Raw genomic sequence first — 144,179 nt, 5'->3', positions numbered from 1 at the left:
CATGTGGAGGTAAACACCAAACTGACCATAGATCAGCATGTGGAGGCAATCTCACCCTACTGTATTGGAATCACATGTGGAGGTAAACACCAAACTGACCATAGATCAGCATGTGGAGGCAATCTCACCCTACTGTATTGGAATCACATGTGGAGGTAAACACCAAACTGACCATAGATCAGCATGTGGAGGGAATCTCACCCTACTGTATTGGAATCACATGTGGAGGTAAACACCAAACTGACCATAGATCAGCATGTGGAGGCAATCTCACCCTACTGTATTGGAATCACATGTGGAGGTAAACACCAAACTGACCATAGATCAGCATGTGGAGGTTTCACCCTACTGTATTGGAATCACATGTAGTAAACACCAAACTGACCATAGATCAGCATTGGAGGCAATTCTACTGTATTGAATCACATGTGGAGGTAAACACCAAATGACCATAGATCAGCATGTAAACTGTATTGGAATCACATGTGGAGGTAAACACCAAACTGACCATAGATCAGCATGTGGAGGCAATCTCACCCTACTGTATTGGAATCACATGTGGAGGTAAACACCAAACTGACCATAGATCAGCATGTGGAGGCAATCTCACCCTACTGTATTGGAATCACATGTGGTTTTATCTCCATAGAACACAGGTAGATTCTTCTGGTATGCAGTTAATCATTTAAACATGTTTGGCTTCCCATAATGCCAATATCTATAATACTCTCTCTCTCTCTCTCTGTATGTGTGTGTGTGTGTATATATCTCTCTCTCACACGTACTCTCGCTCACACACACACACACACACACACACACACACACCAAATATACAGAATATTCAAGCATAACAGAGAGAGAAAGTCATGTGGAATGTGGTATGGCTCAGACAAAGGAAAACATGCTACAGAGGTGGAGCTACTGTAATACAATGTGGTCTGAGAAGAAGAAAGTATTTGGCTTGCAGACAAGTGTCTGAGCTTGATATGATTCTGGCCTGCCTGGAGGAATTTTTTAAAATATCAAAACAAACTTACTGGGGACAGAGCACATATTTTTGGCTCAGTATTCCAGTACAGCCTGTTTCTCAGCTTGTAAACTACCCCTTAACTACCCCTGTGTGTGTGGTTTGCGCATGCGTGGTGTCGCCTACATGCATGCCGAGCCTTTGTTGGTGTGTGTTTGATTGTTCTCACCTTGTACACGTTAATGGGAATATCAATCACAATGTGCAGCAGGTCTCCCAGCGCCAGGCTCCCGATGAGAATATTGGGCCCGTTGCGCATGCACTTGTTCCGGTAAATGATTCTGAGGAGCGTGGAGTTCCCGATAATACCGACAACAAACACGAGACATGATACTACCGTGTTGATGTACTTAAATGTGTCTCTGATCTCCGTGGGTCCCGAGCACATCGGTGGCAAAGGTCGCATGCGCCGAGCAGTGGAGACATTGGCGTTGAACCCGTCCCCTCTACCAGAGAATACTGGTTTCTGGGTGGCGGACGGATGGACGTCTGGGCGCGGGTCTTGCGAAACCGGTGTTCGGGTGGCTTGTCCGGTAACCACGAGGAGATGTCCCGCCAGGAGAACCAGTGGGAAACAGATGAACAAGGTGTTCGCCATAATCGACAGGAGTCCCGTCTGCTCATAAACACATGAAAACTTTAGGCTACAACATTTATAACGGACACTTTTTCCAATAGCCCATGAGTTAGAAAACCTGATAGCTTAAAATATCCCCAATGTGCAGCTAAATTCAATGTAAAGAGGCATGTGCAGGCGAATGTCAGTAAAACCCCTTTCTTACCTGCAAGATGGAAATAAGATTCCCTAAGGATCCTTTGACTAACACGTCAGAAAATGTTTGTTTTGATAGGCCTTCTCTCCCAGTTGAGAATTAAACGTTTGAAAACAACTTCCCCAACTGTCATAGATTGGCATTAAGTGGTTCCATAAAAAAACAGAATCGTGGGTCTATTATTCCAACTATGTCATGGGTATCTTGTCCAAACTGTCCTCATCACTTCTCACGTCCGCATGAAGTTTGATGCTGATCTTTGTCTGGTAAATGCTGGTTTGTGTGTGCTCTTTGACTCTTTTTTTAAATCAATTTTGAATTGGTCAAATAGCTCCAAAAAGTGATAGAATTAATCAAAATGTCCTTGGTCAGTGCTCCGGTTTGACTGAACAACATTCTATCCTTCTCTGGTCACGTTACCCTACTGGTTCCGCACGCTGACGGTGGTCTAACTAAATCCTCGAGCACTGTTATGCGTTAGAGGTTACTGCCTCTGCTCAACCCCTCCCTTCTGAGAGAGAGGGTGACAGAGAGCGAGAATGAATGAACAATGCAGTGAATATAATTGATTGTAAGCCAGAGGGATAGCTGCTTAAAAGTGAATTACTGTTCAATAAAGTGAGGGGAAGTAGAGAGGGGTGTTATTTTTATGACCGTGCAACATTGTACACTATGACTGGGCTGTGTCTTGTGACCTTGGGACAGGAGTCAGGACAAGAGCACTATAGACTTCAGACATTTTTTCAGGAATTCCTTCATCCAAGTGAACTGGATTTACCTGATTAGCGAATTGTGGAGTTAAAAATTGTGTATTGTTCGTCTTGAACATTGTTTGGGAGATGATAATCTATACAATTCTGTAGGATCTATATTCTATCCACACCTGCGGCTGTTTTCTATGGACTGAATTGCTGGCTGCCAGAATACCGTCAGTGCCCGTGATTGATCACCATCCCAGAGGTGGAGCGAGAGAGGGGGAGAGCATGGCATGGATCCTGATCGTGGAAATTACTTAGAAGAAGTCATCTCCTGAGACCTCTTATAACGGTTGCTACATTTAATTGTGCCATTGCTGAAAAGACTACGCACGCACAGAAATATTGAGACATATAATCTTGGCGCACGCCATACATACGCATGTTTCCCGTTATAAATCAGACCTGTTGTGAAATTGCTCGCCTGAAAAACGCCCATCATTCACCTTTTATGGTGACAATAACGCCCTTATTGTCTGTATTGGCCCTACTTAGAAGTATTGGAATTAGGCCAAGACAGTATCTAAGGAAATGGCAATGCATGGAGAACTTGGTCAAATGTGTTTGGAGGCATTGGCAGAATGTGTTTGGAGGGGTTGGCAGAATGTGTTTGGAGGGGTTGGCAGAATGTGTTGAGGGGTTGGCAGAATGTGTGGAGGGGTTGGCAGAATGTGTTTGGAGGGGTTGGCAGAATGTGTTTGGAGGGGTTGGCAGAATGTGTTTGGAGGGTTGGCAGAATGTGTTTGGAGGGGTTGGCAGAAATGTGTTTGGAGGGGTTGGCAGAATGTGTTTGGAGGGTTGGCAGAAGAGGGGTTGGCAGAATGTGTTTGGAGGGGTTGGCAGAATGTGTTTGAGGGGTTGGCAGAATGTGTTTGGAGGGGTTGGCAGAATGTGTTTGGAGGGGTTGGCAGAATGTGTTTGGAGGGTTGGCAGAATGTGTTTGAGGGGTTGGCAGAATGTGTTTGGAGGGGTTGGCAGAATGTGTTTGGAGTGTTTGGAGGGGTTGGCAGAATGTGTTTGGAGGGTTGGCAGAATGTGTTTGGAGGGGTTGGCAGAATGTGTTTGGAGGGGTTGGCAGAATGTGTTTGGAGGGGTTGGCAGAATGTGTTTGGCAGAAGAGGGTTGGCAGAATGTGTTTGAGGGTTGGCAGAATGTGTTTGGAGGGGTTGGCAGAATGTGTTTGGAGGGGTTGGCAGAATGTGTTTGGAGGGTTGGCAGAATGTGTTTGGAGGGGTTGGCAGAAATGTTGAGGGTTTGGCAGAATGTGTTGAGGGGTTGGCAGAATGTGTTTGGAGGGGTTGGCAGAATGTGTTGAGGGGTTGGCAGAATGTGTTGAGGGGTTGGCAGAATGTGTTGAGGGGTTGGCAGAATGTGTTGAGGGGTTGGCAGAATGTGTTTGGAGGGGTTGGCAGAATGTGTTTGGAGGGGTTGGCAGAATGTGTGAGGGGTTGATGTGTTGAGGGGTTGGCAGAATGTGTTGGCAGAATTGAGGGGTTGGCAGAATGTGTTTGGAGGGGTTGGCAGAATGTGTTTGGAGGGGTTGGCAGAATGTGTGTTGAGGGGTTGGCAGAATGTGTTGAGGGGTTGGCAGAATGTGTTTGGAGGGGTTGGCAGAATGTGTTTGGAGGGGTTGGCAGAATGTGTTTGGAGGGGTTGGCAGAATGTGTTTGGAGGGGTTGGCAGAATGTGTTTGGAGGGGTTGGCAGAATGTGTTTGGAGGGGTTGGCAGAATGTGTTTGGAGGGGTTGGCAGAATGTGTTTGAGGGGTTGGCAGAATGTGTTGAGGGGTTGGCAGAATGTGTTGAGGGGTTGGCAGAATGTGGAGGGGTTGGCAGAATGTGTGGAGGGGTTGGCAGAATGTGTTTGGAGGGGTTGGCAGAATGTGTTGAGGGGTTGGGAGGGGTTGGCAGAATGTGTTTGGAGGGGTTGGCAGAATGTGTTTGTTGGCAGAATGTGTTTGGAGGGTTGGCCGAATGTGTTTGGGGGGGTTGGCAGAATGTGTTTGGAGGGTTGGCAGAATGTGTTTGGAGGGGTTGGCAGAATGTGTTTGGAGGGGTTGGCAGAATGTGTTGAGGGGTTGGCAGAATGTGTTGAGGGGTTGGCAGAATGTGTTGAGGGGTTGGCAGAATGTGTTGAGGGGTTGGCAGAATGTGTTGAGGGGTTGGCAGAATGTGTTGAGGGTTGGCAGAATGTGTTTGGAGGGGTTGGCAGAATGTTTGGAGGGGTTGGCAGAATGTGTTTGGAGGGGTTGGCAGAATGTGTTTGGAGGGGTTGGCAGAATGTGTTTGGAGGGGTTGGCAGAATGTGTTGAGGGGTTGGCAGAATGTGTTTGGAGGGGTTGGCAGAATGTGTTTGGAGGGGTTGGCAGAATGTGTTTGGAGGTTGGCAGAATGTGTTGAGGGTTGGCAGAATGTGTTGAGGGGTTGGCAGAATGTGGAGGGGTTGGCAGAATGTGTTGAGGGGTTGGCAGAATGTGTTTGGAGGGTTGGCAGAATGTGTTTGGAGGGGTTGGCAGAATGTGTTTGGGGGTTGGCAGAATGTGTTTTTGGCAGAATGTGTTGAGGGGTTGGCAGAATGTGTTGAGGGTTGGCAGAATGTGTTTGGAGGGGTTGGCAGAATGTGTTGAGGGGTTGGCAGAATGTGTTGAGGGGTTGGCAGAATGTGTTGAGGGGTTGGCAGAAAGGGGTTGGCAGAATGTGTTGGAGGGGTTGGCAGAATGTGTTTGGAGGGTTGGCAGAATGTGTTTGGAGGGGTTGGCAGAATGTGTTGAGGGGTTGGCAGAATGTGTGAGGGGTTGGCAGAATGTGTTGAGGGTTGGCAGAATGTGTTTGGAGGGGTTGGCAGAATGTGTTGAGGGTTGGCAGAATGTGTTTGGAGGGTTGGCAGAATGTGTTGGAGGGGTTGGCAGAATGTGTGGAGGGTTGGCAGAATGTGTTTGGAGGGTTGGCAGAATGTGTTTGGCAGAATGTGGTTGGCAGAATGTGTTGAGCAGAATGTGTTGAGGGGTTGGCAGAATGTGTTTGGAGGGGTTGGCAGAATGTGTTTGGCAGAATGTGTTTGGAGGGGTTGGCAGAATGTGTTTGGAGGGGTTGGCAGAATGTGTGGAGGGGTTGGCAGAATGTGTTTGGAGGGGTTGGCAGAATGTGTTTGGAGGGGTTGGCAGAATGTGTTGAGGGGTTGGCAGAATGTGTTTGGAGGGGTTGGCAGAATGTGTGGAGGGGTTGGCAGAATGTTTTCTTTTGCAGTGACAATTGCTGTAAACTATCTGACCGTGTCTGAAAGACTAAAACTATTGCACATTGTTGTGGACCTGTACACAGATCGTTGGAATGTAATTGTGTTTTGCATTGACTTTTTCTGAACCTAATGTGCTGCACTGCCTGCGAATTCTGAAACATTGTCTACTAAAAACCTAAAAAACTAGTAGGCACTTCAATGCAAAATAGCAACTCTGTTCACCTGAAAAATTGTAGTGTTATAAACCGCGCTCCCCTTTTCGGATGCAAACAATACATTATTATAATAGGCTATCAAATAGGCACAGTGAAAGATGCGCATGGTCAATTGTTGTATGGCTACACCATGGCCAGAAAAGGTGAGGAATTCATTCTGCAATGGTTATGATATATGCATTAGGCCTATGGTGATAAATTATATGTTGTCTACTCGAGAAATTTGACATTACACTATTCAGAGGTAGACCTAGCAGCCTACAAACATCAATGGGAAAGGTGAACCAACTGTTCCACCTTAAACTGCGCTTCGGATCAAATAGAGAAAAATACTTCATAACAAAACAACTGGTAGCTAAATATAATAACAAGATGCAATCATTTGCTGTTAGTGAGAAGAGCTAAAAATCAATTTATTTATCTTTGCATTAAAAAAAAATAATTAGAAATAGGCATCTACAGAGCCTTCAGAAAGTATTCACATCCCCGGACTTTTTCCACATTTTGTGTCTCAGTCGGAATTTAAAATGGATACATTAGATTTTTTTTGTCACTTGCCTACAAACAATACCACAATGTCAACATGTTTACATATCTTGTCATGTGTCAATAAGTATTCAACCCATTTGTTATAGCAAGCCTAAATAAGTTAATGAGTAAAAATGTGCTTAACAAGTCACATAATAAGTTGCATAGACTCACTGTGCGTAATAATAGTGTTTAACATGATTTTTTAATGACTACCTCATATCTGTACCCCACACATACAATTATCTGTAAGGTCCCTCAGTAGTGCATTTCAACCAGATTCTACCACAAAGACAAGGGAGGTTTTTCCAATGCCTTGCAAAGAAGGACACCTTATCAAGGCTCAGGAAAAGACCCAGACAGTTCAAATAATGGACGTTTATTATATAAACAGGGGGCATGCAAAGGACAGGTCCAGGACAGACAATAGGCTTAATCCTAGACACATGAAAAGTGGGATGTATACGGAGGGCACAGGGCAACAGAAGACAAACAGCAGAGGGGCTAATGATCTTGATGATGGGAAAAGGGCCGATAAAACAGGGGGAAAGTTTGCGGGACTCCACCCAGAGGGGCAGATCCCGAGTGGACAGCCATACCCTCTGCCCGAAGACAATACCGGGGAGCCGGGGTCCAGTGGCGGTCCACCTGGAGGTGGTCTTGAGAAGAACTGACCGGGCTCTCTTCCAGTTGCAGCGACAGAAGCGGACGAATATCTGGGCTGAGGGTATGTCGACCTCTTCCTCTTGCTCTGGGAAGAGCGGGGGCCGATATCCCAGGGAACACTCAAAGGGCTAGAGACCAGTGGCAGAGGAGGGTGTTGGGGCGTTCTCAACCCACACTAGTTGCTGGCTCCAGGTGGTGGGGATGGCGGAGACAAGGCAGCGAAGAGTCATCTCCAGGTCCTCATTGGCTCGCTCCGACTGGCTGTTAGACTGGTGGTGGAACCTGGATAACAGGCTGGCCGACGACCCAATGAGCATGCAGAACACCTTCCAGAACCTGGACGAGAACTGAGGACCCCGGTCGGAGACCATGTCCAACGGGATCCCAGGGCCATCTCTATGGCAGAGGATAACTTGGGGAGAGGAATGAAATGGGTTGCTTTGGAAAACTGTAAGGATGACAGTGTTGCCATCAGACAGGGGGAGACCATTGACGAAGTCTAGGGATATGTGGAACCAGGGACGGTAAGGGACAGGAAGTGGTTGAAGGAGGCCAGCCTGAGCTTACCAGGGAGTCTTATTCTGCGCACAGATCGTGCAGGTGGTGACGAACAGAGACGTCAGGGACCATGGTAGGCAACCAAAAGCGTTGTCGCACAAAGGCCAGGGTCCAACGGGAGCCTGGGTGGCAGGCAAGCCTGGAGGAGTGGGCCCACTCCAAGTCTGAGGGGCAGACAGCGTCCGGAACAAGCCTGGAGGAGTGGGCCCACTCCAGGTCTGAGGGGCAGACAGCATCAGGAACAAACATCTGCCCCCCCCCCCTCCCCGGGGTTCGGCTGGGAACGCTGTGTCTCATGGACCTGATTCTCTATTCCCCAGCTGAGTGCCGTCGCCAGACACGAGGTGGGAAGGATGGTCTCGGGGTCTGACAGTGTTTTACGCCGGGCTATAGCGGAATGAAAGCACATCCGGCTTGACATTCTTGGATCCCAGGCAGTAGGAGATGGTGAAAAGCAGGGCCCTCCTAAGCTTGGTTGGAATTGAGACGCTTGGCGGTGAGGAGATATTCCAGGTTGTTGTGATCCGTCCACACAATGTTCCACCCCCTCCAACCAGTGCCTCTATTCCTCCAACGCGACCTTCACCCCTAGAAGCTCACGATTCCCCACATCGTAATTCCTCTCTGTGGCGTTAAGACGATGGGAGGCGGCGCAGGGATGTAACTTGAGGTCCAGGGCAGAACGCTGGGACAGGACAGCCCCCACTCTGCCATCCGAAGTGTCGGCCTCCACCACGGACTAACGTGGTAGTAACCTAGGTTACTACTAAGCTAATTTTGCCACCTTGCAATGCAATACTTCAACCACTAGAAATTGTGCATACACATAGTTTGCGGGAGGATAAGCACATTATCACATCAAGTTCCATTTTTATAAATTCCAACTTTAGCATGAAAACTGGCGCACCCATGTTTTGGGGCATATTTTGTGGGTACACAATGTTTATAAATAAGTCCCCAGCTCATGATCTGCCCTCTCTCGCCTCTCTACACCTTCTAGTAAGTCCCAGCACAGGGTGTGTTTTTGGGACATGTTCCTCTTCTCCCGTAACCCTCCCCAGGCTTCACCATTCTACTTATTTTCTATCACCCCTTATTAGAACAGATTGGAAGTTGGAGAATTCATAGGCAATATACAGTGCCGTGCGAAAGTATTCGGCCCCCTTGAACTTTGCAACCTTTTGCCACATTTCAGGCTTCAAACATAACGATATAAAACTATTTTTTTGTGAAGAATCAACAACAAGTGGGACACAATCATGAAGTGGAACGACATTTATTGGATATTTCAAACTTTAACAAATCAAAAACTTAAAAAATTGGGCGTGCAAAATTATTCAGCCTCTTTACTTTCAGTGCAGCAAACTCTCTCCAGAAGTTCAGTGAGGATCTCTGAATGATCCAATGTTGACCTAAATGACTAATGATGATAAACACAATCCACCTGTGTGTAATCAAGTCTCCGTATAAATGCACCTGCACTGTGATAGTCTCAGAGGTCCATTAAAAGTGCAGAGAGCATCATGAAGAACAAGGAACACACCAGGCAGGTCCGATATACTGTTGTGAAGAAGTTTAATGCCGGATTTGGATACAAAAAGATTTCCCAAGCTTTAAACATCCCAAGGAGCACTGTGCAAGCAATAATATTGAAATGGAAGGAGTATCAGACCACTGTAAATCTACCAAGACCTGGCCGTCCCTCTAAACTTTCAGCTCATACAAGGAGAAGACTGATCAGAGATGCAGCCAAGAGGCCCATGATCACTCTGGATGAACTGCAGAGATCTACAGCTGAGGTGGGAGACTCTGTCCATAGGACAACAATCAAACAAGTCGTATATTGCACAAATCTGGCCTTTATGGAAGTGGCAAGAAGAAAGCCATTTCTTAAAGATATCCATAAAAAGTGTTGTTTAAAGTTTGCCACAAGCCACCTGGGAGACACACCAAACATGTGGAAGAAGGTGCTCTGGTCAGATGAAACCAAAATTGAACTTTTTGGCGTAAAAGCAACACAGCTCATCACCCTGAACACACCATCCCCACTGTCAAACATGGTGATGGCAGCATCATGGTTTGGGCCTGCTTTTCTTCAGCAGGGACAGGGAAGATGGTTAAAATTGATGGGAAGATGGATGGAGCCAAATACAGGACCATTCTGGAAGAAAACCTGACGGAGTCTGCAAAAGACCTGAGACTGGGACGGAGATTTGTCTTCCAACAAGACAATGATCCAAAACATAAAGCAAAATCTACAATGGAATGGTTCAAAAATAAACATATCCAGGTGTTAGAATGGCCAAGTCAAAGTCCAGACCTGAATCCAATCAAGAATCTGTGGAAAGAACTGAAAACTGCTAGTCACAAATGCTCTCCATCCAACCTCACTGAGCTCGAGCTGTTTTGCAAGGAGGAATGGGAAAAAATGTCAGTCTCTCGATGTGCAAAACTGAGAGACATACCCCAAGCGACTTACAGCTGTAATCGCAGCAAAAGGTGGCGCTACAAAGTATTAACTTAAGGGGGCTGAATAATTTTGCACGCCCAATTTTTCAGTTTTTGATTTGTTAAAGTTTGAAATATCCAATAAATGTCGTTCCACTTCATGATTGTGTCCCACTTGTTGTTGATTCTTCACAAAAAAATACAGTTTAATATGTTTGTTTGAAGCCAGAAATGTGGCAAAAGGTCGCAAAGCTCAAGGGGGGCGAATAATTTCGCGAGGCACTGTACTTGGGGAATGTAAGTATAGCGTTGGTTTATTTGTAAAGTTGACAACGTTTGCAGCCCTCTTGATTTTTGTCTTTAAAGAAATGCCCCAGTTGGCAAAATGACTGATACCTCTGCGTTAGGACAATGGAGAGTGTTGTGAACATGTTGTCTGTAACAAGTGATGATTCTTCATCCGAGGGATATTTATACAGTCTCAACTAGGACCCCTCCTTGGCATCCAACAGAGAGCCTGATCTTTAACCCCAATAGCTCTAAGCCATGTCCTCAATCCTGCTGAGTAAAGTCTGGTGTGACCCAGCCACCTAGCCCTAGGCCATGCACACACACAGGGCTCAATACAGGACAGCTTGATGCCCCTTGTTGAAAGGGAGCAGAAGAAGCATCACTTGTTTCACTCAACACCCGCCTTTGTCTTCCAGTTTTCCTGTATATCGTTTGGTGCGGAGAGGGTAAAAATGAGTCTGAGTTACTGTAGGTTATGTTGAGGAATTAGGCAACAAGCTCTCACAGTCTCAATGCAGAATCCGACGTTTGTCAATAAGTCACATTTCTGAGGTTAAGTCAATGCATTAATTCCGAATGGTTAAGGTAAGGGTTAATGTTTGGGATAGGGTTAAACATTTGTATTTTTTTTAAAAGAGTGACCAGCACTGGGATTTAACACGTGACCCTTGGAGCCGAGCTTGTCTACTTGATGGTAATAGCACTCACCATGGCCCTTAGTGGCTGGTTTTAAAGTCATCTTCCAATGTCCCACTTATTTGGACGGACGTGGAATTTCACAGTGGATCTTGAGCAACCTGGCTGAAATAGGAGAATATGTGACAACCCAATGAGCATGGGGCCCTTTTTTTATCAAGGTTCCGCCACCCCCCATAGTGACAAATTACATTATTTTGATGTGTCTACATGCGTGGCTACGCTACGTAGCTATGCTGGCATGATCATATCTTGTGCACCAGCTTGATAATGGCTAATGTTAGCTAGCTAACTGATAGCCAGCTAAGCTACATAACTGAGAAGCTAGCTAACTGTTATGTATGATCCTTGAACAAATGACAAACCAAATCGAATGTCACACGTGCCGAATACAACAAGTGTAGACCTTACCGTGAAATGCTTACTTACAAGCCCTTAACCAACAATGCAGAGTGAAAAAAATAAAACAATTCTATAAAAATACAGAAACTAAAGTAACACAGTAAAACAAAATAACGAGGCTATATACAGGGAGTACCGGTACCAAGCCAATGTGATGGGGTACATGTTAGTTTAGGTAATTGAGGTAATATGTAGGTAGGGGTAAAGTGACTATGCATAGATAACGGCGAGTAGCAGCAGCGTACGAAAGGGGGTCAATAAAATAGTCTGTGTAGCCATTTGATGAACTGTTCAGCAGTCTTATGGCTTGGGGGTAGAAGCTGTTAAGGAGCCTTTAGGACCTAGACTTGGCACTCCTGTATCGCTTGCAGTGCGGTTGCAAAGAGAACAGTCCATGACTTGGGTGGCTGGAGTCTTTGAACATGACACCGCCTGGTATAGAAGTCCTGGATGGCAGGAAGCTTGGCTCCAGTGATGTACTGGGCCATACGCACTACCCTCTGTATCGCCTTGCGGTCGGATGCTGAGCAGTTACCATACCAACCGGTGATGAAACCAGTTAGGATTCTCTTGATGGTGCAGCCGTAGAACTTTTTGAGGATCTGGGGACCCATGCCAAATCTTTTCAGTCTCCTGAGGGGGAATAGACATTGTGTTTTGGTGACCTGGCTTCCACGCTGTATACAGGGTGAAGCGAACCCGTGCACATACGCCGATACGAGAGAGAGGTTAGTCTTGCATCTCACTCATCTCAATATCTGTGGCGCTGCTCGTGGCAACGTCATTTCATTGAGTCTACATCTAACTACTTTAAAAAAATACTTCCGCTAGCAATACAACGGTGTGTAGTCATGCAAGGCATTCTATCAACATCCACTACTTGGGTGGTGCATTGCACTATGGGTAGCATAGTCTGTTATTAACACATAACACGCTAAGTAGCCTGTTTTTCTAGCTAGCCATATACTTAGGTTGTTGTTTTATATAATTTATTTCAACTGGCTAACTTGCTATCTAAAATTAAAATGTGTTAACAAGTTAGTTAAAGTCTATACAATATAAAACGTGGTATCTTTCTCGTCCATGTCAATATAGCCACGTAGAGAAACATACAGTAGCTATTAAAAACAACCTCATTTGTTACTATAGGGATGAAGGAACCTTGTTAACAATCATTGGATTGTCACAAATATGCCCCAAAACTGAATGTAAATCCATCTCAGGTATTATACACCTCAAAAGCACCAATAGGGAGAGGGGTGGGGTCGTGGGGACGTATACTTTATACTCTTGATAAACTTCAACCTGCATTTCACCATTCTCAAATGAAATGCAACAGTATGATGCAAAGAGATGGGTTAACGCACATGCAGATCGAGAGAGCGGGTGGGTGAATGGGGACATTGGAGAATGGAGAGAGAAAGAGAGAATGGAGAGAGAGAAAGATACATTAGATTAAGAGGGGGCAGGGTTTAGGTATGGCCAGAGCGTTGAGCAGTGGTATTCAATGCCGGGGTGGGGTTGCCAAAATGCGGGGTGGGTTGGGGTGGGGCGGGTTTGTGAGAAATGGGGTGGGTTTGTGAGAAATGGGAAGTGGGTTTGTGAGAAATGGGGTGGGTTTGTGAGAAATGCTTCGGGGAAAAAAAAGGGGTCTCCAGAAATTCTGGCTGAAAAAATGGCATCCTGAACAAGTTTGAATACCACTGGGGATCATAGCAGAAGAGGATCATGTGGATATGACAAATGAGAGGCGTGAACAACCTCCCTTTGTTCTGTCTCACAGAAAAATTCACCCCTGAAGAAAAGAGAGCGTCTGTAGGGAACTTTTGCCGCAGGTGCTGGAGTCTTTAGTCGCGAATTAATATGTAACTGTGAAACAGACCCAATCTTTATTCGCTTTCATAAATACCTGTGTTTGTGCACATCTGTGTGTAGTCCCCCTCAGGCCTCTCTCTGTGGTGTGACTGCTGTGATAGTCTTTTAGCACTGGGATCCAGCTGACTGGAGAGTGCGAGAGCGAGAGACGTTTTAAGTGTCCTTTAGAACGCTGTTGCCCAGATTCATGGACAGCCTGCATGTTCTAACGCCAGTCAGTAAGGGTGGTTAGTTAGTTGTAAACGCTTGAAGCAGAAACCCTGGGGGGTTTCCCAGGCAATGAGTGTGAATGGCTGTTGTGTGTGAGGATAGGACACCTTAACCAGAAGATATGGAACGATACATTTCTCTGTACTGAGCGTTTCCCAAACAGTGTGTGTGTGTGTTTGTCCATCCTCCAGTAACTCCTCGTGATCCTATCAATGGAATCTTCTGTATTCAAAGTTAAGAGACTGAGTGTATCAGTCTTCCTTACCCCCCTCCATTACCTCCCCTTCTCTCTATTTCCAATCTCCAGACTGACTCACTCTTATCTCCGTACCACCATCCTCTCTATACACTTTTTCCCTTTTTCCAATCGCTCCTTTTCTCTCTTTCTATCAGTCAGTCCCTCATTTATTTCCCATCACACCTCTGATTTAAAACACCCCTATTTCATCTATAGTTCTAATCTCTCCTACTGAGTTGAGTATTTAGTTGATGTGGGTACATTACATTCACACACTCATTCACACACACACACACACACACACACACACACACACACACTATTCACTGAACTCTTCGGTTAATACTTAGTAGTCATCGTAAAGCGAATGCATTGAAGATCAATGAGAAGAAAATGACCAATGAGATTATTCAGGTTTCTGTGTTAGTGTTTCTGTTGGAATAGGAACTCTAGAACAACAAATGGATAATTCATGAAGTTACTGTGGGACATACACACATGCACAACGTAGGCCAGGGGGGTTTAAAGCACTGAAAGAACGTTCTAGTGAGTGTGGTTTATCTGTAAATTCAGAGAGACGTCTGCTAGTGTTCAGCTGTCATTCAGCCGTCGCCGTGGTCACCTCTTCTTTATGTAGTTGAGGTGGACATTAGGACATGTGTTGTCATTTGTATGTGTTCTCAAAGTCCACTTCACCACAACAGCATGTGCCGTTCCCTGGATATGGTTGATAACAGCGGAACAGATTCACGCGGCAAACACTCAGACTGTATCAAACACTCAGACAGTATCAAACACTCAGACAGTATCAAACACTCAGACAGTATCAAACACTCAGACCGTATCAAACACTCAGACCGTATCAAACGCTCAGACTGTATCAAACGCTCAGACCGTATCAAACGCTCAGACCGTATCAAACGCTCAGACCGTATCAAACACTCAGACCGTATTAAACACTCAGACAGTATCAAACACTCAGACAGTATCAAACGCTCAGACCGTATCAAACGCTCAGACCGTATCAAACGCTCAGACCGTATCAAACGCTCAGACCGTATCAAACGCTCAGACCGTATCAAACGCTCAGACCGTACAAACGCTCAGACCGTATCAAACGCTCAGACTGTATCAAACGCTCAGACCGTATCAAACGCTCAGACCGTATCAAACGCTCAGACCGTATCAAACACTCAGACCGTATCAAACACTCAGACAGTATCAAACACTCAGACTGTATCAAACACTCAGACTGTATCAAACACTCAGACTGTATCAAACACTCAGACAGTATCAAACACTCAGACTGTATCAAACACTCAGACAGTATCAAACACTCAGACAGTATCAAACACTCAGACCGTATCAAACACTCAGACCGTATCAAACACTCAGACCGTATCAAACACTCAGACTGTATCAAACACTCAGACTGTATCAAACACTCAGACAGTATCAAACACTCAGACCGTATCAAACACTCAGACCGTATCAAACACTCAGACCGTATCAAACACTCAGACAGTATCAAACACTCAGACTGTATCAAACACTCAGACAGTATCAAACACTCAGACTGTATCAAACACTCAGACAGTATCAAACACTCAGACAGTATCAAACACTCAGACCGTATCAAACACTCAGACTGTATCAAACCAAACCACTCAGACTGTAATTACGACACATCATCCTTCCAGTGCAATAGGTAACGCATGACAAGGTCCACATGGTAAACTACTAGTGTGTGTATCCTGCAGTAATTATTGTGTGTGATGGTTACAGTGCAAGGTAACTCTGCTATTCAAGGTCTCTCTGCTATTCAAGGTCTATGATCATTGGAGACAGGGGCCTGTCTAGCAGACACACACACAGTGTCAGACTACATAACTGAACCAGGCCGGCTTTATTTATTTATATATATATATATATATATACAGTGGAAACAGTTGAGAAAACAAATACACTTCTATGGTGGGACGGCTAACTTATATTTCCCATGAAAATTGACGAGGAACTGACGTGGTAAGTTGCATGTTAATTGATATTGAACTTTCACCCTTACTAGAAAACTAAATCAGATAACATGACCCTGACCCCACAAACCGACCCTTCTATGGCTACATCTTAACACTCCAAAGTGGACTACTATCCCTGTCCCCTCCTCTTTCATCAGCACTTATCTGAGAAGATGGGACGAGTGAAGGCACTAGGACAGCGGCCTATCAGGGGGCTTTGCTTTTCATCTGCTCTTCCTGCTATTTTACATCTGAGCAGAAGAGGGAACAGGGAGCCATCATGCACACATTTACATTGTAACACATAGATGAGCCACATTTTCTCCCCGCTAAAAACCACTCAAGTTTCACAGGAGAAGGACTGTGTTTGTCATAATATTTTGGGGTTGAACACTTTAAATTAGCAAATTCAGTTAACACACAACATTAAGATGAACCAACCAACTGCAACACCAAATAATTAACATTACCACACACATACACTGAGTGGACAAAACATTAGGAACACCTGCTCTTACCATGACAGACTGAGCAGGTGAATCCAGGTGAAAGCTATGATCCCTTATTGATGTCATGTGTTAAATCCACTTCAATGGGTGAGGATGAAGGGGATAAGACAGGTTAAAGGAGGATTTTTAAGCCTTGAAACAATTGAAACATGGATTGTGTATGTGTGCCATTCAGAGGGTGAATGGGTAAGACAAAATCTAAAAGTGTCTTTGAACAGGGTATGGTAGTAGGTGCCAGGCGCACCAGTGAGCGTGTCAAGAACTGCAACTATACTGGGTTTTTCACGCTCAACAGTTTCCTGTGTGTATCAAGAATGGTCCACCACCCAAAGGACATCCAGCCAACTTGACACAACTGTGGGAAGCATTGCAGTCAACATGGGCCAGCATCCCTGTGGAATGCTTTCGACACCTTGAAGAGTCCATGCCCGACAACATGAGGCTGTTCTGAGGGCAAAACGAGGTGCAACTAAATATTAGCAAGTGTTCACACACTCACACAGTGCGTTTCTGGTGAGTCCAGATGTATAAGTAATGACATTTGGAAGCAGCAGTGCAGCGGTCTGACTCTTCTTCTCCAACTTCACACACCCTCTCTTCCACCATCTCCTCTTGGCCCCTCCCCCCCGTGTATTACCAATCTCTGTGCATTGAATCTTCATTCCTGCCCTAACCTACAAAATAAAACTACAGAGTTATGCCTCTTCCCTCCTCTCTGCTCTCTTTTATTTTGGCAGTAGAGACATAGCTGAATGTGTTGTTTTGACAGTACTGTATACAGCCTGGGTCTGGGCGACAGGCGGCCATCTTGGAGAAGTTATGGAACCTAATATGGAGGACAGCGAAAGGCCACAGTGTCTACTGCCCACTCTCGACCTCATTCTTACACATTGATACACGGATAACAGAGAAACTGAGGGGCAGTGGGATAGGGGAGGGTAGGGAAATAAGAGAAAGGAGAGAAAAAGAGGGGAGCGCACGAGAGATGGATGGACACGCTGAATTTGGTTATTGAATTTGATACACTTTTTATAAAATGTTCTATAAGAAACAGAGAGAGGGCAAAGAGTTAACAGTCGGCCCACTAATAATGAATTTGCCCCCTGGCTGTCTGTCTATTCTAACTCAATAAAGCCTTGCATCCCCTTGTCTCTTTCTCCAAGCTTTTCTTTTTCACTGTAATCATTTGACAGTATCCCTGGGGTCGTGTGTAGTGGACCTTTGTCCTGTCAAACACTGAGCCATGCCATTACTGGAAGGCTAAATACAGAAACTCACATATTGAATACTTTATTAGGGTTCACAGTGGAGCAATACAATACTAAGGACCCAAATGATCAAAGGTCATACAGAATATGAACACACACATTACTGTAGACTGGATGCCTGAGGCAGAGGTTTCTGGGTCTTAATCGAAGCAGCGTGGCGGCCTTCCAAATATGGGTGTCTTACACACATTCAACACATACATGCTGTGTTTAGTATGTTGTCTGCAGAATGTCTGCATTTTGCACCATGAAAGAATACACACACACACACACACACACACAGCAGATCGCCTGTTCTAATTGAGGTTTAACGACTCGTTAATGGCTGTATGGTAGGGGGGGTAAACTGAGGTCACATTGTATGAGACTGGGTCCCCATAACACAGTTAATACTGCTATTTACAGAACTAGGCTATTAGTTATCTAATGTGTGGGTGGATATGTACTGAGCAGTGTGTGTGAGCGTGTGTGTGTTGAATGAATGACCACAGTGTTAAAAGCACTGGAACCAGCAGCTGCATTGAGAGCCCCAGTGACACTATAATGAGAGAGTCCCATCTTTTGTTCAAAGGTATTTAAAGGGTCATTATTTTACGTCTAAAAAAAGGTTGCTAATGATTTCTTCCCAGTAAATGAACTGCAGGCTAATAGTTGTTCCCACATGTGGGCCACTTGTACAAAGGGAAACACACACAAACCCACGCTGTGAGAGTATGTATGTGCGTGTAACCAGGTAAAGAGAGATCATGTAGGTTGTTATAAAATGTATCCTGCTCTTTCCCTCCTCCCACCTCTTGTACAACTCTAACAGTATTGTGTAGCTGTGGAGAAGATGAAGTGATACGGAGTCTCATGCCTTCATGTGACACTAATCTTGTGACAAAGGTGAAAGTGGATTACTCAGACTTTCTTCTTCACTTTCCATTTGTGATGGATTAGTTTAGCATTCCACATGCGGTACTGGTGGGAGACAGCGGGTCAGCTAACCCAGGTCCTGTGTGTGTGTGTGTGTGTGTGTGTGTGTGTTTATTTTTGCTGCAAGGAGACCAATTGTCCACTTTTTTATGTGTGTGTGAGGATGTATTGAATTAGTAAATGTAATATTATATGTGAGGAGTTGAGGCTGCATCTTCCATCAGATTGAGGCACAAACAGTCCCAGTAACCACAAACACCAATATCCCTAGAAAAATGACATCTCCATTAAACTTAGTGAGTAGGTCAGTGAACCCAGACCACATTAGCAGACTGACCTAGGTGACTGTGTGGCGTCTGTCTGGCTGGGCATGTCTGCATGCTCAGCCCCCCCCGTCTCCCTCTCTGCCCACATCACCAGTCTACTCTGATCTCCTCTGACAACACATCTACAACCATGTTTGAGAGCACTGCTGAAATGACTGTACAGTGCGACTCTCTCCTCTCTCGTTCTCTCCATCGCTACAGTGAGGTTGCCCAGCGGTCTGTGCTCCTGAAGGAAAGCTGATGGGATCACAGCTGGACACCAAAACCCCTGCACTTTTATAATGTGTGTGTGTTTTTTTTTATGTCCCAGGGCAGGGAATTTTAAAATCAGACATCAGAGGGAAACTGATATCGCTATATTTTCTCAATATTTATTCCTTATCTGGAGCAGCAATACAGGATGTAAGCTGTGAGAGGTTTAGAGAGAAAGCAAGAAGGAAAGAGGTTTTAGGGACTTATTCAGTGAGGACCAACCCCACACATAGGACACAGCTACAAAGCCAGAGCTTCATCTTGTGTTCCTTCTAGGTAACTACACTGACCTCAATCATCGACCAGACAAAAGACATCAACTGTGTGATCTGAGCCATGGCACCAATGCAACCGACCCGTGTTTTGTGTTTGTTTGGCTCATGGGTGGCGGAATGTAAGCTTTAGATCCTCTCTGGTGAAACCGTCAGAAAAATTATCTAGCAGGCTGTTAGCGCACTTACGGATGGAACCCTCAAACATGAGGCACTTCCTCGAATACATCATGAAAGCATTGTGTGGGTATATGTGTGTGTATGTATGTATCAGCTCTCTCTCAAAAACATTGAGGAATGAATCCCAAAAGGCCAGGATCTGTAAATATGCTAATTGACCGATTAGATTATAGGCTACAGGCCATGATTAAGCATTCCTAAATTAAGTTAGACTAAATGAGTCAATCTTTTGGCAACTGTTCTAGAGAACCGTATTTTTGTTGAATGTACTCATGTTAATGTACTCATTGAATGATTCAGAAAATGCAAGTATATCAGGGGTCATATGGCATAGTAAGGTATATTGAGAGATTAAGGGGAAGGGCGATTTAGATTCACAAAACAAGGGCAGTAGTTTGGACTGACACCTGTGCTCAGCGCCAGAGGCCCACAGGGCCTAGTTCAATTTCTGGGGAGAGTTCCTCACATCTCCTCCTGTTCTTCTCCCAAAGGGCTACATTCCAAACCAAACAGTTTCTGCCTATCCTCTGCCCAACACCCCTGGTAGATCTGAATTCTGACAGATGCACTCCAGAAGGTAACAATAGGCGATGATTCCATAATAGTGAATGGAGCTTCTACCATGTCTTTGACCTTTCATCATTTTCTTGTCATTTAAAAAAATTCTATTTTTTTTAGGGGTGGATCAGCTCAATATTGCGGAAAGAATGTTGCTTCCATCAATGTAATTGTCTGCATCATTTCCAATCCCCAATCTTGCTGCCGGTGCTTTCACTCTACTCGTAGCATGAGACGGAGTCTACAACCCACACAAGTGGCTCAGGTAGTGCAGCTCATCCAGGATGGCACATCAATGCGAGCTGTGGCAAGAAGGTTTGCTGTGTCTGTCAGCGTAGTGTCCAGAGCATGGAGGCACTACCAGGAGACAGGCCAGTACATCAGGAGACGTGGAGGAGGCCAACAACCCAGCAGCAGGACCGCTACCTCCGCCTTTGTGCAAGGAGGAGCAGCAGGATCACTGCCAGAGCCCTGCAAAATGACCTCCAGCAGGCCACAAATGTGCAAGTTTTGAATGTGGCGTTGTTTTGCGTATAAATTCATAAACCATGTGCCATGGAATGGGTACATCGAAAATCTCTTCCCGACTCCCAATTTCCATATGTCTGTGTTAGCTGCATGTATGACATAACTCCACCAGTCATAGTTATATCATTCACTAAAATTACACCAACATTTAAACAGTTCTTTGAAAATGTATTTTTTTAATCAATAAGTATATTTGAGTTTAACCACAATATTTGTTGTATTATTTGTTCTGTCTTTTCAGGTGGATTAAACTGAAATTGCAACCAACTTTCTAAGGCTTGTTAAAAAATAAAAATATGAGATTTCCTTTTCAAACAACTGAAAGCGAGCAGGTGTAATCTGAATAAAGGGGAAAAGGCCATTCTTGAACATAGGATGAGACATTCCTACCAATTTACTAGAGAACCAGTTTGGATTTAAGTATAACTTTTGTTTGACTGATGCCTTTAGTGAGAGGTCTAATGCTTTAATATTTAGTCATTTCTGCCCTACGAATTCATTTTCATTATATAAATAGGCCCTTTTAATTTGTCTGGCTTGCCATTCCAAATAAAATTTAATATTTTTTGTTCATATCATTTAAAAAGCTATGCAATGTGTTCAAGATGAGACCATGCTCTTGCAGTCTCTGGAGTAGGAATATGATCTCTGTTTGCAGGAATAAACTCTCGAGTAGATCGTTGGCAGAGGGATTTTCTTCTCCAAGTAAAACCCTCTAACCTGCAAACCAGACAGCTTCTGGCAGGGCACAGTGGTATTCCTTGAAGCCATTAGAGTTTCAGTTGGACTGGCTCCTTCCTTGTATTGAGAGCCTTTGTTGTCTCTTCAAGGATAAAAGTGGTGTTGCTCTGGGTGTCAAGAAGTGCATACACAAGAACTTCACGATCTGGCTCACTTGTGGTTGACACCCATACTGGAATGATTGTGGAGGTGTGAGTGTTGTTAAATGTCCCTTACGACTCTGTTAGATATGGCCTCACTTGACGCTCTTGTCCCCTTATCTCGTGGGGGCTCTGTCTTTCTATCCCTTAACCTTTCTTTAGTTCGATCTTCGTGCAGGCAGGATGGATGCCTCCTCTGACACGTGTCGCAGGTGTTCCTGTTATCACAATCTTTCGAGCGATGCCCAGGCCTTAAACAGCCAAAGCACAATTTATTCTCTTGAACAAACTTCTGTCGCTCTGCGGTGGGCTTATCCATGAACTTCCAGCATTTGTGGAGACTGTGACCTGACTTCTCACAAAAGACCCAACTAGTAACAGTATCTTTCTCATCAGAGTTAGTTGCTAATACCCTTGCTCTGGGGTTTTGAATCCTTGGCGTCTTAAGTTTCCCATCTTCACTTGGTTTCAAAGCATGAAGGGATGTTACAGGATTGCAAGCAATCTTTGCTTCTCTCGTTTGAAACTTCAAACTGACTGAAGCTAGGAAAGATCTCTGTTTCTTCTAAGATGTCTGTGACCTTTCTATTCCATCTTGAAGTTAGCCAATCTGGAAGTTTAGCGAGGATCTTTTGGTTTTCATTACAGTCATTAAGCACCTCCTGGCCCTTATTCTGAGACATAGCAGCTTCACAGCTGCGAAGAAAGTCTACAAGGTCTCTAAGTTAAAGACTGTCCTTGGATCCTATCGTTGGCCATGCATTGAGCTTATCTCTGAAAGACTTGGCGATGAAGAATTTGTTTCCGTACCTTTCTTCAAGAATGGTCCATGCAGCATAGTAGGCTGATTCTGTTCCTAACATAAAGTAACTTTCGATGGCTTTCTTGGCAGGCCCACCGGCATATTTTCTTAAGTAATATATCTTCTCAGTTGTTGGTATGTTCTTCCTGTCTATCAGAGTCTGAAAAGAGACCTTCCAGTCAGTGTACGAGAGAGGCTCTCCATTGAATGTTACTGGTTCTGGTATGGGGAGGCGGCTTTCACTGATTGATTCCGCTAGTAACCTGAACATGGTCTTGGTGCCAACTTCTTGCTGTGTGTTTGTCACAACATGTTGTGGTGAGACTGTGAAATGAGCCACTTCTGTGCATGACTTCTTTCACAGATTTGCAGTTAGAGAGTAGTTCTCTCTTCTCGTCCTCTGAGTTTATCTTGCTCATACACTTGCATTCGCGCCTTGGCAGCATTTAGTTTCTTGAGCACTTCTAGGTGCTCTAACTCTCTACGCTTGTCTTCTAGTGTCCTTCGTCTGGCAGCATTTTCTACCTCTAACTTGACTCACAGACTAGCTTCTTCTAAGCTGCGTTTCACAGCCTCAGCTTCTTGCGCCGCTGTCCTTCTTATCTTCATCTTCGAGTCGCTGAAGCTCTTCTAGTTGGCGTTCTTGCTTAACCATTACTTCTAAAGCTGCTTGGTTAGCAGCAACTTCCGCCGCAGCCTCTTGTCTCTTAACAGATGACACACTTGAGCGTCTGGACTTGACCTTTGAGTTGCTTTGAGACTGGGAGGAAGCACTTGAGGGCTGATAGTTGAGACTTGACTTATGTGAGAGTTCGGACATGCACAAGGAATTGCTGTCCTTCCAGTGCAACTCTTATCTGGTTACTTTGACCTTATTCCCTGCCTTTTAAATGACACCTTACAGTCTTGATAATAGACATTGTAACTGCTTCACAAGTATCAACTCTGCGTCGTATATCGTTGTCGGGAATGTCGATTTGACGCAAATTTACATAGACAAGGTTTAGCTCTGTAGAGGTATGGCTAATCTTGTTTAAGAGGTCTTCTAGTAGGTCTTCAGAGCAACAGCCTGTCAGTGACAGTTTTGCTTCCTTTACCAGAGCCTTCCACTTCTCATAGCTGACCCTGAAACGATGTTCGAGCTGTCTCCACCTTTCATCGCGCAGTTCTCTGCCCTTTTCAGTTAACCTGCGGACCCTCTCACCTTTTCGTGGCTCTGGTTGTGCTATCTATTTAGCAGCCTCTGTATCATTCACTGGCCAAAGTGACTCCACACCAGTCTGGGCCTCTTCCTGCTGTTCTGTTTGTTCTGATGAAGGCTCAAAGTTTGCGAGGTGTTGCTGCCGCTGCTCAACTTGACCCACCCCATCTCTATCACCTTTAGTGAAACTACCCCTTTCTGACATTCTAAATCAAGTCAAGCTAAGGTTTGGATAAGTGAGTAGGTAATTTATACTCTAATTCACTGTAATTTAAACCTTAGTACGTGGTATAAACATGTATAATGCTTGTAACAAAGGCTTGAACAAACACCTTACCAAACAATTACACTATTAACTTACAGGTGAAAATAGAGTTAATAGGTGTACGCTGACCCTTAATGTTTGACTATATATATATATATTTTTTTTTATTAAGTATCAAATAATATTTTTCAGTAATACACATACCAGCGATACATTAAGATAGAAAGAGCAAATGCATAATACCAGAGTCTTTATGAAATAGACAACTATCTCCAGTCCTTACGAATTGTAATCTTAAAGTCTCTTATTAGCTGTTCACAAGGCTAGGAACACCTTGATTGTACTTGCGTGTCTGACTTTCCTGTTAGTCTTGACCTTATGTTGCCTCACGATGCTTCCTTATGTGGAGATTTTCTTCTTAGTTTGCAGGTAGGTGCAAAACTCTTATCTGGCAGATGACAGGGTCTACCAGGATTTGGGAATCTTGTAGACGTTTTACAGCTGGATGAGATTCTTCTTTCTCGCTTGCTCGTGAAGAGCATTGAGTTCTCACTGTAGCTCCCTTCAGTAACCACGAGCACAACCGTTCCTTGATTTTAACTGGCGGCTTTATTCTGTAGTTTTAGTCAGAATTATCACCTTCCGTGAGAACAATAAAGTCAATTAAAAATACAGTTAAGCACACTCTTACAACCTTATCTTACGAGTGACTTATTAGCTTGGTATAACTCTGAAGTGCTTACATACATAACAGTTTAACCGCCGTTATAACGGGTTCAGATTAAACACATGAATAAAGGAAAAAAAATACCTCATTGGCTGCTTATTACAGAAGGGAGGAAATCAAACTTCACACTTATTATTCCTGGCATGAATTCACACTTCATCCTAACATACACTCTTCAACCTTTATGAACGACACCCGATGACATGAAAACTTAGCTAACGCAGCGCAGGATTGCCTTCCCTCCAAAAGCGTGTTGCTACAATAAGGATCCCCGTTACAACAGTATTAGCTAAGTAGTTCCGCTTGTATTATCATTTCCCCCGCACAGCGGACACATAAACAATTCAAACAAAAGACAACGACATAACCTGTAAGTCTACCTGTCAGTTACAATCTCCAATGTATCGTCCATGTAAAAAAACTATCTGATTAGGATGAATAATATCTGACAATACTTTAATTCTATGCACCAAACATTTTGCTAGGATTTTTGCATCACAACACTTGAAACATGCGTGACTCAATTTGTAACAAGTTCAATACATTTTTTTGGTAGCATTTCTATATTGAAGATTGAAATAGAATTTGGTGCATTTTCTCCCATTTAGCTTTATTTTTATGACATATTACATTGGATCTTTCCTGAATAAGTTCCTCCTTTTCTTTTTTCCTCTAGTTTATTCTGTGCCTATGGTAGTTTTTAATTGCTATCTAACTGTACTGTTAGTCCTTCAATTTAATTTGTTAATAAGGACTCTTTGGATCGAAATGGCTTTTGTTTTATAGATGAGTACTGAATTGCATGGCCTCTAAAGGCACATTTAAAAGTGTCCCATACAATAAGGGGATCTGCTGTACCTGTTATGCATGAAAGTCAGTTACACATTCTTCTGTCCTACTATAAACAATGTATCATCTAGTAGGTTTTGATTAAATTTCCAATATCCTCGCCCACGTGGAAATTCTGTAAGAGTTATATATATGCCAATAATGTGATGATCCGACCACATTCTGTCCCCTATCAACACTTTTGGTGTCAGAGAGAATGGCATGAGAAAGTAGTCAAGACGACTAGCTTGATTAAGCAGTCGCCATGTATATCTCACTAGGTCAGGGTATTTAAGTCTCCATATATCCACTAATTCCAATATATCCATGACATTCATGATTTCCTTAAGTGCCTGAGGGTGATAGTTTGTAGTGTGATTTCCTTTACGGTTCATAGAGGTATTTATAACCATATTAATATCCCCCACCATAATAATAGAGTCTAGTGTTGCTTGTACATTTACATTTACATTTAAGTCATTTAGCAGACGCTCTTATCCAGAGCGACTTACAAATTGGGAGTTGTAGAGTTGATACATTCTTATATATATTTTCAAAGAAGCTTGGATCATCATTATTTGGACCGTATGGGTTAATAAGCCATATGTTTATTGTCCAATAACATATTTAAAATTATCCATCTACTTTGATGATATGTTTGGACAATTTGCACACAATTTGTCTTGGGTCACTAGAACTATATCTATTTTGCCAATTGGATTGATCCCCTCTACCACACGAAACCCCACTAATCTACTGACGGAAACGAGGTGGCCAAATACAGACCTCCATCCTATGCTAGCTTGCTACCGATGGCCCGGCTAGCTGTCTGAATCGCCGTGACCCCAACCAACCTCACTACTCACTGGACCCTTATGACCACTCGACTAAGCATGCCTCTCCTTAATTTCAATATGCCTTGTCCATTGCTGTTCTGGTTAGTGTTTATTGGCTTATTTCACTGTAGAGCCTCTAGCCCTGCTCACTATACCTTATCCTAGCTTTCAGTTCTACCACCCACACATGCGATGACATCACCTGGTTTCAATTATGTTTCTAGAGACAATATCTCTCTCATCACTCAATACCTAGGTTTACCTCCACTGTATTCACATCCTATACCTTGAAGCTATTTTATCGCCCCCAGAAATCTCCTTTTACTCTCTGCTCCAGACGTTCTAGATGACCAGTTCTCATAGCTTTTAGCCGTACCCTTATCCTACTCCTCCTCTGTTCCTCTGGTGATGTAGAGGTGAATCCAGGCCCCGCAGTGCCTAGCTCCTCCTATTCCCCAGGCGCCCTCTTTTGATGACTTCTGTAACTGTAATAGCCTTGGTTTCATGCATGTTAGCATTAGAAGCCTCCTCCCTAAGTTTGTTTTATTCACTGCTTTAGCACACTCTACCAACCCGGATGTCCTAGCCGTGTCTGAATCCTGGTTTAGGAAGACCACCAAAAATTCTGAAATCTTCATCCCTAACGACAACATTTTCAGACAAGACAGAACAGCCAAAGGGGGCGGTGTTGCAATCTACTGCAAAGATAGAACTCTGCAGGCTACTATCCAGGTCTGTACCCAAAATATTTGAACTTCTACTTTTAAAAATCCACCTCTAAAAACAAGTCTCTCGCCATTGCCGCCTGCTACAGACCACCCTCTGCCCCCAGCTGTGCTCTGGACACCATATGTCCAGAGCCATATGTGAACACCTTATGTGAACTGATTGCCCCCCATCCATCTTTAGAGCCCGTGCTGCTAGGGGACCTAAACTGGAAAATGCTTAACACCCCAGACATTCTGCAATCTAAGCTTGATGCTTTCAATCTCACACAACCTACCAGGTACCACCCCAAAGCTGTAAACACGGGCACCCTCATAGATATCACCCTAAGCAACTTGCCCTCTAAATACACCTCTGCTGTTTTCAACCAAGATCTCAGCAATCACTGCCTCATGGCCTGCATCTGTAATGGGTCAGCAGTCAAACACTCCCTGAAACACTTCAGTGAGCAGGCCTTTCTGATCGACCTGACCGGGGTATCCTGGAAGGATATTGATCTCATCCCATAAGTAGAGGATGCCTGGTTATTTTTTTAAATGCCTTCCTCACCATCTTAAATAAGCACACCCCATTCAAGAAATTTAGAACCAGGATCAGATATCGCCCTTGGTGCTCTCCAGACCTGACTGCCCTTAACCAACACAAAAACATCCTATGGCATTTTGCATTAGCATCGAACAGCCCCGGTGACATACAACTTTTCAGGGAAGCTAGAAACCAATATACACAGGCAGTTAGAAAAGCCAAGGCTAGCTTCTTCAAGCAGAAACTTGATTCCTGCAACAAACTCAAAATTGTTCTGGGACACTAAAGTCCATGGAGAATAAAAACACCTCCTCCCAGCTGCCCACTGCACTGAAGATAGGAAACACTGTCACCACCGATAAATCCACTATAATTGAGAATTTCAATAAGCATTTTTGACCCAAACTGCTACAGACCTATATCTATCCTACCCTGCCTTTCTAAGGTCTTCAAAAGCCACGTCAACAAAATAGATTACAGACCATTTCGAATCCCACCATACCTTCTCCGCTTTGCAATATGGTTTCAGAGCTGGTCATGGGTACACACCTCAGCCACGCTCAAGGTCCTAAACAAAATATTAACCGCCATCGATAAGAAACAATACTGTGCAGACGTATTCATTGACCTGACCAAAGGCTTTCGACTTGTACGCTCTCGTTGGCTGGCCCTCGCGTCATATTCGTCGCCAATCTCACTGGCTCCAGGTCATCTACAAGACCCTGCTAGGTAAAGTCCCAAAGTAACAAAGCCTACCATCAGTAACACACTACGCCGCCAGGGAGTCAAATCCTGCAGTGACAGACGTGTCCCCCTGCTTAAGCCAGTACATGTCCAGGCCCGTCTGAAGTTTGCTAGAGAGCATTTGGATGATCCAGAAGAAGATTGGGAGAATGTCATATGGTCAGATGAAACCAAAATAGAACTTTTTGGTAAAAACTCAACTCGTCGTGTTTTGGTTGACAAAGAATGCTGAGTTGCATCCAAAGAACACCATACCTACTGTGAAGCATGGGGGTGGAAACATCATGCTTTGGGGCTGTTTTTCTGCAAAGGGACCAGGACGACTGATCTGTGTAAAGGAAAGAATGAATGGGGCCATGTATTGTGAGATTTTGAGTTAAAACCTCCTTCAATCAGCAAGGGCATTGAAGATGAAACGTGGCTGGGTCTTTCAACATGACAATGATCCCAAAAACACCGCCCGGGCAACAAAGGAGTGGCTTCGTAAGAAGCATTTCAAGGTCCTGGAGTGGCCTAGCCAGTCTCCAGATCTCAACCCCATAGAACATCTTTGGAGGGAGTTGAAAGTCCATGTTGCTGGGCAACAGCCCCAAAACATCACTGCTCTAGAGGAGATCTGCATGGAGGAATGGGCCAAAATACCAGCAACAGTTTGAGAAACTTACAGAAAACGTTTGACCTCTGTCATTGCCAACATAGGGTATATAACAAAGTATTGAGATAAACTTTTGTTATTGACCAAATACTTATTTTTCCACCATAATTTGCAAATACATTCATTAAAAATCCTACAATGTGATTTTCTGGATTATTTTCCCCTCGTTTTGTCTGTCATAGTTGAAGACTACCTATGATGAAAATTACAGGCCTCATCTTTTTAAGTGGGAGAACTTGCACAATTGGTGGCTGTCTAAATACTTTTTTGCCCCACTGTATATATTAAAAATCCTGTTTCTTATTTTCCATAATTAGCTATTAATATTTGTAGTAATGTAGGCAATTTATGCAAAGTATTTTACGTCTCACCATTACCAAAATTACATGATTGCAAAAAAGTACATTATTGCAAGCAATTATATTATTGTCCTTTCATTATTGAGCAAATCAAGGACAATTTGGAATGGAGCCCAGAACCCAATTCCTCTAACACATACAGATCCCTCCAACACAATAAGCCAACCCCTGTACCCCAGGAGCAAAAAAGGAATGAATACTACCCACAATGCACCATGGTGATTGGAACCCCCCATGGCCATTGGCTCTTGGAGAAGCCCTGTGTGTGTGTGTGTGTGTAGTTGGTAAGCTTTGAGTTACGCATTTGGACTGTTCCTGGTTCTATTGCCTTCATATGTCAGATAGTTTGCTCCACTGTGAAATTACTGAAAACACCAGCATTTTTTAAATATTTTTTTAAAGTGAAGCTTTGTAGTAAAAATACACCATCATGGCTCAGATTCAGAAGTTAGAATAACAGAAATCTATATACTTCTAATGAGTCCATCCCATGGTGGCTGTCAATAAAATAACTAAAGCATTCATACACACATGGCAATCTCTCCCCAGCAGTCCCATCTCTTCAAAAACTGGTGAGGAAAACTAGGATAGTTATCCACTGAAATAAAGAACAATTAGATCAGAGCCTTTGAATGATTCATGAATCAGTGTCTGTGTGTATTTTAAAACAAGGTGGTGATAGATTTTGGGTCCTGAGTGTAAAAATGTGTCTGAAATAGAGAGCTTATGCATAGACATGGTACACAGCGGCACCCTGTGGACGAATGTGTAACTGTCTAGTGGGACTTCCATGTAGGAAATTACAGGTATGACAAATCCATAGCTGATATGAAAGAATTGGAGAGCAAGCAATACTGCCTTGATAGGCCAAGGACTCGATTCTATACTGATCATGGACGTTCAGCGCGATTGAAATGTAAAGGCCATGTTGCCCTGGTCACGGAGAGTGCATTCAGTGAATGCTTCAAGTCGATTCACATCGTAAATTACCGTCACATTTCAATCCAGCTATAGCACTGAACTTCTGCAAAACGGATTGAATCAAGCCATAAACTGAATTTTCACCATATGATTTTGCATGTTCCTAGAGACTAGGTGTCAATACAGGATTGGTCAATAGACTGGGACGGAGTCTATATGCTCATTACATTCCTGGTCAGATCACAAGTTCACGGTCGTTTTCATTAGCGCACTCCGAAGCCAACATTTTTGGAATGGAAAAACAAGCGTTTCTTAACGTCAGGTAGTCCATCCCCATTTTGCCCCGTTTGCTTTCGTTTCAACCTAGTGAAGAGACTGGGCTTTACTCCCAGTTGAAGTAAAACATGAGACCAGTCAGAAGTTTATGTATGTCTTGCTTTAAATCAGGATAAGAGAAGTATTTAAGGGGCTATGACAGTGACACATTGGAATTAAGGCTTTGGGGGCTATAAACAAACCATATACAATAACCATATTGTCACATGAACACACTCAGAGGTTCAACCTTAACTCAAGAAAAAAGAAAAAACTAGCAAGCTCACCTTCAAACAATCTAACTGATAATGGTGAAGAACAAAGTAGAAGAAATGAAGGGTAATAGAGGATTAACAGTTAGTTGACATGTACATTTGTTCTGTGTCTTGGGATCATAAAATGGCAAATCAACAACACCAGCACACAGAAAATGGCATTGGTAGTCAGGTGCAATGGCTAAATATACAACAGCCACCTCTTGACATTCACTTCCCTGTTATTGCATAGGCCAGGTCAGACCACAGGCAGGTCTCTCTGGAAGTTTAAGAGATATCCTGTAAATGAAAGGTTAAATAGGTTGGATTGGACACCTCGACCTGAACAGGGATAGAATATGGAGTCTCTGCTGCTGTGGCAGAGTAAGAACTGGGGCTCCGCGTGTGTGTCAGAGATAGGGGTCCTGAAATGACGCAAGGGGCGGCGTGCCAATCAGGCTGTCCAGAGTGTATTAATAATATGAACCCAGAATAGTCCGTACACACCGTCCCCATTAACTATCTGTAGGTCATTCATACACTGTGCCAGGTCACCCTGAAATGAAGAAAGTTTGTTCTAAGGGTGCCCACATGACTGAGTGAGTCAATACACTGAGCCAATTCAACCTGGCATTAATAACCTATGTGCCATTGTGTGTGTGTGTGTGTGTGTGTGTGTGTGTGTGTGTGTGTGTGTGTGTGTGTGTGAGAGAGAGTTAGTGGTCACCTGACCTCTGATCTTAATCTGGTTATACAACTAGCCCCATTAAAAGTCCTACCAACCCAGTTCTATAATAACAAATATAAGCTTTCCAGTGGCTGCACAGACATCTAGGGTTTCAGAAAGTGGCCAGTCCTTGAGTAAATGGCAAAGTTAGCAGTCTTTTCCACAGCTTCTTTTGGCAGTTCCTCTTGCAACCAGAGAACGCACACCAAGGCATCTGAAATCCATACAATCTGAGGTAAGTAGTGACTGCTTTTAACATTATTTGAGATCCTGTACATCAGGGGTACTCAAGTACTATTTTAGAAGGTCCGGTCATATACATTTCCTCGGTTGCAAAGGTCCGGATAAATAGAAATATATCATCGTAGTAACAAACCCCCAACTCACAACCCACATTTGTCCATGTCTTGTGTGTTTATATGATACCAGCGGTTGAGGCTCGACAGATTCAAAACATGATAATAAATACATAATTTAGGGCCAGTTTCAAAATTATGGTCTTCGCGTCACCTTGCTTTCTGATGGTGCAATTGACCGCAACTTTCACTTCCTCTTTCCCAACCAACCAGAGCTCCATTACGTAAGCAGCCAATCAGAAAGGAGAAATGTGTCTGAGGGGGCATGGTCAACACCACACAGACAAGAAGTGGGAGGCTAGACAGGATACGTCCACCCGTCTTTTGGTCAATTCTTTCCCCTCTCTGGCAGAGTTCTTTCCTCTTCAGCGCTACATTTAATTCTCTCCATCAGACCTCCATCTTCTTCAGCTGTTCGTAGGTAACAAAGAACTAAGGAGGAGTTAAGGACAAGGCACAGAAAGAGAAATAAAAAATAAAAACATCCTTCTCTGTGCAGGAGCTTTGCTAGGAACATAACACATCCCAAACACACCACGTCCACTCCACCCTGTAGACTTCCATTCCCGTTCCTAGCTCACCTCGGTGACCCCTGGTTACCCGTTCCTAGCTCCCCTGGTTACAAGTCCCTAGCTCCCTTCTGTGATCCGCTGGTTACCCGTTCCTAGTTCCCCTGGTTACAGGTCCCTAGCTCCCTTCTGTGATCCGCTGGTTACCCGTTCCTAGCTCTCCTGGTTACAGGTTCCTAGCTCCCTTCTGTGATCCGCTGGTTACCCGTTCCTAGTTCCCCTGGTTACAGGTCCCTAGCTCCCTTCTGTGATCCGCTGGTTACCCGTTCCTAGCTCCCCTGGTTACAGGTCCCTAGCTCCCTTCTGTGATCCCCTGGTTACCCGTTCCTAGCTCCCCTGGTTACAGGTCCCTTCTGTGATCCCCTGGTTAATAATCACATTACATGGCTGAGGTTTAGTTATAGCTGCTACCTCTGCCCAATTTATAGGCCCACTCTCCTAAAGGTTTATACTTGTTCTAATGCCATATCTGTAGATAATTAATTAGAATGTAAGTGTCGCTGTTCAAAACATTTAATTTATACTCCGATGGAATGTCTGTAGACCGTCGGTTTCCTTGTTGCATAGACATGAAAAAAGTTAATGTCTGTGCGACTGTTGCAACATCCGTTGTGGTTACTGGGCTGCTACAGCAACAAGACCGAATCCACCTGTGATAAGACGGTGCATGAGTTGTAAAATTCTCAGATGACAATTTACTTTTATTCCGTGACTATTTGTAAATAATGTTGGTGGATAATGAATAAAATAAAAGTAGGCTATTTGGAGGTCATGCAGAGTCTATCATTTTGGGTTTATACTCGTTCATGATGTCACTGAGACATCTGTCTACAGACCAACTGTAAACCAGCCTCATCATGCCACAGGGAACAGATTTCTCTCCCCCTATTGTTCTCCCTCAAATCTTCATTCCCTTTCCCTCTCTCTTAATGCACCAAAGGGACCTGGCCACTCTCCAAACTTAAACCCTTCCCATTTGTTTCTCTCCCCCCACCCCCTTCTTCCTCCCCCTGTTCCTTACCCTCCATCTTCCTCACCACCATTCTGGCTCCTAGATCCCTGTTACCCTAGGTGAAACTGGATTGCTATTACAGCAGCTGTAATGTGTGTGCAACTGCATTACATAATTGGCATTAGATTCACCCTCTGGCGCCATTGGAATGTCCAAACTAAGGTTGGGATCAATTCCATCAAAATTCCGGTCAATTTAGGAATTGCATTCCTATAAAGAAATTCCATGACCAACTCTACAGATGTATATTAAACTGGAATTGACCTCGACTGTGGTGCAAACCGTCAGTGGTAGATAAACATACACAAATGAAAACATAAACACACTTCTGTGAGTAGGTGAAAGGATACGATGATGTTCCATGGGCCGAGACGGAGCCAGTTGGGGAAAAAGCCTTTGTAGAGTGCCATGAAGCCCTCAGACCGCGACGTCTAAAGAGACAAAACGTTACACACACAGAGCCCTGTACCAATCATTGCCCCGCATCTATGGGCTGTATTCATAATGCCAATTCTGTTGCAAAACGCTTCTTAAACAGAACGGGGAGGGACCTACCTGAATTTGTCCAATACATTATGTTTTGCAGGTGTTTAGACTAATGATTACACCCCTGGTTCATATGGTGTGTCCTCATCAAGGTTTCCGTTAGGAAAATTGACTTTCAGCATTTTTATTTACCCGACATTTGAGAAATACCAATATTAGCAGAGTAACGAACAGCAAAATCACTAGTCTATGTCAATCTACTATCTCCCATAGTAGAAAAGTTCCCCTATTCTATTGGTCAGCATGTTGTTCTGTGCGAGAAATAAATAGCCTATTCCAAAACAGACTCTGGGACAGTTATGGACAATAGATCCCAAACTTTACAACCAGTAGTCCTAGGTTACACCAAATAATAAATACATTCAAAAGCAATGAGACTGATGCAACAGATCAGATCTATTAGCTTAACATTTTGATATAATGTGAAGAAATAATCATTTAAGCACAGCAATGCGCACAAAGCAGTAAGCTACGCGCGAATGCTGGTTCCATAATGCAATTAGCAGAGAAACCCAGGTGCCAAAAGCGCACCACACATGCGAGTGGTTTCATGTAAAAGAGATTAAAATATCTTTAGAAATATGGGAGATCTAAAGATGCAACTAGCATGGGTTGCTAATATGACTAGGAATGAAGTTCGGCTATTTGACAAAATAAAAGTTAAAAGTTGATTTGAAAACCAGTAGAACATGAGAGTAATAGGCTGGGTTTAATGGCATATGGAAGTCTATAAAATAATTTTGGCTAGGCAAGACAGGCCACATAATAAATAATAAACTAATGAAAATAGAAATAAACCCAGAGCTCTATGTAACAAAATATGTTGCTGTTCATCCAGGAATATTTGGAACACGGTGCGAATAGGAAAAAGAATCTCGCAGATAATAACTGTTGTAATAAGGCTTCACTTTGTTTCGAGTGCCCTAGAGAAAAAGTGAGTGCAGAGTCGATAGCGTAAAGGCTGCACCATTACTACAGCAAAAATGGCTTGCTTCTAGCCCACCAGGTCAAATGATCTGAACCATATTACAGGAGCAACATTTTTATCTTCCTATAGCAGATCACATTTCCCATTCATAAACCATGTTTTGGGCCTTTATAAAATTATTTGCGGGCCGTTAACATGACTGAAGTGTAAACAAATGGTTCCATCATTGGCTAGCCAGCTAACACCCTAGTAACTCTACCTGTATATCCAAACATTTGGGGATACAGAAAGGAAAAGGGATAGCTTCTTCAGGAGATCAATCATAGCAGTGAATGAACGCACAGTCATCACAAACCTGATTCTTATTTACAATGCCGGGCTAACCCGGACGACACTGGGCCAATTGTGTGCCGCCCTATTGGGACTCCCGTTCACGGCCGGTTGTGAGACAGCCCGGGATCGAACCAGGGTCTGTAGTGATGCCTCTAGCACTGAGATGCAGTGCCTTAGACCGCTGCGATAAGCATGACCATTCAACTGTATTTCCACCGACTGATATTTCCAGACTAAAAGCTTTGTTTTGTAATGTAATGGTTCCCCCCCCCCCAGCCAGCTAACAGAAACCCTGGTGTGCCTACCTACCTGAAGTAAGCAGTCCAGTGTTCCCTGGTAGGTGACAGCTCCGTATGTCTGGTTCATCATGCGTGTGCGGACCACGTCTATGGGGTTAGAGGCCAGAGCCCCCGCCAGACCACACGCAAAACTGGACCTGGGAACCAGAGGGAAAGGGTCAGAAGTTCCCTAGTCTTACACAGCCATATGTTGCGCTCTTGTGGAGAGTTAACAGAGTGGTGGGTGAGCATTGATGTCACTCACAAGAAGTGTGTGTAAATGTTGTCACCCATGTGACAATCCAGAATCAGGTGTTTCTTTGCGAGGTCATAGGCAGGAAGCTCCACCCCCACTACAATGGCTGCTCTCTGCGCTGTCAGAGACACACCCTGTGAGAGCAAGAGAGAGTGAGGGGGGTTGTGTGTGTGTGTGTGTGTGTGTGTGTGTGTGTGTGTGTGTGTCCATACACCTACCTTCCACAGCCCCCTGGTTCCTTCCTGTTGGTAGATGTTGATGAAGTTTCCCATCATGCTTCCCTGGATCACACTTCCCTGAGCCTGCATACGGATCTAGGAAAACCAGGAAGGAAAACCAGTTGGGATAAAAGTCATCTCAAATTAACAGAAAACCAGTATGCAGATGACAGGAGAGACTAGTGAGAGTTATCAGCACTGGATGACAATTTAACATGGCCTTCGGCGATCTGCCACAAAGAGTTAAGCTTAGGGGGAAACACTGCTGAGGTGTGTGTAGAGCCACGATGTTAAGGTGCCAAGGGTTCACCAGCTGTCCTCATCTGCATTCTGACCCACTGTGTTCTGCATTCTGGCCTACTTAAAGCCTTGCCAATGCTCTTAAGACCAAACAAATGATAACAATAACAATGTTAATGTGTTGAATGCAGATCAGTCTCATCCAACTTAAAGGGAAATATAAACCTGCCTGCATACATGGTTGAGTGGTGTGTATACCCAGAGAGTTATTTAAGTGTGTGAATAAAGCTAAGCACTTGACCAACGACGACCCCCCACACACACACACACTGTTCTAACTTTCAGCCAACCCAATTAAATCCTAAAAACACACATACGCCCACATGATATGGCTATTTCTGGTGGGCAGGAGTCTGGAAATATCTCAGTGACCCCCCTCCCATACACACTTCAACCCCCACCTCCCCCCCCAGACACAACCCTGTACCCATAGAATTAATATAGGAACCTTATTTAGAAACTACAAGTACTTTCGCCCCCTCACACACCCTCCAATCCATTAAAACCTCTTAAGGATCTGACCCTTTTTTCATTTTCCGCTTAAAATGACATTTAAATTATATTGTTTGAAAGAAAACACTGAAGTTTGTGGAAATATTAAATGAATGAAGGAGAAAATAACACATTAGATCTGTTAAAAGATAAAGTAAAAAAACAAGTTTTTTTTTTGTACCATCATCTTTGAAATGCAAGAGAAAGTATTTGCACTTGGGAGTATGGCTAGACGGTACACTGTCCTTCTCTTGGTCCATATCAAAGCTGCAGGCTAAAGTTAAATCTAGACTTTTCCTCTATCGTAATCACTCCTCTTTCACCCCAGCTGCCAAACTAACCCTGATTCAGATGACCATCCTACCCATGCTAGAACACCAAAGACATTTATAGATCGGCAGATAAGGGTGCTATCGAGCAGCTAGATGTTCTTTACCAGTCAGTCATCAGATTTGCCACAAATGCTCTTTAATGGACACATCACCACACTCTATACTCCTCTGTAAAACTGGTCATCTCTGTATACCTGTTGCAAGACTCACTGGTTATTTATAAAACCATCTTAGGCCTCACTCCCCCCCATCTGAGATATCTACTGCAGCTGCTACCATGTTGTGTCGCTAACATGCTGTGTTGTCGTCTTAGGTCTCTATGTAATGTTGTCTCTTGTCGTGGTGTGTTTTGTCCTATAATTTATATTTAAAAATATATATTATTAATCCCAGCCCCCATCCCTTTTTGGTAGGTCGTCAATGTAAATAAGAATTTGTTCTTAACTGACTTTCCTAGTTAAATAAAAAGTGAAATAAAATGTATTATTCCAGCCCAGGCACAATTTAGATTTTGGCCACTAGATGGCAACAGTGTATGCGCAAAATTTTAGACTCATCCAATGAACCATTGGATAATTGTTCAAAATGTTGTATTAAGACTGCCCAAATGTGCCTAATTGGTTAATTAATACATTTAAGTTCATAACTGTGCACCCTGCTCAAACAATAGAATGGCATTATTTCACTGTAATACCTACTGTAGATTGGACATTGCCGTTAGATTAACAAGAATTGAAGCTTTCTACCCATATCAGATATGTCTATGTCCCAAGATGTTTTTTGTTACTTACAACCTCATGCTAATCACATTAGCCTATGTTAACTCAACCATCCCGCGGGAGGGGGAACACCGATCCCGTATTAATGTAGAAAACCCCTAGCATTCAGGCTGAGCTGGATTAGGCAGGCCCAGAGAGGATCACTGCTTATGCTCTGAGACAAAGAAACAGAGCCAAAACGCTGTATTTTGTTCAGATCAACCCTGCCGGTCTCTGTTGGCTTCTAATACCCAGGAAACTACTGACAACGTTTACAAGTGTGTGTGTCTCTCATTACCTTCAGTACGTCCGTTGGGTTGGCGATGGACGAGGAGATGACTCCAGACAGAACACCACACAGGACGTTGGTCAACAATGTCTCATCTGAGAAAGAGAGGAGAAATTCAATTCAGGCTAGTCTTTGTACATTGAATTATAGTTCCTCTAAGTCTCACCCGCGCACACACTACCTCTATGATATATATGCCATTTAGCAGACGCTTTTATCCAAAGCGACTTACAGTCATGTGTGCATACATTCTGTGTGTGTCCGTGTTACAATAGCGTATAATGGAGATATTATTCTCAGCAGAAACTGGGTCACACACATTAACTTGACCTACAACCTTCACACAGCTTGGGGTAGGTAAGCTCGTAGCATGTTCTGGGCCTAGCACATAAGGAGCTTTGCTGTCCTGTGGAATATATGCCCCAGAAGGCATCTCATAGCTCCTACCTACTCTTCTTTTCTTATACCTAGTCTTAGGGATGGGAAATACATTTTAATAAATAAATTCATTTGATATATGTTTTTGTTTGTTATTCCAAATGCCTGTATAACAGAATGAAGTAACTTTTCTGAACATGTATGTCTGCTTGTTCTCATGTTGTATGTTTAGTCTCGTCTCCTTCGCTCCTTCTGTGCACCTTCCCATTTACACCAGAGATCTGTATATAATGATGAGATGCACGTCTCCGCCCTAACAATGGGAGTCCTTGTCCCAAAGACAGGAGAAGCAGTTGAAAAACGTAGGTCCAAAATAAGCCCATTGAAATCGGCCTCGTCCTCTGTTAACACACACTAAGCCCCTCCATGTCTCTCACGCCAACAAAGTTGAGAGATCACATCTTTCTCTGACAAGTGGTTTCAACTCGCTATTTAGTCAAAAAAAAAAAAATACCAATACATATGAATAAAATAATGTCTCAGGGGAGAAGGTGACTTTTCTAAAGATATCCTTTTGAAATGTCTCAACTACTCAAATTGCACGCAGAGCAGAACCTACTGAAACATGAGTATCAATGAACATTGACAAACTGGAAATATATTTTCCAGAATCACTCGGGACATTGCGGTACCACTAGCAGCAATTTAGCCAAAGACTTAAACTAGCTGTCTGGTCTGTGTTTTATAAATGTGCAATAAGCATAAAACACAATTATATATCGAATTGGAAACTCGTCATTCTGAGAAATAAGATTGTTCAGATGTTGAAATCGTGACCTAAGTGGACAGGCTAACATGCTTTTTCAAACAGAACATTGTGTTCATAACAAATCAACTGTTCAACCTTGTTAGTTAGCAAATAGATTGAAGTTTGCTAAACTTGAAATACAGTATAAAGATTAGCTGGCTAATCACTAGCACGTGGCCTTGAGAGATTGATGAGATTGATGTTAATTTTCTATAGCCTAATACAAGAAGTTAGTTATTATTAGTGGATATCCATTATGCCTGGGTAGGGCATTTTCATAGACTTGAAAGCCAGATCAGTGATTAGTGTGTCCCCCAAAAAATGGAGGTTAAACTGTTTTCATAAAATAATGAGTGGGTCTTATGGTTGTGTAAGGCTTATATTTATCCTAGGTATAACTTCACACGCCAGGAATTCATTAGATTATTGCTGTTTGAAATGCACTTTGACCTTTAATTGTACAACTATTTACATCGATATATATCCAGTGGGGCAAAAAAGTATTTAGTCAGCCACCAATTGTGCAAGTTCTCCCACTTAAAAATATGAGAGGCCTGTAATTTTCATCACAGGTACACTTCAAATATGACAGACAAAATTAGAATAAAATAAATCCAGAAAATCACATTGTATGATTTTTAATGAATTTATTTGCAAATTATGGTGGATAATAAGTATTTGGTCACCTACAAACAAGCAAGAATTCTGGCTCTCACAGACCTGTAACTTCTTTAAGAGGCTCCTCTGTCCTCCATTCGCTACCTGTATTAATGGCACCCGTTTGAACTTGTTATCAGTATAAAAGACACCTGTCCACAACCTCAAATAGTCACACTCCAAACTCCACTATGGCCAAGACCAAAGAGCTGTCAAAGGACACCAGAAACAAAATTGTAGACCTGCACCAGGCTGGGAAGACTGAATCTGCAATAGGTAAGCAGCTTGGTTTGAAGAAATCAACTGTGGGAGCAATTATTAGGAAACGGAAGACATACAAGACCACTGATAATCTACCTAGATCTGGGGCTCCACGCAAGATCTCAGGCGTCAAAATGATCACAAGAACAGTGAGCAAAAATCCCAGAACCACAGGGGGGGACTTAGTGAATGACCTGCAGAGAGCTGGGACCAAAGTAACAAAGCCTACCATCAGTAAACACTACGGCGCCAGGGACTCAAATCCTGCAGTGACAGACGTGTCCCCCTGCTTAAGCCAGTACATGTCCAGGCCCGTCTGAAGTTTGCTAGAGAGCATTTGGATGATCCAGAAGAAGATTGGGAGAATGTCATATGGTCAGATGAAACCAAAATATAACTTTTTAGTAAAAACTCAACTCGTCGTGTTTGGAGGACAAAGAATGCTGAGTTGCGTCCAAAGAACACCATACCTACTGTGAAGCATGGGGGTGGAAATATCATGCTTTGGGGCTGTTTTTCTGCAAAGGGACCAGGACGAATGATCCGTGTAAAGGAAAGAATGAATGGGGCCATGTATCGTGAGATTTTGAGTGAAAACCTCCTTCCATCAGCAAGGGCATTGAAGATGAAACGTGGCTGGGTCTTTCAGCATGACAATGATCCCGAACACACCGCCCAGGCAACAAAGGAGTGGCTTCGTAGAACATTTCAAGGTCCTGGAGTGGCCTAGCCAGTCTCCAGATCTCAACCCCATAGAAAATCTTTGGAGGGAGTTGAAAGTCCGTGTTACCCAGCAAACATCCCCAAAACATCACTGCTCTAGAGGAGATCTGCATGGAGGAATGGGCCAAAATACCAGCAGTGTGTGAAAACCTTGTGAAGACTTACAGAAAACATTTGACCTCTGTCATTGTCAACAAAGGGTATATAACAAAGTATTGAGATAAGTATTTGGTCAATAATAACATTTTATTTTCCACCATAATTTGCAAATAAATTCATTAAAATCCTACAATGTGATTTTCAGGATTTTCTCTCTCATTTTTGTCTGTCATAGTTGAAGTGTACCTATGATGAAAATTACAGGCCTCTCATCTTTTTAAGTGGGAGAACTTGCACAATTGTTGGCTGACTAAATACTATTTTTTCCCCACTGTATACACACTTTATAGCTATAGCATGTGCACATCGCAATGAAAGTGACTGGGAGATATGTACATACATACACTGTACCAGCCAAAAGTTTGGAAACACCTACTCATTAATTTTTACTATTTTCTATATTGTAGAAGAATCGTGAAGACATCAAAACTATGAAATAACAGATATGGAATCATGTAGTTACCAGAAAAGTTCAATCAAATAGCATTTTACATTCTTCACATATATAACTTCTCAGCACGTGGGAACTCCTTAAAGACGGTTGGAAAAGCATTCCACATGAAGCTGGTTGAGATAAGGACAAGAGTGTGCAAAGCTGTCATCAAGGCAATGGGTGGCTACATTGAAGAATCTAAAATATACTTTGATTTGTTGAACCCTTTTTTGGTTACTGCATGATTCCATGTGTTATTTCATAGTTTTGATGTCTCCACTATTATTTTACAATGTAGAAAATAGTAAAAAATAAAGAAAACACCTTGAATGAGAAGGTGTGTCCCATCTTTGACTAGTACTGTATGTTAAGTTTCCCTATATTTCTGTTGTTAGTGAGCCTGCGCAAGAATCTCACTTTGATGGACCTGGCCTGAGTGTAATGGCAACGATGTACTGTGGTAGGTAACGTTGTTAAACTCGTTGTTAAACTGGAACCTAGTCGGCTGCCCAGAACAGGGCTCCGGGCAGCCGAGCGGAAATGGAGGAAAACTCGCCTCCCTGCGGACCTGGCATCCTTTCGCTCCCTTCTCTCTACATTTTCCTCTTGTCTCTGCTGCTAAAGCCACTTTCTACCACTCTAAATTCCAAGCTTCTGCCTCTAACCCTAGGAAGCTCTTTGCCACCTTCTCCTCCCTCCTGAATCCTCCTCCCCCTCCCCCCTCCTCCCTCTCTGCAGATGACTTCGTCAACCATTTTGAAAAGAAGGTCGACGACATCCGATCCTCGTTTGCTAAGTCAAACGACACCGCTGGTTCTGCTCACACTGCCCTACCCTGTGCTCTGACCTCTTTCTCCCTCTCTCTCCAGATGAAATCTCGCGTCTTGTGACGGCCGGCCGCCCAACAACCTGCCCGCTTGACCCTATCCCCTCTCTTCTCCAGACCATTTCCGGAGACCTTCTCCCTGACCTCACCTCGCTCATCAACTCATCCCTGACCGCTGGCTACGTCCCTTCCGTCTTCAAGAGAGCGAGAGTTGCACCCTTCTGAAAAACCTACACTCGATCCCTCCGATGTCAACAACTACAGACCAGTATCCCTTCTTTCTTTTCTCTCCAAAACTCTTGAACGTGCCGTCCTTGGCCAGCTCTCCCGCTATCTCTCTCAGAATGACCTTCTTGATCCAAATCAATCAGGTTTCAAGACTAGTCATTCAACTGAGACTGCTCTTCTCTGTATCACGGAGGCGCTCCGCACCGCTAAAGCTAACTCTCTCTCCTCTGCTCTCACCCTTCTAGACCTATCGGCTGCCTTCGATACTGTGAACCATCAGATCCTCCTCTCCACCCTCTCCGAGTTGGGCATCTCCGGCGCGGCCCACGCTTGGATTGCGTCCTACCTGACAGGTCGCTCCTACCAGGTGGCGTGGCGAGAATCTGTCTCCTCACCACGCGCTCTCACCACTGGTGTCCCCCAGGGCTCTGTTCTAGGCCCTCTCCTATTCTCGCTATACACCAAGTCACTTGGCTCTGTCATAACCTCACATGGTCTCTCCTATCATTGCTATGCAGACGACACACAATTAATCTTCTCCTTTCCCCTTCTGATGACCAGGTGGCGAATCGCATCTCTGCATGTCTGGCAGACATATCACTGTGGATGACGGATCACCACCTCAAGCTGAACCTCGGCAAGACGGAGCTGCTCTTCCTCCCGGGAAGGACTGCCCGTTCCATGATCTCGCCATCACGGTTGACAACTCCATTGTGTCCTCCTCCCAGAGCGCTAAGAACCTTGGCGTGATCCTGGACAACACCCTGTCGTTCTCAACTAACATCAAGGCGGTGGCCCGTTCCTGTAGGTTCATGCTCTACAACATCCGCAGAGTACGACCCTGCCTCACACAGGAAGCGGCGCAGGTCCTAATCCAGGCACTTGTCATCTCCCGTCTGGATTACTGCAACTCGCTGTTGGCTGGGCTCCCTGCCTGTGCCATTAAACCCCTACAACTCATCCAGAACGCCGCAGCCCGTCTGGTGTTCAACCTTCCCAAGTTCTCTCACGTCACCCCGCTCCTCCGCTCTCTCCACTGGCTTCCAGTTGAAGCTCGCATCCGCTACAAGACCATGGTGCTTGCCTACGGAGCTGTGAGGGGAACGGCACCTCAGTACCTCCAGGCTCTGATCAGGCCCTACACCCAAACAAGGGCACTGCGTTCATCCACCTCTGGCCTGCTCGCCTCCCTACCACTGAGGAAGTACAGTTCCCGCTCAGCCCAGTCAAAACTGTTCGCTGCTCTGGCCCCCCAATGGTGGAACAAACTCCCTCACGACGCCAGGACAGCGGAGTCAATCACCACCTTCCGGAGACACCTGAAACCCCACCTCTTTAAGGAATACCTAGGATAGGATAAGTAATCCTTCTCACCCCCCCTTTTAAGATTTAGATGCACTATTGTAAAGTGACTGTTCCACTGGATGTCATAAGGTGAATGCACCAATTTGTAAGTCGCTCTGGATAAGAGCGTCTGCTAAATGACTTAAATGTAATGTTAAATGTTGTGTAATTTTGAGTTAACACTGTGTGTGTGAGATATAGATGTAGATATATCCAAGTCAGTGTTCATTGCAATGCACACACACACCCTACAGACAGATTTAGGACACATGTAACAAGGTGAATAAATAGCTATGAGATCTAAAACCCTGATGTGTGTGCGTTCTCTTACCTTCTGGCCTGTCCACCAGTAGTCTTTTGAAGCTCTGGTATGTGCCAATCTTTATGGTCCCATAGGATGCCTGGCGCAACATTGCAGGGGCGAGACTGCAACACAGAAACACACAACGCGTGAGTATGACGTAAATAAAACAGGCTTAACAGTTACAATCAAAAGAGGACTTCCACTTATTGCTGCAGTTTTCAAACTAGGGGTCGTGACCCCATGTGGGGTCTCCTCATATGAAAATGTGGTCATGGGAGAATTTCAAAAATCCAGAAAAAAAGATACCAGTCAAAAGTTGACACACCCACTCATTCCAGGATTTTTCTTTATTTTGAATAATAGTGAAGACATCAAAACTATGAAATAACACATATGGAATCATGTAGTAACCAAAAAAGTGTTAAACAAATCAAAATATATTTTATATTTGAGATTTTTCAAAGTAGCCTCCCTTTGCCTTGATGACAGCTTTGCACATATGGCATTCTCTCAACCAGCTTCACCTGGAATGCTTTTCCAACAAACTTGAAGGAGTTCCCACATATGCTGAGCAGTTATATTTGAAGAATATAAAATTATTTTTTATTTAACATTTCTGGTAAATACATGATTCCATACATGCTTTTCCTTTACTCTGCGGTCTGACTCATCCCAAACCATCTCAATTGGGTTTATGTCCAGTGATTGTAGAGGCCAGGTCATCTTGATGTAACGGCACAGGGGATGCTGCGTGGCTATATTCCATTGGATCGAATGGTGGAGGCTTTTTGCACAGATGGGGCTCCATCTGAATGTGTCTCTCTCTGCCATATGGACGCATTGTACGTTACACCGGGAGCAACTGGCGGCAAAGGAGCGGAGCACAGAACTCCGAGCTATACTGCAGCAGGTAACTAAGACTAAACTACATCAAGCCACATTCCCTGCACACACACCTGTTCACAAAACTAAGTGGAGATATGGAATCAGAGCAGGACAATGTTCCATTTCACTCTGAGGCGATGTATTTGAAATATTTTCTCACATTCAGAGAGGAACTGTTCAATGAATGGAAAAAAATAAAGTTTAAAAAGTTGACTTTCTGTGTAATGAAAATACATTTGTCTCCTTGCATATGTAACATACATGTTTGGGAAACTGAACGTAAGCACACAGGGGAAATATAAAACATTCTACAGATGAGTGACCGAATCAGTGGATTCAGAGGAAATCATTCTTATTGGAGAGTCTTTCAAAAGCGAACCATGCCCCCTTCCCTCAGCTGTGCATGTTTCAAACAGAAAACAGCATCAGTAAGTGTCATACAAACACACACATAATGACTGCTCACCTCCAACGCTTAGAAGAGCACATTGGGACCTACTTCCCAATCCGTTTTATTTTGATCCTGGATCTGTTGATTGAGCTGTCATGTGACCAAATTCACAGGTCACTAAGGAGGACTTTTGGTTCTGACTCAAAGGGAATTACCAAAGATCTTTATAACTAAACCAAGATAACCCACAGCCTGTCATTTCGCATGGGAACCAATTAGTCAGTGAACAGAACAAGCAAGGAGGTGGGCAGTGCCAGCACGAGCTAGCGCAATCCTATTGGCACACCCATTTGCATATTTCCTTTAGGGAAGGCCTACTCTGAAGTGCATGTGTGCAATAACTCAATATACATTTGCACTCCTAAACACAATTTTAAAAAAAAACTTTAGCAGAAAGTAAAGTCTACAAAAATGTTGCCACTATGTTTGTAAAATATTATAGTTTGGGAACAGAAAATTTGACTGAGACCAAATGTTTCACCAATGAGAAATGTAGCAGAATGTTGGCCAAAATCCATGTCGTTCATATTTGGAAGTGAGTGGAAACACCAAGCAGCTGCTTCACATTTATACAACCACCTGTGGAAATATGTTGCCATCTCCCTCTGAGCATTAATACTGCATTTATGGGAACTTATCAAAAATTTGCTCCAACTGGGAAAAAATATTTTAACCGGTCAGCCAACTTGGAATTCCAACTCAGGAACGTTTCTAGAGCTCTGACTTTCCGACCTGAAAGGTCACGGTCGTCCTGATTTCACCTCGTATTTTTCCCCCAGCATCATCAGTGCTCTTGTCTTCATTAAAATATTGATTCAGGTTGGATGTGGCAGCTGAGATACGCACTGTCGACCAATTCCCCTGACTTTGAGAAGCGCTGACTCAACATGCATCAAGAACACCCATCTCATTAGTGATGGTGAGATAAAACATCAGACTAATTTGCAATTGACTATCATAGACCCACATTAAAACGATGCGATGGTGAATTGAGAAAACAAATCACAAATACTGTTAGAATGTTTTTCAATTGACTGCCATAGCACCAAGTAAAAAAGTTAACATTGGCTGTTAACCTCTCCGAGCACGGAACCCGGTAGCGGGCTGAAATTCCACAACATACGGTGATCGCTACATAAATAGTCATATTAAACAGTCATGAAAATACAGGTATCTCACATGTATCGAAAGTCTAGAATCTTGCTAATCCAACTCCGTTGTCAGATTTAAAAAAGGATTTACTGCGAAAGAATACGATGCGATTATCTGAGTATAGAGCCCCATAAAAAAAAACTATTTCAACCGGCACAGGCGTAACAAAATCTCATGCTGCATTAAAATAAATAGTTTACCTCTGTTTGCAATCCCAATGCTCATTGTTACACAATGAATGATCTTTTGTTTGATAAAATCCATTTTTATAGCCTAACACGAAACATTTTGTGAACCGCTTGTGTGAATTCCGTCTCATTCCATTTTCGACGACACATTCCAGGTAAATAACCCATACAGAACGTGACTTTTCCAGTCATGTTTGGTTTCATTACAATCAACTAGTTTGTTTGTAACACAACCAAACCTGATGGGCCATTTCGCGGGACGTATTGACTGAAAGATACCGATTTGAAGACAACAAGTAATGACATCACTGTGAACCAATGATATGACCACTGTTTCGTTGATTGACTGTATTTTAACCTAATGACCACTGATCGTCTTGAAATCTAGCTGGGTGGATAGCCAATGAGCTGAGGTAAACGGCAGTATGCAATGGTTGTGTGTTGGAAGACCAACCCATGTCGTAAACTCCGGCGTAAAGAGAGTCATTCGCTATTGAAGTTATTGCGGAAGGAGCTACTGCATTTTAGGCACAGCGTTGTTTTGGTAAAAGTTCAGATTCAGCTGTTTATATATCAATCAGTGTGGCGACTAAGTCAGGGAAAGCTAAATCTAAGTCTAGATATACAGATGTACACACAATTTTAGAAGAAATTGATTGGAAAAGTGAGAGAGTGTTGTAGGACAATTCATTTAGCGATTCCCAAGTGGAGGAATATCTTTTGAACAGAGAGGACACCATTGTAGCCACTGTGTATAATCTGTAACGTGCCTGCAGAAGAGGAACAATGTCACTGTTTTGCCCTAGGACCATGCGTCAGGACTACCTGGCATGATGACTCCTTGCTGTCCCCAGTCCACCTGGCCTTGCTGCTGTTCCAGTTTCAACTGTTCTGCCTGCGGCTATGGAACCCTAAACTGTTCATATTTACTCTTGAGGTGCTGTCCTGTTGCACCCTCTACAACCACTGTGATCTCCACCTGGCACAGCCAGAAGAGGACTGACCACCCCTCATAGCCTGGTTCCTCTCTAGGTTTTGGCCTTTCTAGGGAGTTTTTCCTAGCCACCGTGCTTCTACACCTGCATTGGTTGCTGTTTGGGGTTTTAGGCTGGGTTTCTGTACAGCACCGAGATATTAGCTGATGTACGAAGGGCTTTATAAATAAATTTGATTTGAGAGGACTGAGGGTCTTCCAAATATTGAAAGTGTGTAAATAGTTACCCATATTTTTTTCTCCATTATTTGGGTGAGTGTGTTAGAATACCATTTTGGCATTTTGTATATAGTTATTCCATTCAAAATGTATAACTTCACCAATTTGGCCACTTGGGTACATTTGGGCTACTTGCGTGGGACACCTGGGTGACTTCATGATAAATGTAATGTAGCACACTCATTTTGGAAGTTACCATTCTGAAACTTTGAACAAGTACTGTTGCCCTCATATTTGTCACTGAAATTGTCCCCATCATCCTATCTGAATGTTTGTTTTATCTTGTTCAGTATGTTTTTTTCATTGTATTATCTAAACCAGATCTATTGTGTTATATTCTCCTACATTCAATTCACATTTACAAACTTCAGAGTGTTTTCTTTCAAATGGTACCAAGAATATGCATATCCTTGCTTCTGGGCCAGAGCTACAGGCAGTTAGATTTGGGTATGTCTTCAGGCAGAAATTGAAAAAAGTGGTTCTAAGAGGTTTCAATCACAATTTTTTCACATGGTTGGGGTCATGAGAATTTCCAGAGTTCCAGATCAAAATGTGGTCGTTGGCCAAAAAAGTTTAGGAATCCCTAATTTATTGGAAACTTCGCTGGCATGTGTAGCAACACACGGATGATCACATAGCTCAGTATTTATTGAGTAGCAGGTTTGATGGAGACAGATTAAGACAAATACTTTACGAAGAACAAATTTCTATGGTGAATCTGAATTGAACATGCATTTTATTCTAGAACTAGGCTTAATCTGTGCTAATTCTGTGCAAAACGCAGAAAAGGACTTCAATCAAAATGGAATCATCACCATAAAACTGGTCAACACTCACCCTGAATAAAGTGCACTTATTCCCTCCTCTCTGCATATTCTGCCGATGGCGTGCAACATTCCCCGGTATCGAATCTCTCTGTACTTGCTGTCGCCCACTTGGCCTTGAACTTGCAGCCGCGTCTTGGTCAAATCTATAGGAAATGTACCTACACAACGGATAGAAAGACATCAATTGAGAAACAATGACAGTAAATTAATGTTAATCCACCTCAAACACCTATGTGTAATAAAACATGAATAAATAAAAACTCACCGCATTCTGCAGTGACGGATGCCAGACCGCCGAAAACGAAAGGTTTCCAGTTGAAGTTGGACATTTGGATACACGCTGTAGTTATTCCGGTAGACAGAAAGTATACCGGTGTGTGGTGGTTGCAATATCTGTGGTAAGCACACTATTAGTGACAGCCGGAGAGACTAATAAATAAACCGGTAAAAAGGTTGCTGTCGCACACTTATTCAGTTCCCTCTCTCTTCTCAGTAGTGTAGCACATTGCGTCGCCACTCCCACCTGCTCTTTCTATAACCCCTCCCACAGCTGTTGCCATAGCAGCAGTGGATCAGGGTTGCGCGCGCCGCCACGATCACAGTTTGCTCACTGATCCAGATACAGTTTTAGTTTTTGTTGTTGCTGCTTTAAGAATAATATCCTGCAATTATACACATTTTGCCACGAGGCAGAGATAAAACGTGTAAGAGCTGTTTGTAATGACACACTCAACGCCAACAAAACAAAGGAGATGATCGTGGACTTCAGGAAACAGCAGAGGGAGTACCCCCCTATCCACATCGACGGGACAGTAGTGGAGAGGGTAGTAAGTTTTAAGTTCCTCGGTGTACACATCACGACAAACTGAATTGGTCCACCCACACTGACAGCGAGGTGAAGAAGGCGCAGCAGCGCCTCTTCAACCTCAGGAGTCTGAAGAAATTTGGCTTGTCACCAAAAGCACTCAAACTTTTACAGATGCACAATTGAGAGCATCCTGTCGGGCTGTATAACCGCCTGGTACGGCAACTGCTCCGTCCACAACCGTAAGGCTCTCCAGAGGGTAGTGAGGTCTGCACAACGCATCACCGGGGGCAAACTACCTGCCCTCCAGGACACCTACACCACCCGATGTCACAGGAAGGCCATAAAGATCATCAAGGACAACAACCACCCGAGCCACTGCCTGTTCACCCCGCTATCATCCAGAAGGCGAGGTCAGTACAGGTGCATCAGAGCAGGAACCGAGAGACTGAAAAACAGCTTCTATCTCAAGGCCATCAGACTGTTAAACAGCCACCATTAACATTGAGTGGCTGCTGCCAACACACTGACTCAACTCCAGCCACTTTAATAATGGAAAAATTGATGTAAAAAATGTATCATTAGCCACTTTAAACAATGCCACTTAATATAATGTTTACATACCCTACATTACTCATCTCATATGTATATACTGTACTCGATACCATCTACTGCATCTTGCCATCTTTATGTAATACATGTATCACTAGCCACTTTAAACAATGCCACTTTTATATGATTACATACCCTACTTTACTCATCTCATATGTATATACTGTACTCGATACCATCTACTGCATCTTGCTCATGCCATTCTGTACCATCACTCATTCATATATTTTTATGTACATATTCTTCATCCCATTACACTTGTGTGTATAAGGTAGTTGTTGTGAAATTGTTAGGTTAGATTACTCGTTGGTTATTACTGCATTGTCGGAACTAGAAGCACAAGCATTTCGCTACACTCGCAATAACATCTGCTAACCATGTGTATGTGACAAATAAAATTTGATTTGATTTGAAATAATCAAAGCTTGATGATGAGTTGGTTATACCTACATGTACGCTATGGTCACAAGATGCAGGCCTCCAACTGTCCCTAGAATTTATAAGCAAATAGCTGGAGGCAGTGCTTTCTCCTATAGAGCTCAATTTTTATGGACTGGTCTGCCTACCCATGTGAGAGACGCAGACTTGGTCTCAACCTTTAAGTCTTTATTGAAGACTCGTCTCTTCAGTAGGTCCTATGATTGAGTGCAGTCTGGCCCAGGAGTGTGAAGGTGAACGGAAAGGCACTGGAACAACGAACCGCCCTTGCTGTCTCTGCCTGGCAGGTTCCCCTCTCTCCACTGGGATACTCTGCCTCTAAATATATACAAGAGTCAATGTCTCACAATAAAACACATTCCCAATAACTACAGTCCCTTGTGAAAGTCATGCACATCCCTTGCATAGTCTTCACATTTTTGCTGCCTTAAATTAAAATCTAAATGGGTTACATTTGTTTTTTTCCTACAGATCTACACAACCAAATTATAGACCAAAAAAAAGATGATGTCTTGATTGCGTATTTCTTCTCACCCCAGAATTAATATTTGGTGGAAGCACCTTTGTCACGCCTACTCCTGCTCCATCTCTCCGGTGCTCAACCTCACCGGTCTACTAACCACCAGCTCTGGCAACTATGATTATGCACTCCTGCTCCGCATCATTATGCACACCTGCTCCCCATCATTATGCATTTACATTACATTTACATTTAAGTCATTTAGCAGACGCTCTTATCCAGAGCGACTTACAAATTGGTGCATACACCTTATGACATCCAGTGGAACAGCCACTTGCATCTAAATCTGAGAAGGATTACTTACCCTTACTTACCCTATCCTAGGTATTCCTTGAAGAGGTGGGGTTTCAGGTGTCTCCGGAAGGTGGTGATTGACTCCGCTGTCCTGGCGTCGTGAGGGAGTTTGTTCCACCATTGGGGGGCCAGAGCAGCGAACAGTTTTGACTGGGCTGAGCGGGAACTGTACTTCCTCAGTGGTAGGGAGGCGAGCAGGCCAGAGGTGGATGAACGAATGAATGAATTATGCACACCTGCTCATCATTATCTCTGCGCTTACTCCCCCTTTATTTAGCCCTCAATAGACATCTGCCATAGACGTGTGTACAGGTGGCAGGGAAGTCAGGTGCAGAAGAATCAAACTTAAACAACTTAAACAAGACAAAACAAATGGAAAATGAAAAATGGATCAATGATGGCTAGAAGACCGGTCACGTCGACCGCCGAGCACCGCCCGAACAAGGAGAGGCATCGACTTCGGCAGAAGTTGTGACAGTACTCCCGCCTGACGCGCGGCTCCAGCTGCACGTCGACACCGGCCTCGGGGACGACCCGGAGGACGAGGCGCAGGGAGATCCGGATGGAGACGGTGGAATTCTCGCAGCAGGGAAGGATCTAACACGTCCTCCACCGGAACCCAGCATCTCTCCTCCGGACCGTACCCCTCCCAGTCCACGAGGTACTGAAGGCCCCTCGCCCGACGTCTCGAATCCAGGATGGATCGAACGGAGTACGCCGGGCCCCCCTCGATGTCCAGAGGGGGTGGAGGAACCTCACGCACCTCAGCCTCCTGGAGCGGGCCAGCCACCACTGGCCTGATGAGAGACACATGGAACGAGGGGTTAATGCAGTAATTGGGGGAAGCTGTAACCTATAACATACCTCGTTCACTGTCCTCAGGACCTTAAATGGCCCCACAAACCGCGGACCCAGCTTCCGGCAGGGCAGGCGGAGGGGTAGGTTGATACCCTAATACACATTGAAAGGGAGAAAGGTTAGTGGAGGAGTGGCGGAGCAAGTTCTGGGCCATCTCTGCCCAGGGCACGAACGCCGCCCACTCCCCCAGCCGGTCTTGGCAATAAGACCTTAAAAACCTACCCAGATCCTGGTTAACTCTCTCCACCTGCCCATTACTCTTGGGGTGAAAACCTGAGGGAAGGCTGACGAGACCCCCAGACGTTCCATGAACGCCTTCCAGACCCTTGACGTGAACTGTGGACCCCGATCAGACACCCCATAGTGCCGGAAGACGTGTGTAAACAGAGCCTCCGCAGTTTGTAGGGCCGTAAGGAGACAGGGCAAATGGAGGAGACGACAGGACAGAAAAACGATACACAACGACCAGGACCGTGGCGTTACCCTGTGAAGGTGGAAGCTCGGTTAGGAAATCCACCGACAGGTGCGACCACGACCGTTGTGGAACGGGTAAGGGTTTTAACTTACCCCTGGGCAGGTGTCTCGGAGCCTTGCACTGGGCACACACTGAGCAGGAGGAAACATAAACCTCCACTTCCTTAGCTAAAGTGGGCTACCAGTACCTCCCATCAAGACAGCGCACCGTACGACCGATCCCAGGATGACCAGAGGAGGGTGACATGTATGCCCAATAGATCAGTCGGTTGCGGACAGCAGCCGGAACGTACAGACGCCCAGCTAGACACTGAGGGGGAGCGGGCTCTGCATGTGACGCTCGCTCAATGTCCGCGTCCAGCTGCCACACTACCAGCGCCACCAAATAAGAGGCTGGGAGTATGGAAGTGGGATCCATGGGCCGCTACTCTGTGTCATTCAGCCCGGGACAGTGCATCTGCCTTCACGTTCTGGGAGCCTGGTCTGTAAGAGAGGGTAAACACAAAACGGGTGAAGAACATGGCCCACCTTGCCTGACGAGGATTCAGTCTCCTCGCCTCCTCAACTAACATCAAGGCGGTGGCCCGTTCCTGTAGATTCATGCTCTACAACATCCGCAGAGTACGACCCTGCCTCACACAGGAAGCGGCGCAGGTCCTAATCCAGGCACTTGTCATCTCCCGTTTGGACTACTGCAACTCGCTGTTGGCTGGGCTCCCTGCCTGTGCCATTAAACCCCTACAACTCATCCAGAACGCCGCAGCCCGTCTGGTGTTCAACCTTCCCAAGTTCTCTCACGTCACCCCGCTCCTCCGCTCTCTCCACTGGCTTCCAGTTGAAGCTCGCATCCGCTACAAGACCATGGTGCTTGCCTACGGAGCTGTGAGGGGAACGGCACCTCAGTACCTCCAGGCTCTGATCAGGCCCTACACCCAAACAAGGGCACTGCGTTCATCCACCTCTGGCCTGCTCGCCTCCCTACCACTGAGGAAGTACAGTTCCCGCTCAGCCCAGTCAAAACTGTTCACTGCTCTGGCCCCCAATGGTGGAACAAACTCCCTCACGACGCCAGGACAGCGGAGTCAATCACCACCTTCCGGAGACTCCTGAAACCCCACCTCTTTAAGGAATACCTAGGATAGGATAAGTAATCCTTCTCACCCCCCCACCCCCCTTTAAGATTTAGATGCACTATTGTAAAGTGACTATTCTACTGGATGTCATAAGGTGAATGCACCAATTTGTAAGTCGCTCTGGATAAGAGCGTCTGCTAAATGACTTAAATGTAAATGTACTCCAGATTGCGATGGTCAGTCCAGATGAGAAAATGGTGTTTAGCCCCCTCAAGCCAATGTCTCCACGCCTTCAAAGCCTTGACGACAGCCAACAGCCCCCGGTCCCCCACATCAGAGTTTCGCTCCACCGGGCTGAGCTTCTTCAAAAAGAAGGCACAGGTGCGGGGCTTCAGTGTTGTACCCGAGCGCTGAGAGAGCACAGCTCCTATCCCAGCCTCGGATGCGTCCACCTCCACTATGAACGGCAAAGAGAGATCCGGATGAGCCAACACAGGAGCCGAGGTAAACAGAGCCTTCAGGTGCCTAAAAGCCCTGTTCGCCTCAGCTGACCACTGCAAGCGCACCCCTTTAGCAGTGAGGTAATGGGAGCAGCTACTTGACCAAAACCCTGGATAAACCTCTGGTAGTAGATGGCAAACCCCAAGAATCGCTGCACCTCCTTCACCGTGGTGGGAGTCGGTCAATTACGCATGGCTGCAATGCGGTCACTCTCCATCTCCACTTCGGACGTGGAAATACTATGCCCCAGGAAGGAGACGGACTGTTGAAAGAACAGGTATTTCTCAGCCTTGACGTACAGGCGACCAAGCACATTGCGCACCATTGACACATGCTCGGCGCGTGTAGCGGAGTATATCAGAATGTCATCGATATACACCACTTCACCCTGCCCGTGCAGGTCTCTGAAAATCTCATCTACAAAGGATTGGAAGAATGATGGAGCATTGTTCAACCCATAGGGCATGAAGAGGTACTCATAATGCCCTGAGGTGGTACTAAATGCCGTCTTCCACTCATCTCCCTTCCGGATACGCACCAGGTTGTACGCACTCCTGAGATCCAATTTAGTGAAGTAGCGCGCCCCGTGCATTGACTCAAACGACGTAGCGGGTAACTGTACCGCACCTTGATTTGATTGAGACCTCGATAATCAATGCACAGGCGCAAACCTCCATCTTTCTTCTTCACAAAAAAAAACTTGTGGAGACAGGTGAAGTGGAGGACCGAATGTACCCCTGACGCAGGGATTCGGAGACATGTCTCCATAGCCACCATCTTCGCTTGCAACAGGTGATACACGTGACTCCTGGGAAGTGCAGCGTCTACCAGGAGATTTATCGCACAATCCTGCCTGCTGCCTCAATTCCCAGAGGAACCAACCCCGGCACTGACCAGCAGTGTGACCTCTGCGACCACATATGGTGCACGAGCTGGAACCCCCTCCGGTCTCCCTGCGCACCGTCCCTCCCAGCTCCATGTGTATCGGAGAAGGGGTGCGGGAGGATGGAACAACCAGACCCCGATCTGGACGTCCGCGAGTAGCCAGCAGGTTGTCCAGTCGGATGGACAGGTCCACGAGCTGGTCGAATGTGAGGGTGGTGTCTCTACAGGCCAGCTCCCGACAAACGTCCTCGAGTAGACTACAGCGGTAATGGACGATCAGGGCCCTGTTGCTCCATCCAGCGCCGGCAGCCAGGGTCCTAAACTCCAGAGCAAACTCCTGGGTGCTCCTCGTCTCCTGCCTCATATGGTAGAGGCGCTCACCCGCCGCTCTGCCCTCGGGTGGGTGGTCGAATACTGCCCGGAAACGGCGGGTGAACTTCTCAATATGGTCCAACGCCGCATCCTCTTCTCCACACACAGCACTGGCCCACTCCAGGACTTTCCCGGTGAGGCACGAGACGAGGGCGAAACTCTTCTCACGGTCTGATGGAGCTGGGTGGACCGTGGCAAGGTAAAGGCTTAGTTGGAGGAGGAAACTCTGGCAGTTGGCAGCACCGCCGTCGTACCCCTGTGGCATGGATAGACGGATCCCACTGGGTTCAGGCGGGAAAGGGGCGCTCAGGATAGACCCCGGTTGTGCTGGTGGAGGCGCTGGAAAAACTGTTTTCTCCCAGAGGTCCATATTCTGGACAACGCGATCCATGGCGGCAATCAGATGGTAAATGTTCTCCGTATGTTCATGGACGCGCTCCTCCATCTCCATGGCCGGGGTACCTTCTCCTGCTGACTTCATATATTTGGTCAGAGATTCTGTCATAGACGTGTGTACAGGTGGCAGGGAAGTCAGGCTCAGGAGAATCGAACTTGGTAAAATGGAGTAGTTTAATAACTTAAAAACAGCTCCAAAACCATGACAATAATGAAAACAAAGTGGGTACGAGGACCCGTCGCGCACTAATACAAACATCACGATAAATGAACAACAAACAATCTCTGACAAGGACATGAGGGGAAACAGAGGGTTAAATACACAACAGGTAATGAATGGGATTGGAATCAGGTGTGTAGGAAGACAAGACAAAACCAATGGAAAATAGATCAATGATGGCAAGAAGACCAGTGACGTCGACCGCCGAGCACCGCCCGAACAAGGAGAGGCATCGACTTCGGCAAAAGTCGTGACAACATCAGTCATTAGATAGCATTGTTTTCTCTCACGTTCTGTGCACTTCTCATGTCTGTTCATCTGCATCTATTCATTATTAAACTTACCTTCTGCACCTTATTCCTGACTCCCGGCATATTACGTTACAACATTTGGCAGCCATTACAGATTCTACCAATTTATCCATTGTTTTTGTTAAAATTGGTCAAGCTCTGTAAATTAAGTTGGGAATAACTGATGGACCACAATATTCAAACCTTGTTTCTGATCAGTCAGGACTGAGACTGTACCACTCAGGAACACTCAACACCTATTGGAAAGCCATTTTTGTGTCTTTGGCATCCATTCTTTTGTAAATGTCCAGATGAAAAATAAAACTTTATCCCAGGGTTAGGTTTTCAGAAGACTGTGTCAGGTTTTCCTCAAACGTTTTGAAATTGGTCCTTTCATATTTCTTTTGATCCTTACAAACTCCCAGTTCCTGTTGGTGACAAGCATACCCATAACATGATGATAATCTCGCGCTCTCATTGAGGTGCATGGACTGAGTCTGAGATTAGAGTGTCATAAAATAGACCGATAATTTAATGAGATTAATTTAACGAAGTGCAGTAGGCACACACGGAAGTTCCATTCACTGGGTTTAGTTCCATTTGGCTTCCAATGCTCAAACACTTGAGATACTGTATAATACTGTCTTCTACATTTGCCAACATTTCAATGTGTTAATAGGGATTCCATGCATTCACTATGTCCCTCCCTCACTATGTCACTCCTGTATTCAAATTAAACTAAAGTTTATGAGAATCATTGTCAAAATGTCAAGGCCTATGTGTGGTATAAACCATCATTATATTAAGCAATAAGGCCAGAGGAGGTGTGGTATATGGCCAATATACCATGGCTAAGGGATGTTCTTATGCCCAACGCAGCACAGAGTGCCTGGATACAGCCCTTAGCTGTGGTATATTGGCCATATACCACAAACCATACCACAAACCCCTGAGGTAGCTTTTGATAAACTGGTTACAAATATAATTAGAACAGTAAAAATACATGTTTTGTCATACCGTGGTATACGGTATCATATACCACGGCTTTCAGCTAATCAGCATTCAGGGCTCGAACCACCCAGTTTATAATAGCAAATAAACCGTTTATTACAAAAAGCTGTAACCATATCATGATGAAACATTACTTCGTACATGATCTAATATGGTTAATGTGCAGTTGTGGGTCTAGTTATGAAACCAATCAAATAGGTATTTTGATTAGTTGGCACAAGCACCAAAATTGGACACAATAGCCATTGTTGGCACCATCTTTGTGAGAAATCATTAAATATTTACCCCTGCAGGTGTCAGTATGGCCATGCAGTTCAGTGGTCTACGGGCGTAGTGTGGACTGACCCCATCTACTAGCTACATCCAGGAAGAAAGATAACCGTACAACCAAAGAGTTCGATACAGCCAGCCAAGCAATCAATCCAGGCAGCACAAGGGAATTTGTGGAAGCGACGTTTGGAGCAGACTTCAATCTCAATGGAGTAACATCTATATTAAAATAGATAGGATGCTATTTGAAAATGTTCTATAGAAAGAAAAAGGAATTAAATAAAACTTCAGTTTCAAAGAAGAATCTTGGGGGAAACTTTGGGTCACATAACTCAACAGTAAGTAACGTTAACTCGCTAGCTAAACTAGCCTAGCTTTATGAAGACTATTTGCATCTCAGTCCTGGATAGTTTTCTGAGTTTGCGCGTTTGAATAATTTCGTAATTTATATCACTGCTTGTAAAGCCCCGCGAGTATATACATAATTTAGCTACTAGCTAAATATACTTGAAGTTGCATCAGGCATTGGTAGTGTAGGATAAGATAGAACGAATGTCCCTGAGGGGGAAACTGTCTTACGTTACATGTGTATTGCTTGCTAATGCCAACTTTAAGGGATTTATGTTTTGCAATGCCGCCAGGTGTGGGCGTGGCTTCCAGTCTGACACACCTGTCACCTGGCAATGATAAGTCAACTTGTCAATGTTTGGGAATTTTCCAGTGTTGGTCATCCTCATTGAATCATCTTTCTCTTTCTGTGTTTTTTCCATATGCTTTTGCATTGTGACTCATGGCCTTTCAAATTATTTTAGAGGCGCAGGTTTCTCAACAACAGTTGTCTTCATCATCAGCATCATCATCCTCTAGTCGTAACATCTGTGTCATCACTCATCACCACCATTCTTATTATTCCCCATCTCTTTCCTCTCCTTTCTCTCTTTCTACCTACCCGGCTCTCACTCTCCCATTCCACACCCTACCTCTCCCTTGTCCTCTGGTGTGTCTCAACACCAGCTATCTGTCCTCCAGGAACAACCCACTAGAGATGGTGGCTTGGATGTCACCCCCCCTTTCCCTGCATCCCTCCAGGACCCCCAGGCTCCTCCCTGCCCCACTACCACCTGTCTGCTGCACCCCAGGCTGGCCACGGCCACCAACCCTCCCCCTGTCCTTGGAGCCTGCCTTAGACGGCCCACAGCCCTGAGTCGACATGCCAGTGCGGCTGGCTTCCCCCTACAGGCGGCTGGAGCCTGGGCCTTCAGTAAGACCCAGGGGAAAGGAGCGAGCCTTGCCTCCAGCCCCACCACAGAGGCCTCGGAGGTGGGCATCGAAGTGGAGGACATCCCCTCTTTGCTCCGGGACGTGGCTTGCTTCGCTGAGGCTGTGGAGAAACTGAAAGAAATGGTGCTGGGGGAAGGTGAGAGAGGCATTATAATTGCCAGGAGTTTTTGATCAGTAAAAATTCTTATTTTTAGCCTATCACTAGAGTTCAGAGTTTTCTTACTCACATCATATGGAAAGGAAAAAACCCTGGCCCTTAGTTATGTTGTAACATTGTGTGTGTGTCCCAGCCAGGGTGTGTGTGTGTGTGTGTGTGTGTGTATGCCTTGCGAAACTGAGGAAGGAAGAGGGAGTATGTCACACAAGGTACGCAGCACTATAGTATTTGTCTGGTGTGTAAACACAGCTCACAGGCTTTCCTATAACCCAGAACCCTTACATTACAAGGACTAGGGGTCGATTTGGAATTTAGCAAGCTGGGTCGTTCCACCTATTCGGTGCCTTTTCAGATGTGTAACTTGGTGATTTTTTAAAAGATTTCACCTAATTCTAAAATTCTGTCATAAAGACCACATGTTCAACTTAATAACAATAAAAATCCCATCTCAAAAAAGTACTATAGTAAGTGCCTATTAAGTTCCAAATAAAGTAACAGGGTTCACGATTTCACCTTAAATCAGCCATAAATCTCCATGTGACAGAGAAAATAGAAGCTTGTTGTGTACAACAGGGAGGGGCAATTGAATGCAAGCTTAAAACATTTCTAGCCTGTCTATCTATGGCTAACATGGTTGACCTGTTGTGCTCGACCCGCTCAGTTTTCCACCACAAAACACCAGAAAATTACCCAAAATAGTCAAACCAGCTCATCTGCTTTTATACTACACTTTGACTATTAGATGTTCAATGTTTATTTTTGAAAACATTATTTAAAAAGGAATAGTTTCACCAAATTAAAATGAGAGTTCAGTTCACGTAACAGGGTTGACCTTAAAATGAGGGACGTTTTCCCATTAATCACAATAATAATCTTCAGAAATGCCTTTGTCAAAGCAACAAAATACCTAGGGATTTACAATGATGGTGAAAACATGGAGACATTTTGTGGATAAGTGGTATAAATATTCCTGGAAGTTACAGAGAGTCAAAGAGGGACAAAATGCAGAATTCTGGCACTTTAGCAGGTCTTTATTCCAGTGGAGGCTGGTGAGAAGAGGACCGCTCATAGTAATGGCTGGAATAGAGTGTAATGGCCGGAGTGAATGAAATTGGTATCAAACAGATGAAAACCATGTCTTTGATATCATTCCATTCACTCTATTCTGGCCATTATTATGAGCCTCCCCTCAGCAGCCATCCTCCACTGCTTTATTCATATAAAAATGGTATTTATTAATTTCTCCATGTGGTCTATATTAAAGGGCACTTCATTGAATATAACAGGCTTTTGACATTCAATATTGGTGCACAATTTCTACTTAAAAATATCAAAGGGATGCAAAAGAGCCCTCATTTCTTGGAACGAACCCGCTAAGCCATGTCAGAGTGACTTCACTTCCTGTCCAGGCAGCTATTTTCATCGCAACTTCCTGTTCTCAGTCTCCAAGTAGGGTGAGGAGATAAGGGAGAAAGAGAGAGAATGAAGGGAGGAGAGAGAGAGACTTTTCTTAGTGGGTACGTGTGTTATTACAATATGACAACAGAGGTAGGAGTGTTAAAATCAACCACAGAACAAGAGCCAACTGATGGTACACTCACAAAGAGTTGGGCTCCTAAATAATTAGGGGTCTAAGCAGTAGTACACAGTACATTTTTCTTAAACATTGGCGTTTCAGCCCCAAACTGCATTTTGACTACATTTTAAAGTTGGTTCACGTGCTGTCTGTGTCCACCACCACTTCCTACATCAAGAGTGGTAGTGTGACAGACAACAGCACTACAGTTCCTGGTTTTCACACTTTAGTCGTCCAAGGCCCAACTGAAAAACAACACACACAAAAGGAGAAGTATAACAGTAGCTGTGTTTCAATGACGGCTACTGGTGCTGGTTCTCTTTTTTTCCCAGTAAACAGTGCTTCATTACATGGCCTCTTGCTTGATTCATTATATGTGTGTTTATACTGCCTGTTTATGTACTATTATGAACTGGGTGGTTCGAGCCCTGAATGCTGATTGGCTGACAGCCGTGGTATATCAGACCGTATACCACGGGTATGACAAACATTTATTTTTACTGCTCTAATTAAATTGGTAACCAGTTTATAATAGCAATACCGCACCTCGGGAGAATGACCACATGGAGACAGTAATACATCTGATTTTTTATATGAATAAAGCAGTGGCCAATATACCACGGCTAAGGGCTGTTTCCAGGCACCCCCTGCGATGTGTCGTGCTTAAGAACAGCCCTTAGCTGGGGTATATTGGCCATATACCACACTCCCTAGTGCCTTATTGCTTAAATAACCTACATTTTCTATAACATATTGTTCTTTTGTGTGTGTGTGTGTGTGTGTGTGTGTGTGTGTGTGTGTGTGTGTGTGTGTGTGTGTGTGTGTGTGTGTGTGTGTGTGTGTGTGTGTGTGTGTGTGTGTGTGTGTGTGTGTGTCACGGTTGGGGTGAATTCGAATTTGCCTCAACCTACAGGAAGCAAAATTTTAATTGAATGAAGTAGAATTTAATTCAAACCAATTCAACTAAGAAGTGAAACATGAAAGTTTCATTCATTTGACAAATCTTTTATTGTAAGCATATGCCATTTATTAATGTAATGAATACACATATTCCCGAGTGGTGCAGCGGTCTAAGGCACTGCATCTCAGTGCAAGAGGGGTCACTACAGACACCCTGGTTTCGAATCCAGGCTATATCACAACCGGCTGTGATTGGAAGCCCCATAGGGTAGTGCACAATAGGCCCAGCATTGTCCGGGTTTGGCTGGTGTAGGCCGTCATTGTAAGTAAGAATTTGTTCTTAATTGACTTGCCTAGTTAAATTTAAAAAATCAATTTAAATATTAGTTTGATTATAATTTAGATGTAAAACATTACTTTTCTTTGTCATGATATGTTAGATTGTTCCCTTCCATACTGCCGTGTTTGATCTAATGCATTCTGGGAAATGTTTGTTCTGATATTTAACAAAAAATTGAATTCAATACAAATTCTGCGGTGTGTACGTGTGTGAGCATATAATCCAAGGTTATTATGGTACATTTTTAAAGTTGTGTTTTAAAGTTGAACCTTATCACTCGCATGGTTGCCTCACTGCACTGATGTTACAATTATGAATATCACCTCAAATTAGGAATTTTTCATTCTTATTTCTTTATGTTTAGTTTCAGTTTTAGTTCTAGACAAATAAATAACATAGCTGTCTGTCACTGTCTCAGACAGGCAGATAGATAACCTCTCAGACAGGCAGCTGGACCGTCGTGACCTGGCCCAGGAGTGTTTGGGAGAGGTGTTGCGTGTGTTGAGGCAGGTGATCGGTGCCTACCCCCTCCTCAACACTGTAGAGACCCTCACTGCTGCTGGAACACTAATCTCCAAGGTCAAAGGTCAGAGCTCTACTGTTAGAACTGGACACCTGTTGGAATGTGTGTGGATCAAGGTGTGGGTGGTGTGTGTACTGAGAGTGTTCTGAGATCAAATGTGTGTATTTGATTTGATGTGTCCAGGGTTTAGTTACAAGGACAGCAGTGACATGGGTAAGCAGGACTTTGAGAAAGCCATCGAGACCATGGCTGTGGCTTTCAGTAGCAGGTAAGTGTGTGTGTGTGTGTTTTGCTTTACTATCCCTAGGATCTACATTGATAAGGTTTTTCCCATTCTCCCCCTCTCTCCCTATTTTACACCCCTTTCCCCCTCTCCCCCTCAGTGTGTCGGAACTTCTGATGGGAGAAGTGGACAGCAGCACCCTCCTGTCTCTACCGCTAACAGAGAGGAGCAGGGTGAGTGTGTGTGTGTGTGTGTGTGTGTGTGTGTGTGTGTGTGTGTGTGTGTGTGTGTGTGTGTGTGTGTGTGTGTGTGTGTGTGTGTGTGTGTGTGTGTGTGTGTGTGTGTGTGTGTGTGTGTGTGTGTGTGTGTGTGTGTAAAAAACAAACAATGTTTTCTTTAATCGTAAAGGATGGCTCAGTCTAAGCATTTGTGTGACCTCAGAGATGGTGTGTGTGTGTGTGCAGTCTATGGAGAACCTGTATGACTTAGACTCGGCCCAGGCCAAAGACTGTCAAGGGAGGAGTGACCAGCAGGACTGCTGCAGTAAGTACAAAATGACATGTTGTCCTCGATGTCTAAGCATTTTGTTTCCCTTTCCAATCATGTCATACTCATACATTCTCATGTGTGTGTGTGTGTGTGTGTGTGTGTGTGTGTGTGTGTGTGTGTGTGTGTGTGTGTGTGTGTGTGTGTGTGTGTGTGTGTGTGTGTGTGTGTGTGTGTGTGTGTGTGTGTGTGTGTGTGTGTGTGTGTGTGTGTGTGTGTGTGTGTGTGTGTGTCAGTGCTGAGTGGAGAGCAGGTTGACCTCCTACTGCAGTGCAGTGAGGGAGGAGTGGACTCCGCTCTCTCCTATGCCAAGGCTGTGTCCAGATATCTGAAGGACGTTATCAGCTATGTGGAGAAAAGGACTGCTCTGGGTGGGTTGATCACTTTGACTCATCTAATTATTCTGTCTCTTTTCCTCTTCTATCTGTGTCCATCAGAAGTTGTTCTCGGCCTCTTAGGGCTTCAACTACATTACATACACATGTCCAGTATCTAGGGGCAGAAATGGAACTGGGCCAAACCTTTTGTTGTCTATTTCAATTTCTGCTAACAAGGCAGTGGGTGTGTGTAAGTAGTGTGTGAGTTTCTGCTAACAAGGCAGTGGGTGTGTGTAAGTAGTGTGTGAGTTTCTGCTAACAAGGCAGTGGGTGTGTGTATGTAGTGTGTGAGTTTCTGCTAACAAGGCAGTGGGTGTGTGTAAGTAGTGTGTGAGTTTCTGCTAACAAGGCAGTGGGTGTGTGTAAGTAGTGTGTGAGTTTCTGCTAACAAGGCAGTGGGTGTGTGTAAGTAGTGTGTGAGTTTCTGCTAACAAGGCAGTGGGTGTGTGTAAGTAGTGTGTGAGTTTCTGCTAACAAGGCAGTGGGTGTGTGTAAGTAGTGTGTGAGTTTCTGCTAACAAGGCAGTGTGTGTGTGTAAGTAGTGTGTGAGTTTCTGTGTCTGTGTTTTCCAGAGATGGAGTTTGCCAAGGGTCTGCAGAGGCTGTGTCAGTCCTGTAAGCAGAGCATTGCACAGGTAATAGGAGAACACACACAAATAAACACACACACACGGACATACGTGCACATAAACACACACAAATCTCTCTCCTCTCCCTCCCTCTCTCTCTCTCTCTCTCTCAGCCCCAGATGCCATTCTTCTCCATCTACTCTCTGGCTCTGGAGCAGGACTTGGAGCAGAGTGTGGGTGTGCAGCAAACCACTGGCTCCATACACACTGTTCTACAGGTAGATACAGTATCTCACACACACACACACACACACACACACACACACACACACACACACACACACACACACACACACACACACACACACACACACACACACACACACACACACACACACACACACACACACACACACACCAGCAGGTTGGTGGCACCTTAATTGGGGAGGACAGTTGTGTTAATGACTGGAGTGGAATCATTGAAATGGTATCAAATACATTAAAACACATTGTTTCCAGGTGTTTGATGCCTTTCCATTTGTTCCATTCCAGACAGTATTATGTCCTCCCTCAGCAGCCTGTCACACACACACACACACACACACACACACACACACACACACACACACACACACACACACACACACACACACACACACACACACACACACACACACACACACACACACACACACACACACACACACACACACACACACACACACACACACACCTACAATGATTATTACAAGTGAAATAATGTCTCTGTCTCAACCCCTCTCTGGCCCAGCCTCTGATGCAGTGTAAACAGGAGCATGAGAGGAGACGCAGAGAGCTCGGAGAGCAGTGGCAGAGGGCCCAGAGGAAACTGGTAAAGTCACTGCTATGTCTTGTCCATGTTGCTTTGACAGGTTAATGCTGCGTACGTGTTATCATGTCTCACTCTTATGTCATGTATGAGAAAGACATTGATATTCCATATTTCAGTGAGAGTAGATGGTTTACCAATCGCTCTGTCAAAAGTTAAAAGCCTCAGTGTCAGTCCAGATTGCTCCCTCTATTTCGAACCACACATAAAAACCATCACCAGGATGGCATCACCTCTGCAATATCTCCAGGCTCCGCCCCTCGCTATCACACTCCAGCAAGGAAACTCTCATCCATGCCCTGGTCACTTCCCGTTTGGACTATTGTAACACTCTCCTCACTGGTATCCCCACCAAACTCACCAACAGACTTCAACTGGTCCAGAACTCTGCTGCCAGAATCCTCACCAGCACCAGATCAACTGAACACCACACCAATCCTCATCAATCTACACTGGCTCCCTGTGCAATCCTTTATTAACTTAAAGACAGGCCTCCTCACCTACAAAGCCCTCCACAACCTGGCACCCACCTACCTCTCTAACCTTCTCTCAGTCTATGCCTCTTCACGCTCCCTCCGCTCCTCCTCTACTGGTCTCCTTGTCACCCCTTCATTCCACCTCTCCACCATGGATGCCCGGGCCTTCAGCTGCTGGAATGAGACCCCCCCACATACAACATGCAGATACAATAATCTCATTCAAAAACCTCCTTAAAACACACCTCTTCAAGGATGCCTATAACCTATAGCCTGTGTTCTATGATTCTCTGTCCTACGCTCCATTCTGTGCATTCTCACTATACCTATGTATCCCTATGTGTCCCCCCCAACCCACACCTTTACCCTAAACCCTTACCCTAAACTCTTACCCTAAACCCTTACCCTAAACTCTTACCCTAAACCCTTACCCTAAACCCTTACCCTAAACCAGGTCTGTATCTTATTTCCAACCGTACCCCCTTTACCCTTACCTAAACCAGGTCCGTATGCTATTTCCAACCCTACCCCCTAAACCCTTACCTAAACCAGGTTCATATCCTCTACCCAACCCAACCCAACCCTACCCCCTAAACCCTTACCTAAACCAGGTTCGTATCCTCTACCCAACCCAACCCACCCCCTACCCCCTAAACCCTTACCTAAACCAGGTTCATATCCTCTACCCAACCCTACCCTCTAAACTCTTACCCAAACCAGGTTCATATCCTCTACCCAACCCTACCCTCTAAACTTACATTTACATTTGAGTCATTTAGCAGACGCTCTTATCCAGAGCGACTTACAAATTGGTGCATTCACCTTATGACATCCAGTGGAACAGCCACTTTACAATAGTGCATCTAAATCTTTTAGGGGGGGGGGGTGAGAAGGATTACTTATCCTATCCTAGGTATTCCTTAAAGAGGTGGGGTTTCAGGTGTCTCCGGAAGGTGGTGATTGACTCCGCTGTCCTGGCGTCGTGAGGGAGTTTGTTCCACCATTGGGGGCCAGAGCAGCGAACAGTTTTGACTGGGCTGAGCGGGAACTGTACTTCCTCAGTGGTAGGGAGGCGAGCAGGCCAGAGGTGGATGAACGCAGTGCCCTTGTTTGGGTGTAGGGCCTGATCAGAGCCTGGAGGTACTGAGGTGCCGTTCCCCTCACAGCTCCGTAGGCAAGCACCATGGTCTTGTAGCGGATGTGAGCTTCAACTGGAAGCCAGTGGAGAGAGCGGAGGAGCGGGGTGACGTGAGAGAACTTGGGAAGGTTGAACACCAGACGGGCTGCGGCGTTCTGGATGAGTTGTAGGGGTTTAATGGCACAGGCAGGGAGCCCAGCCAACAGCGAGTTGCAGTAGTCCAGACGGGAGATGACAAGTGCCTGGATTAGGACCTGCGCCGCTTCCTGTGTGAGGCAGGGTCGTACTCTGCGGATGTTGTAGAGCATGAACCTACAGGAACGGGCCACCGCCTTGATGTTAGTTGAGAACGACAGGGTGTTGTCCAGGATCACGCCAAGGTTCTTAGCGCTCTGGGAGGAGGACACAATGGAGTTGTCAACCGTGATGGCGAGATCATGGAACGGGCAGTCCTTCCCCGGGAGGAAGAACAGCTCCGTCTTGCCGAGGTTCAGCTTGAGGTGGTGATCCGTCATCCACACTGATATGTCTGCCAGACATGCAGAGATGCGATTCGCCACCTGGTCATCAGAAGGGGAAAGGAGAAGATTAATTGTGTGTCGTCTGCATAGCAATGATAGGAGAGACCATGTGAGGTTATGACAGAGCCAAGTGACTTGGTGTATAGCGAGAATAGGAGAGGGCCTAGAACAGAGCCCTGGGGGACACCAGTGGTGAGAGCGCGTGGTGAGGAGACAGATGGTAGGAGCGACCTGTCAGGTAGGACGCAATCCAAGCGTGGGCCGCGCCGGAGATGCCCAACTCGGAGAGGGTGGAGAGGAGGATCTGATGGTTCACAGTATCGAAGGCAGCCGATATGTCTAGAAGGATGAGAGCAGAGGAGAGAGAGTTAGCTTTAGCAGTGCGGAGCGCCTCCGTGATGCAGAGAAGAGCAGTCTCAGTTGAATGACTAGTCTTGAAACCTGACTGATTTGCATCAAGAAGGTCATTCTGAGAGAGATAGCGGTAGAGCTGGCCAAGGACGGCACGTTCAAGAGTTTTGGAGAGAAAAGAAAGAAGGGATACTGGTCTGTAGTTGTTGACATCGGAGGGATTGAGTGTAGGTTTTTTCAGAAGGGGTGCAACTCTCGCTCTCTTGAGGACGGAAGGGACGTAGCCAGCGGTCAGGGATGAGTTGATGAGCGAGGTGAGGTAAGGGAGAAGGTCTCCGGAAATGGTCTGGAGAAGAGAGGAGGGGATAGGGTCAAGCGGGCAGGTTGTTGGGCGGCCGGCCGTCACAAGACACGAGATTTCATCTGGAGAGAGAGGGGAGAAAGAGGTCAGAGCACAGGGTAGGGCAGTGTGAGCAGAACCAGCGGTGTCGTTTGACTTAGCAAACGAGGATCGGATGTCGTCGACCTTCTTTTCAAAATGGTTGAAGAAGTCATCTGCAGAGAGGGAGGAGGGGGGAGGAGGATTCAGGAGGGAGGAGAAGGTGGCAAAGAGCTTCCTAGGGTTAGAGGCAGATGCTTGGAATTTAGAGTGGTAGAAAGTGGCTTTAGCAGCAGAGACAGAGGAGGAAAATGTAGAGAGGAGGGAGTGAAAGGATGCCAGGTCCGCAGGGAGGCGAGTTTTCCTCCATTTCCGCTCGGCTGCCCGGAGCCCTGTTCTGTGAGCTCGCAATGAGTCGTCGAGCCACGGAGCGGGAGGGGAGGACCGAGCCGGCCTGGAGGATAGGGGACATAGAGAGTCAAAGGATGCAGAAAGGGAGGAGAGGAGGGTTGAGGAGGCAGAATCAGGAGATAGGTTGGAGAAGGTTTGAGCAGAGGGAAGAGATGATAGGATGGAAGAGGAGAGAGTAGCGGGGGAGAGAGCGAAGGTTGGGACGGCGCGATACCATCCGAGTAGGGGCAGTGTGGGAAGTGTTGGATGAGAGCGAGAGGGAAAAGGATACAAGGTAGTGGTCGGAGACTTGGAGGGGAGTTGCAATGGGGTTAGTGGAAGAACAGCATCTAGTAAAGATGAGGTCGAGCGTATTGCCTGCCTTGTGAGTAGGGGGGGAAGGTGAGAGGGTGAGGTCAAAAGAGGAGAGGAGTGGAAAGAAGGAGGCAGAGAGGAATGAGTCAAAGGTAGACGTGGGGAGGTTAAAGTCGCCCAGAACTGTGAGAGGTGAGCCGTCCTCAGGAAAGGAGCTTATCAAGGCATCAAGCTCATTGATGAACTCTCCGAGGGAACTCTTACCTAAACCAGGTTCATATCCTCTACCCAACCCTACCCTCTAAACCCTTACCTAAACCAGGTTCATATCCTCTACCCAACCCTACCCTCTAAACCCTTACCTAAACCAGGTTCATATCCTCTACCCAACCCTACCCTCTAAACCCTTACCTAAACCAGGTTCATATCCTCTACCCAACCCTACCCTCTAAACTCTTACCTAAACCAGGTTCATATCCTCTACCCAACCCTACCCTCTAAACTCTTACCTAAACCAGGTTCATATCCTCTACCCAACCCTACCCTCTAAACTCTTACCTAAACCAGGTTCATATCCTCTACCCAACCCTACCCTCTAAACCCTTACCTAAACCAGGTTCATATCCTCTACCCAACCCTACCCTCTAAACCCTTACCTAAACCAGGTTCATATCCTCTACCCAACCCTACCCTCTAAACCCTTACCTAAACCAGGTTCATATCCTCTACCCAACCCTACCCTCTAAACCCTTACCTAAACCAGGTTCATATCCTCTACCCAACCCTACCCTCTAAACCCTTACCTAAACCAGGTTCATATCCTCTACCCAACCCTACCCCTCTAAACCCTTACCTAAACCAGGTTCATATCCTCTACCCAACCCTACCCTCTAAACCCTTACCTAAACCAGGTTCATATCCTCTACCCAACCCTACCCTCTAAACCCTTACCTAAACCAGGTTCATATCCTCTACCCAACCCTACCCTAAACCCTAGGTTCCCTCTAAACCCTACCCTCTAAACCCTTACCTAAACCAGGTTCATATCCTCTACCCAACCCTACCCTCTAAACCCTTACCTAAACCAGGTTCATATCCTCTACCCAACCCTACCCTCTAAACCCTTACCTAAACCACCCAACCCTACCCTCTAAACCCTTACCTAAACCAGGTTCATATCCTCTACCCAACCCTACCCTCTAAACCCTTACCTAAACCAGGTTCATATCCTCTACCCAACCCTACCCTCTAAACCCTTACCTAAACCAGGTTCATATCCTCTACCCAACCCTACCCTCTAAACCCTTACCTAAACCAGGTTCATATCCTCTACCCAACCCTACCCTCTAAACCTTACCTAAACCAGGTTCATATCCTCTACCCAACCCTACCCTCTAAACCCTTACCTAAACCAGGTTCATATCCTCTACCCAACCCTACCCTCTAAACCCTTACCTAAACCAGGTTCATATCCTCTACCCAACCCTACCCTCTAAACCCTTACCTAAACCAGGTTCATATCCTCTACCCAACCCTACCCTCTAAACTCTTACCTAAACCAGGTTCATATCCTCTACCCAACCCTACCCTCTAAACCCTTACCTAAACCAGGTTCATATCCTCTACCCAACCCTACCCTCTAAACCCTTACCTAAACCAGGTTCATATCCTCTACCCAACCCTACCCTCTAAACCCTTACCTAAACCAGGTTCATATCCTCTACCCAACCCTACCCTCTAAACCCTTACCTAAACCAGGTTCATATCCTCTACCCAACCCTACCCTCTAAACCCTTACCTAAACCAGGTTCATATCCTCTACCCAACCCTACCCTCTAAACCCTTACCTAAACCAGGTTCATATCCTCTACCCAACCCTACCCTCTAAACCCTTACCTAAACCAGGTTCATATACCCCTCTAAACCCAACCCTACCCTCTAAACCCTTACCTAAACCAGGTTCATATCCTCTACCCAACCCTACCCTCTAAACCCTTACCTAAACCAGGTTCATATCCTCTACCCAACCCTACCCTCTAAACCCTTACCTAAACCAGGTTCATATCCTCTACCCAACCCTACCCTCTAAACCCTTACCTAAACCAGGTTCATATCCTCTACCCAACCCTACCCTCTAAACCCTTACCTAAACCAGGTTCATATCCTCTACCCAACCCTACCCTCTAAACCCTTACCTAAACCAGGTTCATATCCTCTACCCAACCCTACCCTCTAAACCCTTACCTAAACCAGGTTCATATCCTCTACCCAACCCTACCCTCTAAACCCTTACCTAAACCAGGTTCATATCCTCTACCCAACCCTACCCTCTAAACTCTTACCTAAACCAGGTTCATATCCTCTACCCAACCCTACCCTCTAAACCCTTACCTAAACCAGGTTCATATCCTCTACCCAACCCTACCCTCTAAACCCTTACCTAAACCAGGTTCATATCCTCTACCCAACCCTACCCTCTAAACCCTTACCTAAACCAGGTTCATATCCTCTACCCAACCCTACCCTCTAAACCCTTACCTAAACCAGGTTCATATCCTCTACCCAACCCTACCCTCTAAACCCTTACCTAAACCAGGTTCATATCCTCTACCCAACCCTACCCTCTAAACCCTTACCTAAACCAGGTTCATATCCTCTACCCAACCCTACCCTCTAAACCCTTACCTAAACCAGGTTCATATCCTCTACCCAACCCTACCCTCTAAACCCTTACCTAAACCAGGTTCATATCCTCTAAACCCCCAACCCTACCCTCTAAACCCTTACCTAAACCAGGTTCATATCCTCTACCCAACCCTACCCTCTAAACCCTTACCTAAACCAGGTTCATATCCTCTACCCAACCCTACCCTCTAAACCCTTACCTAAACCAGGTTCATATCCTCTACCCAACCCTACCCTCTAAACCCTTACCTAAACCAGGTTCATATCCTCTACCCAACCCTACCCTCTAAACCCTTACCTAAACCAGGTTCATATCCTCTACCCAACCCTACCCTCTAAACCCTTACCTAAACCAGGTTCATATACCCAATACCCCCTCTACCCAAACCCTACCCTCTAAACCCTTACCTAAACCAGGTTCATATCCTCTACCCAACCCTACCCTCTAAACCCTTACCAAACCAGGTTCATATCCTCTACCCAACCCTACCCTCTAAACCCTTACCTAAACCAGGTTCATATCCTCTACCCAACCCTACCCTCTAAACCCTTACCTAAACCAGGTTCATATCCTCTACCCAACCCTACCCTCTAAACCCTTACCTAAACCAGGTTCATATCCTCTACCCAACCCTACTAAACCCTTACCTAAACCAGGTTCATATCCCTACCCAACCCTACCCCTCTTAAACCAGGTTCATATCCTCTACCCAACCCTACCCTCTAAACCCTTACCTAAACCAGGTTCATATCCTCTACCCAACCCTACCCTCTAAACCCTTACCTAAACCAGGTTCATATCCTCTACCCAACCCTACCCTCTAAACCCTTACCTAAACCAGGTTCATATCCTCTACCCAACCCTACCCTCTAAACCCTTACCTAAACCAGGTTCATATCCTCTACCCAACCCTACCCTACCTAAACCCTTACCTAAACCAGGTTCATATCCTCTACCCAACCCTACCCTCTAAACCCTTACCCAAACCAGGTTCATATCCTCTACCCAACCCTACCCTCTAAACCCTTACCTAAACCAGGTTCATATCCTCTACCCAACCCTACCCTCTAAACCCTTACCTAAACCAGGTTCATATCCTCTACCCAACCCTACCCTCTAAACCCTTACCTAAACCAGGTTCATATCCTCTACCCAACCCTACCCTCTAAACTCTTACCTAAACCAGGTTCATATCCTCTACCCAACCCTACCCTCTAAACTCTTACCTAAACCAGGTTCATATCCTCTACCCAACCCTACCCTCTAAACCCTTACCTAAACCAGGTTCATATCCTCTACCCAACCCTACCTAAACTCTTAAACCAGGTTCATATCCTCTACCCAACCCTAAACCTAAACCAGGTTCATATCCTCTACCCAACCCTACCCTCTAAACTCTTACCTAAACCAGGTTCATATCCTCTACCCAACCCTACCCTCTAAACCCTTACCTAAACCAGGTTCATATCCTCTACCCAACCCTACCCTCTAAACCCTTACCTAAACCAGGTTCATATCCTCTACCCAACCCTACCCTACCTAAACCCTCTACCCAACCCTACCCTCTAAACCTTACCTAAACCAGGTTCATATCCTCTACCCAACCCTACCCTCTAAACCCTTACCTAAACCAGGTTCATATCCTCTACCCAACCCTACCCTCTAAACCCTTACCTAAACCAGGTTCATATCCTCTACCCAACCCTACCCTCTAAACCCTTACCTAAACCAGGTTCATATCCTCTACCCAACCCTACCCTCTAAACCTTACCTAAACCAGGTTCATATCCTCTACCCAACCCTACCCTCTAAACCCTTACCTAAACCAGGTTCATATCCTCTACCCAACCCTACCCTCTAAACCCTTACCTAAACCAGGTTCATATCCTCTACCCAACCCTACCCTCTAAACCCTTACCTAAACCAGGTTCATATCCTCTACCCAACCCTACCCTCTAAACCCTTACCTAAACCAGGTTCATATCCTCTACCCAACCCCTACCCTCTAAACCCTTACCTAAACCAGGTTCATATCCTCTACCCAACCCTACCCTCTAAACCCTTACCTAAACCAGGTTCATATCCTCTACCCAACCCTACCCTCTAAACCCTTACCTAAACCAGGTTCATATCCTCTACCCAACCCTACCCTCTAAACCCTTACCTAAACCAGGTTCATATCCTCTACCCAACCCTACCCTCTAAACTCTTACCTAAACCAGGTTCATATCCTCTACCCAACCTACCCCTAAACTCTTACCCAAACCCATCCTCTACCCAACCCTACCCTAAACCCTTACCTAAACCAGGTTCATATCCTCTACCCAACCCTACCCTCTAAACCCTTACCTAAACCAGGTTCATATCCTCTACCCAACCCTACCCTCTAAACCCTTACCTAAACCAGGTTCATATCCTCTACCCAACCCTACCCTCTAAACTCTTACCTAAACCAGGTTCATATCCTCTACCCAACCCTACCCTCTAAACCCTTACCTAAACCAGGTTCATATCCTCTACCCAACCCTACCCTCTAAACCCTTACCTAAACCAGGTTCATATCCTCTACCCAACCCTACCCTCTAAACTCTTACCCAAACCAGGTTCATATCCTCTACCCAACCCTACCCTCTAAACCCTTACCTAAACCAGGTTCATATCCTCTACCCAACCCTACCCTCTAAACTCTTACCTAAACCAGGTTCATATCCTCTACCCAACCCTACCCTCTAAACCCTTACCTAAACCAGGTTCATATCCTCTACCCAACCCTACCCTCTAAACTCTTACCTAAACCAGGTTCATATCCTCTACCCAACCCTACCCTCTAAACCCTTACCTAAACCAGGTTCATATCCTCTACCCAAACCCTACCCTCTAAACTCTTACCTAAACCAGGTTCATATCCTCTACCCAACCCTACCCTCTAAACTCTTACCTAAACCAGGTTCATATCCTCTACCCAACCCTACCCTCTAAACCCTTACCTAAACCAGGTTCATATCCTCTACCCAACCCTACCCTCTAAACCCTTACCTAAACCAGGTTCATATCCTCTACCCAACCCTACCCTCTAAACTCTTACCTAAACCAGGTTCATATCCTCTACCCAACCCTACCCTCTAAACTCTTACCTAAACCAGGTTCATATCCTCTACCCAACCCTACCCTCTAAACCCTTACCTAAACCAGGTTCATATCCTCTACCCAACCCTACCCTCTAAACCCTTACCTAAACCAGGTTCATATCCCTACCCAACCCTACCCCTAAACCCTTACCTAAACCAGGTTCCCTACCCAACCCTACCCTCTTACCTAAACCAGGTTCATATCCTCTACCCAACCCTACCCTCTAAACTCTTACCTAAACCAGGTTCATATCCTCTACCCAACCCTACCCTCTAAACCCTTACCTAAACCAGGTTCATATCCTCTACCCAACCCTACCCTCTAAACCCTTACCTAAACCAGGTTCATATCCTCTACCCAACCCTACCCTCTAAACCCTTACCTAAACCAGGTTCATATCCTCTACCCAACCCTACCCTCTAAACTCTTACCTAAACCAGGTTCATATCCTCTACCCAACCCTACCCTCTAAACCCTTACCTAAACCAGGTTCATATCCTCTACCCAACCCTACCCTCTAAACCCTTACCTAAACCAGGTTCATATCCTCTACCCAACCCTACCCCTAAACCCTTACCTAAACCAGGTTCATATCCTCTACCCAACCCTACCCTCTAAACTTACCTAAACCAGGTTCATATCCTCTACCCAACCCTACCCTCTAAACCCTTACCTAAACCAGGTTCATATCCTCTACCCAACCCTACCCTCTAAACCCTTACCTAAACCAGGTTCATATCCTCTACCCAACCCTACCCTCTAAACTCTTACCTAAACCAGGTTCATATCCTCTACCCAACCCTACCCTCTAAACCCTTACCTAAACCAGGTTCATATCCTCTACCCAACCCTACCCTCTAAACTCTTACCTAAACCAGGTTCATATCCTCTACCCAACCCTACCCTCTAAACCCTTACCTAAACCAGGTTCATATCCTCTACCCAACCCTACCCTCTCAACCCTTACCTAAACCAGGTTCATATCCTCTACCCAACCCTACCCTCTAAACCCTTACCTAAACCAGGTTCATATCCTCTACCCAACCCTACCCTCTAAACCCTTACCTAAACCAGGTTCATATCTCTACCCAACCCTACCCTCTAAACCCTTACCTAAACCAGGTTCATATCCTCTACCCAACCCTACCCTCTAAACTCTTACCTAAACCAGGTTCATATCCTCTACCCAAACCCTACCTAAACCAGGTTCCCTCTACCCAACCCTACCCTCTTACCTAAACCAGGTTCATATCCTCTACCCAACCCTACCCTCTAAACCCTTACCTAAACCAGGTTCATATCCTCTACCCAACCCTACCCTCTAAACCCTTACCTAAACCAGGTTCATATCCTCTACCCAACCCTACCCTCTAAACCCTTACCTAAACCAGGTTCATATCCTCTACCCAACCCTACCCTCTAAACTCTTACCTAAACCAGGTTCATATCCTCTACCCAACCCTACCCTCTAAACCTCTTACCCAAACCAGGTTCATATCCTCTACCCAACCCTACCCTCTAAACTCTTACCTAAACCAGGTTCATATCCTCTACCCAACCCTACCTCTAAACTCTTACCTAAACCAGGTTCATATCCTCTACCCAACCCTACCCTCTAAACCCTTACCTAAACCAGGTTCATATCCTCTACCCAACCCTACCCTCTAAACTCTTACCTAAACCAGGTTCATATCCTCTACCCAACCCTACCCTCTAAACTCTTACCCAAACCAGGTTCATATCCTCTACCCAACCCTACCCTCTAAACTCTTACCTAAACCAGGTTCATATCCTCTACCCAACCCTACCCTCTAAACCCTTACCTAAACCAGGTTCATATCCTCTACCCTAAACCCTACCCTCTAAACCTTACCTAAACCAGGTTCATATCCTCTACCCAACCCTACCCTCTAAACTCTTACCTAAACCAGGTTCATATCCTCTACCCAACCCTACCCTCTAAACCCTTACCTAAACCAGGTTCATATCCTCTACCCAACCCTACCCTCTAAACTCTTACCTAAACCAGGTTCATATCCTCTACCCAACCCTACCCTCTAAACCCTTACCTAAACCAGGTTCATATCCTCTACCCAACCCTACCCTCTAAACCCTTACCTAAACCAGGTTCATATCCTCTACCCAACCCTACCCTCTAAACCCTTACCTAAACCAGGTTCATATCTCTACCCAACCCTACCCTCTAAACTCTTACCTAAACCAGGTTCATATCCTCTACCCAACCCTACCCTCTAAACTCTTACCTAAACCAGGTTCATATCCTCTACCCAACCCTACCCTCTAAACCCTTACCTAAACCAGGTTCATATCCTCTACCCAACCCTACCCTCTAAACCCTTACCTAAACCAGGTTCATATCCTCTACCCAACCCTACCCTCTAAACTCTTACCTAAACCAGGTTCATATCCTCTACCCAACCCTACCCTCTAAACTCTTACCTAAACCAGGTTCATATCCTCTACCCAACCCTACCCTCTAAACTCTTACCTAAACCAGGTTCATATCCTCTACCCAACCCTACCCTCTAAACCCTTACCTAAACCAGGTTCATACCCAATCCTCTAAACCCAACCCTACCCTCTAAACCCTTACCTAAACCAGGTTCATATCCTCTACCCAACCCTACCCTCTAAACCCTTACCTAAACCAGGTTCATATCCTCTACCCAACCCTACCCTCTAAACCCTTACCTAAACCAGGTTCATATCCTCTACCCAACCCTACCCTCTAAACTCTTACCTAAACCAGGTTCATATCCTCTACCCAACCCTACCCTCTAAACCCTTACCTAAACCAGGTTCATATCCTCTACCCAACCCTACCCTCTAAACCTCTTACCTAAACCAGGTTCATATCCTCTACCCAACCCTACCCCTAAACTTACCTACATATCCTCTACCCAACCCTACCCTCTAAACCTTAAACCAGGTTCATATCCTCTACCCAACCCTACCCTCTAAACCTTACCTAAACCAGGTTCATATCCTCTACCCAACCCTACCCTCTAAACCCTTACCTAAACCAGGTTCATATCCTCTACCCAACCCTACCCTCTAAACCTTACCTAAACCAGGTTCATATCCTCTACCCAACCCTACCCTCTAAACCCTTACCTAAACCAGGTTCATATCCTCTACCCAACCCTACCCTCTAAACCCTTACCTAAACCAGGTTCATATCCTCTACCCAACCCTACCCTCTAAACTCTTACCCAAACCAGGTTCATATCCTCTACCCAACCCTACCCTCTAAACCTTACCTAAACCAGGTTCATATCCTCTACCCAACCCTACCCTCTAAACCCTTACCCAAACCAGGTTCATATCCTCTACCCAACCCTACCCTCTAAACCCTTACCTAAACCAGGTTCATATCCTCTACCCAACCCTACCCTCTAAACTCTTACCTAAACCAGGTTCATATCCTCTACCCAACCCTACCCTCTAAACCCTTACCTAAACCAGGTTCATATCCTCTACCCAACCCTACCCTCTAAACCCTTACCTAAACCAGGTTCATATCCTCTACCCAACCCTACCCTCTAAACTACCCTTACCTAAACCAGGTTCATATCCTCTACCCAACCCTACCCTCTAAACCCTTACCTAAACCAGGTTCATATCTACCCAACCCTACCCTAAACCCTACCCTCTAAACCCTTACCTAAACCAGGTTCATATCCTCTACCCAACCCTACCCTCTAAACTCTTACCCAAACCAGGTTCATATCCTCTACCCAACCCTACCCTCTAAACCTACCTAAACTCATATCCTCTACCCAACCCTACCCTTAAACCTAAACCAGGTTCATATCCTCTACCCAACCCTACCCTCTAAACTCTTACCCAAACCAGGTTCATATCCTCTACCCAACCCTACCCTCTAAACCCTTACCTAAACCAGGTTCATATCCTCTACCCAACCCTACCTCTAAACCCTTACCTAAACCAGGTTCATATCCTCTACCCAACCCTACCCTCTAAACCCTTACCTAAACCAGGTTCATATCCTCTACCCAACCCTACCCTCTAAACTCTTACCTAAACCAGGTTCATATCCTCTACCCAACCCTACCCTCTAAACCCTTACCTAAACCAGGTTCATATCCTCTACCCAACCCTACCCTCTAAACCCTTACCTAAACCAGGTTCATATCCTCTACCCAACCCTACCCTCTAAACCCTTACCTAAACCAGGTTCATATCCTCTACCCAACCCTACCCTCTAAACCTTACTTAAACCAGGTTCATACATCTACCTAAACCAGGTTCATATCCTCTACCCAACCCTACCCTCTAAACTCTTACCCAAACCAGGTTCATATCCTCTACCCAACCCTACCCTCTAAACCCTTACCTAAACCAGGTTCATATCCTCTACCCAACCCTATCTAAACTCTTACCTAAACCAGGTTCATAGGCCCTCTACCCAACCCTCTAAACCCTTACCTAAACCAGGTTCATATCCTCTACCCAACCCTACCCTCTAAACTCTTACCTAAACCAGGTTCATATCCTCTACCCAACCCTACCCTCTAAACCCTTACCTAAACCAGGTTCATATCCTCTACCCAACCCTACCCTCTAAACCCTTACCTAAACCAGGTTCATATCCTCTACCCAACCCTACCCTCTAAACCCTTACCTAAACCAGGTTCATATCCTCTACCCAACCCTACCCTCTAAACCCTTACCTAAACCAGGTTCATATCCTCTACCCAACCCTACCCTCTAAACTCTTACCTAAACCAGGTTCATATCCTCTACCCAACCCTACCCTCTAAACCCTTACCTAAACCAGGTTCATATCCTCTACCCAACCCTACCCTCTAAACCCTTACCTAAACCAGGTTCATATCCTCTACCCAACCCTACCCTCTAAACCCTTACCTAAACCAGGTTCATATCCTCTACCCAACCCTACCCTCTAAACCCTTACCTAAACCGTTGGAGAAGGTTCATATCCTCTACCCAACCCTACCCTCTAAACCCTTACCTAAACCAGGTTCATATCCTCTACCCAACCCTACCCTCTAAACTCTTACCCAAACCAGGTTCATATCCTCTACCCAACCCTACCCTCTAAACTCTTACCTAAACCAGGTTCATATCCTCTACCCAACCCTACCCTCTAAACTCTTACCTAAACCAGGTTCATATCCTCTACCCAACCCTACCCTCTAAACCCTTACCTAAACCAGGTTCATATCCTACCCAACCCTACCCTAAACCCTACCTAAACCAGGTTCATATCCTCTACCCAAACCCTCTAAACCTTACCTAAACCAGGTTCATATCCTCTACCCTCTAAACCCTAAACCCTCTAAACTCTTACCTAAACCAGGTTCATATCCTCTACCCAACCCTACCCTCTAAACCCTTACCTAAACCAGGTTCATATCCTCTACCCAACCCTACCCTCTAAACCCTTACCTAAACCAGGTTCATATCCTCTACCCAACCCTACCCTCTAAACTCTTACCTAAACCAGGTTCATATCCTCTACCCAACCCTACCCTCTAAACCCTTACCTAAACCAGGTTCATATCCTCTACCCAACCCTACCCTCTAAACCCTTACCTAAACCAGGTTCATATCCTCTACCCAACCCTACCCTCTAAACCCTTACCTAAACCAGGTTCATATCCTCTACCCAACCCTACCCTCTAAACCCTTACCTAAACCAGGTTCATATCCTCTACCCAACCCTACCCTCTAAACCCTTACCTAAACCAGGTTCATATCCTCTACCCAACCCTACCCTCTAAACCCTTACCTAAACCAGGTTCATATCCTCTACCCAACCCTACCCTCTAAACCTTACCTAAACCAGGTTCATATCCCAACCCTACCCAACCCTACCCTCTAAACTCTTACCTAAACCAGGTTCATATCCTCTACCCAACCCTACCCTCTAAACCCTTACCTAAACCAGGTTCATATCCTCTACCCAACCCTACCCTCTAAACCCTTACCTAAACCAGGTTCATATCCTCTACCCAACCCTACCCTCTAAACTCTTACCTAAACCAGGTTCATCCTCTACCCAATCCTCTAAACCCAACCCTACCCCTAAACTCTTACCTAAACCAGGTTCATATCCTCTACCCAACCCTACCCTCTAAACCCTTACCTAAACCAGGTTCATATCCTCTACCCAACCCTACCCTCTAAACCCTTACCTAAACCAGGTTCATATCCTCTACCCAACCCTACCCTCTAAACCCTTACCTAAACCAGGTTCATATCCTCTACCCAACCCTACCCTCTAAACCCTTACCCAAACCAGGTTCATATCCTCTACCCAACCCTACCCTCTAAACCCTTACCTAAACCAGGTTCATATCCCTACCCAACCCTACCCTCTAAACCCTTACCTAAACCAGGTTCATATCCTCTACCCAACCCTACCCTCTAAACCCTTACCTAAACCAGGTTCATATCCTCTACCCAACCCTACCCTCTAAACTCTTACCTAAACCAGGTTCATATCCTCTACCCAACCCTACCCTCTAAACCCTTACCTAAACCAGGTTCATATCCTCTACCCAACCCTACCCTCTAAACCCTTACCTAAACCAGGTTCATATCCTCTATCCAACCCTACCCTCTAAACCCTTACCTAAACCAGGTTCATATCCTCTACCCAACCCTACCCTCTAAACTCTTACCTAAACCAGGTTCATATCCTCTACCCAACCCTACCCTCTAAACTCTTACCTAAACCAGGTTCATATCCTCTACCCAACCCTACCCTCTAAACCCTTACCTAAACCAGGTTCATATCCTCTACCCAACCCTACCCTCTCAACCCTTACCTAAACCAGGTTCATATCCTCTACCCAACCCTACCCTCTAAACCCTTACCTAAACCAGGTTCATATCCTCTACCCAACCCTACCCTCTAAACTCTTACCAAACCAGGTTCATATCCTCTACCCAACCCTACCCTCTAAACCCTTACCTAAACCAGGTTCATATCCCTACCCAACCCTACCCTCTAAACCCTTACCTAAACCAGGTTCATATCCTCTACCCAACCCTACCCTCTAAACCCTTACCTAAACCAGGTTCATATCCTCTACCCAACCCTACCCTCTAAACTCTTACCCAAACCAGGTTCATATCCTCTACCCAACCCTACCCTCTAAACCCTTACCTAAACCAGGTTCATATCCCTACCCAACCCTACCCTCTAAACCCTTACCTAAACCAGGTTCATATCCTCTACCCAACCCTACCCTCTAAACCCTTACCTAAACCAGGTTCATATCCTCTACCCAACCCTACCCTCTAAACCAGGGGTGTCAAACTCATTTCGCATCGTGGGCCACATACGGCCTAGGGAGATGTCAAGTGGGCCGGACCATTAAAATTATACCATACTCTGCTATAAATAACCAAAATATCATGTCTTTCCTTTGTTTTGGTGTAAAGAACCACAAGAACATTAGGAAAATATTGAAATTTAATGAACTATCCTTTTACAAAACATTTCATGAAACACCTCATATTTCCTTAGACAAATGTGCAATTTACTTTTATCATTCACAAATATGCATTGCAACTGATCCCACTGATTGTACAAAGGCACAAAACTTTAATTGGTACTGAAAAATATAGTAATGCACTTTAAGATTAAATGAGACTTTTAAAGAAAGGAATTTTTAAACCACTTACACATACGCATATAAAATCTAAATGTAATCCCTGCGTACACCTTACAAACTAAGGAGAGTGATTTTAAATGTGTAATGAAGAAAGTGTTCGCCTGTCCTGTAAATCTGTAAACTTCATACATGAAACATACATACACATACAATACATACTGAACATTTATGGAGTTGTATGAACAGTAGAATTCCATCACACAACTTTTGTTTTGAAGCTGCTGACTAACATTAAAGTGCACATTTTTTAAATCACCACAGTAAGGATTCATCTTCACAGAGCTGTATTCTTTCAATGCAAACAGTATCTAAGGCAGCATTTTAAAGGTGTTAGTCTAGTCTGGACTTGTATTTGTACCTGAAACTTGGCATCTTTTGGCCTGTACAAGTGCATCAACACCAGGTGTCATGTCCTGACTAGCTGTCACTTTCAGAATGTCATTTAAGTGCTTGTTTGTGAGCCTTGAACGCATTTTTGTTTTATTGATATTCATCACTGAGAAAATTTGTTCACAAAGGTAGGTTGTCCCAAACATGCAAAATTTTAGCAGCCAGGGCTGTTAATTTGGGGTACCCTGGTAGTAGATACTGATAAAATCTGTCCAGACCTAGAGGCAAATTTGCCCTTCAAATCTGCATCACACTGCAAATCAATTATCTCTAGCTGGTTCATATCCGGCAGATCAGAAGCTTTAACTGTGAAAGGTGAGCGAAAAACTGAAAATTCTGTCTCAAGTTCACCAAATACCTGAAAACGTTTCTCAAACTCCCGCAGTAGTCCTGCAATTTTGTCTTTGTACCGTTTCATGTCCGCATCAGGTCTGGTCACACACACATCTCTCAGACAGGGGAAATGAGCAGGGTTGCCATTTGCCAGTTGCATCTCCCACAAAGTCAGCTTCAACTTAAATGCATGTATGTTGTCAGAAAACTGTGTGACAACTTTTTTGCGGCCTTGCAACATTTTGTTCAGATTGTTCAAGTGTTCAGTAATATCAACCAAGAATGCAAGGTCCCGTAGCCATTCCTGAGATTGTAATTCCAACACCGGTTTTCCTTTTTCTCCATGAACTGTCCGATTTCCTCTCGTAGATCAAAGAAATGCCTCAGCACACCTCGGCTTAACCATCTCACTTCAGTGTGGTATGGCAGGCTGTGGGTAATGTTGCTGTCGCTGAGAAGTTTGTCAAACTGACGATGGTTCAGACCTCTGGACCGGATGAAATTTACAGTGCGAACAACCACCTCCATGACGTGGTCCATTTTCAGCGACTTGCAACACAATGCCTCCTGGTGCAAAATACAGTGAAATGTCCAGAAACGATCTCCTCCATTAAGGGCTTGTACTTTGTCTTTGAACTTTGTCGCGACACCTGCTTTCTTTCCGACCATGGATGGCGCGCCGTCTGTAGCCAGGCTGACAACCAGGACCAGTCCACTCCAACTCTGTCCAATGCAGCAAGGACAGAGCCTAAACCTCGGCTGTTGTGGTGTCCATCATTGGCACCAACTCAAGAAACTCTTCAGTAACAGTCAATGTCTCATCAACTCCTACGAATAAATATGGCCAGTTGGGCCTAAACGTCTGTGATTCAGTGCTCTCGTCAATTGCCACGGAAAATGCAATAAATGACTTGACTCTCTGTTTCAATTGACTGTCTAAACCCGATAGTTCTAAATCCTCTCTGCTATAGTATTCCTCGTCAGGCTAATATTGGCAAAAGCTTGTCGCTTCTCGGGACATACAAGTTCAGCCGCCTTCATCATGCATCGTTTAACAAAGTCACCGTCGGAATACGGCTTCGATGCTAATGCTATTTCGCTAGCAATTAGGTAGCTGGCTTTTACCGCTGCTTCACTGACTTCTCGGCTCTGGATGAAAGTTGACTGCTGTTTCCTCAGACCCGCCAGCAATTCGTTAATCTTATCTCTTCTCAGTTGTCCTTGCAAGCCGTCATATTTTTTTCGCTGTGATGAGTCTCGTAGTGGCGTCGAATATTATATTCCTTCAATACCGAAACTTGTTGCAAACACACCAAGCACAAAGGTTTTCCGTGCATCTCTGTAAATAAATAGGACGTGGTCCATTTTTCTTTGAAAATTCTACACCCTTATCTACTTTTCTCCGTTTGGATAACGACATTTTGGCTAATGAGGGTGTAGTGGAGAGGTAGAGACATTAACAAGAGTATTAACAACGTCGTAACAAGCAGCAGATGGCGCATTGATACCGTCTGCTGTTTTCAGTCTGTCTCAGTGATGCGGCTTGTCTTCTACTCTGATGAAAAGAGTGCGCCCCTTAGCGGATAATCCATGAATTGCAGCGAATTAAAAATATTAATTCCATGTCTTTTATGCATTTTTTCCACTTTCAAATTATCCTGCGGGCCTGATCGAACCTCCTTAAACCGGTTCCGGCCCCAGGGCCATATGTTTGACACCCCTGCTCTAAACCCTTACCTAAACCAGGTTCATATCCTCTACCCAACCCCTGTAGTACTATGTACTACACTTGCTTTTAATGGCTACTTGTAATGTAAGATATCCCTGATTACCCTGAAAGGCATCCACCAAATAAAATGTATTATTGTTATTTCATGTGTTTGTGTGTGTGTGTGTGTGTGTGTGTGTGTGTGTGTGTGTGTGTGTGTGTGTGTGTGTGTGTGTGTGTGTGTGTGTGTGTGTGTGTGTGTGTGTGTGTGTGTGTGTGTGTGTGTGTGTGTGTGTGTGTGTGTGTTTGTCTGTTCCTAGACTGATGCTGAGAGTGTCATGCGTAAAACTCGAGGGTCATACATGATTCGCTGTGAGGAGTATGACAAGGCCAGGGGTCGGGCAGAGGAGGAGCTACAAGGGGGAGCAGGCGGGCTTAAAGCTCTGGACCGGAAGAAGCGATTGGAGGAGGAGGCCAGGACCAAGGTCAGCTGACTAGTCTGACCTTTTCCTAGACCTTTTCATAGATCCTGAAGTGCCAACTCTGCCAACTCAGTTATGCCAGGCGAGCAAAATGAATCGCACCTAATGTCTGGTCCATGTGTGTCTCTACAGGCTGAAGAGGCAGAGGCTGTGTATCGTGCATGTCTCTCCGAGGCGGAGGCGCGGCACCAGGAGAGAGAGCAGACTAAGGGCAGCACTCTCAGACAGATCCATGATGTCATCAGACACACAGACCACACCCTCAGATCTGTAAGTCAACTCACGCTTCTGTCAGTGAAGTAAAACCCTCAACTTATTTGCAGGTGGATTGCACTGACCAATCAAACGTCCTCATCATGACTACATCCACCTTTAGGTTTGATTATGTTCATGAAGTCTGTTCACGAGAGATCTTGGGAGAGACGAAATGTGTTCATGGAAATTGTAATTTGTCTCCATCGAATTGCTTATTCCTGGGTGTTGTAGTTCTTTACAACATGTCTCCCTCCCCAGTGCACGGTGTCGTACTATCAGCTGCTGCACATGCAGACAGCAGTGCTGCCAGTCCACTACCAGACTCTGTGTGAGAGCACCAAGCTCTACGAGCCGGGACAACAGTACGCCGCTCACGCAAGACATCTACACAAGAGCCCAGAGGACGCCAGACATCTCTACACGAGCACAGAGGATGCCAGACATCTCTACATGAGCACAGAGGATGCCAGACATCTGTCGAACCCAGAGCCTGCAGCTCACTACCACTTCGAGCCCTACTCATCAAACCAGTTTGTTCCCACTTGAAATTGTTTACGTTTGACCTTTCAGTAATTCATATTGTTGTCGAGATCAGAAAATACCAGGTGCAGAGAAAAGTTTTGTAAGTGGCGTTACCCTTCAAAGGGTCAGAACAGGCCAGTTAGTTGGCTACCAACTACTATGATTTACAGGAGGAAGCAATGTAATTTTCTCCTTCCCTCATCAGTCTGTCTGGACACACCCGCCACAACAGCTCTAACACGGATGTACCAATCAGCACAGAGACCACACCTCCCACGGATTCACCAGTCAGCACGGAGACCACGCCTACCACGGATTCACCATTCAGCACGGAGACCACACCTCCAACGGATTCACCAATCAGCACGGAGACCACATCTCTCACGGATTCACCAATCAGCACGGAGACCACGCCTACCACAGACGAGGATGGTGGTGCTGAGGATGGAGTCACACAGAGATGTGGTGAGTCCTGATTGACTCGTGTAAGGGGTCATCCACTTCTCTAATGGTCTAAGAAGAAGAGTAGCACATGTTTCTAACCACAGATGTGATTTATAGGAACCACGATCCAAGATTAGAACTTTTCATTATGGTGCTTCATTTGAAAGCTCATTGGTGGTATGTGTCCTTATTGAAGGGCAAGGTCACCAATCACACAAGTCCTGGCCGTCAACGATGAAGGACTCGGACTGTCTTGGAGGAGTCTATGGTCTGGAGTCCTCCAGCACTGGTATCTCCTGATGTAGAAAGTAGAATGTCAACCTCCAGCACAGCTACCATAGAGCCTCAGCAATTTCTAGATTACACAAAAGGGTTCAGCAATGTATCATTCAGAATATTCAACGATATATAATAGTTTATTGCATGTGTGTTTCAGGGCACGTACCTAAAGCCAGTGAAGAAGAACATGATGGAAACGTCACCTCGTTTGAACAGGGTAACAAACACTCCTCCTCAAGTCTCCGTTTGTCTGAACTCTGTCTAAATCCAGATCCACACAGCGGGAGATTTGCATAAATAGTTCAGGTTAGGATACGACCCTCTCTTTCTCATTCTGAACTCTCTCTTCTCTCTTGTATGTCTTTTCTCTTGCTGTGTGTTCAGGGACAGAGCCAGAGGTCGCCGCTCCCACTGGTCCCTTCCGGAATGTGGGAATGTCCAAGGCAGCAAAGACCCACAGACTCCGCAAGCTCCGCACACCTGCCAAATGCAGAGAGTGTAACAGCTATGTGTACTTCCAGGGTGCAGAGTGTGAGGAGGTGAGACACACACACACACCCTAGGAGGTACAGTAGACTGTGTAATTTCTACTCTGTTTACTGACTGTAAAGTTACCATACTGCTCAAAAAAATAAAGGGAACACTAAAATAACACATCCTAGATCTGAATGAATGAAATATTCTTATTAAATACTTTTTCTTTACATAGTTGAATGTGCTGACAACAAAATCACACAAAAAGTATCAATGGAAATGAAATTTATCAACCCATGAAGGTCTGGATTTGGAGTCACACTCAAAATTAAAGTGGAAAACCACACTACAGGCTGATCCAACTTTGATGTAATGTTCTTAAAACAAGTCAAAATGAGGCTCAGTAGTGTGTGTGGCCTCCACGTGCCTGTATGACCTCCCTACAACGCCTGGGCATGCTCCTGATGAGGTGGAGGATGGTCTCCAGAGGGATCTCCTCCCAGACCTGGACTAAAGCATCTGCCAACTCCTGGACAGTCTGTGATGCAATGTGGCGTTGGTGGATGGAGCGAGACATGATGTCCCAGATGTGCTCAATTGGATTCAGGTCTGGGGAACGGGCGGGCCAGTCCATAGCATCAATGCCTTCCTCTTGCAGGTACTGCTGACACACTCCAGCCACATGAGGTCTAGCATTGTCTTGCATTAGGAGGAACCCAGGGCCAACCGCACCAGCATATGGTCTCACAAGGGGTCTGAGGATCTCATCTCGGTACCTAATGGCAGTCAGGCTACCTCTGGCGAGCACATTGAGGGCTGTGCGGCCCCCCAAAGAAATGCCACCCTACACCATGACTGACCCTCCGCCAAACCGGTCATGCTGGAGAATGTTGCAGGCAGCAGAACGTTCTCCACGGCGTCTACAGACTCTGTCTCATCTGTCACATGTGCTCAGTGTGAAAGTGCTTTCATCTGTGAAGAGCACAGGGCGCCAGTGGCGAATTTGCCAATCTTGGTGTTCTCTGGCAAATGCCAAACGTCCTGCACGGTGTTGGGCTGTAAGCACAACCCCCACCTGTGGACGTCGGGCCCTCATACCACCCTCATGGAGTCTGTTTCTGGCTGTTTGAGCAGACACATGCACATTTGTGGCCTGCTGGAGGTAATTTTGCAGGGCTCTGGCAGTGCTCCTCCTGCTCCTCCTTGCACAAAGGCGGAGATAGCGGTCCTGCTGCTGGGTTGTTGCCCTCCAACGGCCTCCTCCACGTCTCCTGATGTACTGGCCTGTCTCCTGGTAGCGCCTCCATGCTCTGGACACTACGCTGACAGACACAGCAAACCTTCTTGCCACAGCTCGCATTGATGTGCCATCCTGGATGAGCTGCACTACCTGAGCCACTTGTGTGGGTTGTAGACTCCGTCTCATGCTACCACTAGAGTGAAAGCACCACCAGCATTCAAAAGTGACCAAAACATCAGCCAGGACGCATAGGAACTGAGAAGTGGTCTGTGGTTATCACCTGCAGAACCACTCCTTTATTGGGGGTGTCTTGCTAATTGCCTATAATTTCCACCTGTTGTCTATTCCATTTGAACAACAGCATGTGAAATGTATTGTCAATCAGTGTTGCTTCCTAAGTGGACAGTTTGATTTCACAGAAGTGTGATTGACTTGGAGTTACATTGTGTTGTTTAAGTGTTCCCTTTATTTTTTTGAGCAGTGTATATTATTTGCTTGTCTTCCCTTCTGCAGTGTTATCTGGCATGCCATAGGCGTTGCTTGGAGAACCTGGCTATCCAGTGTGGCCATAAGAAGCTACAAGGTCGCCTGTCGCTGTTTGGCAGGGACTTCACGCAGGGGCTGGGAGATCCCGATGGTGTGCCTCTGGTCATCAGGAAGTGCATCACAGAGATAGAGAGCAGGGCTCTTAGGATGAAGGTGCTTTTACACTTACACACAGAGTAGGACACACACATTGAAAAAATGACTTGACATATAAAGTGTGTGTGTGTGTATGTGTATGTGTGTGTGTGTGTGTGTGTGTGTGTGTGTGTGTGTGTGTGTGTGTGTGTGTGTGTGTGTGTGTGTGTGTGTGTGTGTGTGTGTGTAGGGTATCTATCGTGTGAATGGGGTGAAGACTCGTGTGGAGAAGCTGTGCCAGGCCTTTGAGAATGGGAAAGAGCTGGTGGAACTGTCCCAAGCCTTTCCTCATGATATCAGCAACATGCTCAAACTTTACCTCAGACAGGTAACATACTGCTACATACACTCACAAAATACTCTCCCTCCACTTCTAGACTCACTATTCCTCCTTCACTCTGCATCCCACTCCCTCCCCTCACCCTCTGTCCCCTTCTTTCTCCTCTCTCCTCTCCTCTCCTCTCCTCTCCTCTCCTCTCCTCTCCTCTCCCGTCCCTCACTTCCTCTCCACCCCCCTCACTCTGTCCTCTCCACCCCTCTCACGCTCTGTCCTCCTCTTCCTCTCAACCCGTCTCACGCTCTGTCCCCCTCTTCCTCTCCACCCCCTCACTCTGTCCTCTTCCTCTCCACCCCTCTCACGCTCTCACGCTCTGTCCTCTTCCTCTCAACCCCTCTCATGCTCTGTCCTCCTCTTCCTCTCCACCCCATCTGTCCCACTCTTCCTCTCAACCCCTCTCACTCTGTCCTCCGATTCCTCTCCACCCCCTCACTCTGTCCTCCTCTTCCTCTCCACCCCCTCACTCTCTGTCCTCCAATTCCTCTCCACCCCCTCACTCTGTCCTCCTCTCCCTCTCCACCCCTCACTCTGTCCTCCTCTTCCTCTCCACCCCCTCACTCTCTGTCCTCCTTCCTCTCCACCCCCTCACTCTCTGTCCTCCTCTTCCTCACTCTCTGTCCTAATCTCCACCCTCTCACTCTGTCCTGCTCTTCCTCTCTACCCCCTCACTATTTGTCCTCCTCTTCCTCTCCACCTCCTCACTCTCTGTCCCCTTCTCTTCATCTCCACTCCCTCGCTTTCCCTTCTTCCCTCTCCAGCTGCCAGAGCCTATCTTGCCTTTCCATCTCTATCAGTCTCTGATGGGGCTGGCCAAGGAGAGCCTGCGTTCTGCGTCTCCTAGCCCAGATGGAGGTGAGGTGGCTGGGGCAGCAGTGCTGGCAGACCTGGGTGCTGAGACTCCCCTGGAGGTCCTGACTCTGGTCCACAGCCTGAGGGAGCTAATGCTAACGGAGCTGCCGCAGGCTAATACAGCCACACTGCGCTATATTGCACAGCATTTGCGCAGGTGAGGTGACCATGAGTAAGGCACACACACATAAAGTGTGATTTTAACACGGAACATTAATCCTAACGTTTGATGAAGAACAAATAGCTCATCGTGCCCATTTCTCCTTTCTTACTATTTCCTTCCTCCCTCTTATTTCTTCACTTTTCCCGTTTCAGGGTGTGTGAGTGTGAGCAGGAGAACAAGATGAGTCCCAGTAACCTGGGCATTGTGTTTGGCCCCACCCTGATGCGTCCCCGTCCCTCCGGGGCCACCGTGGCCCTGTCCTCCCTGGTAGACTACCCCCACCAGGCCCGCATCGTAGAGACTCTCATAGTCTTCTACAGCACCCTCTTCCATGACAGCTCCTACGGCACCCCAGTTTCCTCCTTAGCCCTAAGCCAGGTGAGAGCGACTGTGGGTGTAGGGTGTCATAGTGAAACAGTGTGCTGGTTCTGGTCTAGAAACAAGTAATGTGAGGAAAATACAATTATGGGCCTCGAGAGAGAGAGAGAGTGGAAGAGCGGTAGCAACCAAACAAATAGAAGAGAAGGACGCATTTAAAAATATATATACATTTTTTTTTTATTTAACAAGGTAAGTCAGTTAAGAACAAATTCTTATTTACAATGACGGCCTACACCAGCCAAACCCAGATAACGCTGGGCCAATTGTGCACCGCCCTATGGGACTCCCAATCACAGCCAGTTGTGATACAGACTGGATTGGAACCAGGGTGTCTGTAGTGACGCCTCCAGCACTGAGATGCAGTGCCTTAGACCGCTGCGCCACTTGGGCATACACACTATTGTTTATCACATTCAACCATTTCTCCTGTGTGTTTCTCCTAGGACGGTGGAGGGGAGGAGGGGAGAGACTGTGGGGGTGGGGGAGGAGTCCAGGGGAGAGACGAGGGAAACAAGACAGACTTAAAACACCACGGGGGTGAGACGCCAGATAACCACACTGAGAGACCAGTGGAATCAGACCGAGGAGGAACCCTCAGCCGCAGCACCCACTGAACCTCTCTGGACCTGAACTCTTCAACAAAGAACTTCTGGGAAAAATGGAAATGGAATTGTTTTTCAAATGAAAAAGTACTTTAGTAAAATCTACAAATTGGAATTAATTTGGGAAATTGCAGTTGAAATGAAAGTGGTTCCAACGTACTGTTTTAATGCGTTGACTACTGATGAAAGAGTTCGTACACTGACTAGATAGCAGAATATCATATTGCTGTTGTGTGAACGTGTTCATTTCATTGCATGACTTGAGGTATGATTTTCTAAACCAGTTTTGCCAAAATGCTGCACAAAGCTATTTTTATTGTTTTAATTACCTGGTGAGATACCAGGAAGGAATGTGAGATTCAGTGTTTTTGTGCCTGCAATTTCCTATTTTTGTATTCTCTCTGTATACCCCTTGTATGGTGTATTCATATGGTATGTCTATACTCCAGCCTACCATCTGCCTGTGTACTCACACCACTGCTGCTGGTTGGTATGCTAGTCAGAGAGAGATATGTTTATATTGTTACAGTTCTAACATCATTTGTTGTATATCCTTGGTGACATAAAATTCAAACGTCAAGCACTACGCAAATGTTTGACTCCCAATGATTGTTGCTGAGATTTGACTGTTTTGCAACACAGTAACTGCAGTCACGGTAATAATGAACACAAATGTCAATGTGCATTCAACTTCAATCAGTTATGTGGGACATTTTTTCAAATGTGAAAAGACCTTGCCTTGCTCTTTGACATTAAAAACAGTTGGATTTATTTCTTCTGAAATAAATCATTTGCCCGTTGAAATTAAAAATGCTTATTTAAAAAGAAAAAAACAACAAATGCAGAGGTTATCACCTCAAGCACATTGATAAAAACTAGTAGTAACAAAAGGTAAGCAAGTCAACTTATTCACAAAAGTTATTGGGAGACAAAGTGATGAGAGCATGTTCTTTCTTCTTCATATGAAACATCTTCAGTCATTCCCTGTCCGCAATCATCAGAACTCATACTCCTTCTGGTCCATAATAGAGCTGGTGTGTGTTTACTGCACCAGTCTGTAGGTGATGTATCTACCAGCAGTCTCACTCGGTCTGATGATCTTCACTACCTGTTAGAACACAGGCCAGCAGGTCAACACAGGAGAAAACTAAAATTGCACATAAAACACCTCAGTCATTTGTTTGTGTGTGTCACACCTGTCCTCTTTTCAGTCCAAAGTATCTGGCCACAGGGTCTCCTGCTTGAATCCTGGGTAACTGGCTCTCCTTCAGTTTACTGACACATCAATCAAGGAATCACAAAGGCAACATCATACCATCATTCATGTTCATAAATTGTGTGTGTGTGTGTGTATATACAGTGGGGAGAACAAGTATTTGATAACCTGAAAAGTCAGCAGTGTTTCCTACTTACAAAGCATGTAGAGGTCTGTAATTTTTATTATAGGTACACTTCAACTGTGAGAGACGGAATCTAAAACAAAAATCCAGAAAATCACATTGTATGATTTTTAAGTAATTCATTTGCATTTTATTGCATGACATAAGTATTTGATACATCAGAAAAGCAGAACTTAATATTTGGTACAGAAACCTTTGTTTGCAATTACAGAGATCATACATTCCTGTAGTTCTTGACCAGGTTTGCACACACTGCAGCAGGGATTTTGGCCCACTCCTCCATACAGACCTTCTCCAGATCCTTCAGGTTGAGAGATGCTTCTTGTGTTTCGGGTCATTGTCATGCTGGAAGACCCAGGCACGACCCATCTTCAATGCTCTTAGAGGGAAGGAGGTTGTTGGTCAATATCTCGCGATACATGGCCCCATCCATCCTCCCCTCAATACGGTGCAGTCGTCCTGTCCCCTTTGCAAAAAAGCATCCCCAAAGAATGATGTTTCCACCTCCATGCTTCACGGTTGGGATGGTTTTCTTGGGGTTGAACACATCCTTCTTCTTCCTCCAAACACAGTGAGTTGAGTTCAGACCAAAAAAAACTATATTTTTGTCTCATCAGACCATATGACCTTCTCCCATTCCTCCTCTGGATTATCCAGATGGTCATTGGCAAACTTCAGACGGCCTGGACATGCGCTGGCTTGAGCAGGGGGACCTTGTGTGCGCTGCAGGATTTTAATCCATTTTTATTTTTTTACCTTTATTTAACTAGGCAAGTCAGTTAAGAACAAATTCCTATTTTCAATGACGGCCTAGGAAGTGGGTTAACTGCCTGTTCAGGGGCAGTTCAGGGGTTTGAACTTGCAACCTTCCGGTTACTAGTCCAACGCTTTAACCACTAGGCTACCCTGCCGCCCCCTGCACCCTGTCTTCAGCCATCAACTGCACCCTGTCTTCAGCCATCAACTGCATTGTGGGAGGCACTATTGTCAACCAATCATTAGGGTGTTTTTCCCTGACGAATGTGAATATGACCAAAGATGTGACAAACAAGAACCAACTATGCCACAATTCATTTGCTACAACGGATTGGCTACAAATAAATGTACATCTTTGAGACCACTCTTTCACAAATGTATTGTATGTTTTGAGTTTGAGAGTGTGTGATATGGATGGTAGAGAAGAGGTTATTTGGACATTCTGAAGGAAAAGTTAAAAAGAACACCTGCTATGTTGACACTGCCATGTTGATATGAGCCTTGTTAGAAAACACTGACTTTGAGTTGTCGCAGATGTACCTCCCCCAACCAGACTTCCATCTGTTCTCATCTGCTTTAGTAAGCCAACTCGAACACGCTCAAAGTCCCCTTTAAGCAAGATACTGTGTGTGTAGGTTATAGTTTGCAGCCAAATAATTGGCACTCTTGCACCTTTAATTCCCCATTTCTTCTTCTAAAAATGTTGGTCTCCACACCTTATTGGATTTTTTTTCAAAATAAAGCACAAATAGCATGGACAACATTATTGGCACCCTGAAATTAGTACTTGGTTGCACAGCCCTTGACCAAGATAACTTGGACAAATGCTTATTGTAGCCATCAATGAACCATTCCAGGGTTCTTTTGATGTGTTTTTTCTCTGAATGCTTCGTTTGGTTGTGGGGAAGCCCCCACTACTGAAGGAGACACGAAAGCCTGATTGAACTTCACAAAGAATACACCTAAACAAGCCTAAATCCTGGGCGAAATGTTCTGTGGACAAATTAAACAAAATTAGAGCCCTTTGGCAATACAGATCAGAGCTCTGTTTACTGTCATCCAAAATGAAGTATTCAATGAAAAGAACACCCTCCCTACAATCAACCATGGGGAGGTTTGATAATACTGTGGTTTTTTTTTGCTGCCTCTGGTACTGGGGGCCTTGAACATGCACAAGGCATTGTGAAATCAGTAGATTATTAGGTCAAAGAGCAAAACGGAATGGTTCAAGAAGAAACACTGGACAGTTCTGAATCACATCCAAAACCAGCAGTTGGTGGAGAGCATTCCTCAAATATAGAAGAATAAGAGCAGTTTGCCAAATTGCCTGTAGAAAGGTGCAGCAAGCTTATTGATGGCTACATTATCTTGGCCAAAGGCTGTACAACCTAGTATTTGCTCCGGGGTGCCAGTAATTTTGTCCATACCATTTAATCTTAATAAAAATTGTAAACGTATGTTTGCAAAAATAAAATCCTTCTGCAATGCTGAAAATCCAATAAGGTGTAGAGACAAAGTTTTTCAACTTCATTTATTTTTTGGGGGCAAGAAATAGAGAATCATTTAAGAAAAGTGGAAGTGTACCAATATATTTGGCTGCAACTGCAACTCTAAACGAGCGCACATACCTCATGCTCTGTGATGTTGATGAGGAGCTCCTGTTGTAGAAACTGCTCCAGGATGTATTTGGGTGCCATGTCCACTAGCGACTGAAAAGAAAGAAACAAGGGAGTCATAACTGGCCACTGGATAGGGACGAGTGATCCACATAGGACAGGGCCACATGAAAAGTAACATCTCTGTTAAAACACTATGAAAACATGTATATTTTATTATTCTGCTCCATGGAGTAATCTGATGTGAATTAGCAGGTGTTAACTGTGGTGTAATTAGGGCTGTGACCTCTAGTCTACTCGGAAACCTTTCAGGCCCCTTCACTTTTTCCACATTTTGTTACAGCCTTACTTATAAAATGGATTAAATTGACGAAGAAAAAAAAAAACAATCTACACACAATACCCCATGACACAGCAAAAACAAGTTTAGACATTTTAGCAAAAAAAATAAAAATTAAAATACACCCCGGAAATATCACATTTAAATAAGTACACAGACCCTTTACTCAGACCCTTTGGTAGCGATTACAGACTCAAGTCTTCTTGGGTATGATGCTACAAGCTTGACACACCTGTATTTGGGAAGTTTCTCCCACTCTTCTCTGCAGATCCTCTCAAGCTCTGTCAGGTTGGATGGGGAGCATTGCTGCACAGTTATTTACATGTCTCTCCAGATACATTTGATCAGGTTCAAGTCTGGGCTCTGGCTGGGTCACTCAAAGACATTCAGAGACTTGTCCCTAAATCACTCCTGCAAAGTCTTGGCTGTGTGCTTAGGGTCATTGTCCTGTTGGAAGGTGAACCTTCACCCCAGTCTGAGGTCCTGAGAGCTCTGGAACAGGTTTTAATCAAGGATCTCTGTACTTTGCTCCGTTCATCTTCCCCTCGATCCCAGTCCCTGCCACTGAAAAACAACCCCACAGCATGATGCTGCCACCACCATGCTCCACCGTAGAGATGGTGCCAGGTTTCCTCCAAACGTGACACTTGGCATTCAGGCCAAAGAGTTCAATCTTGGATTCATCAGACCAGAGAATCTTGTTTCTCATGGTCTGAGAGTCCTTTAGGTGCCTTTTGGCAAACTCCAAGCTGGCTGTCATGTGTCTCTCACTGAGGCGTGGCTCCCGTCTGTCAACTGTGGGACCTTATTCAGACAGGTGTATGCCTTTCCAAAGCATGTCCAATCAATTTAATTTACCACAGGTGGAATCCAATCAAGTTGCAGAAACATCTCAAGGATGATAAATGGAAACAGGATGCACCTGAGCTCAATTTAGAGTCTTATAGCAAAGGGTCTGAATACTTATTTAAATAAGGTATCTGTTTATGTTTTTAATTGTTTTGAAAAAATAAAAACAATTTGCGCTTCGCCATTATGGGGTATTGTATGTAGATTGATGAGGGAAAATGTGTATTTAATCCATTTTAGAATAAGGCTGGAACGTAACAAAATGTGGAAAAGGTCTGAATGCACTGTGCATGACTGTATTATACAAGTGATTACTCCGAGCGGGAAGGAAGGCTAAAGAGCAACAGAGAAGCTTAATGGCTCAGTCCTGCCCCACCTGTTTGGCAGAAGGCGTCATCCCCATCTGGACCACGATGCAGGCACGTGTGATATTCTCCTCCTGCATGCGCTGGCAGTACATCTTTATAGTCTTGATTCCCACCTTGGGCTCCTCTGTGGACAAAGAGATTTGTTGATTGATGTGCAACAATTGTAGCGAAGTAAAGGTCCAGACAACTGATGCTCACAGACCAAAAGTTATTTTCAGAAAATAGCTTGTGACACCTTGGAAATGCGTGCTGCTGTGGCAGTCAGGTGCGTTTGTCTTCTAGTTACCTGGAAAGAAGACGAACATCTGGTCGGTCAGGTCATCGTTGTGGAGCGACCAGCACAGTGAGATCTGTCCGCCGTGGGCGCCCTTCACTCGGCTTGTCCCCAAACTGGCTCTTGAACTCGTCCAGAGTCTGGTCCAACTCATCCTGCGTCACAAGGTAGCCTCTGTTGTGGCACAACTATGTGAAAGGGGAAAAACAAATAAGTGGAGTTAGCTAACTACCGGTAGCTGAAGAATCAATTACAGAAGACAGACGGAAGACAGAAGCAACCACCTGTGCAAATTAGCTATCTAGCATGCTCTGAACACCTGTAACTAAAGAAGGACGTGGGTTTCTGTTGTGCATTTCCGCGACTGACCCCGTTCGTCTTTCAGTCACCCATGTGGGTATAACCAGAGGAGATGGCACGTGGGTACCTGCTTCTAAAAACCAATGAGGAGATGGGAAGGGCAGGACTTGCAGGGCAATCTGCGTCAGAAACAGAACTGACTTCTATTTTAGCCCTTGGCAACGCAGACACTCGTTGACAAGCACAAGCAATGTGGGTGCAATAATTGAATAATAGATGAATACATTTATTTTGCGACGCGAGCGGTGTCGTCAGCCCGTTAGAATTCAATTTAGCCTAAATGGCACCAAAAAAAATTATCCTTTTTTATTTTACCACTACAATCTGTTCTTAGGACGAAACTGAAAAATAACAACTTGTGTAGAAAGTAAACATCCGCACCTCAATGGTGCCAAGTGTGCTTGTGTCTGCATAACAGGAAGTAGGGAAAAAATGGCAACTTCTGACTATTTCTGGTCTAGCGTTTGATAACGAGATACAAAAACTAAATATACACATTTCGAGATATTAGGCAAAATAGACAGACATACCTATATTTCCCTATAGTAAACAATGGTAAACAATGGGACGACCTCAGAGTTCCATGAGTAATTTGTTGTTGTTTACATTTTAACTATAAACAACGTGAGCAGGTGTTCATTGCCAACTATAGAGAAGCTGCCATTGTGACATAGTACAACAACATGGGATTAGAACCTTCGGAAGGCGAGTTGGTGCCACACCAATATAACTAATATAACTAATAGGAGCTGGCAGGGTGAAAATGCTGTTAAATTAAGACCTGTTTTTTCGTGATTACTTCAAAGCTACGACAGGCAGCTTGGATATATGGTAATTTATGAAACTGGGCTAGACCGCGGATGCATTTAACTACTTCTTATTCGAAAAAAAAAATGTTAAAAATGTCATGTGTCCAGCCTACCTTGGGTACTCGAGAACAAGTTGTAAACCGAGGGTCTGGGATGAAGTAGTCTCAATTTTACAATTTACCTGCATGATTGTTTTGCGGATTTTCCATAGTCTGTAAGTCTCCTCCTCGTCATCCATAATGTATTCTATATGTTAGCTATAGCTTTCCACCCGTGAAAAACAAATCTTCACTGACGTTTTCCCGAAATCACAACTTTACTTCCGCACTTCAAAATCACGTGTTTTTAGGAGGTCTTCTTTTGTTTGTCTACAATTTTGCCTGCCATATTGATATTTGAACAATTCGTTTAAACGATTAGCTACATAAACAGTTTCATAATTTAATATGTAATTAAATAGCTCATATTTCAAATTAAAATATTGTATATTTCAAATGTGTAACGTTGAAGATTATGTCATCGCAGTAAAAACAGGCATTCATTTCTTACTGTGCATGCACCGTCGGATGCGTTGAGCTTTGGGTCTAATGCCGTAAACAAGATTTTCACGGACAGATTTGTCAAGAGAGCCACTGTTTTTGGTCTAGCTAATGTTTGCAAAACAACAAAATGCAAACTCTCCGGGAGGAAAAGGGTAAACTATCCATATATTGCAATTAATTGTATAGGTGACCTGTTGCAGTGTGCATTGCTGCCACAATTTCTAGCTAGCTAGCCAACCACCATCTTTGCCAGCAGTCTCGCGAAAAGGGCCATATATGAAAGGTTATTTGTTTAGTGGCTACACGGACTTTTCTGACGTGCAAATCGATATTTAATGTCAGGATTTGTAAAACATTTGGTTAATGTCAGGGTTAATGGTTTGGTTAAGTTAAGGGTCATTTTTCGATTTGGCTAGTCTTGCACGTCAGAAATGTCCGTAATGTATAGCCCTTCCCCCAGTCCCTCAACCTGAGACTGAAGCTGGGCCCAGGGGCGTATTCATTACGCCAATTCTGTTGAAAAACGTTTCTTAAGCAAACGCAAACTGGATGAAACGTGATGGACCTCCCTGAATTCGTCCATTAGAAACTCTCGTTTTAGCTGCAAATTGTTTCGTTTTGCAACTGTTTGGACTAATGATTACACCCCTGGCTTGAGCCTGGGGACGAGGTTAAACCACAGCCATTTTGTAAAATATCTATAGCCAGATAGAATATCCTGCGTTCGAACTCAATAATATAAATCATTAGAAATGTATTGCAACTCAGACAGTAGTATTTCTTTGTGTAATGTGTGTAGCTATATAGCAGGGGTGCTCAAACTTTTGGGTTTGGTGGGCCAAAGTATAATCTGACTGGTGGGCCCAACAAATATACAAAAAATAATAGGTAAACAATAGCTTTCTTGAAAACAATTGGAGAATTGCACTTCAAACAATCAAATTGCAGCCATATATCTTGACACCTAACACATTCTGATTACCAGTATTAAATATTTTCCCGTTGTATTGTAGAAACTGCAACCAAGTTTCTATGTTTGCAAGGCTAGAAATGTGAATATGTGAAGGGGGCCCTAAGTGAGATTCAAGATGGTCCTGAAATATTTTTTAAAAATCATGAATTGCATTGCTTTGCTTTTCTGGTTGGCTGGATGCAAGTTTCACCATCCAATTATTTCAAATTTACAGGAGTGCAAATTTCACCATGGTACAGACAATACATTGGCCCATGAGAATTATTAGAATATGGCAAATATGATTCTATTTTTGCATTTTATCCATGCTTGCTTTCATGGCCTACCTCAGACATAAAACAGATAGTGTCTTCAGAAAGTATTCATTCCCCTTAGCTCTTGACTTATTTCACATTTTGTTGTTACAACCTAAATTCAAAATGTATGATATAGTATTTTTTCTCACCTTTCTACACACTACCCCATAATGACAACTGAAAACACGTTTTTAGAAATTGTTGCAAATGTATAGAAAATAAATGTGTATGCACACCGCTTTGCTATGACACTCCAAATTGAGCTCAGGAGCATCCAATTTCCTTGATAGTCCTTGAGATGTCACTACTAGGCTTGAATGGCTGGTTACCGAGATTTACCGACAAAAACCATTCCCTTTCCCGGGAGAAATAACTGCAAAAAAAAATGTTAAATCATAATAAATGATTTATATGAACAACATAACGTGAAATGGAACAGTTAATTTATATGCATTGTCTAAATCTGGCTCTCTGCGGCCTTCTGTCTGCATGATGAATCATCACCGCACAGGGTGGGGACAGACATCTCCGTAAGGAGCACAGTTCACAATGCATGTAGACCTATCATCTCATCATGGGAACTTTTTGTCCTATCACAGGTAGGCGTACATTTGCTGCCTATGATACAGTAATATAAAGACCAAATTCGTGTCTAATTTACACATTATGATACAGTAATATAAAGACAGAATTTGTGTCTTAATTTACACATTATGATACAGTAATATAAAGACCGAATTTGTGTCTTAATTTAAACATCTCCATTTGGCTTTTGGCGGTCACCTTATTATTTTACTTGTAATTTTCTTTTAATTGCAGCTGCAGAGTTTTAAAACAGCCTATCACTCGAAACTTGTTGGTTTAAATCATTGCACGCATGACCATACTCTCAGTATTTCTCTCCATCAATTCCATTCAAAATAGTTAATCCAGTTCAAGATTTATATCAGGCCTATATATGAATGAAGGGTGATGTAGAATAATCTTCGTACGTATAGCCTCTGTCTCTTGGGCAATATGCGTGCTCCGCTGGCCTCCCTAAAAATGCTCCTTAACTCTTGGAGTCCCATGCAGGAAATGCTAAACTCAAACAGCTTGCGGGACATGATTTTCTTTAGCATTTCTTATGCCAATAGAATATTAGAAGAGGAAAATATTCTCATGTTTGCTGAATGTTAAATACAGCAGCCAATAGAACTGTACATATCATTTTGAAAGAGTGAACGCGCAATGAAGGTAGGTTATTCAGTTATTTATTCAGACCCATAACCATTCAATCTTCATGAAGAGAAGTGCAAGCCTTCTGCATCTCATTCTAGTCCTATATTATTCAAGCATGTCCTTAGAATTATTAATATAAGGACAACAAAACTTATTGCATTTAGGAAAGAATGAAGCAACACTGGAGAGAGAAAGAAGAGGTAGGCTAATAACATTAGGGGAAATATTCAGAATGATTTTTTCAACACTTGTTTTTGCAATTTCTTTTTATTGAAAAAAAATTGGTGTGATGTCATTTCTTCCAGCTGTTGTTATTGAAGTAAGATAGTTAAATCAAATTTGAAGGGAAAAAAAGTGCTGATGCATTACCAAATTTTAAAATGTGTTTTGTTTAAGGGGTGGAGTGGATTGGTCCGCGGTCGCCAGTTGCCCATCCCTGGTCCAGACGGACAGCAAATTCTTGTACTTCATAGTATATTCTGATCGGATGGCTTGTTCTGGTGCCATGAAACTAAATACCACAATAATCAGGTAGTATACCTGGCAAGTACAACAGATCAAAGATTTTTTGACCAAATTCATACTTGCTGCACTTTGCCTTTGAAGAGCAGTATGTACAATGACTATTTTAACCATTTACACTGAACATTTTCCAAAAACACATTTACTGGAAGAACTGTGTAGATGCAATCTCCCTCAGTATTTTGCGTGACTACGTTTTCCAAAACTCTTAAATATCTGCTCCAAATTCAGATTAAAATATGTTTTCCGAAAAAGAAGGGGGGGTCAGCTATGACGTGACACCTTGAGTTTGAAATCTCTTGGTTATTGAACTGCAGTAAATAACGTGGATTTACTCCCGGTAACTGAATTGCCATAATGAAATTTCATCATGGGTCTCTGATCTGTACTATATGAATGGCATTATCTTCATGGTGATGTGTCCTAAATAGGTACACAAAAAATATAAATATGCAATATCCTCCTTTTGCATATTTGGGTAGTATTCTACATACTGGCTATTATTTTAATGAGCTCTGCCCCCAAACAAGACCAAATTTGATTGATCCGGACCAAATCTGAACCAATCATAGAGGTCTATGTTTCACAAGTTTGGACATCAAAGTACAGCTTAATAGAGTACAGTAGAGTGAACCACATCTGAACAAATCATGGACCTCTATGTCTGGGCCAAATCAAGTCTGGACCGAACCAAAAATATGTATCTGTGGATGTTGAAATTAAGGCCAGGGCGGGCTGACCATATTTAAACTACTTTTCATTGTCCATGGACGTCCGGTGTCGGATGCTGGTTACAGTAAATTGAAAGAGATGGGCTCATGGGTCGGTGTCAGTCAGAGCCAGGTGGTTTGTGACTGCTAGGATTTCCCAATGTAGACAATTTTATTTCAGTAGTTCCAAAACTGATTTTTAATGGAATTTCAAGGCACAGGGCAATGCTTTCTCTCGTGGTCCAGGTGGGCCAAACCAAACATCGTTAACTTGGCCTTCTGGCCTCAGTTTGGTCAGCCCTGCTATTAAGCTTCCTCCCTAGAATTAGGAATTAGAATCATTTTATAGGATCTCTATAGCTTCCTCATTGATCAAGGCTGAATTTGATTCCCATAAGGTTTTCTCTGCCTCTGTTACTCCTCATCATTGATCTGACATGGATGGCACTGTAGAAAATAAAATGGATGTCACGGTGGTTTACACCTACCAGCTAACTTTATAAAACAACTAGAAACTGATTTTCTGGTTAATTAAGAAATCTAAACATACATATGTCTTTTTGGTTTGTTGAGTTAATTAGAACATCCCCATTTCAAGCTTATCTTTCTAAAAAAATGAATGTTATTTCAGAATATTCAGGCAAGTTAGCTGGCTAACTCATTGATTCGGTTTTGTAGTATAACCCACTGGAAAGGGGAGTGAACAAGAGCAAAAAGGGTTGGGACATATATGAAGTATGCCCCCCCAAGTTATAGTAACTAGCTTGTTTTTTCATTTAGATGTCAAATTTAAATGTTTTGTTTTCTCTTCTAGGTCCTCCTCTTCCTCTGTCGTCTATGCGTCTTTTTATTCCTCCACTGCGCCTGGTGTGTGCAGCTCTGTGGCAGGTTGTAGAGCGGAGAGACATCATGGACTATGGGCTGCTGGAGGAGTTTGCCACCAGCGTGTTGGACATAGTCCCTGAACTGATGACTTACAGAGAGAGGGTCCAACTCCTCATGGGACTGAGAGCACGGGTGAGTGGGGGTGACGGGAGAGAAAGGAGTTGCTGCTAGGCACAGATCTAGGTACAGTGTACCCTACTGAAATGTGGACAGTTTATGGAAGGAAAACAGGGCTGTGATGGTCATGGAATTTTGTATGCAGGTTATTTGTCAGCCAAACCGATATTTACAATTTTAGCGGCTTTTTTAAGCATTCTAGTATAGTTAACACACACATGGACACAGCAGTTTAAGGCATTGCATCTCAGTGCAAGAGGCGGCACTACAGTCCCTGGTTTGAATCCAGGCTGTATCACATCCGGCCATGATTGGGAGTCCTATAGGGCAGTGCACAATTGGCCCAGCGTCGTCCGGGTTTGGCAGAGATAGGCCTTCATTGTAAATAAGAATTTGTTCTTAACTGACTTGTCTAGTTAAATGAAAGTTACACACACCATACTGACCAAAAAGTTATTTTGTTGTCATTTACATTTGTCCCCATTACCAGTATAACATAATCAAAACCTATTTCTTTTACTTACTTGCTGTGCTGTTTTGTTGTTCAGTCGTTTCATTCTCAACCAGGATTTCTATGGAACGACGTTTGGGTCTTTGCATGTCAAAAGATATGCTATTTAACACTATTTGCCATGTCAAATAAGCTTGTTGATCAATCAGGACCTGAATATGACTGCACGTCACACAATAATTTAACGCGTTGATACATTTTTTATGTAGTTATTACACATTGATTACACTTACTCGTATTTCATACGTCACAACAATTCATTGATATGTATGCTATGATGCTGGTAAAGTTGTCTCGGGCACCTACAGTCCTGGTCATAAAAAAAGCTAGCTAGCTCCTGGATGCAAACAATGTTCTTCCCCAAAAACATAGCAAAATGACATCATCTGTTTCAGTAGCTATAGTTAGCTAGCTATAGTTAGCTTCACCGTTAATCAAACAAGAACTGTCTTCTAACCCTAATTTAGAAGACAGTTCTTATTTGATTAATGGTGGTCAGACCCATCTATGTGAAGCTAGCCACAATAGTGAACTTTGTGGTTAGCCTTCAAAATAAAAAGTATGGCATCATTCTACTATTTGCATCACTGTCAATGACACATTTATTTTGAAGGCAAACCACAAATTCCTCTATTGTGCCTAATCCTTATTGTGGCTAGCTTCACAGCCCATAACCCGTTCCGGTCGATCCTCACAAGCCAGATGAAGCTAACTGGCTGCTTATAATGTTAGCTTTGGGCAACAGGGTTAAGTAGCTGGCTAGCTATTTATTTTCATGGAATTAAGTTCAATTTCATTAGGCAAACAACAAGTGGCAACCTAGCTAATACTTACTCACTAGGATTCTTAAATCATTGCTAAGAATAATTAAAATGACTGCAGTTTCTACTGGTTATTGTTTTCAAATCAAAGTTTATTTGTCACGTGCGCCGAATACAACAGGTAGACCTTACACTGAAATGCTTCCTTACAGGCTCTAACCAATAGTGCGAAAAAAAGGTATGTGTGTGTGTGTGTGTAGGTAAAGAAATAAAACAACAGTAAAAATACATTTGAAAATAAGAGTAGCAAGGCTATATACAGACACCGGTTAGTCAGGCTTATTGAAGTAGTATGTACATGTAGGTATGGTTAAGTGACAATGCATATATGATGAAAGAGTAGAGAGCAGAGAGTAGGCTGTCTCATTGTTGGGGCGGCAGGGTAGCCTAGTGGTTAGAGCGGTGGTTAGAGCGGTGGACTAGTAACCAGAACTTTTATTTTACTATATTTAGGTCAAGTTTGTCCACTTGAAAATGAAGTTGATAAAAAAACATGTTTTTATTTTTATTAAAACGCTTATGATAGTTATTTTATTTACATGACGGCCTTCATCCATAATAGTCGTTTACACGATTGTACAATTACTGTGCCAGCCCTAGGAAAATGCTAGATTTACATTAGATAAGTGCAACCTCATCCTACTTAAACATTGAACTCAACAATCACACATACACACACCTGCTGCCATTTTTTATCAATTCTCATTTGATTGACAGCTGGTTCTGGAGTTGTGTCGCTGTGATGATGAGCTGTGTCGCCCTGATACTGTCCAGCCACACCTGAACAGGATAAGGAGCTGTGTCTCCAATCAGAAGGGAGAGGTGAGGACTGCTCGGAGAAGGAACCTTGATTCTAATAGCTCTGTTGGTAGTAGTGTGGTCCTTGTAACATGGTACTTGTAATGTGGGTTTTATTCCCACATTTGCCTCAAAAGACTATGTATGTAAGTCAGTATGTAAGCCTGTAAGTATATTTGCTAAATTTCTATAGCATTTAGCATAGGACTCTTGTTAGCCTATGGTTAGTTTTACTTACCCACTGTGCATTATTTCTGCAGGTTTCAGATCCAAAGGTGGAAGCATCAGAGGCCAGCTTCATGAAGCTGATTGAAACCCTACTGGAGCAACCAGAGGAGAGGGAACTCTTCTTTCAGGTCAGTGTCATAACATGCTGGGGAAAAGGGACATGATTGCATTTCACTGCTTCCGTGTCCAACCTGGTGCGAGAATCATAGTGAGTGAGCTGTTCATTTCAACGGAACCCGTTTTTTAGCCAGAGATTGCAAACCAACAACTGTATTTTCAGGCTTATCTTATTCACTATTTCTGTATGTATGTACAGTGCCTTCGGAAAGTATTCATACCCCTTGACCTATTCCACATTTTTTTATAGCCTGAATTCAAAATGTATTAAATAGTTGTTTTTTCCTCACCCATCTACACACAATGCCCCATAATGACAAAGTGAAAACATGTTTTTAGAAATGTTTGTACATTTATTGAAAATGTATTGAAAATTAAACTACATACATATCTCATTTACATAAGTATTCATAACCCCTGAGTCAATACTTTGTAGAAGCACCTTTGGCATTGATTATAGCTGTGAGTGTTTCTGGATAAATCTCTACCCAGTGGGCATAAAATGTAATAAAGACATATTTTACTGGTTGAAATCTGGTCTGGACTTCATAACCACATCACAACCAGATTAAGACGTCTTCTACATTACGTCTTTTTGACGTCATTAAAAATATTTATGACATTCTCTATGGTCCTATAGCTATCAGAGATTTTACCTACTTTAGAGAATATCCGATACTATAAATGCTTTTGCTTTTACTACAGGCTATGTTTTTCGTAGTTGCAGTCCACCCAATTGAAAAGTGCACATTAACTTCCTTAACATGTGAGACAATGCACAATATGACAGGATACCCTTAAAAAATGGCACTGCTGTTAAAATGCAGTAAAACTGCGGAACAATGAAATAATGGTTGTTTAATTAATGATATCTGGTAGCTTGCTGTGTGTGTTGGCTTTCTAATGGTAATCTTTTGTCTGTGTTAACTAATTGTACTGTTTATTGTGCTGCACATTTTCTTCTGTTCCACTGAATGCTGTTTTGATGTTCTATTATGACTAACAAATAACATGTAGGCCTAGTCTTTTATTTCAGTATCCTGCTACAATCCACCAGGATTTACAAAACCCTATTTTTATCACCTTTTTTTTTCAATCAATAATTTGTACAACATGATTGCACCTGACTTTGACCCAGATAATATGACTATTATATTTTTCCTTAAAGCTTTTAAACAATCAACATAATGTGTGCTGTAATTGCATTTTAATTTCAGTAGCTAAATTAGGAGGTAGGCATATCAGTTCCAGTTAACTTGGATTGGAATCTGTGCTTCATGCACAGCAATAGATCTCATCGCAGCCTACTCGAGCGCATAGGTCAACACTCCATGTTAGTTGGGACAGCTCGCCCAATAGGCTACACAACAACACAGTTGGAAAAAGACAACCGTTTCTTGAAATTTAAACAAAACAACTAAAGGATTTGCCTGCTGTGGTAGTCCCTGTTTTCCTGCAATCTTGTGTTACTTTTGTAATTGAAGCAGTGGTTTGTTGGGGAGAAGAACGTCAAGGAAAGATTTGCTTGCTAGCTATATTGGCTGGCTAATTTTAGCTAACTAGCTGTCTAACGTTAGCTCTCTGGCTAATCTCCATGGACATGGTAAGTTTCAATTTTACCTTTTGTAGGCGTTGGGTCTAGCTAGCTAACATTTTGATATATGTTTAGTTAATGCAAGTAAATGTGTGTGTTCTCTGCGTGTGTGCGTGAGAGATGATGATCATGTCAACATTGTCATGCTAGCTATGAGTGTGTGTTCTGGGAGAGAGAGGGGGAAGAGATGATGATTATGACCACAATACCTTAAAGAAAAGATTGTCAACATTGTGAGAGAGAGATGGTACATGAATACACATATAGTAAACATTTATTGTGTGTGAGACGGTAAGCTAGCCTAATTCTTGAAACGTGTACCCCCAATATGGATGTTTAGACTTTCTTGATTCATCAGAGATATTTTTGTCTATATTTAATTTGACAATATGATACATTTTGCCTGTCCCTGCTCCTCCTCAACACTCATTCTAAGATTACACCTCTCAACTGCCTTTTTCAATTATTGGTTCTCTTTTTTTGCAGGAAACTCTAGCTTGGATGGAAGGTTGGAGGAGGGAAAAAAGGGAATGAGTATAGAAGTTATCCAGTCTACGGACTAAGAAATGCAAATAGACAGCAAAACATAGATGGAGAGAGAGTGTCTGTCTGCCGGAGGGCTGAGGTGCAACATAGTCAATGCACTTGCTAGGCTATGTCTAACTTCGTGAAGACCTTGGGTAATGGCTAATCATGATTTGTCTTTACAGTTCCTGAAACATGTCAATGTCCTGATGCATGGCCTCTACAGCAGTGCCTGGCCATCCACTCAATTACCAGTGACCTACCTATTCTGCCACATCCCAGGTAAAGGAGAGAGCAGAACCACTCCTCCTTAAATGAATAGTAATTGACAGTAAGTTGTTTGCAAAATGTTTGTTTCTTCGGTTTGATACTCTGATCTTCAGTGTGTATTGATTCCTACCAACCAACTTTGTAAAGGTTAGGTTTGTACTAGCAATGCTGATGATCATTAATTTTTTCATTGCATCATGTGTCACTGAGACTGGATTTCCCAAGAGACATGCTATTCAGCTGCCTATATAGCTGCCCGATCTTACACTCTTAGAAAAAAGGGTGCTATCTAGAACCTTGAAGGCTTCAATCGGCTGTCCCCATATGAGAACCCTTTGAAGAACCCTTTTTGGTTCCAAGTAAACCCCTTTGGTTCCAGGTAGATGTATTTTGGGTTTCATGTAGAACCCTTTCCATAGAGTGGTATACATGAAGGGGTTCTACATGGAACCAAAAAGGGTTATCCTATGGGGACAGCCGAATAACCCTTTTGGAACCCTTTTTTTCCTCAGAGTGTTGTGTAAGTAGATACAATTGAAGTCGCAATAATATACATTTGTAAAGCAAATCGAATCCTATTTTAACTCACCTTTTTTTCAGGTGCACAACCCATGAGTCCTGATTCAACACAAACTCACATGTGTGCAGTTGCAGAGAAGAGGGAGAGATTTGGAATTACACCCATTTCTAACAATATTTGTTGTAAGAATGATATGACACACACAACTTATTGGTTTCTATTGCCTCCTACACATACTTACATTGTTGTATTTAGCTTTCTTTGTTTAAGACTAGCAAGCTGTCCTCAATGGGGGAACCTCTGTCTGGAACAATGTCCACAGGATTTTGGAGCGGTGTGTTATATAAGAAGTTGTTTGAATATTACAACATGAATTAAGATTAAGCAAAACGTTACTATTTAGAGATGAGTTAAAAATTGTAATTATCCAACTACTAATTTTGATATCCTCTTTCTTAAAAATGTGTCAGATTGTTAGATTGTTAGATTGTTGACCAATTGACCAATGAATGAATGTCTCACTTCAATATGAAGGGACAGAAGAGCAAACATGCCTTTGCCTTACTTACCTTACCTAGTAGATTCTGTAGATTCTGACTGTTAAAGATATTTTACTGTGCATTACTGTTCTGTCGTGTCCTGCATGCCCACATTATGCCAATCATTCATTTATTTTCTTCTCTTTCTATGCATACAGTAAGTGTCCAATTTGTAAGTCGCTCTGGATAAGAGCGTCTGCTAAATGACTTAAATGTAAATGTGTCTGCAAACTCAAGAGGTTATTGTGTTGCCCTCTGGAAAGTCTTAAAATATGCCCGTGACCACCCTGATGGAGGAGGAGGCAAAGTATGTACAATACCAGTCAAAAGTTTAGACACACCTAGTCATTCAACGGTTTTTATTTATTTGTACTATTGTCTACATTGTAGAATAGTAGTGAAGACATCAACACTATGAAATAACACATGGAATCATGTAGTAAACAAAAAAGTGTTAAGCAAATCAAAGTATATTTAATATTTTAGATTCTTCAAAGTAGCCACCCTTTGCCTTGATGACAGCTTTACATGCGCTTGGCATTCTCTCAACTAGCTTAATCTGGAATGCTTTTCCAACAGTTTGTCTACATTGTAGAATAGTAGTGAAGACATCAAAACTATGAAATATTCTGAGCAGTTGTTGGCTGCTTTTTCTTCATTCTGTGGTCCAACTCATCCCAAATGGTCTCAATTGGGTTGAGGTTGGATGATTTGTGGAGGCCAGGTCATCTGATGCAGATCTCCCTTCACTTTCTTTCTTGGTCAAATCGCCCTTAGACAGCCTGGAGGTGTGTTGAGTCATTGTCCTGTTGAAAAACAAATGATTCTTCCACTAAGCGCAAACCAGATGGAATGGCGTATCGCTGCAGAATGCTGTTGTAGCCATGCTGGTTAAGTGTGCCTTGAATTCTAAATAAATCACTGACAGTGTCACCAGCAAAGCACCCCCACACCATCGCACTCCCTCCGTGCTTCACAGTGGGAACCACACATGCGGAGATCATCCGTTCACCTACTCTGTGTATCACAAAGACAGGTTGGAACCAAAAATCTCACGTTTGGACTCATCAGACCTAAGGACAGATTTCACCTGTCTAATGTCCTTTGTCCATGTTTCTTGGCCCAAGCAAGTCATTTCTTATTGGTGTCCTTTAGTAGTGGTTTCTTTGCAGCAATTTAACAATGAAGGCCTGATTCATGTCTCCTCTGAACAGTTAATTTTGAGATGTGTCTGTTACTTGAACTCTGAAGCATTTATTTGGGCTGCAATTCCTGAGGCTGGTAACTAATGAACTTATCCTCTGCAGCAGCGGTAACTCTGGGTCTTCCTTTCCTGTGGCGGTCCTCATGAGAGCCAGTGTTCATCATAGAGCTTGATGGTTTTTGCGACTGCGCTTGAATAAACTTTCAAAGTTCTTGACATTTTCCAATTTAACTGACCTTCATGTCTTAAAGTAATGATGGACTGTCTTCTCTTTGCTTATTTGAGCTGTTCTTGCCATAATATGGACTTGGTCTTTTACCATGTCACAACACAACTGATTGGCTCAAACATGTTAAGAATGAAAGAAATTCAACAAATTAACTTTTAACAAGACACACCTGTTATTTGAAATGCATTCCGGTGACTACCTCATGAAACTGGTTGAGAGAATGCCAAGAGTGTGCAAAGCTGTCAAGGCAAAGGGTTGCTACTTTGAATCTCAAATATATATTTTGATTTGTTTTAACACTTTTTTGTTTACTACATGATTCCATATGTTTTATTTCGTAGTTTTGATGTCTTCACTATTATTCTACAACGTAGAAAATAGTACAAATAAGGAAAAGGCCTGGAATGAGTGTGTCCCAAAATGACAGGTACTGTATATGAGCAAGTTGCTATTTGTTGAAGACATCTCTAAGCTATAACTGTCACAACATTTTTCAACTAGTACCAAGGAAATACTTTTAGCCAGCTGAGTCCACAAAGTTTCTTCAGTGATATCCTTTTCTAGTTTGCTTTTAAAATCTCATTATTGATCAATATGTAATGTGCTGATTGTCTTTACTGCAGATCTGACCCATCACATGACTCTTCAAGAGGGCCATGAGGCTCCAGATCTCCGTCTGTGCTCAGAGCTCCTTGATAAGGATCTACTCCATCACACCGCTCTGATTAATCATTAATCAAATAAAACAATGGGCCTTTATATACTCTGTCCCAGTCTTTCTATGCATCTAATGTCTGAGTGAATTATGAACCAATTACTGTATGTAGATGTGTGAAACCTTGTGATGTAGATTTGTTTTTGCCATTACTTGATCTATTTTAAATGTAAGAATATGTTGCAGATTATCTTTAATTGGTGACTATGGAACAAATATAAACAAATATAAATGTAATCAGCAATGTTTTCAATATCAAACTTTATCCTCTGCAATACTTTTTACAGTACACTCTTAGCACCTTTTTTTCTATGTAGAACCTAAAAATGTTATTCAGCAGTTCCCATAGGGGAACCCTTTGAAGAACCCTTTTTGGTTTCAGGTGAACCCTTTTTGGTTCTATGTAGGACCCTTCCCACAGGGGGTTCTATGTGGAACCAAAAAGGCTTCTCCCTAGAACCAAGAAGGGTTCTCCTATGGGGACAGCTGAATAACTCTTTTTTTTCTTTTTCTAAGAGTGTATGTAATAAACTGTAATCATAACCTGGTTATGACCACCTGACGAGGTCTTAACTATGACCACCAGTAGGCTACATCATATAGCAGCGCATAATAGTGGTCAGAATTATGACCAACTGGTCGTATGGTGGTCAGAAAAATACATAATATTCTGGTCAGTAAAAAGACATAAAACAAAACGTCCTATTTCAACCGTTTTGCGACCAGAATAATACGTCATAAGACATCTTGTCAACCAGGTTTGCCCACTGGTTAAGAGCTTTCCACACCTGGATTGTGCAACATTTTTTCATAAAAAAAAAAAACATTCTTCAAGCTCTGTCAAATTGGTCGTTGATCATTGCTTGACAACCATTTTCAGGTCTTGCCATAGCTTTTCAAGTAGATTTCAAAATGGTCAAAATTGTAAATCGGCCACTCACTCAACATTCACTGTATTCTTGTTAAGAAACTCCAGTGTAGATTTGTGTTTTAGGTTATTATCCTGCTGAAAGTTGAATTCATCTCTTAGTGTCTGGTGAAAAGCAGACTGAACCAGAATTTCCTCTAGGATTTTGCATGTGCTTATCTCCATTCCGTTTCTTTTTTATTCTGAAAAACTCCACAGTCCTTAACCTTTACAAGCATACCCATAACACCACTTATGCTTGAAAATACAGAGAGTGGTACTCGGTAATGTGTTGTATTAGATTTGCCCCAAACGTAACACTTTTTTTTCAGGACCAAAAGTGAATTACTTAGCCATTTTTTTTACAGTATTACAGTGGTATTACATTCCTTTAAAAGTTGCAGCTTGCTGTGACGCAGCTTGCATGTTGCCACAGAATTCTATGGCACTTTAAGTGTGAACCACTGGTACCATTAATGCTAGTTAGTGCTAGTTTGACTACCATATTTGAGAAGCATTTGATAGCCTTCAATAATGGCTGTAATAAAGAATGCGGGCACACAGGAGACCGGGGTTCAATTCCCAGATGAAGAGGAAGGAGTAGGCTGTCCTTGTAAATAAGAATTTGTTCTTAACTGATTCAATATGTGCTATTTCGTAGTTGTGATGTCTTCACTATTATGCTACGATGTAGAAAATAGTAAAAATAAAGAAAAACCCTGGAATGAGTAGGTTTCTATTCCAAGAAAGATGAAAACCCTCTGGGTTTCCGTTATGGCACGGTACAACGTGATGGTCGGGAGTACAGTACTGGGCCATTTAGCTAAAGAATCTCTGTGTCGTGTGGGCAGGGCACATGGGAGACTGGGGTTCAATTCCCAGACTTGGAGGAAGGAGTAGGTTGTCCTTGTAAATAAGAATTTGTTCTTAACTGACTTGCTTCTGGTCTAACCAAATCAAATTTTATTTGTCACATACACATGGTTAGCAGATGTTAATGCGAGTGTAGCGAAATGCTTGTGCTTCTAGTTCCGACAATGCAGTGATAACCAACAAGTAATCTAACTAACAATTCCAAAACTACTGTCTTATACACAGTGTAAGGGGATAAGGAATATGTACATAAGGATATATGAATGAGTGATGGTACAGAGCAGCATACAGTAGATGGTATCGAGTACAGTATATACATATGAGATGAGTATGTAGACAAAGTAAACAAAGTGGCATAGTTAAAGTGGCTAGTGATACATGTATTACATAAGGATGCAGTCGATGATGTAGAGTACAGTATATACGTATGCATATGAGATTAATAATGTAGGGTAAGTAACATTGTATAAGGTAGCATTGTTTAAAGTGGCTAGTGATATATTTACATCATTTCCCATCAATTCCCATTATTAAAGTGGCTGGAGTTGGGTCAGTGTCAATGACAGTGTGTTGGCAGCAGCCACTCAATGTTAGTGGTGGCTGTTTAACAGTCTGATGGCCTTGAGATAGAAGCTGTTTTTCAGTCTCTCGGTCCCAGCTTTGATGCACCTGTACTGACCTCGCCTTCTGGATGATAGCGGGGTGAACAGGCAGTGGTTCGGGTGGTTGATGTCCTTGATGAGCTTTATGGCCTTCCTGTAACATCGGGTGGTGTAGGTGTCCTGGAGGGCAGGTAGTTTGCCCCCGGTGATGCGTTGTGCAGACCTCACTACCCTCTGGAGAGCTTTACGGTTGAGGGCGTAGCAGTTGCCGTACCAGGCGGTGATACAGCCCGCCAGGATGCTCTCGATTGTGCATCTGTAGAAGTTTGTGAGTGCTTTTGGTGACAAGCCAAATTTCTTCAGCCTCCTGAGGTTGAAGAGGCGCTGCTGCGCCTTCTTCACGACGCTGTCAGTGTGAGTGGACCAATTCAGTTTGTCTGTGATGTGTATGCCGAGGAACTTAAAACTTGCTACCCTCTCCACTACTGTTCCATCGATGTGGAAACTGAGATTAAGTGAAAATAAAAATCTCATTTTATTTATCAAGACCATGCTTGTCTCAGAGTAGCATGAAATGGTGCTAAATCATATTGCTTCTAACTTCAACATGCTCTTTAAATAAATAAGACCTGCACCACATTTAACAGCACATTACTCAACACTAGCGAGACTCATGTCGCCTACGGTAGGCCAACAGTATGTCTAAAAACGTGACGTGACTCTCCGCCAATAATTACATATAGAGGATTGGAGGATTCTAAATTAAAACAAAAGCTTGTGCTCAGTGGATATTCTGAAAGTAGTTTGAGGGTCGTAGGTCATAAGACTAAGGAGCTGTTGAAATTTGAATCTATCATAAATTCTCGTAAAATCTCATGAGATGCAAATGGACAAACAAAAAACGTTCAATGTGTAGGCCCACTGAGTGTACATTATGAACCTTGTTTGAGGTGTGTGGGTCACATGACCAAGACACTAATGAATTTCACAAATAAAAAAAAATAATAAAAAATCGTGTGAGATGTATACCAACAAAAAGCTAGAACCAGTTTTGATCGTTTTAGGAGTAATGGTTAAAGAGCTATTGAAATTTGAAAAATGTGATGTGTCACTATGTTGAAGGATTCTAAATTAAAACCAAAAGCCACCTCTGTCTCCCAGTGGTGGCCGGCACAGGTATCGAACCTACATCTGTAGCAACGCATTTTGCACTGCAAGAGCCCCCATCCAAAAAGTTTAAAAATTCAGAAAGGTTTTGGTAAAGATATATTGTCCTGCTAATAGCCCATAATGGGCTATTATAATACTGTATATGGTGTCCAGGTCAGGATAACCAAAACATTTCTTTATTAAAGACTATCAGAAAGAATGTTGGTACTTATTTATTTTGATCCAAAGCCATGAATGAGTGAGTCACTCAGCTTTATGTAGGTGCCGGCTATATGACTGATAATATATAACGATATTTTGGACGTTATTTTGTTTTCAAAAAACAAAACAGAGCAATTGTAATCTGAATAAATCCCAAAATAATATTTGTAAAGGCCAAAACATTTATTTTTGTTTTTAGAGGGAGAGAAACACTGGGCCAATTGTGCGCGCCCATAAAGCCCAAAATATAGCCCTGCTAATAGCCATAATAGCGCTGTACAACGTGACTGTGTGTTTGAAAGAGTATTTTCCAGTAAGCAACAATTTGTTTACCTTTAATAGACAGCTTTGTTCCAGTAATTCTGTCATTCACTGATATTTATTCCCATAGTAATTCATTATGGATCCAAAGCTAAATAAACATCAGCATTTTGAAAGAGTATTTTTATCATTATTTTATTAACGAAAGCATAAAGATGTTGATGAAGAAATACTGTACTGCTGTTTTGAGTTAGAAATGTAACACTTCAGAGTACTTAAGCATCAAATACATTGCAGGTAGGGGGATGTTCACAACTACAGTAGCCGGGCTATAAAGAGTCTATTTACCTGATAATCGGACTACAAGTGTTTGAAAACCTGTTTTCAAAATGTCACAAGCTGTTCATCACTACTGTAAATAAAAACACAGCATCTTGTTTACATCTTGTTTACATTCTTTATTGTAACCACAATGTCACAAATAATTTGTATCTACCTTTCCAATTACTTTTAGAGTTTGGGATTATTTTTGATTAATATTATGGTGTTTCTATTCCAAGAAAAATTAAAAACCCTCTGGGTTTCCGTAAGGATGGACTGGGAAATATGGAGCTGTACAACGTGACGGTCGGGAGTACAGTACTGGGCTATTTAGCTAAAAAAATCCAGTGTCCTGCGGAGACCAGCGTTCAATTCCCCGACAGGGAGGAAGGAGTAGGCTGTCATTTGTAATTAAGAATTTGTTCTTAACTGACTTGCCCAGTAAAATAAAGGTTACACTAAGAGCATAACATTTCTACACCCTAATTTTCTAATTCTTGTCTAACCAATACCGAAACGGAGATTTTGTGAAAATAAAAATCCCATTGATTTATCAAGACCAGTCCCCATGCTCAGAGCCGCACGAAACTGCTAAAATAGTTGTAGGCTATTGAAGGCTATTGCTTTTAACTTCAATATGCTCTTTAAATCAATAAGACCTACACCACTTTTAACAGCACATTATTCAACACTAGTGAGACTCATGTTGGCTACTGTAGGCTTACAGTATATCGAAAAACATAACATGACTCTCCGCCAATAAGTACATATGGAGGATATTTCTGTAATTCAGTGATATTTATTCACATAGTAATTCATTATGGATCCATAACTAAATAAACATCGGCATTTTGAAAAGGTATTTTTATACATTTTTTTTTAATGAAAGCATAAAGGTGCCATTGTTAGTTACATTGTTTTAGTTTGAACGTGCAGACTGGCAATAAAAACAGAACAGCGGGAACGTTTCCCTGGTCAGCACCATTATTAGTGCAATGCCCCTTAAATATTTTGGATATGATTTTGTTTTCAAATAACGTAAAAGAGCGAGAAAAAGGCAATTTTTGAACATAGGATGAGACATTGTTACTCAGTTACATTCTTTATTGTAACCATAAAGCCAGTTTGTTATTAAGAGTGATTTATTTCCATTGCACCAATCTCCCAGTCATGGCCAGCATAGGTATTGAACCAGCATCTGTAGCAACACGGCTTGCACTTCTATGCAGTGTCTTAGACCGTTGCGCCACTTAGGCGCTGTACAACATGACTGGTCGGGAGTGGCATACAGTACCACAAAGAGTAAGAGCAAAATAATCCTAACAAAATAAAATATTAAAAACCTTAGTTTAACAACAGTTTTAATAAGTAATACTGAAGTCATGCACAATTATCAGTTTCTATTTAGGTTCATGTCAGAGACACAGTAGGACCCAAAAGCATAATCAGTGCTCTAACTCCCCCTTGCACTGGTCTGGAGCAATGAAGTGGTGGCGCAGGGTACCGTACTAAACCACAAATGACCTCTAAATCCCAAGGCATAAGCTCACAACTTTTAAAGGTGGAACCACTGTACTTTAGTGCCTTGTTACAACAGGATGCATGTTTTTGAATATTTTTATTCTGTACAGGCTTCCTTCTTTTCACTCTGTCAATTAGGTTAGTATTGTGGAGTAACTACAATGTTGTCGATCCATCCTCAGTTATTTCTTATCACAGCCATTAAAGTCTGTAACTGTTTTAACGTCACTATTGGCCTCATGGTGAAATCCCTGGGTGTTTCCTTCCTCTCCAGCAACTTAGTTAGGAAGGACGCCTGTATCTTTGTAGTGACTGGGTGTATTGATACACCACCCAAAGTGTAATTAATAACTTCACCATTCTCAAAGGGATATTCAATGTTTGCTTTTTATTTTTACCCATCTACCAATAGGTGCCATCTTTGTGAGGCATTGGATAACCTCCCTGGTCTTTGAATCTATATTTTAAATTCACTGGTCGACTGAGGGGCCTTACAGATAATTGTATGTGTGGGGTACAGAGATGAGGTAGTCATAATAAAATCATGTTAAACACTATTACTGCACACAGAGTGAGTCCAGGCAACTTATTATGTGACTTGTTAAGCACATTTGTACTAATTTAGGCTTGCCCTAACAATGGGGTTGACTGCTTATTGATGCAAGACATTTAAGCTTTTCATTTTTAAGTCATATCTACAAATAAATAAAAGGTTACACTTTGGCATTATGAGGTATTATTATGTGTGGGCCAGTGACACTTTTTTTCTCCATTTAATCCATTTAAAATTCATCCTGTAACACAACAAAATGTGGGAAAAGTAATGGGGTGTGAGTACTTTCTGAAGGCACTGTATGTACTTTTTACTGTCATCTGCTTGTCCTGTCTATCAGAATGTTTTTCCAGAGGAGTATGGCCCCAAGTATGACTCAACACTGCAGATTCTTGTGTGGGAGTTCCTGTCCAGGCTGGAGAAACTGATTCCTGCTCCAAACCTTAAGCAGGTATTATTGTACGGTACATCATCTGAGGTATGAATTAGGGATGGCCATTTTAAAGAATGTCCATGTTCGAGTACTCTCATATTATAATTATTTTAGTTCTCTAGTACTCTCATGTCAATGTGAAACGGGGCTGAATGCAAAATAAAGTTTACGTTATGCTGTCGGTTGCTGTCATTTTTGTTCTGATAAGGAAATGTAACACATTTTCACTGCACTTGACATACTCCACAAATAATTGAAACTTCTTAGAGTTTGTAATTTTGTCCGTGCTTATACATTTAACCTGTTTAATAGTGTAATTTGTAAATGTTTTGTATTTTATTATTAGCAATCAAATACACTCCCTGGATTAGTACTAGTGCCCATCCCTAATATGATTTTGGCTCTCAAGTAAGAATGTGTCCCAAAGTGCCTTTCATTCCAAACAAAACCTTGAAACACCATTTTGTTATGGAATAGGTTAGGTAGGTTAGGTCTTAGATGCATGATTAGACACTACCGCTTCAGCAATATTAGCAGGCTAGTTAATTGATTTTGTAACAATTGTTAATTTCTCCATCTCTTAGACTGCATCTTGGCTCAGCCTTGCCCCTGCTCTCTTAGAGGAGTGTGTGCAGTCTGTGGCTCACCCTGAGCCATTACAGGCACTCCTCCATCACCATAAAAATGGACATCACTTAGACACCAATGGTAGGTGGGGTGCAGGATTTGGAAATCATTTACTTGCCTGTTTGCCTGAATTTATTTTCTTTGTTAAAAAAAAAAATGCTTCTGTCCAAATATTTCAATATTTTCCAGTAGAACTTAGGAAATGCTGGAAATGTAGTTAAGATATTCCTGATGTTAACCTGTGACGGTCTCTCCTTTTCTAGCTCTAAGGTCCACTGGTGGTGACTACATCCTCTCTTCACTGTCTTTCCCTTCCTCTGTGAAGGAAGAAATTGCCTCTTGCCAAGCAGGCCCAGAGAGACAGTCCTATCCCACCATAAAGGGATATCAAACCCCTTTCCCATCTGATGAACCAGAGATGAGCTGGGACTGCAGAATGGCAGATCGTAAGGTCTGGACTGTAAAGCCACCAGCCCGTTCTGCTTCTGTGGAGGTCGAGGTCAAGACTGTAGAGGACGCCACTGAAATAACCGTTAAACGCAAGACTATCAACAAAGAGTTGATAAAAGAAACCAGGAGAGAAAAAGCTGTTCTCTGCCCTCAGACTCGCAGTGGGCTGAAAACCAGCCGCTTGACTGCTTCCTGTCTGCGCCGTCATCCCGTACTGCGGTTGAACAGGCTTGACATTCGCAATATGTCATTACCCAAGTCCTTGCTAACACTGATTCTAAGGAGAGGGAGACTGCAGGCTGAGACAAGACGCCCAGGACCGAAAGGAATTGACAGAAAAAAGAAACGGAGAAGAGGTCGTGGTATTACAAAAGAGAAGATTAAATCACACACACTTGATGTAAGCGATATGCCGCTACCCAAGTCCCAGCTGACACTGACCCTAAAGAGAGGGGTACTGCTGGATGATCCGACGAGTTCCCAAGTACAGAAAAAAAGAGGTAGAAAAAAAGGAGAGAAAATAGGACCTGGTATCACAAGATTAAAGATTGAGAAGATTGGAGCACACACGCTTGACATAAGCGATGTGCCATTACCCAACCCCTCTCTAAAACTGGTCATAAGGAGAGGGAAACTGCAGGCTGAAGCAACAGGTTCTCAAGGGAAAAAAACAAGGGGCAGAAAGAAAAAATGGAGAAGACGGTGTGGTGTCAAAAATGAGGGTGTGAAAAGAGAGAGGTCACCTGAAACTGAGTGAGTGTCCAGCTGTGGAACAGAGGAATTCAAATCCAGGCCTCAAGGTCTGCAGTGCTGCTGGTTTTCTTTTCTCCCAGGTTGTACATTTATTTATGAATATCATTGATTGTTCAGAGAATACACTCACCTAGTGTACAGAGGACTGAATCAGTCCCTGATTCGAGGGGTATTGGGGAAAAGTTTATAACCAGCAGTGGTGCAGACCTCAGTCCAGATTTGAAGTAGTAGCGGTTACTAGTAATGGCTAGGACCTTGGCAGTGAACTTACCCATTTGAAAACTGACTTTCATTTTGGTCTCTTCTCAGGGAAGAAGCTGAACCATCAGATTATGAACTTTGGACCAGCGTTAATAAAGGGGTCACGCTCAATGAAAGGGCCCCTGTCGATGAATCTGGTAAGAAAAGTTCCTTAGTGAGTGTATAGCAGTGAACGTCAAGCTCCTTAGATATGCAAAACTCCTGAATAAAGAATAAGAAACTAGAAATGACAGACTAGACCACATTTGAACAAATCTCAATACTGTGCAGTGAAGAGATATGGAACTTTCTTCAAATAAAGAACGAGGTACTGCAGCCTAATAGATGCAGAAGAACGTGGTTACTAGACCAAAATGGTCAAGATATTCTGCAGTAAACACTTTCCCTGCATCTATTAGGCTGCAGTACCTCGTTCTTTATTTGAAGAAAGTTCCATATCTCTTCACTGCACAGTATTGAGATTTGTTCAAATGTGGTCTAGTCTGTTTTTATCAAGCACCGGATGGATCTGTCTTACTTGTTCTCTTTGACTTTGAGTTAATGTCTATGTGGATGTCTTGCTCACTTCTCTCTTTTCAACACTAGGTGGAGTCCATGCTTCTCATTTCCCATCATCTCATAAGCGGGAGGAGGAACAGCCCATACAGACCTTTCACACAGAGGAGCACAGTGGTCATATGGCCGAAGGGCAGAACAGAGTAGAAGTCTCAGAGATTGTACCTCAGGACTCACTAACTCCTGAGCCATCCAACACCGCTCACAGAATTCATTCAGAGGAGCACAGTGGTCAGATGGCCGAAGGGCAGAACAAAGTAGAAGTCTCAGAGATTGTACCTCAGGACTCACTAACTCCTGAGCCATCCAACACCTCTCACAGAATTCATTCAGAGGAGCACAGTGGTCAGATGGCCGAAGGGCAGAACAGGGAAGAACTCTCAGAGATTGTTCTTCAGGACTCATTAACTCCTGAGCCATCCAACACCTCTCACAGAATTCATTCAGAGGTGCACAGTGGTCAGATGGCCAAAGGGCAGAACAGGGAAGAACTTCCAGTGATGGTATCTCAGGATTTTCTAACTCCTGAGCCATCCAACACCTCTCACAGAATACATTCAGAGGAGCACAGTGGTCAGATGGCCAAAGGGCAGAACAGGGAAGAACCCTCTGAGATTGTACCTCAGGACTCACCAATTCCTGAGCCATCCAACACCTCTCACAAACTTCATTCAGAGGAGCACAGTGGTCAGATGGCCGAAGGGCAGAACAGAGACGAACTGCCAGAGATGGTTCCTCAGAACTTAAGAACTCCTGAGCCATCCAACACCTCTCACAAAGTTCACTCCGAGGAGCACAGTGGTCGTATGTTCGAAGAGCAGAACAGAGATGAACTTCCAGAGATGGTACCTCAGGACTTACTAACTCCTGAGCCATCCAACACCGCTCACACAATTCATTCTGAGGAGCACAGTGGTCAGATGGCTGAAGGGCAGAAGAGAGAACTCCCAGAGGTGGTACCTCAGGACTCACTAACTCCTGAGCCATCCAACACCTCTCACAAAATTCATTCCGATGAGCACAGTGGTCAGATGGCCGAAGGGCAGAAGAGAGAAGTCTCTGAGATTGTACCTCAGGACTCATTAAGTCCGGAACCATTCAACACCTCTCACAAAAGCTTTCACTTACAGGAGCATAGTGGTCATATGACCGAAGGGCAGAACGTAGAAAAACCTTTAGAGAGTGTACCTAAGGACTTACTAACTGAGATTGTACTTCAGCACTCGTTAATTCCTGAGCCATCCAACAGCTCGCACAAAAGAAGCCAGCGCGTCAAGGCATGCTCTTTCTGTGGCAAGACTTTCACTGACACACTGGGCTTGACAAGACACATGCGATCTCACATTGAGCAGAGGTCACACCAATGCACCCAATGTGGGCAAGACTATGATTCCAGTGAGGACTTAGAGGAGCACCAGAAGAGAAGCTGTGAGGAGAAGATAAAAAAATACATTGGTGAGGACAATGGTGGGGAAACTGTCCAGAAAAAAACGCATCTGAAAAGAGACAAAAAACCTGATCTGAAAGCAGACAAAAAACCTGATCTGAAACCAGACAAAAAACCTGATCTGAAAGGACACACAAAAGATCGCTCCATAATGTGCCATGTGTGCGGGAAAGTAACTACTCGTATGTTGGGTTTGCGAAGACACCTTCTACTTCACTTCAACAATGGAGCATACAAATGCCCTGTATGTCCAACGACTTTTATAACAAATGCTGATTTGAGATCGCACCTGAGATTGAAAAGATCTTGTAGGGAAAAATGTTCTGATGAAGTAATTAATACCAAGATCCATCTCCAATCCAACCCTGGTGAGTACAAGTGTCCTTACTGTGGGGACACTTTCCAGCTACCACATGATCTGAAAGGACACACAAAAGACTGTTCCAGAAAGTGCCATGTGTGTGGGAAAACAACTTTGAAGCCATGCGGCATGCGAAGGCACATGTTAAAACACAACAACAATGGCCCCTACAAGTGCCCGGTGTGTCCAAGGACTTTTATATCCCGTACTGATTTGAAGATGCACCTGAAAAAAAATAAGCAATGTAGAGAGAATTGTTCTGATGTCATGGTGAAGGAATTGCTGTCATCAGTAGATGGTAGATGTAGGAAAACTGAAACAGGAGTCATGACAAGCTGCCAACAACCAAGCTCCAGCAAGACAGGTGGGCCTTCAAAGAATATTGAACAGTTCTTTGAACAGTTCTCTTATGACTTTCAGCAATCCAATAACAGCGCGAGTAGTGATGTGAAGCTGAATAGCCTCAATGAAAACTACAGTAAATACCAACCCATGAAGGATGTTGACTTGAATAGCCTCCGTGAAGCCTCCATGGTGACCACTGAAGACTACAGTGATGAGATCAGTCAATACCAACCCATGAAGGACAAAAAGTCTGTGTATGATTCATTGGAAAATGAGATGCCCAACGATAAAGAACCAAACTCAACCATTGGCTTAACAGGGAAGCAGGTGTTCCAGACTGATCCAAAGCCTCTCCAGGATTCTCAACCAGAGATAAGCGGAGAAGTGAAGAGCGAGATACAGGTGATACCGGTTTCAACAATAGATATGACAATACTAAAGGCCCTGCAATTTGAGGTTTTAAGGAAATACAGGGCTCTAGACTCATTTTCCCCTGATGGCACTGGTGCCACTAACTTCTTCAGTTGGTGGCACCAGCTGTTATTTGGTGACACCCCCAAAAAGGGGCATCACATAGACCTGGGCGATAGGAACAAACATCCATAATGCGCTAAATTGCCTGAATTGGTGCGATAACAATAAATAGAACGATACGTTTAAAACCATTTTAGTTTTTCTTTAAACTACTTCTACTACTAGTTTGATGGTTTTAGCATAAATTATTCCATATTAGCAAACTTATTTGAATAATAAATAAATGTCATTTATGAAGTCAGTCATTCATAATGCTTTATCAAGAAGTGTAATAGACTACTGAGATGGTATTCAATAAATAAGTTGTTACATCTAACATGTCCAAGCAGGAATGCAGGAATGCATGACTCAAAATATTTTGATATCCAATCTAATCCAATGATTGTCATGAATTTTGGGTAGACAATTAGGCTATTTGGGGCGGCAGCGTAGCCTAGTGGTTAGAGTGTTGGACTAGTAACCGGAAGGTTGTGAGTTCAAACCCCTGAGCTGACAAGGTACAAATCTGTTGTTCTGCCAGGCAGTTAACCCACTGTTCCCAGGCCGTCATTGAAAATAAGAATGTGTTCTTAACTGACTTGCCTGGTTAAATAAAGGTAAAATATATATTTTTAAATGTGTTATATTTTACTGTCAAAATAGGGCTTTAGGCACTGCAGAGCTTGAGGCGTCACTATAGATATGGGTTCAATCCCGGGCAGTGTTGCAGCCGTCCGGAACCGGGAGACCCATGAGGCGATTCACAATTGGCTCAGAGTCGTCCAGGTTAGGGGAGGGTCTGGCCGGCCCTGGATGTCCTCGTCCTCATCTCACTCCAGCGTTACTCCTGTGACGGGCCGTGCTCATGCACACTGACACGGTTGCCAGTTGTACGGTGTTTCCTCTGACACATTGGTACGGCTGGCTTCCGGGTTAAGCGAGCAGTGTGTCAAGAAGCAGTGTGACTTGGCAGGGTCGTGTTTCAGAGAACGCACGGCTCTCAACATTCTCCTCTCCCGAGTCCGTACGTGAGTTGCGGTGATGGGACAAGAGTGTAACTTCCAATTGGATATCACAAAATTGGGGAGGAAAAGGGGCTTTAGAATTTTCATATTTTTTTGTTCAATGTACACTTCATGTACACTAATATTATATATAGCTTAGGCCTAATTCAATTGGTACTAATTGTTGGCACTAATTCACGACCTGAAGAAGTGAAAACCCTAAATGCATTAGATAGATAGATCACATTAGCTAGAACTCTAAATATAACACCTACTACTAGTAGCCATGTGTTAATCTAACAGTAAATGTAATGTCCTAAAAAAAACTTTGCAATGAGGCATAGTGCACTCGTGATTGCCGATGCACAATTTTGCACGTTTCAAAGCCATATCGGGTATCTTGATTGCAAAACAGTGTGCTTTGAGCTCAGTAATGATAGTTAAGAAATAAAAGTATACCTACAGAAAGCTGAGACCCTCCTCTCTTTAATATGGACAACTAGTTGTTCCCAAAGTTGTTTCTTTCCTGCAATTGCATTTTGAAGTGGTATACAATCACGAGGGGCGATAGAGAGTGTGGGAAACTATCTCGTTACATCCGGCCCCAGTGAAACAGGCAGGGCAGACACTTTTATTACAGGAATCATGAGGATAATGTACTTTACTATTTAACAAATTCACGGTTTTATCCAGCCAACAAAATAGGACGTTTTGATTGAGTTGACCGGGTAGAATGTTCAGCTTGCACCAGTGAGACCAATTATTTGTTTTTACTTGCACAGCCAAGTCAGAGGGACTGAATGGTCACAGTCTGGAGCCCTGAAATGAAGGACAACAATGGCTTTCAACCCCTTTCTCCATATTGCATTAGTTTTTGCAGATGTGTAGAAACTCGAAAATGTGAGGAGTATGGCGGTAGCTCTCCTAAACTGGGCCCCTATTCACAAAGTGTCTCAGAATAGGAGTGCTGCTCTCAGATCAGATCATAATAAATAAGCACTCGTTCTTTGAGAAGCTTTTGTATCTAGGGCCCTGATTGGAAGCCAAATTGAGCACCAACATGTTGCTGTAACGGAGTGTGTTTCATCCCACCAACATGTTGCTGTAACGGAGTGTGTTTCATCCCACCAACATGTTGCTGTAACGGAGTGTGTTTCATCCCACCAACATGTTGCTGTAACGGAGTGTGTTTCATCCCACCAACATGTTGCTGTAACGGAGTGTGTTTCATCCCACCAACATGTTGCTGTAACGGAGTGTGTTTCATCCCACCAACATGTTGTTTCATCCCACCAACATGTTGCTGTAACGGAGTGTGTTTCATCCCACCAACATGTTGCTGTTTCATCCCACCAACATGTTGCTGTAACGGAGTGTGTTTCATCCCACCAACATGTTGCTGTAACGGAGTGTGTTTCATCCCACCAACATGTTTGCTGTTTCATCCCACCAACAACGGTTTCATCCCACCAACATGTTGCTGTGTGTTTCATCCCACCAACATGTTGCTGTAACGGAGTGGTTTCATCCCACCAACATGTTGCTGTGTGTTTCATCCCACCAACATGTTGCTGTTTCATCCCACCAACATGTTGCTGGAGTGTGTTTCATCCCACCAACATGTTGCTGTAACGGAGTGTGTTTCATCCCACCAACATGTTGCTGTAACGGGTGTGTTTCATCCCACCAACATGTTGCTGTGTGTTTCATCCCACCAACATGTTGCTGTAACGGAGTGTGTTTCATCCCACCAACATGTTGCTGTAACGGAGTGTGTTTCATCCCACCAACATGTTGCTGTAACGGAGTGTTTCATCCCACCAACATGTTGCTGTAACGGAGTGTGTTTCATCCCACCAACATGTTGCTGTATCCATGTTGCTGTAAACGAGTGTGTTTCATCCCACCAACATGTGTGTTTCATCCCACCAACATGTTGCTGTTTCATCCCACCAACATGTTGCTGTAACGTGTTTCATCCCACCAACATGTGTGTTTCATCCCACCAACATGTTGCTGTAACGGTTTCATCCCACCAACATGTTGCTGTAACGGAGTGTGTTTCATCCCACCAACATGTTGCTGTAACGGAGTGTTTCATCCCACCAACATGTTGCTTCAGTGTGTTTCATCCCACCAACATGTTGCTCCCACCAACATGTTGCTGTAACGGAGTGTGTTTCATCCCACCAACATGTTGCTGTAACGGAGTGTGTTTCATCCCACCAACATGTTGCTGTCCCACCAACATGTTGCTGTAACGGAGTGTGTTTCATCCCACCAACATGTTGCTGTAACGGAGTGTGTTTCATCCCACCAACATGTTGCTGTAACGGAGTGTGTTTCATCCCACCAACATGTTGCTGTAACGAGTGTGTTTCATCCCACCAACATGTTGCTGTAACGAGTGTGTTTCATCCCACCAACATGTTGCTGTTTCATCCCACCAACATGTTGCTGTAACGGAGTGTGTTTCATCCCACCAACATGTTGCTGTAACGGAGTGTGTTTCATCCCACCAACATGTTGCTGTAACGGAGTGTGTTTCATCCCACCAACATGTTGCTGTAACGGAGTGTGTTTCATCCCACCAACATGTTGCTGTAACGGAGTGTGTTTCATCCCACCAACATGTTGCTGTACGAGTGTGTTTCATCCCACCAACATGTTGCTGTTTCGAGTGTGTTTCATCCCACCAACATGTTGCTGTAGTGTGTTTCATCCCACCAACATGTTGCTGTAACGGAGTGTGTTTCATCCCACCAACATGTTTGCTGTTTCATCCCACCAACATGTTGCTGGAGTGTTTCATCCCACCAACATGTTTTCATCATCCCACCAACATGTTGCTGTAACGGAGTGTGTTTCATCCCACCAACATGTTGCTGTAACGGAGTGTGTTTCATCCCACCAACATGTTGCTGCTGTTTCATCCCACCAACATGTTGCTGGAGTGTGTTTCATCCCACCAACATGTTGCTGTAACGGAGTGGTTTCATCCCACCAACATGTTGCTGTAGCGGGTGTGTTTCATCCCACCAACATGTTGCTTTCAGTGTGTTTCATCCCACCAACATGTTGCTGTAACGGAGTGTGTTTCATCCCACCAACATGTTGCTGTAACGGAGTGTGTTTCATCCCACCAACATGTTGCTGTAACGGAGTGTGTTTCATCCCACCAACATGTTGCTTCAGTGTGTTTCCCACCAACATGTTGCTGTAACGGAGTGTGTTTCATCCCACCAACATGTTGTTTCATCCCACCAACATGTTGCTGTAACGGAGTGTGTTTCATCCCACCAACAGTGTCCCACCAACATGTTGCTGTAGAGTGTTTCATCCCACCAACATGTTGCTGTCCCACCAACATGTTGCTGTAACGGAGTGTGTTTCATCCCACCAACATGTTGCTGTAACATGTTGGAGTGTGTTTCATCCCACCAACAGTGTGTTTCATCCCACCAACATGTTGCTGTAACGGAGTGTGTTTCATCCCACCAACATGTTGCTGTAACGGAGTGTGTTTCATCCCACCAACATGTTGCTGTAACGTGTTTCATCCCACCAACATGTTGTGTTTCATCCCACCCAACATGTTTCATCCCACCAACATGTTGCTGTAACTGGAGTGTGTTTCATCCCACCAACATGTTGCTGTGTTTCATCCCACCAACAACGGAGTGTGTTTCATCCCACCAACATGTTGCTGTAACGGAGTGTGTTTCATCCCACCAACATGTTGCTGTAACGGAGTGTGTTTCATCCCACCAACATGTTGCTTTCATCCCACCAACATGTTGCTGTAACGGAGTGTGTTTCATCCCACCAACATGTTGCTGTGTTTCATCCCACCAACATGTTGCTGCTGTTTCATCCCACCAACATGTTGCTGTAACGGAGTGTGTTTCATCCCACCAACATGTTTCATCCCACCAACATGTTGCTGTAACGGAGTGTGTTTCATCCCACCAACATGTTGCTGTAACGGAGTGTGTTTCATCCCACCAACATGTTGCTGTAACGGAGTGTGTTTCATCCCACCAACATGTTGCTGTAACGGAGTGTGTTTCATCCCACCAACATGTTGCTGTAACGGAGTGTGTTTCATCCCACCAACATGTTGCTGCTGTTTCATCCCACCAACATGTTGCTGTAACGGAGTGTGTTTCATCCCACCAACATGTTTCATCCCACCAACATGTTGCTGTAACGGAGTGTGTTTCATCCCACCAACATGTTGCTTCATCCCACCAACATGTTGCTGTAACGGAGTGTGTTTCATCCCACCAACATGTTGCTGTAACGGAGTGTGTTTCATCCCACCAACATGTTGCTGTAACGGAGTGTGTTTCATCCCACCAACATGTTGCATCATCCCACCAACATGTTGCTGTAACGGAGTGTGTTTCATCCCACCAACATGTTGCTGTTTCATCCCACCAACATGTTGCTGGAGTGTGTTTCATCCCACCAACATGTTGCTTGCTGTTTCATCCCACCAACATGTTGCTGACGGAGTGTGTTTCATCCCACCAACATGTTGCTGTAACGGAGTGTGTTTCATCCCACCAACATGTTGCTGTAACGGAGTGTTTCATCCCACCAACATGTTGCTTCAGTGTGTTTCATCCCACCAACATGTTGCTGTAAGTGGATGTTGTGTTTCATCCCACCAACATGTTGCTGTAACGGTTTCATCCCACCAACAGTGTGTTTCATCCCACCAACATGTTGCTGTAACGAGTGTGTTTCATCCCACCAACATGTTGCTGTAACGGAGTGTGTTTCATCCCACCAACATGTTGCTGTAACGGTGTGTTTCATCCCACCAACATGTTTGCTGTTTCATCCCACCAACATGTTGCTGTAACGGTGTGTTTCATCCCCCAACATGTTGCAACATGTTTCATTGCTGTAACGGAGTGTGTTTCATCCCACCAACATGTTGCTGTAACGGAGTGTGTTTCATCCCACCAACATGTTGCAGTGTGTTTCATCCCACCAACATGTTGCTGTAACGGAGTGTGTTTCATCCCACCAACATGTTGCTGTAACGGAGTGTGTTTCATCCCACCAACATGTTGCTGTAACGGAGTGTGTTTCATCCCACCAACATGTTGCTGTAACGGAGTGTGTTTCATCCCACCAACATGTTGCTGTAACGGAGTGTGTTTCCACCAACATGTTGCTCCCACCAACATGTTGCTGGAGTGTGTTTCATCCCACCAACATGTTGCTGTAACGGAGTGTGTTTCATCCCACCAACATGTTGCTGTAACGGAGTGTGTTTCATCCCACCAACATGTTGCTGTAACGGAGTGTGTTTCATCCCACCAACATGTTGCTGTAAGGAGTGTGTTTCATCCCACCAACATGTTGCTGTAACATGTTGCTGAGTGTGTTTCATCCCACCAACATGTTGCTGTTTCATCCCACCAACATGTTGCTGTAGTGTGTTTCATCCCACCAACATGTTGCTGTAACGGAGTGTGTTTCATCCCACCAACATGTTGCTGTTTCATCCCACCAACATGTTGCTGTAACGGAGTGTGTTTCATCCCACCAACATGTTGCTGTAACGGAGTGTGTTTCATCCCACCAACATGTTGCTGTAACGGAGTGTGTTTCATCCCACCAACATGTTGCTGGAGTGTGTTTCATCCCACCAACATGTTGCTGTAACGGAGTGTGTTTCATCCCACCAACATGTTGCTGTAACGGAGTGTGTTTCATCCCACCAACATGTTGCTGTAACGGAGTGCGTTTCATCCCACCAACATGTTGCTGTAACGGAGTGCGTTTCATCCCACCAACATGTTGCTGTAACGGAGTGTGTTTCATCCCACCAACATGTTGCTGTAACGGAGTGTGTTTCATCCCACCAACATGTTGCTGTAACGGAGTGTGTTTCATCCCACCAACATGTTGCTGTAACGGAGTGTGTTTCATCCCACCAACATGTTGCTGTAACGGAGTGTGTTTCATCCCACCAACATGTTGCTGTAACGGAGTGTGTTTCATCCCACCAACATGTTGCTGTAACGGAGTGTGTTTCATCCCACCAACATGTTGCTGTAACGGAGTGTGTTTCATCCCACCAACATGTTGCTGTAACGGAGTGTGTTTCATCCCACCAACATGTTGCTGAGTGTGTTTCATCCCACCAACATGTTGCTGTAACGGAGTGTGTTTCATCCCACCAACATGTTGCTGTAAGTGTGTTTCATCCCACCAACATGTTGCTGTAACGGAGTGTGTTTCATCCCACCAACATGTTGCTTTCATCCCACCAACATGTTGCTGTAACGGAGTGTGTTTCATCCCACCAACATGTTGCTGGAGTGTGTTTCATCCCACCAACATGTTGCTGTAACGGAGTGTGTTTCATCCCACCAACATGTTGCTGTCCCACCAACATGTTGCGGAGTGTGTTTCATCCCACCAACATGTTGCTGCGGAGTGTGTTTCATCCCACCAACATGTTGCTGTAACGGAGTGTGTTTCATCCCATCCCAACATGTTGCTGTAACGGAGTGTTTCATCCCACCAACATGTTGCTGTAACGGGAGTGTGTTTCATCCCACCAACATGTTGCTGTAACGGAGTGTGTTTCATCCCACCAACATGTTGCTGTGTGTTTCATCCCACCCAACATGTTGCTGTAACGGAGTGTGTTTCATCCCACCAACATGTTGCTGTAACGGAGTGTGTTTCATCCCACCAACATGTTGCTGTAACGGAGTGTGTTTCATCCCACCAACATGTTGCTGTAACGGAGTGTGTTTCATCCCACCAACATGTACACAACACTTGGCACTGAAGTCAACTGTACTGACAGACAGAGCTTGTGACACAGTGGGAAACGGTTCACTTAAGATCTTGGTGAGGATGACTTCACCACATGGTGACTACTAGTTCTAGCCTGTAAGTTTCTCATCCACTACACTCACCCCCTAGTAGTCTGTGATCCGGGTTACAGCACCATTGTAACAGAGTGAGTTCTGTCCCCACCTGGGACACAAACTCTGGGGGTTGCCTCTGGACTGGGCTAAGAGACATTCCTTTTATTTATTTATTATATATATAGGTCAAAATTGAACTATTATATATTTTATCCCCATTTTCTTCCTATATATCATAAATTATCCACTTTTATGACACTTCAATATAATTTTGTCACTGGATAAAACCATCTGGTGTTGTCTACATGTTGATCCACCTTGATTTCAAGTTTGCTTAAGTGTGATACATTTAAGTTAATTCAAGAAAATAAATGAAAAGGCAAGGCTTTGAGTCGGTGTGCATTTTTATGACCATAATCTATATTTTATACACTGCAGGCTGAAGCCACGGGTTCCCACGGACAGAAAAGAAGAGGCAGAAAGAGAAAACAGAAAAGAGGACGTGGTGTCAAAAATGAGAAGAGCGAAGCAAAGGGTGTGAAAAGAGAGAGGTCACCTGAAACTGAGTGAGTGTCCAGCTGTGGAACAGAGGAATTCAAATCCAGGTAGAAAATGAATTGACCAAGGAATACACTCACCTAGTGTACAGAGGATTGAATCTGTCCCTGATTTGAGAGGTTATTGGGGGAAGGGTGAAAAACAGCAGTGGTGCAGACCTCGAGGCCCAGATTTGAATGACCCTATTGTAGTGGCTAGGACCTTGGAAGTGAACTTACCCATTAAAAATCATAACTGACTTTATATTTGTCTGTCCTCAGGGAAGATGCCGAACCATCAGATAATAAACTTTGGACCACTGTCATTAAAAGGACCACTGTCTGTGATTCTGGTAAGGAGTGTTCCTTAGTGTGTAGAACAGTGAACATGAGCTCTTTATTCAAAACTACTGAATAAACAAACTACAAATGACAGCCTTAAAGATGCAGAGAAATTGGTTACTAGTGTTATGTTCTAATTTTCAGAGTAAATAACTCATGGACACTAGAGAAGCTTAACCAAGTTTAATTCCTCCCAAAGGGTCGCTACAGCTGTAATTCTGACACACGTCACTTTGGGTGGAGTCTCCTTATCGCTAAACAGTGCATCATTATTGCTGAGCAGGGAGCTGAGATATATGAGCCTTCAACGGTTTCTCCCATTATTAGTACTGCCACATGCGATCGTGTTCCCTGCACTCAGCCCTTCCCAAGCTTCATTATGGCACCCCTCATGTCTCTTTAGTACCTAATGTTCCTATACTTCTGAGTATAACAATGTTCAAAGTTTCACCCAGAATCCAACACTCGACCTAAGCGTCCATGCTATTCTGCTGTCAGAATAACCAAGTGCTTATGTGTATCATTCTTTGAGTTCAGTGAACACTTTCACTGTATCTTTTAGGCTGCAGTACCTTGACTTTGTCAATAATATGTGGATGTCTTGCTCACTTTTCTCTTTTCAACACTAGGTGGTGTCTCAGAGAGTGTACCTCAGGACTCACTAACTCCTGAGCCATCTAACACCTCTCACAAAAGAAGTCAACGAGTCAAAGCATGCTCTTTCTGTCGCAAGACTTTCACTGAAACACTGGGCTTGACAAGACACATGCGATCTCACATTGAACAGAGGTCACACAAATGCACCCTGTGTGGGCAAGACTTTGAATTCAGTGAGGACTTAGAGGAGCACCAGAAGAGTAGCTGTGAGGAGAAGAAGAGTGGTGATGACTACTGTGGGAGAACTGTCCAGAAAAAAAAATATCAGAAAAAAAACCCTGATCTGAAAAGAGACAAAAAGCCTGATCTGAAAGGAGACAAGAAAACTCATCTGAATAGAGCCAAAAAGAAATATCGGAAAAGAGCCAAAAAATCTGATCTGAAAGGACACACAAAAGAGGGCACCATAATGTGCCATGTGTGCGGGAAAGTAACTACTCGTATTGTAAGTTTGCAAAGGCACCTTCTACTTCACTTCAACAATGGCGCATACAAGTGCCCTGTGTGTCCAAAGACTTTTATATTAAATTGTGATTTGAGATCACACCTGAGATTGAAAAGATGTTCTGATAAAGTAATTACAACCAGGCTCCACCTCAAATCCAACCCTGGGGATTACAAGTGTCCTTACTGTGGGGACACTTTCCAGCTACCACGTGATCTGAAAGGACACACAAAAGACTGTTCCAGAAAGTGCCATGTGTGTGGGAAAATAAGTTCTCGAAAACTGGAAATGCGAAGGCACATGTTAAAACACAACAACAATGGCCCCATCAAGTGCCCGGTGTGTCCAAAGACTTTTGCATACCATACTGATTTGAAGAAGCACCTGAAAACAAAAAAACTATGTAGGGAGAAATGTTCTGATGTCAAGGTGAAGAACAATGCTGATTTGAAATTGCCCCAAAGATTGAAAAGGTCTTATAGGAAGACATTTTCTGATGATGTAATTACAACCAAGATCCACTTCAAATCCAACCCTGGGGATTACACGTGTCCCTACTGTGGGGACACTTTCCAGTTACCACGTGATCTGAAAGGACACACAAAAGACTGTTCCAGAAAGTGCAATGTGTGTGGGAAAACAACTTCAACAGCACGCGGCATGCGAAGGCACATGTTAAGACACAACAACAATGGCCCCTACAAGTGCCCGGTGTGTCCAATGACTTTTATATACCATCCTGATTTGAAGAAGCACCTGAAACTGAAAAAACATTGTAGAGCGAAATGTTCTGATGTGATGATGAAAGAAATACTGTCTTCAGGAGGCGGTAGATGTTGGAAAATGTTCAATGAAACAGCAGTCATGACAAACAGCCAACAACCAAGCTCCAGCAACACAGCTGGGCCTTGGAAGAGAATTGAAGAGCTTGCTCATGACTCGCAGCAATCCGATAACGGCATGAGTAGTGATATGAACCTTAATAGCCTTGAAGAAGACCACAGTGACAAGATCAGTCAATACCAACCCATTAAGGATGTTGACCTGAATAGCCTCTATGAAGACTACTGTCAGGAGATCAGTCAATACCAACCCATTAAGGATGTTGACCTGAATAGCCTCTATGAAGACTACTGTCAGGAGATCAGTCAATACCAACCCATTAAGGATGTTGACCTGAATAGCCTCTATGAAGACTACTGTCAGGAGATCAGTCAATACCAACCCATTAAGGACGTTGACCAATCCAACCCTGGTGAGTACAATTGTCCTTACTGTTGGGACACTTTCCAGCTCCCAGATGATCTGAAAAGCCACACAAAAGACTGTTCCAGAAAGTGCCATGTGTGTGGGAAAATAACCTCAAAGGCATGTGACATGCGAAGGCACATGTTAAAACATGACAACAATGGCCCCATCAAGTGCCCGGTGTGTCCAAAGACGTTTATATTCCATACCGATTTGAAAACACACCTGAAAACAAAAAAACTTTGTAGGGAGAAATGTTCTGATGTGATGGCAAAGGAATTACTGTCTTCAGTCGATGGTAGATGTAGGAAAAATGTTAATGAAACAGGAGTCATGACAAGTTGCGATCAACCAAGCTCCAGCAACACAGGTGGGCCTTCGAAGAGCGGGCCTGTGTTGGGTTTGAAGAGCTTTGAAGAGTTCTTTGAAGAGCTCTCTAATGACTCTGATATCAGTATGAATAGTGACGTGAACCTGAATAGCCTCGATGAAGACTACAGTCAGGAGATCAGTCAATACCAACCCATTAAGGATGTTGACCTGAATAGCCTCGATGAAGACTACAGTCAAGAGATCAGTCAATACCAACCCATTAAGGATGTTGACCTGAATAGCCTCTATGAAGACTACAGTCAGGAGATCAGTCAATACCAACCTATTAAGGATGTTGACCAATCCAACCCTGCGGAGTACAATTGTCCTTACTGTAGGAAGACTTTCCAGCTCCGACATGATCTGAAAGAACACAAAAAAGACTGTTCCAGGAAGTGCCATGTGTGTGGGAAAGCAACTTCGACGCCATGCGGAATGCGGAGGCACATGTTAAAACACTACAATGGCCACATCAAGTGCCCGGTGTGTCCAGCGACTTTTGTATACCATACTGATTTGAAGAAGCACCTGAAAACAAAAAAACTATGTAGGGAGAAATGTTCTGGGGTGATGGCGAAGGAATTACTGTCTTCAGTAGATGATAGATGTAAGAAAAATGTCAATGAAACAGAAGTCATGGCAAGTTGCGAACAACCAAGCTCCAGCAACACAGGCGGGCCTTCAAATGGCATTGAAGAGTTTTCATATGATTTTCAGCAATCCGATAACAGCATAAGTAGTGATGTGAACCTGAATAGCCTCCATGAAGACAACAGTCAGGAGATCAGTCAATGCCAAGCCATTAAGGACATTGACCTATCCAACCCTGGTGAGTACAAGTGTCTTTACTGTGGGGACATTTTCCAGCTCCCTGATGATCTGAAAGGACACACAAAAGACTGTTCCAAAAAGTGCCATGTGTGTGGGAAAATATCCTCAAAGGCATGCGACATGCGAAGGCACATGTTAAAACACTTCAACAATGGCCCCATCAAGTGCCTGGTGTGTCCAAAGACATTTATATTTCACACTGATTTGAAAACACACCTGAAAACAAAAAAACTTTGTAGGGAAAAATGTTCTGATGTGATGGCGAAGGAATTACTGTCTTCGGTAGATGGTAGATGTAGGAAAAATGTGAATGAAACAGGAATCATGACAAGGCTCCAAGAACCAAGCTCCAGCAACATAGGCGGGCCTTCGAAGAGCGGGCCTGTGTTGGGTTTGAAAAGCTTTGAAGAGTTCTTTGAAGAGCTCTCTAATGACTCTGATATCAGCATGAGTAGTGATGTGAATCTGAATAGCCTCCATGAAAACTACAGTCAGGAGATCAGTCAATACCAACCCATGAAGGATGTTGACTTGAGTATCCTCCATGAAGACTACAGTCAGGAGATCAGTCAATACCAGCCTATGAAGGACACTGACCCGAATAGCCTACATGAAGACTTCAGTCAGGAGATCAGTCACTACCAACCCATGAAGGATGTTGACCTGAATAGCCTCCATGAAGTCTATAGTGATGATATCAGTCAATACCAACCTGTTAAGGACATTGACCCACAGGGGGACAGAAGGTCTGTAAATGATTCAGGGGTAAATGAGATGCCCAATGTCAAAGAACCAAACTCAACCAACGGCCCAGGGCCTCTCCAGGACTCAATCTGAGCCAAACAGAGAAGCTAAGAATGAGATACAGGTGATACCGGTGTCAACAATACATACAACAAAACTAAAAGCCCTGCAATTTAAGGTTATAAGAAAATGATGAACAGCAACAACTTCCTTATATGTATTTGTTTTTTTTGTAGCTATTGTTATGGATTAGGTATTTAGAGATGATAGAGAGATTCCCACTAGTAATTACCAGTTGGAGGGGCATTCAAGTGGATCTTTCCCAGTCTTATGTAGGGATTTGCGAATTTGCGAGATGTTTGAACGCAGCATAACCCGAGTGAAAAGTCAGTTGTCTCTTAGGTGGCGGAGTCTCTCGATAGTTGTGAGGTATCCCCGGTTTGTGAAGCTACTCATGTTCATAAGAGTGCTGATGGCAAACCGGATGGGGAGAAGGATGATTTATGTGGGGACATAGAGGAAACATTCTTTGCCAAACTAGACGGTGGTTTCCAGGTAATAGTTCATCATAGTGAGAAAGTTTATTCTTGTGTGTATCTCGGTTAGAACTTCTGGGCAGAGATATACAGTGCCGTGAAAAAGTATTTGTCCCCTTTCTAATGTTCTCTGCTTTTGCATTATTGTTATACTGAATTATCAGATCTTCACCCAAAATATAATATTAGATAAAGGGAACCTGAGTGAACAAATAACACAATTACATACTTATTTCATTTATTTCATTAACAAAGTTATGAAACACCCATTTCCCCTGTGTGAAAAAGTAATTTTCCCCTTCCACTCGATAACAGTCTATGCCACCTTTAGCTGCGATGACTCCAACCAAACGCTTCCTGTAGTTGTTGATCAGTCTCATGTGGCTGTGGAGGAGTTTTTGCCCACTCTTCCATGCAGAACTGCTGTAACTCAGCGACATTTTGTGGTTTTCAAGCATGAATTGCTCATTTCAGGTCCTGCCACAACATTTCAATTAGGATTAGGACAGCGGAGTCAATCACCACCTTCCGGAGACACCTGAAACCCCACCTCTTTAAGGAATACCTAGGATAGGATAAAGTAATCCTTCTCACCCCCCTTAAAAGATTTAGATGCACTATTGTAAAGTGGCTGTTCCACTGGATGTCATAAGGTGAATGCACCAATTTGTAAGTCGCTCTGGATAAGAGCGTCTGCTAAATGACTTAAATGTAAATGTAAATGGCAGGACTTTGACTAGACTATTCCAAAACTTTAAATGTGTTGCTTCTTTAGCCATTTTCATGTAGATTGTGTGTTTTGGATCATTGTCTTGCTCCATCACCCAGCTGCGCTTCAGCTTCAGCTCATAGACGAAAGGCCTGACATTCTCCTGAAGAATTCTATGATATAGAGCAGAATTCTTGGTTCCTTCTACTAAGGGAAGTTGTCAAGGTCCTGAGGCAGCAAAGCATCCCCAAACCATCACACTACCACCACCATGCTTGTCTGTTCGTGTGAGGTTCTTACTGTGGGAATGCAGTGTTTTGGTTTATGCCAGGCATAATGGGACCCATGCCATCCAAAAAGTTATAATTTTAAATGATCTGTCCATAGAACATTCTTCCAAGAGTTGATGATCATCAAGGTGCTTTTTGACAAACTTGAGGGAACTTTTTGGACGACATGGATCCCATAATGCCTGGTGATAACCAAACACTGCATTCCAAAGTAAGAACCTCGTACCCAACGGTCAAGCATGGTGCAGCTAGACAATGATCCAAAACACACTATCAAGTCTACATGAAAATGTCTAAAAAGCAACATATTTGAAGTTTTGAAATGGTCTAGTCAAAGTCCAAACCTAATCCCAAATGAGATATTGTGGCAGGACTTGAAACGAGCAGTTCATTCTTGAAAACCCACAAATGTTGCTAAGTTAAAGCATTTCTGCATGCAGGAGTGGGCCATAATTCCTCCACAGCGATGTGAAAGACTGATCAACAACTACAGGAAACATTTGGTTGCAGTCATTGCAGCTAAAGTTGGCACAACCTGTTATTGAGTGTAAGGGGGCAATTACTTTTTCACACAGGGGAATTGGGTGTTCCATAACTGTTAATACATTATTATATTTAAATAAAAATGTTTACCTTAGGTTTCCTTTAATATTAGGTTTTGGTTGAAGATCTAACATTCAGTATAAAAAATATGCAAAAATAGAGAAAATCAGAAAGGTGGCAAATACTTTTTCACAGCACTGTATTTGAGGAAGTGTGGCCTCTGCACAGGATGAGGTTGATTCATGTTTCAATTTATGGGAGACGTTCTTTGTTTTGTTGAGTGACACTGAGCAACTAGGTTCTCTTGGTGGTCTGAGAAAGCATTTGGTTCCCTGAGTGATCTGTTGGATTCAGAGTTTGTCAGTGATGATTTTGTTCCTTTAGCTGACATATTCTGTGAGGTTAGTGAGGATCCGCTGGAAGACCCGGGCTGGGTATTGCGGGATGACACGGCTGTGTCTTGTTACAAGAATAGGGTGCTTGAAGAATTGGGTTTGGAAAAGCCAGATCCACTACAGAGTGAGTTTTGTGACGTTAAGTGTGAGGAGATGAAGATGTTGGTCAATGTTCACTTGTCCCTGTTGGTGGTTGCTCCAGGTCTCTAATCACTGGACACCTCTCAGATGGAGCTTGGTGCGTGTGACCACGGGCGCTGTGAATGGAGTTGGTCTCTCAGGGGGCGGAGTCTCTCAAGGAGAGTTTTGAGGTATCCCCAGTTTGTTAAGATGCTCATGTTCAGAAGATGGCAAACCAGATGGGGAGAAGGATGATTTGTGTGAGGACTCTGTGTCTCTGTTCCTCTCCCTCAAGTTTGAGTTTTGCAGGTTCAGGCAAAAATTAAACAGTTAGCGCAGACAACATTTTCTGCGCTAAACTATGTAAAAACGACAACTTCCTATGTCCCACAGTTTGTGCTTCTCAGATTTCTTTCTAAAAATCTGTGCTTTGAGCTCACACAAAAAAACAAACTAAATTGAATTAAAATAATTGAAAGCTAAATTAAACCGAAATGTAGGCTAATCGCTCAGCACTAGTGTACATATTGGTCTCTTTAGTTAAGGAAGTTTTATGGGGGGGTGTATTACAAGTTTTGAAAAATTCAGGAAAATAGATTGTGGTGACTGTGAGGTTTTTTCTTGTTGGGGGAGAAGTTATAGAATAGGTTTGGTAGTTAAGTATGTAGGCTTAGGACCCCTAGACATAACGAGTCAGTAGGCGAGTAAATCGGTTTCATAACAATGTGTAGGAATAGGAACTCAAAAGTGTAGAAATATGGCGGTAGTTCTCCTGAACCTGGGCCCCTATTCTCAGTGTTTTTGCCTTTCAGATAATAATAAATAAGAGAAGGAGTAGCTGATCCTAGATCAGCATTCATACTCTGAAAATCTTTAGAACCTTTATAATCTAGGACCCAGACTGAAAGGCAAATGGAGCACCAACATGTACACAACACTTGGCACTGAAGTCAACTGTACTGACAGACAGAGCTTGTGACACAGTGGGAAACGGTTCACTTAAGATCTTGGTGAGGATGACTTCACCACATGGTGACTACTAGTTCTAGCCTGTAAGTTTCTCATCCACTACACTCACCCCCTAGTAGTCTGCTACAGTAGTCTGTGATCCGGGTTACAGCACCATTGTAACAGAGTGAGTTCTGTCCCCACCTGGGACACAAACTCTGGGGGTTGCCTCTGGACCGGGCTAAGAGACATTCCTTTTTATTATTCTTTACAAAAATGTGACAAACTATATATCTTCTTTCCCCTTTCTCTCCCTCTCTTTATCCACTTTTTTAACACTTCTATAACACTTAACTATCATGTAATGTCACTGTATACTGGAAGTCACTTTGGATAAAAGCTATGGGTTGCCTATTGGCCGAGCTGAAGTGACTTTTTTGTGTGCATGTTTTTCTTTTTACTTCATGTCAAAATGTGGTAACTGTATATTCTTTCTCCCTCTCTCTATGTATCATTAATTACCCACTTTTATAACATTTTTATAATGCTTAAATGTCATGTCACTGTATACTGTAAGTCACTTTGGATAAAAGCATCTACGACGCTTTGTATTTACATGTTTATCCATCCGTTTTTTAAAGTTGACATTGGTGTGATACATTTCAATATATTAAAGAAGACAAATTAAAAGGCATGGCTGAGTCTGAGAGTGCATTTTTTATGACTATAATATACTGACTATAATATACTAAACAAAAATAAACCCAACATGTAAAGTGTTGGTCCCATGTTTCATGAGCTGAAATTAAAGATCGCAAAAAATTCCATAAGCACAAAAATCTTATTTCTCTCAAATGTTGTGCACAATTTATTTTACATCCCAGTTAGTGAGCAATTCTTTGTTGCCAAGATAATCCATCCACCTGACAGGTATGGCCTATCAAGAAGCTGGTTAAACAGCATCATCATTACACAGGTGCACCTTGTGCTGGGGATAACAAAAGGCCACTTTAAAATGTGCCGTTTTGTCACACACATAATGCCACAGAAGTTTTGAGGGGTAATGCAATTGGCGTGATTACTACAGGAATGTCCACCAGAGCTGTTTCCAGAGAATTTCATGTTAATTGCACACTCCCTCAATACTTAGTGGGATGCTGAGGAGTAATTCTGATTGGCTGGGCCTGCACGTTTGCCCAGTTGTGAAATCTATAGATTAGCGCATCATTTTTGTTATATCTATTGACTGATTTCCTTCTATGAACTGTAAAATCTTTGCATGTTTGCAAAATTGTTGCATGTTATATATTTTTTGTTTGTTCAGTATATACAGTGCCTTCGGAAAGTATTCAGACCCATTGAGATTATATTTTTTCAGTAATCTACAGACAATACCCCATAATGAAATTAGCTAAATAAATGTTTGCAAATGTATTTCAAATAAACAGAAATACCTTATTTACATAAGTATTCAGACCCTTTGCTATGAGAGTCAAAATTGAGCTCATGTGCATCCTGTTTCATTGATCATCCTCGAGATGTTTTATACAACTCGATTGGAGTCCGTCCGCCTATGGTAAATTCAATTGATTGGGCATGATTTGGAAAGGCACACACCTGTCTATATAAGGTCCCACAGTTGGCAGTGCATGTGATGGAATAAACCAAGCCATGAGGTTGATTGAATTGTCCGTAGAGCTCCGAGACAGGATGGTGTCGAGGCACAGATCTGGAGAAGGGTACTAAAAAATGTCTGCAGCATTGAAGGTCCCCATAAAAACAGTGGCCTCCATAATTCTTAAATGCAAGATGATTTATGGTGATGTTTTTCAGCAGCAGGGACTGGGAGGCTAATCAGGATTGAGGGAAAGATGAACAGCGCAACGTGCAGAGGGAATCTTGATGAAAACCTCCAAAGTACTCAGGACCTCAGACTGGGGCGATGGTTCACCTTCCAACAGGACAACAACACTAAGCACGAAGCCAAGACAACACAGGAGTGGCTTCGGGACAAGTTTCAATGTCCTTGAGTGGCCAAGCCAGAGCCCAGACTTGAACCCGATCTAACATCTCTGGAGAGACCTGAAAATAGTTGTGCAATAACGCTCCCCATCCAACCTGACAGAGCTTGAGAGGATCTGCAGAGAAGAATGGTAGAAACTACCCAGATACAGGTGTGCCATGTGGAAAAAGTAAAGGGGGCTGAATACTTTCCAAATACACTTGAGTGCACAAAATATTAGGGACACCATCTCTTTCCTTGACATAGACTGACAAAGTGAATCCAGGTGAACACTATGATCCCTTATTGATGTCACCTGTTAAATCAACTTCAATCAGTGTAGATGAACGGGAGGAGACTAGTTAAAGAAGCTCGACCCAGCGACCTTTCGGTTAATGGTCCAACCGTCTCTAATGTTAAAGTTGCCGGGATTTCACACGCATCACACGTATATCAGTATACTCGTAACAACCTCAGCATTACGCAACTTCTATTAGATCAAATAAGCCTCACGTATCAAAATAGCAATACATTTTATATTGACTAAATTTGACCATCTAGTAGAGAGGCTATGTCATATACTCTCAATGTTCCAGAATGGGATGAAAATGACAACCATAAGGGGCCAGGGTTCCGGCCTAGAAGCACGATTGATTTGATGATGGCGTCAACAGAGATGGTTGCCTCGCTTCTGGTCCTTAGGATACTATACAGTTTTTATTTTTATGTATTATTGTTTACATTTTTAGCCCAGAAAATCTGAACTGTTATTACATACAGCCGGGAAGATCTGTTAGATATAAATGCGACGTCAACTTACCAACATTACAACCAGGAATACGACTTTCCTGAAGCTTTGTTTAGACCTCCACCCTGGACGTGGGATCTTATTTTAATCCAAAGCTGTCGCCGCAGGAGGCAGAAGGAGCGACCTACTGGTCATACTTAGAAGGCTAGCACACTATACACCGCTTCCGAGCATATTACTAGCCAATGTCCAATCTCTAGACAAGGTAGACGAAATTAGAGCACGAGTTGCCTTTCAGAGAGACATCAGAGATTGTAGCATTCTCTGTTTCACTGAAAAATGGCTCATTCGGGATATGTTACCAGAGTTGGTACAGTCACCCGGTTTCTTCACGCATTGCGCCGACAGAAGCAACTCTCTGGTAAGAAGAAGGGCGGGGTGTATGCCTTGTGATTAACGACTCATGGTGTGATCATAACAACATATAGGAATTTAAGTCATTTTGTTCACCTGACCTAGAATTCCTTACAATCAAATGCCGACCTTATTATATACCAAGAGTTTTCTCTTCGATTCTCTTCGTCAAGGTATCCCCCCCAAGCAGATACCTTGGCGGCCCTGAAAGAAATTCACTGGACTCTGTGAACTGAAAACCATACATCCTGAGGCTGCATTTATTGTAGCTGGGTATTTTAACATGGCTAATCTGAGAACAAGGCTTCCTAAATTCTATCAGCATATTGAACGGGCAGGTAGCATTCTCGACCATTGCTACTCTAACTTCCACGATGCATACAAAGCCCTCGCCTGCCATGACTCCATTTTGTTGCTCCCAGCCTATAGACAGAAACTGAAACAGGAAATGCCCATGCTCAGGTCTATCCAACGCTGGTCTGACCAATCAGATTCCAAGCTTCAAGTTGCTTCGATCACGT

General features: G+C 43.8%; 4 protein-coding genes, 1 long non-coding RNA gene and 1 pseudogene across 8 annotated transcripts in view; 3 read left to right on the top strand and 3 right to left on the bottom strand.

Annotated features, from left to right (window-relative positions):
• LOC118402504 (endothelin receptor type B-like) overlaps positions 1 to 2,266 on the bottom strand; it is a 10,281-nt gene extending 8,015 nt beyond the window's left edge. The window contains exons 1-2 of the mRNA XM_052476518.1: positions 1,810 to 2,266; positions 1,197 to 1,643 (exon numbers count right to left, since the gene is read on the bottom strand). Of these exons, the coding sequence (XP_052332478.1) occupies positions 1,197 to 1,625 (429 nt within the window). The 5' untranslated portion in view covers positions 1,626 to 1,643; positions 1,810 to 2,266. The remainder of the gene's footprint in view (positions 1 to 1,196; positions 1,644 to 1,809) is intronic.
• On the top strand, positions 45 to 1,109 carry LOC127910999 (uncharacterized). The gene is made up of 3 exons (XR_008077270.1): positions 45 to 155; positions 229 to 337; positions 528 to 1,109. It is a non-coding gene; the product is annotated as an uncharacterized LOC127910999 (long non-coding RNA).
• Positions 2,267 to 24,479: 22,213 nt separating the features above from the next.
• Positions 24,480 to 49,547, bottom strand: LOC118401851 (kidney mitochondrial carrier protein 1-like). 2 transcript variants are annotated; one of them, XM_035799475.2, is made up of 9 exons: positions 49,281 to 49,541; positions 49,026 to 49,173; positions 44,327 to 44,421; positions 38,188 to 38,273; positions 36,008 to 36,103; positions 35,799 to 35,923; positions 35,565 to 35,691; positions 33,799 to 33,879; positions 24,480 to 32,299 (listed from the first exon to the last, which is right to left on the bottom strand). In XM_035799475.2, exons 1-9 carry the CDS (start codon positions 49,342 to 49,344, stop codon positions 32,258 to 32,260), a joined length of 864 nt encoding a protein of 287 aa, XP_035655368.1. In that variant the 5' UTR covers positions 49,345 to 49,541; the 3' UTR covers positions 24,480 to 32,257. The 2 variants fall into 2 exon arrangements, with proteins under 2 accessions (XP_035655368.1, XP_052332477.1); XM_052476517.1 differs by having other exon boundaries at positions 35,799 to 36,103; positions 49,281 to 49,547.
• Positions 49,548 to 58,073: 8,526 nt separating this feature from the next.
• Positions 58,074 to 92,195, top strand: LOC118402503 (rho GTPase-activating protein 45-like). Of its 3 annotated transcripts, none has more exons than XM_052476515.1 (22): positions 58,074 to 58,372; positions 59,049 to 59,451; positions 62,707 to 62,874; positions 62,995 to 63,079; positions 63,195 to 63,267; positions 63,499 to 63,577; positions 63,817 to 63,951; positions 64,530 to 64,591; positions 64,699 to 64,803; positions 65,316 to 65,396; positions 85,221 to 85,385; positions 85,515 to 85,652; positions 85,896 to 86,167; positions 86,365 to 86,624; positions 86,800 to 86,892; positions 87,040 to 87,099; positions 87,267 to 87,421; positions 89,110 to 89,295; positions 89,468 to 89,605; positions 90,409 to 90,620; positions 90,779 to 91,004; positions 91,451 to 92,195. In XM_052476515.1, exons 1-22 carry the CDS (start codon positions 58,286 to 58,288, stop codon positions 91,619 to 91,621), a joined length of 3,354 nt encoding a protein of 1,117 aa, XP_052332475.1. In that variant the 5' UTR covers positions 58,074 to 58,285; the 3' UTR covers positions 91,622 to 92,195. The 3 variants fall into 3 exon arrangements, with proteins under 3 accessions (XP_052332475.1, XP_052332476.1, XP_052332474.1); XM_052476514.1 differs by having other exon boundaries at positions 58,076 to 58,372; positions 90,373 to 90,620; XM_052476516.1 differs by lacking the exon at positions 86,800 to 86,892 and having other exon boundaries at positions 58,075 to 58,372; positions 90,373 to 90,620.
• Positions 92,192 to 98,720, bottom strand: LOC118401850 (DNA-directed RNA polymerases I, II, and III subunit RPABC1-like; annotated as a pseudogene).
• Positions 98,721 to 98,928: 208 nt separating this feature from the next.
• On the top strand, positions 98,929 to 141,188 carry LOC118401849 (uncharacterized). The gene is made up of 12 exons (XM_035799468.2): positions 98,929 to 99,075; positions 103,460 to 103,662; positions 105,697 to 105,801; positions 106,038 to 106,133; positions 118,468 to 118,578; positions 119,145 to 119,268; positions 119,451 to 120,390; positions 120,700 to 120,788; positions 121,237 to 123,761; positions 132,217 to 132,344; positions 132,597 to 132,667; positions 133,286 to 141,188. Exons 1-12 carry the CDS (start codon positions 99,051 to 99,053, stop codon positions 137,044 to 137,046), a joined length of 8,178 nt encoding a protein of 2,725 aa, XP_035655361.2. The 5' UTR covers positions 98,929 to 99,050; the 3' UTR covers positions 137,047 to 141,188.
• The last annotated feature ends 2,991 nt before the right edge of the window (positions 141,189 to 144,179 follow it).

Source organism: Oncorhynchus keta, chromosome 23, assembly GCF_023373465.1.
Source record: "Oncorhynchus keta strain PuntledgeMale-10-30-2019 chromosome 23, Oket_V2, whole genome shotgun sequence".
Lineage (NCBI taxonomy): Eukaryota > Metazoa > Chordata > Actinopteri > Salmoniformes > Salmonidae > Oncorhynchus > Oncorhynchus keta.
This window is presented reverse-complemented; position numbering and strand designations above follow the sequence as displayed.

Excerpts from the sequence above, each read along its gene's own strand:
- LOC118401851 (XM_052476517.1), bottom strand. The coding sequence starts at position 49,344 with ATGTCCAACTTCAACTGGAAACCTTTCGTTTTCGGCGGTCTGGCATCC. Across the intron at positions 44,422-49,025 it reads ATAAGTGCACTTTATTCAGG|TCTCGCCCCTGCAATGTTGC; the intron begins GTGAGTGTTGAC and ends TCTGTGTTGCAG. Across the intron at positions 38,274-44,326 it reads ACTGGTGGACAGGCCAGAAG|ATGAGACATTGTTGACCAAC; the intron begins GTAAGAGAACGC and ends TCTCTTTCTCAG.
- LOC118402503 (XM_052476514.1), top strand. The coding sequence starts at position 58,286 with ATGTTCTATAGAAAGAAAAAGGAATTAAATAAAACTTCAGTTTCAAAG. Across the intron at positions 58,373-59,048 it reads TTGGGTCACATAACTCAACA|CTATCTGTCCTCCAGGAACA; the intron begins GTAAGTAACGTT and ends TCTCAACACCAG. Across the intron at positions 90,621-90,778 it reads ATTGCACAGCATTTGCGCAG|GGTGTGTGAGTGTGAGCAGG; the intron begins GTGAGGTGACCA and ends TTCCCGTTTCAG.
- LOC118401849 (XM_035799468.2), top strand. The coding sequence starts at position 99,051 with ATGCAAACTCTCCGGGAGGAAAAGG. Across the intron at positions 99,076-103,459 it reads AACTCTCCGGGAGGAAAAGG|GTCCTCCTCTTCCTCTGTCG; the intron begins GTAAACTATCCA and ends TTTCTCTTCTAG. Across the intron at positions 118,579-119,144 it reads CTGCTCCAAACCTTAAGCAG|ACTGCATCTTGGCTCAGCCT; the intron begins GTATTATTGTAC and ends TCCATCTCTTAG.